The 105,657-nt window shown below is 30.4% G+C and overlaps 6 protein-coding genes and 2 long non-coding RNA genes across 13 annotated transcripts; 4 read left to right on the plus strand and 4 right to left on the minus strand.

Annotated features, from left to right (window-relative positions):
• Positions 1–269: 269 nt before the first annotated feature.
• LOC128201846 (uncharacterized) lies at positions 270–4,554 on the plus strand. 2 transcript variants are annotated; one of them, XR_008253463.1, is made up of 3 exons: positions 270–508; positions 3,173–3,291; positions 4,272–4,554. It is a non-coding gene; the product is annotated as an uncharacterized LOC128201846 (long non-coding RNA). The 2 variants fall into 2 exon arrangements; XR_008253462.1 differs by having other exon boundaries at positions 3,176–3,291.
• A 1,364-nt stretch (positions 4,555–5,918) lies between these two features.
• On the minus strand, positions 5,919–9,702 carry LOC116412646 (uncharacterized). Its single transcript, XM_031907002.2, has 4 exons — positions 9,674–9,702; positions 8,409–8,552; positions 7,220–7,351; positions 5,919–6,316 (listed from the first exon to the last, which is right to left on the minus strand). Exons 2-4 carry the CDS (start codon positions 8,517–8,519, stop codon positions 6,155–6,157), a joined length of 405 nt encoding a protein of 134 aa, XP_031762862.1. The 5' UTR covers positions 8,520–8,552; positions 9,674–9,702; the 3' UTR covers positions 5,919–6,154.
• Positions 9,703–9,824: 122 nt separating this feature from the next.
• LOC116412639 (uncharacterized) lies at positions 9,825–18,713 on the plus strand. Of its 3 annotated transcripts, none has more exons than XM_031906953.2 (2): positions 9,825–10,204; positions 18,354–18,703. In XM_031906953.2, the coding sequence occupies exons 1-2, from the start codon at positions 9,935–9,937 to the stop codon at positions 18,420–18,422; spliced, it is 339 nt and encodes a 112-aa protein (XP_031762813.2). In that variant the 5' UTR covers positions 9,825–9,934; the 3' UTR covers positions 18,423–18,703. The 3 variants fall into 3 exon arrangements, 2 of the variants coding, with proteins under 2 accessions (XP_031762813.2, XP_031762812.2); XM_031906952.2 differs by lacking the exon at positions 18,354–18,703 and adding an exon at positions 11,033–11,238; XR_004223841.2 differs by lacking the exon at positions 9,825–10,204 and adding an exon at positions 17,230–17,378 and having other exon boundaries at positions 18,354–18,713.
• A 4,040-nt stretch (positions 18,714–22,753) lies between these two features.
• On the plus strand, positions 22,754–25,927 carry LOC116412640 (uncharacterized). Its single transcript, XR_004223842.2, has 3 exons — positions 22,754–23,520; positions 24,480–24,660; positions 25,308–25,927. It is a non-coding gene; the product is annotated as an uncharacterized LOC116412640 (long non-coding RNA).
• A 1,813-nt stretch (positions 25,928–27,740) lies between these two features.
• Positions 27,741–61,809, minus strand: LOC113512294 (pancreatic lipase-related protein 2). 3 transcript variants are annotated; one of them, XM_026896082.3, is made up of 8 exons: positions 61,704–61,809; positions 43,982–44,039; positions 39,733–39,871; positions 38,569–38,682; positions 31,981–32,132; positions 30,308–30,528; positions 29,318–29,474; positions 27,741–28,774 (listed from the first exon to the last, which is right to left on the minus strand). In XM_026896082.3, exons 1-8 carry the CDS (start codon positions 61,807–61,809, stop codon positions 28,666–28,668), a joined length of 1,056 nt encoding a protein of 351 aa, XP_026751883.1. In that variant the 3' UTR covers positions 27,741–28,665. The 3 variants fall into 3 exon arrangements, with proteins under 3 accessions (XP_026751883.1, XP_031770728.1, XP_031770727.2); XM_031914868.2 differs by lacking the exon at positions 61,704–61,809 and adding an exon at positions 51,985–52,024; XM_031914867.2 differs by lacking the exon at positions 61,704–61,809 and adding an exon at positions 45,785–45,917.
• An 11,355-nt stretch (positions 61,810–73,164) lies between these two features.
• LOC113512296 (androgen-dependent TFPI-regulating protein-like) lies at positions 73,165–83,612 on the plus strand. The gene is made up of 4 exons (XM_026896084.3): positions 73,165–73,440; positions 74,032–74,172; positions 78,510–78,730; positions 81,755–83,612. The coding sequence occupies exons 1-4, from the start codon at positions 73,210–73,212 to the stop codon at positions 82,020–82,022; spliced, it is 861 nt and encodes a 286-aa protein (XP_026751885.3). The 5' UTR covers positions 73,165–73,209; the 3' UTR covers positions 82,023–83,612.
• A 5,174-nt stretch (positions 83,613–88,786) lies between these two features.
• Positions 88,787–95,316, minus strand: LOC113512295 (inactive pancreatic lipase-related protein 1-like). Its single transcript, XM_026896083.3, has 6 exons — positions 95,160–95,316; positions 93,245–93,317; positions 92,585–92,721; positions 90,949–91,188; positions 90,268–90,598; positions 88,787–88,945 (listed from the first exon to the last, which is right to left on the minus strand). The coding sequence occupies exons 1-6, from the start codon at positions 95,200–95,202 to the stop codon at positions 88,894–88,896; spliced, it is 876 nt and encodes a 291-aa protein (XP_026751884.1). The 5' UTR covers positions 95,203–95,316; the 3' UTR covers positions 88,787–88,893.
• A 2,255-nt stretch (positions 95,317–97,571) lies between these two features.
• On the minus strand, positions 97,572–105,420 carry LOC113512396 (pancreatic lipase-related protein 2-like). The gene is made up of 6 exons (XM_026896276.3): positions 105,284–105,420; positions 101,210–101,282; positions 100,262–100,395; positions 99,128–99,388; positions 98,149–98,479; positions 97,572–97,701 (listed from the first exon to the last, which is right to left on the minus strand). Exons 1-6 carry the CDS (start codon positions 105,324–105,326, stop codon positions 97,647–97,649), a joined length of 897 nt encoding a protein of 298 aa, XP_026752077.2. The 5' UTR covers positions 105,327–105,420; the 3' UTR covers positions 97,572–97,646.
• Positions 105,421–105,657: the final 237 nt, after the last annotated feature.

Here is a 105,657-nt window from a genome sequence, read left to right on the forward strand (position 1 = left end):
TTAGCATCAAGCAAAAATGCAATCAAATTGGATGTAATTTTTACAGAATTAATATCGAAGATCAAACTTAAATTGTGGCGTACGTTACATCTTGATATGCCATCTAAAAATTGTCCGTTTCATCGGTTTTTTCTACTTTCAAAATCTAGTAATCTAAGTAGAAATTGTGGGCAAAATCTAGTATTAAAGGTGCCTCAAATATAGTTGATCTTTGGCTGTAAGGGCGTGGGTTTACGTTTTTTCAGAGCTACCCGCTAATAATTATCATGATGACAAAGAGTAGTGCAGAGTGAGTAGTTTTTGTTAAAATTATTAGTAATTAATGTTAAAAATGTATGGTAGTTGATTAATGAACTAATAAATATTCTTGCTAGTATTATAAACATGGCAATAAGTTTGTTTGTAACATTTTGGCATCTTACCAATTTAACCAATCATTATAACATTTGGTTTACAAGTATATGTCGTGATGGAGTAGGCCACAATGAATACTTCATTGTTAGAAAAGGTAAGGCTTTTTTTCTTATTTTTTAGTCAACAAGTTTTAAAAGCCTAGTTATAATTTTAATAACAATAAATAAATAAAATAATATTATTTATAATTCTATTTTATTGTATATTGAGTTATATATTATTTTAATATTTCTTTTTACTTTTAAATTTACTTATTTTATTTTAAGTAAGTATACATATATATATATATATATATATATATATATATATATATATATATATATATATATATATATATATATATATATATATATATATATATATATATATATATAACTTTTAAAACAGTAATAAATTGTATTTACTTAATATATTTTATATTTAATGCAAATAGGTTAATTTCATACACACATATTGTAGTTAGGGGATAAAATTTTATTATAATATATATATTAATGAATAATATTTTGTTAATAATTATACTTAAATTTAAGTAAATTGTGGAAGATACATATATACATACATACATATATAAATTATTATTAAGAAATTTATTTGCGGCATGTAATTGATAAATATGAACTTTGACTACCACGGTGTTTGACCACAAAATACAAAATAATAATAAAAAAAAATATGTAATTAAAAGTACTTACTTTTACAGACGGAATACTTTCATTTATATGCACTTCAAAGACTACGGAATTATTATTTTCTAAGTGATATTTCCAGGTGCAACACTCTTTGGTTTTAGGTCCTTTACATATCTCAAATTTATTTATGGTTACACCAAATTTTCCCTAGAAATTTTGCCAAACCTTGAGATATTTCGCAGACATACATAGTACGACTATGTTACGTGTATATATTCTTAATTTAGAACCGATTTTAAAATTTATTTTACTGTCAGAACGCTATATATATATATATATATATATATATATATATATATATATATATATATATATATATATATATATATATATATATATATATATATATATATTTGTTTTTTCTTTTTTTATACAACTTAGAATGGCAAACAAGCTGATGGCCTACCTGATGGAAAGTGGTAACCGTCGCCTATAGACATGAGCAGTACCATGAACATAACAGAGTATACTGTTACGCCCATGATAACCCCCATGCGTTGCCATTCTTGAGGACTCAGGTGTTATTCCTCTGTACCCAGTAAATTCACGCCATATCCCACCCCTCAAACCGAAACACAGCCACGCAAACACAACTGCTTCACGGTTGAAATACGAATTAAATAAAAATGTGACCCACACTGGAATAAAATATTCTGACAGTAAAATAAGCTTCGTAAATCGATTCTGAATTGAGAACCTCCTCGCGTAACATAGTCGTAATTAATCTATAAATAAAAAAAAAAAAAAACACGCAGATCACGGCAAAACCATCTATTTTAATTTAAAACCCAAACTACTGAACTGATTTTGATGAAATGTGTATGGGACGAATTTGAAAGTATAACAATGAATTTTCCAAATCGGTTATAAATACAAAAAGACGGAGATATAAGATAACAAATATAAAAAAGCAACTGTATTGGGAACCATTGTTTTTGAAATCAGTTGAAAAAAATAAATAAGACGAACTGAGAACTTTCTTTTGGATATTACTTAAAAAACCACTTACGTAATTGTTTTTCGGCGCCGTAATTGAAGTTATCACAAATATTAATCCATAAAATAAAGCGAGTTTGCCAAACATGACTGCCAGTTAAGTCTCTTGTAAAGGGTTCATAAAATATACAAAGTTATACAAATCAACTAATAATTTTGTCTATTTTGTTGGTCAAGGGTCGTTACTCTAAAATGTTTAGAATTACACTCGTATGTACATATGTACCATATACATATTTGTAATAATTTGAATATAATTGATATTGTATCATGTATTGTTATAATTATATATAAATATATCGTTAAGTACGTACGTATGTAAAAACTATAACTTTATTACACATCATCATCATCATCATCATCATCTCCCTGCTCTTATCCCAATTATTTGAGGTCGGCGTTGTATGTTTTTATCAATGTTATCCAAGATTTTGGCTTTTAGTTTTACGACCGGCTGCCAGTTTGATGACAAACTTCCTTAGGAAAGCATTTGTTGGTGGTATCCGCTGCTTACGATATAGAGGAAAGCATGGAGGAAAAAAAGAGAGGTCCAGAAGTCCACTCTTTTTGTTAGTAGTGTGTAAAGAAAGTTGGTAAAAAAGGAAACGAAGCATTTATGGGGAGAATGGAAAGGGGAATACAGGTCAGAAACTGCAGTGGCTCCAGAGATCTGGGTCGCATATCCAGGTGACGTTACTCTAGAACTGTACAGGTCACTAGAAGAGAATATCCTTAGCATATAACTTTACTAGACTTGGATGATATATGCGCGCCTTTTTACAAATCTCCGTATGAATGTGGAGTCATTTCACATTCATTACTTACACGCCATTCTCCCACATTTATTATTGATGAGTAGAAGAGAGGGATTGTTATTAATAGGGGATCTACTTTGTCAGGTCGACTGCTCCGCGGTTCCACCCTGTAAACCTACATTAGTTCCTATCGTAATTGCCACGATGGGCTTGATTTCATTTGTACTGTTAGCATAGGTGGGTGCAACACTGGTATATTGCACTCACCTATGCTAACGATGAAGATATTTCTTCATTTTTTTTTTAAATAAAAAGCAGAGAACGAGTACGGCTTGTGGCTCGAAGTAGGCTCGCAACGAGCTACGCGGTTACGCACCGTTTGCGTGGGAATCACCTAATCAGAGATTTGTCGTCAAACCTGTGACTACCGCAATGTACGTTAATTCATATCGTAGTACTATTATAAATGCGAAGGTTTGTTAGATGATATGGATGGATACAGATGGATGTTTATTATTCTTTGATATAAAAATGACTGAACTATTTGAATTAAGTTTAGTTCACGGATAAATAATACACACGCAAGCACACGTAGACGGAACTTATTTGATGTTCCGTTAAGAAAAATAGAGTTGGCTAAGCAAGCTGCCCTATCTCTTGCATTGAAATTACTCAATGATATTTTGAGCCGGTATCCACAAATAGACGTGTTTGCCTCCAGCTTGCTGGAGTTTCGTCGGATGACCACGGAGTGTTTGTGTTCAGGAATAAAAAACCTAATGTTATTTTAATTATTGTTAAATCATATTAATTTTATTACATTTAATTATAAAGTATGTAATATTGTACTGCTGAATGTAAAGTTGATGAGATAAATAAATAAATAATGCACATATTGAAAAATTTACATACATTAAAAATACATAGGCAGCGGTTCTTATAATTTATTGTATGTACATTAATATATTATAGTTTTAAGGATAGATTTAGGTTTAGTTTAAACTTCTGTATTGTGCGATGATTTCTCGGAGTGATGACTACACTCCATGTTCTTAGAGGACAGATTGTTCGAGCATGTTTTTTGCACTCCTTGTTGTGAAGGGAGGCGTTGCCATCTCAGTAAATGTAGAACCACCCAATTGTGTCTAAATAAAAATCAGTCTGTTTAAAAACATTTTAAAAAATAAGCTTTTATAATATTATCCTTCATTAGGGCAAAAACCATATTGCATTTAATATACTATCAATAAAAATATCATTTACTTTAAGTCTTTTTATTGGTTTAATTAGATGAATTGAGAAAATGGATATAATCTGCCATCTTGAAACGGCAGCCATTTTAAAATTATTACTATGTTCAGTATTGCTTTGCACTGTCATCAGAATTAAAGGTGTGTGTATACAAAAATTTCAGCTCAATCGGACGTCAAGAAGTGATTCTAATTCAGCTTGCGAGATTTGGCCTAAACAAACTATCATACATTCTAAGTTGTAAAAATACCTTTTCACAAGATTCTATAAATAAAGAAGAGTATACCATAAGAAATACCAGACTCACATTTGGACTGCTGATTTGATCTGGGTGTCATAGCACACTGAGAAAGCTAGAGTAAAAAGAGATTCTCCCGAAGCTTCTATCTGCGTTCTCCTCATGAGCAGGAGAAGAGCCGTCTTCGTCTCGTTCAGTGTTTTTAATATGCGATATTCTGTTGAATTTTATGTTGTAATTGTTAAATATATATTTTAAATATTCTTGTTGTTTTTCTTACAATAATACCAGTGCAAGAAAAGTCGAAATAAAGTTTCATACTAAACCATCTTGCTAGAGTAGTATAATAGAGTATATTTTCTTTGAGAGAAATCGGTACCAAGAAATAAGATATTAAATGGGTGTTAAAGTAAGGTAAGGTTAAATGTCTAACTGATTCTAACCGTCCAGCTTCCTTAGACTATTGGCAAATTAGCATATCCATAAACAAGAATAAGATGTTGGATGTTGTTGTTTCGTTTTACATCATACAGTAGTAGCGATAACGTATCTACTATTTCATTGGTATATTTTTTTAAACAACTTAGAAGGGTAAACAAGTTGATGGCCCACCTGATAAAAAGTGGTAACCGTCGCAATCATGAGCAGTACCATGGACATAACAGAGTATACTATTTCATTCATGATCCCCCCCATGCGTTGCCATTCCTGAGGACTCAGGTGTTATTCCTCTGTACCCAATCAATTCACGCCAGATCCCCCCCTTCAAACCGAAACACAGCCATGCGAACATAACTGCTTCACGGTTGAAACACGAATAGGACAGAGGTACCCAAGTAATCGACTTTTGTACAAAGTCTCCCTCTGGTCGTATCTACTATTTCATTGGTATATAAACAAGTTCTGTTAATTTATAGATATATATTGAGTTTTCAATTAACTTCAAAAAGAAGAAGATTCTCAATTCGATTGTATTTTTTTAGTGTGTTACCTCATAACTTCGTCCGTTGTAAATTGGTTTGGAGTTAATTATTTATCTATGTAAAAATATTTCATTAACTACTAGCATATAATATAGGTATATATAGAATAGCGGAAAATAGCATTCTTTCAAGTTTATTTATATTCTATTTTTATTTCAATAATTACGTATTTGTGTACATAAAATGTGTTTGTAAATCATAAATTTCTAATGTATAGTGTAAGATCACACCTAAATAAATAGAATATTGTAATATCTCCATAATTTATATGACTTAAATTACTACAAGCAGGTATATTATGAATACATATTCATGGCCTATTTACACTGATAATTACGACTTACTTTATAAAGATTTGACAAGATATGGAATAGAATAAATAGGTCGTATTATAAGAGAGCAAAATTGTATTTTATAGAATTTTAATAGAATAAAGCTTTTCGGGTTAACTAGAGACAAATATGTATGTGAAATCGTTTACTAACCAGTTACATATTAAATTATATTTATACATAATGTAAATTATAGTGGATTAGTATTATCACAGAATTATTTATTAAGAAACAATAAACTTTAGCAATATATTAATCGATTTTTTTTATTAATTTCAGTTAAAATAAATTTACTATGTTTACACACATATACACATAAATTTTCTACACCTTATTAGTATTAAAACAAATATTATAAAGAAAATAAAGGTTTGATTCTTTGTAAATATAAAAAAAAAAACTTAATCGATTTTAAAAATAAAAAGAAGGATCCGGGACAAGTCGCTAGTAAATTAAAACGTAACTGTAATAAGTATTTTATATTTTGCTTTATTTATAATTTTTTTGGATATAAATTTACATGAATGATGGCACAGGATAAATTGCACACATTGTTATTAAAAACTGATTTGAATGTTAAATTTCCGTATATAAACGACCCTCCGTAGTAATTCTGCGCAATTTTTTCAATATCCGCTGCAAAGAAGTAACGACCCTATAATAAAAATAAAATAAAGTAAGTAATTTAAATCATAAGTTTTTAAATATTATTTCTTTTAGCCTTCAGCAGTAAACAGATAAATGGCTGAAATAATAATGATTAATTTTTAAAATTTAAATATTTCATAGTATTTTAATTTAAGCCTTTTATCATCACCAACTTAGACCCGGAGGTGTTTGTATGAGAGACTTAAATTTTTTATCCTTTTTTTTTCTTGGAAATAGTACATTACTGCAGCGGCCAGCAACTGATGCATTGATGGACGAACGTGCAAATGTGGGCCGAGGTGTAGCTGAGGCACACATACGTGAGTCCATCAATGCCTAGTTGTCGCCAAGGCTTGTATAGTACTTTTCTGAAACAATGCACGGAAATCAAAAACACAATTTTACTTTTTAAGTTCAATGACGAATAACGAACAATAATAATTTTTCATGCGCCATAATGTTCCTTTGTTTTTTTTTTTAATTAAACAGCTTTCTTGCAAGCATTCTATTTGCAGTTCGAAATTTAAATAAAACCTTTTATTAGTTACTAGTGATGATGGTGTTGTAATTATTTGCTACACTTTTAAGTTTACTAATATTTACTACTATTTTTACTAATCATCATCGTCATCATATCAGCTTTTAACTGTCCACTGCTAAACGTAAGCCTCCCCTAGGGGAGTTTTGCCAGTAGCTGCCACGCTTGGCAGGTGAATTGGCAACCCCAGTTAGGCTTTAGAGATGTTTTAAAAAGGTTGCTGCTGCCTATCCCTCGCCTTCCCTTAGTCGCCTCTTACGACTCCCACATGAAAGGAAAGAGTAGCCTATTCCAATTTTTACTTATTGGTACTTATCACATGGTGAAAGATGACTGCAGGTACAAGTGTTATCTATAACCTATTTTACATACCTTCTGAATGATACATTCACGTGTAACATTGAAAAATGATTCCAAGAGAGGCCTCAGATAGAGATGTTCGCACATTTTATTTGTTTGCAGTCTGAACATCACCTTATCATTCGATGACATTATGATTTTAACCTGAAATTGTATTTGTTAAAATTAAAAAAATTGTTTAAATTTATTTGTTAGAAATATATTGTTCTTAGGGGATAGACACACTGTTAAATAAAGGTAGCCAACTATTAGAGTAAATGTTATTCCTTAATCATACAAGATATAATATTAGAATAGTAAGTCGTTATTCTTTTTTACAGTAATATAATTTAGCGAAAGAGTTTATTTCTTTGAATAATAATTATTTTTGAGGGTATTTTGATAAAATATTTTTTTTTATACCACGAAAGTAGCAAACAAGTATACAGCCTGTCTGATGGTAAACGGTTACTGTAGCCTATGGACGACTGCAACACTAGGGATGTCACGTGCGTGCGTTAGTTCGGAGAGATTTCGAGAAATTTTTACGTTGTGACGGCTGCTATGAAGATACAATCAAGGTAGAAAATTTTCTATGTATAAATAGATGTACATATAGCGCAAGAGGTATGATTTATCAACATTATATGACAAAATTTTACTGAACTAGGTATTATTTTGTGAAAGTCTATAATTGGGTATTTGATTAGAATTATTTTAATTCTGCTACCATTAGTACGCTCGCGCCAACGCTCGAAGATTGACTACTATTCTTATTACCAAGAGTTCTACAACCTGCCATATGAGCCTTTGATTTTCGACTGCCATTTTGTCCATGCACGTTTTGCAATAATTGTTTTACCTCTAAACGAGGTATTTTCAGGGAAATAAATTATATGAAAATTTCAACCAACCATTAAGTCTGATTGTGTAACAAATATGTAAATCTTCAGACAACTTTACAAATTTACGAAGAAACTAATTCGACTTCTGCAGCTTTGTGTTTATGTCAAGGTTCCAGGTTCGACTTCTAAACAGGTTACTTGACTAGTTTCTCATAAATATAGAGTTGTAGCTTCAGGATCAGGTAATTGGTATGATAGTGTTACATTTACAAACCTTTGTAAATGTAACACTATCATTACCTACATTTGTAAATAGTAAATTATTAGACTATAGATTTAGAACTAAAAAATAAATAAATATTACGATGTCTACTTACTTTCAGAGATGGTACACTTTCCGTTATATTTGATTCGAAAGTCAAATATGTTTCGTTTACTAAACGATAACTCCATACGCTACAATTTTTACTTTTAGGACCTTTACACATGTTAAATTTGGTTATAGCTATGCCAAATTTTCCCTAAAAATAAAGAATTAGGTTAAACCTTTGCAATACAATAAACTGTTAACTGTATTCTTTGAGAATCTTAAATTTCTTATAATATAATATTATTATATTGTTAAACAAATTTTCTTTGTTTCAGAAAAATAATCCCGTTTTGTTTTTGTTTGCTTTTTTGCGTGTTTCAAAAATTTATAACCAGAAAAATGCCTATATTTTCATAATATTCCATAAACTTACATAATTATTTTCAGAAGTCGAAATATTATTAATTATAAAAATGAAGACACAAAAAATAGCAATTCTATAGAACATGTTTAAGAATATGTGTTTTGAGTATAACACAAAACTATTTTGAATATTATTTTCCAAACGTTTTGAAGTAAGTACCTATATCCGCCAATTAAAAGGTTATGGGTTATTACCCGAATATAAATACGATCATTTATTATAAATAATTGAGTATGTTTATTTTGATAGATGGAATTAAATATATTACCTAAATACAGACAATAAAGTTTGTGCTGAATTTTTTTAAATACTATATAGCTATCACTATATGTTTCCTATAGTACACTACTGTAGCGGCCAGCAACTGAGGCATTGATGGACGAACGTGCAAATGTGGGCCGAGGCGTAGCCGAGGCACACATACGTGAGTCCATCAATGCCTAGTTGTGGCCAAGGCTTGTATAGTACTTTTCTCAAACAATGCGCGGAAATCAAAAACACAATTTTACTTTTTAAGTTTAATAACGAACAAAAATAATTTTTCACGCGCCATAATGTTCCTTTGTTTTTTTTTTCAATAGATAGCTTTCTGTTTGCAAGCCAGTTCGAAATTGAAATAAAACCTTTTATTAGTTATCTTCTTGGTAGTCATGTTTCGAAGTAAAAGGTCATTCCATTTTTAAATTACAGGACAGATTTGAGTTTACATAGTAATTTATCTGGCTGCAAAACATGACAGATATGGATTTTCATACAACATTTGCCGGCCTCTGCCCGTATGTATCTGGCCATTACGGCAATTTTGATTTATCTTGAAGAAGATTGTCAAAATAATGCTCACATTTCCAAGCATGTTTGAGAAAAAAACATTAAATTGTAAGTTAATAACAAATAAAAAATAAGCTTACAGGCGTATATTGTGACGGTCTTTAACTACAACCTTAAACTCGATTAGTTCTGTTTATTCTTAATCTATGTGCAATATTATAGTAGTTCTGTAGATAAGGAATAAGTATAATTGATCTTTGTTGATCTTTATACCCACTATATTTTGTTATCTGTTACATCTAACCTACAATATTGTTTATAAATATTTTATTATGAAATTTTTACATTCAAATTGTCCAAACGAGACTTAAATACATTAAATACTTGGATTATAAATACAAATGATCAAAAGATACGTTAGTATAGTATTAAAGTTATTTGGTTTAGGAATGGTGATAGGGACTGGTGGTCTTTGGGCAGGGGCGGCAGTGAAAACCAGATCTAAATACAGAGACGAGCAAACTTTAGTTGGAGGTGCTATATGGAGTCAAACAATTATACCTATTGGATTTATGATATCTAAGATAGCTAAAGAGGAATTGGATAAGTTCGTCCAAGCTTACTTTTTGGTGTCGGGCGTAATTATTTTAGTATCTACAGGAGCATTTTTGGTAAGTATATTCATTTGTAGGTATTTGTGGACTATAAGTGTGTTTTGTTTCATTAGTCTCCTCTTACGACATCTTGAGCATGATGAAGTAGTGACATATTGTATTCGTCACTCTACGGAATTAAGCCTGCCTGCCAAGAGGGTTTTGCTAGTAGTTGCCACAACTACTAGCAAAACCCCCCTAAGGGGGAGGCTTATGTTCAGCAGTGGACAGTTAAAGGCTGATATGGTGATGATGATGATGATGATGAGGTTGGTATAATTGTTTTTAGTTGATAATGTATTTTGCAGGATCGATTCATTGAAGATACTTGTAAGAATAAAAATAACATAGATATAATTTTATCAGTTGTTAAGTGTCTACATAGGAGCGAGGAGGGGGGTTTCCCGTAATTGCCACGCTTGACAGGCGGGTTGGCAACCGCAGTTAGGTTTTGGTAACATTTTAAGATGGACTGTGCTGCCCATTTCTCCGCCATTAGATTTTCACTTCTCATGGCACATTTTCTATGAATAGACAACTGACATGAGAAAGAATAACAACTGGGGGCAATCGAAATTACTAGCATATACTTCTTTAAAGAACATATATTTTTTAATGAGTACCGAATTATTTAAATTTTAAGAAAAACTAACTCAGAACACCAATATCCCGTCTAAACTTGATAATATGTCTTATTAGTCAATTTTAGAGGCCCAAAATGTTTTGTAGACTTGTTTTGTAGACTTTTAAACTACGTCCCTTTTGAAAAAAAATCGGATTCACTATCATACTCTTTTAATAGGATGGTTATGTATATATAATAATGTCATAACCATACCTTTTCAGATTTACGGCGAATGTAAAACAATGAAAACATGCGTACGGAGAGAAATAGAATTATCTATAACACAGTTACGAGTTATTGAAACATACGACAGAATATATCTTAGCATAGGAATTTTATGCTTGCTAGCTGGATTGTTGGCTCTGGCAGATTTAGTTATTCTACTTTGTTGACAACATATACACACAGTTATCTAAAATTGATGATATTTTTTCGAATAGGTAATAATCCTTGCTTTAGTTTCAGATGTTTTTAATCGGTAATCAATGTAATAACAATATATATATATATATAATATATATATATATATATATATATATATATATATATATATATATATATATATATATATATATATATATATATATATATATATATATATATATATATATATATATATATTACAAGCATTAATATATAAGTAGGTACTTTTATATGCAATCGACAACAGATTTTTTTTTATACCACGATGGTGGCTAAGAAGCATACAACCCTTCTGATGGTAAATGGTTACTGTAACCTATGGACGCCTGCATAGGTTAGACTAGGGGTGTCACGTGGGCCCCCGGGATCCCAACACTAAGGCACGGTAAGTGTGGTGGTTTTTAGCCGGTAGGAGGGCTCCCCCGGATGTGTGGGTCTGCATGGCATCCCAAAAAAAAGGGGTGTCACGTGCGCATTAATTACCCTGAAGAAACCTTAATATACCTTTTTTGAAAACCCCCATACCTTAATTTAAAATTCTTCAACCCACTATTGACGGTTAGTTAGGAATCTTCTAACTAACATGGATATAATTTTACAGAAGTCACAGAAAACTTCCTATTACTGAATTGATTTTTAATACAATGATACCAAAATATAAAGTAGTAATGGTTTAATGTAAATTTTTACATCAACACACTTAATATAATGATGTAAATATTAGTTATCCATTTAGGAGATAGGCAAGTTAGCAAAAATTGCATTTTTTTTTAATGTTTTTAATTCTATTCATATAACCACAATGTCTTAGTTTGTTAACTAAGACATATTGTGGTTATATGAAAATGCATTTCTATATGCTGCCTAAACGCATTTTTTTTTTATTGGAAAACATACATCCTTATTAATATTATAAATGTGAAAGTGAGTTTTTGTTTACTTGTTATTTCTTGGCTCCTTAACGGTTTAACCGATTACTATGTTTGGTATATGGTTGCCACGAGATGGAGAACGATATAGGTTAGTTTTTATCCCGATTAGTTAACATATTTCGGTCACAGGTAAATGTTAGCTGATATATTCATTTGAACCATTTATAAAAGGTTTAATATTTGATTTTTTAATCAATCTATTTTTAAATTGTAGCTACTATGTGAAGTTTGATGATAGGAATTAATATTTTGATACTTTTAGTATGCATCCACATGATAATATGAAGTCAAAGTTACTACTTTCCATCACGCTGGCCGTCAGCTTGTTTACTAAGTATAATAAAAAAGTCTATATAACAAAACTTTTGCTTGACATTATTTTGAATAGCAGAGTGAGATATTATTTTATAACAATCCATTTTGGGGGGAAAGGGATTGTTAGTAATGGAGACTGAGAATCCCATTGCTAGCAATATACCCAACCAGGTCGACCTCCTCGCGGTTCTCCCTAGAAACTATCATGGTTAATTTCTGATGAATTCATCATGATGGGCTAACTGGCCTGTTTTCATTCTCATCGATCACCGTTCACTGTTGCTCCGCCAGCGTATCCCGTTAGCGCAGACGGGGTTACCATACTATTTTCATCGATAAAAAAAAAACAATCCATTTTGTCTTATAGATATATATTATAATTATTATCAACTCAGAGATATTATGATTTATTGCTGTATATTTATATTTTCAGACATTTGATGCTACGAATAATATTTGTTCAACACCGAGTACTGTTGGGTCGGCCATAAATAAAGAGTGGTACTCATGAATGCATTTATCAATATATTGTTTCACTCAATTATCACTAATCGAAAATCAATTTTCAATAGATTTTAAAAAAATAAGGTTCTCAAGTTCGTTGTATTTTTTTACGTTTGTTGTCTCATAACTCTGTCGGTTGTAAACCGATTTGGATTTTTTTTTGTCTGAAAAGATATACTTACAGATTGGTCTCATAATTTTTTTATCAAAATTGGTTCTTCAGTAATTTAATTATATAACTGGTTTTATCATGATTGAAGACGATTTTTTTTTGGGAACATAACCTTAAATTATAATAATTCTTTTTACAATATAGGGTTTTATATTTGTGTCATCGTCGTCATCATTATCATGATCTTGACACAAATGGTTTTACATCTGTGTACCCAATATTAATTTTGTCCTTAATAATATAATTATGAAATTGATTCTTTTTTTTATGAATTGTTTTACTAATAATTATAATCTTACTACTAATATATTGTAAATTGTAACTAGAAGATGTCTGTACATAGGAAATATTTAAGAATAATTAGTATAAATGGTCTCAATAAGACTAATGGATATCAAAACAATAATTTATAAAAAAAATTGTTTGTCTAACTGTGTGTAACGTTTGTTGAAGCATCATACAAAAACTGCTGCACCAAATTGGACGCGGTTTTCACAGTTGTATTTCTAAAGGTCAAACCTAAAAATGTGTTTTATCTAAATACACTATTTAGAAGTGGTCTATTTAATTGATTTTCATACTTCTAAAAATTACGCATATGATGTAGTGGACAGAAAATTAGTCTAAACTGATATAATAAAGCAAAATTGTTTGTTTGATGGAGTCAATCTATGAAACTGTCAATTGGCTTTCAAAAAATATTTCTGCATTGAATAGATCATTTCTTCTTATATAACTTATATAGATGATTCAATATTATGATACAATTATGGACGAAATCGCGAGGTATAGCTAGTTTTAGTCTATTAATTAATATCTTTATTTATTTTATATTTCTATCCATTTATTTATATAGAGGATATAATGAATTAATAACGTTCCATTACTAGATATAGATCTTCCCCATGTATAAGCAGGATTTTACCTTTATATTTAACTATAGTTAAATAATAAACATGTACCTGATACTTTGTAGGGTAGGGTGGAGTCTATATTTAGAAATCCGGGACAAAACTGACTACACTAGGCTTACATGACCAATAACTTACATTATATTGATATATGCTGATAAAAATTTGAAAACGTATTTCAAATAATATTTTTACATATGAACGTATTTAAAATATGAATAACATTGTTTGCTATTACAGGTTTATGATTGGTTTATAATGGGTTCATGGACCATTTATATCAGAAATATAGTTATGCGTTTATGAATATAGATTTTTATAAACACGTCATTTCCTTGTCGTAGAAGGCTTGTATTGGGTTGATAATTTTTATGAGTAAAACAATTTTTTTTATACCAATGAGGTGACAAACAAGCATACGGCCCACCTGATAATAAGCGGTTACCGAAGCGTATAAAAGTCTGCAATACTTCCTGCCCCTGCCCCTGCCCCTCGGGCATTATTCGCGTGTTGCCGACCCTAAATAAACTATTTCTATTTTTAAAAAACTCCATACTGTAGTTTCTTGAAAAAGCCTCGTCAGGAAAAAAGACTCGACCTCATTTCATAACTTGAGCGTTCGTGAGAAAGACTAATCTAAAAGTTATTTATATAAATAAACCCATTTTTAAAAAGTAAAAGTAAAATATTTGTTCTAAATTTAAAATGTAGGTAGAAGAATTTTGTTCCATTGCCTTTTTACAACATTATAGTAGATATACACTCCTCGCAAAAATTAAGGGAATATAAAAATTTTTGAAATTTTTGGGTGATTTTCAACAGGCTGTATTTCAGTGAAAAATAATCGTACAGGAAATTTAAAAAAAGGGTTTTGAAGCTTGAAAACTCTAGTTTTCAGATTTTTTGGTGAAAAAATTTTTTGAGCTCCGGTTTCCATGCAATTCTTAAACAAAGCTGAAAATATTTTTTTTAAAAATTTTCTAGGTTTCGTTTTTCACTCTATGGGCATGGAAAAATTTTTTCGAACTCCATTGTATAGGTCTCTTAGCGTGTTTATTCAGCTTCAAAAATCGCTTTGGATGGCTCAATTACGACCATTTGTCTCCGAGATATCGAACTTTGAATGCAAAAGCATCCTTTTCCATTCAACTGCTAATATCTCTGGAACTACTGGTCGCACAGCAAGCGGGCGCCGAGTTTCTTTATTTGCATAAAATTTCCAATTAAGCACAGTCAAGAGTTAGTGAAGAAAAAAATTTTTTCCACCTCTAACATTGAATTGAAAAAAGTGGAAAAAAGTGACTTTTTCTCCTTTTTTGGTTACTTGGCTGTATCTTCGCTAATATGGGCGGGAAAGCTAAGGTTTGAGGAAAATTTTACAGTCTATTGTTCCTTAAAGAACCCCTAAATGGAGCGATCGGTTCAACGGTTTTCCCGGACCAATTGATTGAAATTTTGGAAAAAATAAGGGAACAAGGTTTTTGTCCCTTAAACTCACCCTAATCCATTAAAAAATCAATAATTTCATTTGTTTTTCACTTTTTACTCATTTTTTTGTTTTTTAAAAATTCATTATCAAAAAAAAAATCGAAAAAAATCAAGAAAATTTTTAAGAAAAATTTTTTTTTGAAAAGTCGAAAAAAGTTTACAAAAAAATTTTTTTTTCGTTTTTAAGGAAATCAAAGTTTTTGACAAAAACTTTGATTGATGATCGATTTACCGCCGGCATTAGTGTTACCCAAAGCATACCACGTGGAGAAACACACACACACACACACTTTAGAAAATGAGTTTGGAGTCATTAAATACTGCGGAGCTGACGAACCACGGGGTCTCATTTCTTCTAAAAATTACTTACACAACACTAACACACACACTCTTCAGAAAATGAGTTTGGAGTCACGAAATACTGCGGAGCTGACGAACCACAGGGTCTCATTTTTTCTGAAGAATCCCATATCATAAACACGTGCGTAAGCACAAAAGAAGCGTAAATCCGACCGTGCAACCTCCACGTGGTATGCTTTGGGTAACGCTAATGCCGGCGGTAAATCGATCATCAATCAAAGTTTTTGTCAAAAACTTTGATTTCCTTAAAAACGAAAAAAAAATTTTTTGTAAACTTTTTTCGACTTTTGAAAAAAAAAATTTTCTTAAAAATTTTCTTGATTTTTTTCGATTTTTTTTTTGATAATGAATTTTTAAAAAACAAAAAATTGAGTAAAAAGTGAAAAACAAATGAAATTATTTATTTTTGAATGGATTAGGTTGAGTTTAAGGGACAAAAACCTTGTTCCCTTATTTTTTCCAAAATTTCAATCAATTGGTCCGGGAAAAACCGTTGAACCAATCGCTCCAGGGATTTAGGGGGTTCTTTAAGGAACAATAGACTGTAAAATTTTCCTCAAACCTTAGCTTTCCCGCCCATATTAGCGAAGATACAGCCAATAACCAAAAAAGGAGAAAAAGTCACTTTTTTCCACTTTTTTCAATTCAATGTTAGAGGTGGAAAAAAATTTTTTCTTCACTAACTCTTGACTGTGCTTAATTGGAAATTTTATGCAGATAAAGAAACTCGGCGCCCGCTTGCTGTGCGACCAGTAGTTCCAGAGATATTAGCAGTTGAATGGAAAAGGATGCTTTTGCATTCAAAGTTCGATATCTCGGAGACAAATGGTCGTAATTGAGCCATCCAAAGCGATTTTTGAAGCTGAATAAACACGCTAAGAGACCTATACAATGGAGTAGCTCGAAAAAATTTTTCCATGCCCATAGAGTGAAAAACGAAACCTAGAAAATTTAGAAAAAAATTATTTTCAGCTTTGTTTAAGAATTGCATGGAAACCGGAGCTCAAAAAATTTTTTCACCAAAAAATCTGAAAACTAGAGTTTTCAAGCTTCAAAACTCTTTTTTTAAATTTCCTGTACGATTATTTTTCACTGAAATGCAGCCTGTTGAAAATCACCCAAAAATTTCAAAAATTTTTATGTTCCCTTAATTTTTGCGAGGAGTGTAGAAAATTTAAAATATAACTTTTACAAAGTTATTATACAAATATTAAACGTATTATTTATAATTTAAAATGTAAGGTCTTTTAATTGTAAAGTCATTTACATTTGTTTATTTATAAAACAAATTTCAAATTACGTGTTTCGTCTTCAGTGAGTACTAGGCTTAATTTTGGTATTCTTTAAATAAAATTTCATTGTAATGCCATACTATTTCAATAGTACGATTGTTGATGACCAAGTGACTTCTTTTTCGGTTATAGTTCTAACAAATAAAAAGTAAAAAAATGGCTCTTGGATTGTAAGTACTCTTTCAACATATTAATACAAGAAAAATTAAACAATTAAATAGATAAATTTCTTTTATATTCACATGGCAATGACAAACAAGTTTTATAGAAAATGAGGGTAGGTGCCCTCAAAAATTACATCGTAAATAAAGTACTGCCTATAGCATTATTTACAATGTAATTTTTGAGAAAAACATAAGAGAAAATATTGCAATTTCGCGGTGTCGTACGCGCAATAATTTTTTATATTCACTCTGTGGAATAAAATATTTTACCAGAATAAAAATATTCAAATTTGCAGCAAATTTTGTCAAAATCTTTCCAGTAGTTTTCATGTTATTCATTATGATCTCTTAAGTTATATTAGACTATATGTGCAGTCAAATATAACTTTAAAAAATCTGACTTTATTTTCTTGATTAATTCAGGATTGAACCAATAAGAGAAGTAAACCATTTCGATTAAAAATAGAATTCTCAAATCGGTTCATAAGTGATAAAAATATAGTGAACCTCTTTCTTTTTTATTCTTGCTACCCTTATCCGAATTATTATTTGTGGTTGGCGTAATATGTTTTTATCCATATTACAAAAAGATTTGGCTTAGTTTGACGACCGGCCGCTTGCCTGACGTCAACCTTCTTTGGGAGTGCATTTGTTGGTGGTTTCCGCCACCTACGGTATGGCGGAAAGGATTGAGGAAAAAAGGAAGGGAACGTTGGAAATGCGTAAAGGAAATTGGTAAATAAGAGGAATAAGAGATTTATGTGGGAAAGGAAATGGAGGGGCACTGCAGTCGTGGAAAGGACTGAGACACTCTAGTGGCTTGGGAGGCTGGGGTTGCATACCCGTATCTGATTGATTCTAGAATAAGGGCTTAATCTAAAATCAGTCAGATTTCTAGAGAAGGATACCCCTGATACTAGTGAACCTGTTGCTTTATTAGTTGCAAATTAGAGCATATTAATAAAATTTATTTTCTTTCAGCATACTTATTACTGGATTGTTAGCTTTTGGTGCTTATTGGACGACAAAGTACCTAATGAATATGCCTGAAGCAACTATACTTGTTACAAATTCAACCAGTACGATGATGCCGGCAAAATTGTAGCGATATTGACTTCATAAATGACGTTATAACGTGCATAGCTACTATAAAGTTTGTATGAGACAAAGGACAATGTAGGTAACTTAAGTATTGTAAAAATGTTGGAACCATTTATTATATGACTTCAACCACTTCAAATGTAATTATTTTGTATTTTAGCCCTATAAAATGGTTGTGAAAAAGTTGTAAAATAATAAATTTGTATAAAGAAATTATAATATTATTAACATAAATTATTAATATGCATTTTTTTAAGATAAAATAATTATAATTTTGATAAATACTGGTATTTTTCTTTACTCGGAAATTGCAATACTATACTCTCTTCATTTGGAGACACTTGTATTATGACAAGTTAAAATACAACTTAACCGTGTATCAAATTTCTTGCAAATTCGTTCAGTAGTTTTTGCTTTCATCCATTCATTATTACTTAACTAACTTGAACTTTGATGGGGGAAAGGAATTACTAGTAAAGTCGAGGTTAGTCTCCATTGCTATTAATGTACCCTATCAGATCCATTTCCACTAGGTTCTCCCTGGAAACTATTGAGTTTAATTTATCATTGAACTTGTCACGATGGGCTAACCGACCTGCCTTTTCATCCTCACTGGTGTCTCATTCTTCACTGGTGCCCCGTTAGTGTATATCCATAGTGCAGGGGAGTTACCATGTCATTATCATCCAATAAAAAAACAAACTTTAACTTTCGTATTTATTTTATTAATAGGATTATACCTGTAGATAGATAGGTAGTTACCTAAGGTACACAAACACACAATGTTGCTATAACGTCACCCGACGATAACATTTACTTTCTGAGGTCATTCGCAATGCAAATTTATTTTGTTACCAATTGGCAAATTACGGAATTTTTTATTTCGAATAGTTACTTTAGTTTTACCGCCGCCTTTAGACATTAATAGCACTACAAACAGCACGTTTTGATGCCCATGGTGTCACTCACGCGTTGCTATTTCTGAGAAATATGGTATTATGGCTATATATTTTGTAATTTTATTGGCATCAAACTGAAATACAGTCATACAAACGCATATGGTCGCGTGGTGCCCGGCATATAATAGGCCGTCCCTTCCTCTCCCGTGGGCGTCGTAGGAGGAGAATAAGGGAGGAAGAGGGATGAGCAACAGCGTCCCTCTTAAAACATCTCCTAAACCTAACTGTGAATGCCAATCCGCCTGCCAAACGTGGCAACTAAACAGTTAAAGGCTGATATGATGATGAGACACATAACTGATTGGCGATAGGTTTAACCTATAATAATATTTTTATTATTGTTTTTTTATTAACTGTTTCGGTTTGAAGGGTGGAATATGGTAGTGAATTTACAGAGTATAGAGGACCACCTGAGTCCTCAGGAATGGCAACGCATGGGGGTATCATAGGCGAAACAGTATACTCTGTTATGTCCATGGTATTGCTCATGTCTATAGGCGACGGTTGCCACTTTCTATCAGGTGAGTCGTCAGCTTGTTTGCAATTCTTAGTAGCATAAAAATGTGTTTAATTGGGACACACAAAGGTTTTATTACTAACTAAATACAAATTCAAAAACTTGTGGCTGTCAACGTTCTAAATTTATTAATGTGTGGACAAGTTTTTAGAATACTTATTGTACTACTTGTATCTCAATTAAATCCATCCATTAAGATGTTTGCATTGAAACAGATTATGTTGTTTTATAACTTTATATTCGTTATAGCTTCATGTTAATTGAAAAAGTATAGTAAATATTTTTATAATACGTGTCCTTTTAAAAATGGCATTTGGAATGTAAGTAAATGTTTTAAAACTTTACTTTTAAATATCCATAATATCCGTAATTTTCACCATCGTACAACTAATCACAAACTAAGGTTCCATCCCAACCATTTGAATGAACAGCAGTCTTCCACCGTGTGTTTTTCAAGACAGTTTCTTCCATGTATTCAACCACGCTTTGAAATCAACTTCCAACAGCAGTATTTCCGAACTGATTCGACATCGTAATCTTTAAAGAAAAGAACTTATTCTTTTTGAGGTGCTTGAGAATGGCGGTAGTCTTTTACCATCAGGTTAGTCGCATGTTCGTTTGAATATCTGATTAGACATCGTAAACATTATTTATTTAATTATTTGATCAACTATCGCTTAGTTACAATCTCACAATACGGACACCCAGGAAAGAATCAGTACAATAACAAATACTGTATAACTATAAATAACAATAAGAAAAAATACTATGTAACAAACAAACATAGAATAAGTAAGCAATTAAGTTTATAAAAGTGACAAACGACTATATATTTGGCATAGAGAAGAATAAAAATAGAAGAAATGAGAATTTTAAGATTTTATGTTATTATTATTTGTGTATTTGGGCATTTTATTTTATTCAGACTGGTATGGCAAACACGTTAACTAAGAAAGCTTATTTAGTGGAAAGTAGTAACCATAGCCTATAGACATAAAAAGTATACCCTAAATATCGGAATATAATGTGACACTCATGATACTCCTCAGAGGTTGCTATCCCTAGGGACTAAGTACCCTGTGATTTCACTGTATAGATTCGTCTTAATTGTAAGATTTTTATAGGTATAAAAATTAATATATCACTATCAACTGTCAAACTAATAAAATATTTTAGATGTGGTAAAGGCATATAAATTGCGAACCAATTTTATCTGACCAAGTACGAAAAGCCTTATTTCTGTCTAGCTGAATATAAACTCGAAATTCTAAAATATTTATGTGGTAAAAAGTTTATAAAGGACAGTGTTAACAATTCTATTTTTGAATGGGTCTAGCGCGGTAGGAGTTTGTTATCAAAAATAGCAGTAAGTATTTTAGTAGAAACATAAATTATTGTGTGATGTTTGCGTCTTTCTATTTGTTAGTATGGTATCTAGTGTGTACTATATATGTTTATGTGTCTAGGTATAGTTGTGATTAAAAATGTACGGAATACAACAGGTACATTTTTTGTGAGTTTGTTACAGTCATTTATAGGTAGGTATACACACATTTTGATAAGCCATTCTTAATAAATGTAAATTATCTATCATATGGAAGCATCTCCCAGATGGTAATGCTCTCGAATGTTTGTTGATTGATACATAGAAAATCTAATTCTAGTTTGACCAGCCAATTAGTGTGACTGTATGGCACTTATTATTATTTGTATTATGTTTCTTTTTGTGTAATAATTGAATACCACGTCTATTTTCTATCATGAAGCAGCTGTGCTTGTATGGCTATATTTCGGTTTGGAGGGTAGGTTATGATAGTGGGGAGGCCTAACACTTTAGTCTTGATGATTAGTAGCACATGATGGGTATCATGGACAATACAGTATACTTGCTCTTTGTGACGTCCATGTTGCTATATAGTATGTTTATAGACGACGGTCACCGCTTTCTACCAGGTAGGCTATCAGCTTGAAATTTAGAATGGCAAACCATTCTAAATTTCATAAAGAAAAATGCCATATTACACAGTATGGGTTGCACCCCGTAAGTGAAGGGAAACAATATACTCTGTTATATCGATGGTATTGTTCATGTCTATTGGCGACGGTTATTACTTTCCATCAGGTGGACCGTTTACTTGTTTGCCATTTAATGGATGATATATAATGTAATGCTTGCCCCGTCTGCGCCAATGACATACACTGCTGGGGCATTAGTGAAGAATGATAGTTGCGGATGAAATCAGATTAGTTGACTCAGCGTGATGAATTAATTATGATGGATTCCAAGGGGGACCGCGTGAAGGTCCACCTGACAGATTGATTATTAGCAATAGAGACTAATTTTCTCATTGATAATAATTCCTTCCCCCGTTTGCGATATTGTCATTGACCCGGACAAAAAGTAGCCCATGTTTTTCTTCATCTCAAATAATATATTATACAGGTTTTATACAAAATTTCATAACGATTTGTTAAGTTATTAAAATACCAAGAGATAATAATTCATTTTAAACCGACTTCAAAAAAAGGAGATTCTCAATTCGATTGTATTTTGTGTTCATAACCTTCAGTTTTAAATCGATTTGGGAAAATATTTTTTTTTTATCTGAAAGAATAAACTTGCAGATTGATTCCACAGAAATTTTATCAAAATCAGTTCAGTACTTTAGTTTTTAGATCAAAATTACTAGTTTTGTCACAAATCGATTTCATTGTCACAGTATAATATTAGTAATGATATTTTTTTCTTACATCAATCAATTTTTAAATACTTTTATTTCAGATTATTAGTATTCGTCATGTTAGTGTTTGGCGTATATTGGACTACGAAATATATGTTATCATCAAAAGAAGAAACAGAGGTACCGACTACAGTAAAGGGCGAAGAAATACCCACTCCTAAGGGCGATGAGAAACTGCCACCAAAATCTGAATCATCTAGTGACGAAGATGAAAAATCGACAAATATGGAAAGTGGTAACCGTCGCCTATAGACATGAGCAGTACCATGGACATAACAGAGTATACTGTTTCGCCCATGATACTCCCCATGCGTTGCCATTCCTGAGGACTTAGGTGTTATTTCTCTGTAACCAGTAAATTCACGCCATATTCCACCCTTCAAACCGAAACACAGCCATGCAAACACAACTGCTTCACGGTTGAAATACGAATGGGACAGAGGTACCCAAGCATTCGACTTTTCTCCCTCTGGTACTGAACTGCATTTTCATTCTCAGCTATCATCCCTCACAGGTGCCCCGCCATATATATACCGATAGCGTAGGCAGGGTTACTATTACGTTATCACCCATTCAAAAAAACACCTAATTGATTCCCCGCCAATGTAAACTAATAGGGCTCAGTGATGTACCATTTCAATATTAACCATTCAAAATAGATATACAACTGAGATGAGACAATAGTATAAACAACAACAATAAATACCATTTAGTTGATTGATAAACTTGCATAATCACACAATGCATGTTTATTAACTGTCAGTCACCATTAAGGAGAGTTCTAGATCATTCGTGAGAGTGATTTAAACAATGCCTGGTGGACTTGGCCTGTGAGTATTATTAATTTAATGTTTATTTATTTATCTTTACACCAAACCCCTTGTGAGATAGCCAAAGAGAACTGCGTGCTAAAGGCATTTACATATATCCCTTGCATCATGCACATTCATAATTTTCCTTATTAATTAAGCATTTAATATTATATAAATTAAAAATAAATTATACCTTAACACTCTAGTTTTTATTATAGCAACACAAGATATAAAGGTAGTTATCTTATCTTATATTCGCATATGGGGTCAGCTAAGCTGTTGCACGTCGACCCATTGAGATCTTTTGTGCTTCCCCCTGCCTTATACCATCATTTCATAGATCCTTTGTGTTACCTTGAGGATATCCCGCGGTTTAAGATATCTGTAGTCCCCTGGTTCTGGATAAGCCGTTCCCAGTAGACTCATACGCATACTTGCCAACGAATTGCAGTTGCACATCGAGTGTTCCATGGATTCCGATTTCTCCCCGCACAATCTGCACAGTGTGTCCGAAGATAGACCCATCTTGTGTAGTATATGCCTTATTGGCATATGATATAAAGGTAGTTACAAATGTATGAAGTTTATATGATAAGAATACTACTATACACTACAAATAAGTCTCTTTCCATCAATAATAAGCTACTACTATCTCAGTACTGTATAAGGTTTTTTTTTCCAAAATACTTATTTATTGGTAATGGTAATTCCTATACGACACAAGTAATTAAATGAATAAAAGATATACATATCAAACAATATTACACTAGACTAGCAATTCAATATTACTAGGTGTATTCATTCAAAATGCACATATTAGTAAGCACTTATTAACTAGGCAATATAAAAGTATGTACTTAAATAAATATGTTACAATATACTACCGTTCTTTACAAAAAAAAAAAAATCAAGAAAAAATACTGTAAGGATTTATTGGAAGCTTTTTGTTAACGTCGCTTTATGTTCACGCATTACAGAGCATTAGTATTGGGTGCATTCGCATTTTCTGTATTTTGGACGACCAAGTTTATACAGAAAGTTTACTACACTACCGATAATAAAACTTCGAAATTCAATGAAGGCAAAATATTATTTACATTACCTGTAGAATATGTTGAGTATAAAGACTGATGCTTTGTCTACACGATTCTATATAATGTACGTATGCGCTTATCTACAATGTAATTAGTAAAATTTGTATATAATTTCTTTACAGTAACGTGACATTTTTATTTCCTGTTATGTATTAACCATTTCTTTCTTTACATTCCTTTCATTTACACCTTCATCATCAACATCATATCAGTCATTATCTGCCCACTGCTGAAGGACCTTCCCCATAGCTAGTATAGTATTATATTATCTGTGCCCATAGACTGCCATAAGGAACATTCCTGAGCCGCTTGCACTGACTTCCTACAATGCATTTGAAGTCGTAATTCCATTTAGTGAGGTGTCGTCCTACACCGCGTTTGCTTTTGCCTTTCTCGATCTAATTACACGTAAATTAAACCGGTAGTTATTACATTAAAATATAATGTGTGCTTACGAAATTTTTAACCTCTAGTAGAACAAACTCTCATATTTCATTAATTTTAACTAAATTATTCTGGCGTTTCTATATATTATATGTATTTATATAAAAAAATATTTATATATCTCACTTATTTAATACCTACAGTAAAAACTTTACTTAATTTAGATACTGATCCGCAACAATAATAAATTCACGGCTATTTTTTTTATTATTATTAACTTATATTTATTTTATACGTGAAATTATTAATTTATATTTATATTTTCAGGGTACTCTTGACTGGAACAATATTATTTACCCAATATATGGTAACACAAGATAAAAAATTATTAAGTAATGTAAGGTTCCTATTAACTGATGATTATTATGCAGAACCGTTCCAAATTAGTGATGGAAGGTTTACAAACAACAATAAAAGTATAATGCTTTGAATGTTGCTCGAGATTTTTTTATCTTTAAAGATTATTTTATAACTAAATTAGTAAAGTTACAAAACTTTTAAGATAATTAAGGATGTTCAAATAAAATAAAACAAAGTTATAAATATTGACATATCATTTAATTTTATTAAAATGTTCTTACAAATTTCGTCATTACTTTAAATACATATATTTACAGACGCAAGTGTAATATTATGTATATATTACTAGGCATTATTATAAGATATGTATAAAATAAATAAAAACAATCTTTATAATAATATAAAACATATTAAATATCTTTTTTAATTTATACTGTACATTATTATTTACTAATTGTTCAACAAAAAATTACATCATAATATAAAATAAAATTCAATAAAAACAATAAATATATTAGTTTCAGATACATTAGAAATTGCGTCTGTGTAGTTGCATTAAATATGATTGTTAACAATATATTTTGACTAAAATATCACTAAATTATTTATTTTCCATTTAATGGGGATATAATTAGTTTTTGCTCCCTTAAGTACCGTTGAACACTGTAAACTCGATTGATTCATTCAGACCAACCACACTATAACTAACACTATTGATCTATTTACCTGACGTAAACACTAGCAGGTACGTGTTGACAAGGAGGAATTTTTTGATGTAACACATTAGTGGCAAGGCGTAAAGGCATTAACAATAGGTATAGTATAATTTTTACTGTACAAAATAAGTAATATTAAAAAAAAATGCATGTCTTTAAAAAAAACAAACACTTTCACAGCAAGATAAATCGTTGAGAATTTTAAATTAATTAATTAAAAAAAAAGTCAATTGATATTAAAAATATTGTTAGAGCTCTTAAATTAAATGTTTTGATATTATTTTTACACATTAATACTCATAATAAATTTATAAATTTAAAAATATTTAAACAGTAAATATACAGCTATATTATTAGCTAAATATTGCGAAATCTTGGTAAATATTGACAAACATCTAAACCAATTTAGAATAATTGAGAAATGTTTAACACAAAAAGAATTCTAGAAATTAGGAATTCTATATTAGGGTGACAAGGCTGTGGTCCTGTGGTTTGCCTAAAATTAAACAGTATAATTATGTACGTTTATTCTAATCTAATTAGTATATATATATATATATATATATATATATATATATATATATATATATATATATATATATATATATATATATATATATATATATATTAAGCCAAAAGTGTTTTTAAAGTTCATTTTATGAATAATTTCTTTTTATTATCGTTAGTACCCATTTTTTTCAAAGGGTTACATTTAGGTTGTTAATGAAAGATACAGTCACTAAACAGAATCAAGCAAAGGATGTTCCTTCATTTATTTATAATAACTTGAGCAACAAATTGTTGTTGTAATTACCTGTTATATTATTGATGCATTTCTCAATTATGTATAATGCATTAATACGTACATTTATGAAAGCTTGTGATACTTATGTAGTTACCTACTATTACCATACCTAAAATTGTATTATATACATTAATATAAAATTGTGCGTTTTACAATCTAATTGTGCTATTTTTATTTATAATCATACTTCAAGTTAATAATGATTTATAGACATCTAAATTTCAAGTAAATAAATAAATATTACAAACTAGGGACAGGCTTATGTGATTTGTTTAAGTAAATACCACCATCTATTTCTGTTATCAAGTAACAATGAGGGAATTACAATATATTGGTAAAATGGTGACTATAATCTTTAATACAAAAACCATAAACTTTAGTCTTAATAATATAAACAAAAATGTGTATTTTGTGATGTCTTAGTGTAGTACGAGTATGATTATAGGTAGCGGTTACCAAATTTGGCTTGATGTGAATATAAATATCACAAAGTAAGTCTGAGGTAGCAAATATATATAGCATTTGTTGCCTATTTGTGGTCATTTAATAATACTAAAGAAACATTTATCAATAAAATCTAAGGAAACATGACGTGTATCTGTAAATAAGTACCTATTTTAGAAATAACGTGATTAAAAGATTACATTATTAGAATAATTATATTAGTTCTAAAAACATGGTAAACAAATATTGGGCATAGAATGTTTTGTTAATTATAGTCTAGGGAAATTAAATATGATTTTGATTTACATATAGATATAGTCATGTACTATATATTATATTTATTATAATTATTTGTATTTTGATTCGTAAATTGAGAGATATCAACAAAATTTTTGCTTTTTTTTTAAATGAAAAAGCAAAATATATATAAAAATGAGAAATTAACTGAGGCTATCAAATATATATTTTATTTTAAGATTAATGGAGACTTATTGGAGTTTGGAGACGTATGCGGACGATTGACTTTAAAACACAATAATAAATTAGAAAATAGAATGGAGGTTAATATGCTAATTATTAGTTAGATAATTGTTTTATATTTAATGCCAACACGAAATTATCATATAATCAGAAATATAAATCTATTTATCATTCTATCATCTTCTGTTGAAATTTTTATTTCTACTTACGTCCACAATAATTTTCAGTATTTATATTCACATAAGAAAATAATATCGTATTCTGTTAACACTTTATAAATTTGACACTATATTTTAATATTATGACCATACCTACTCTCTATTAGTTAATGGAGAGTATGGATGGCCACAATTTTTAACATAATAGTTGCACGGATAATTAACAACTATACGAATGGTTAAATTACATGTGAGGAAGCCATGATAATTTCTTTCACTAGTAGGTAATTAATATCTTAGAATATTGATATAACTGTTTACACAATATCACTTGTCGATTACATTGAAAACAAAATCTGTTATTTTTATTGTCTTTAACAATAGAAATCAAACATCTGCAGGCATTACATGATGCTTACAAAATCAGAGTGTATAATAATAATATTAGTATCTGCTACTAAACGTCCTAATTAATTAGTACTATAACCATAAAATATTAGCACGCTAAGTTTATTTCTGCAATAGTATCAGAAATATACAATAGTGCGCTTAGATTAATCGTCAAGAAACAAAACAATGTTAAAAGTAATTATTTAGTTGTCATGTTCGTCAGATCGTATTCCAAAATCATATAAATCATTTTACTATGCCACTAACGGTAATTACTACCTACTAGAGATGTGATAATTGGACTTTTCTTAATAACTAAATGTGCAGGCACATTACTTGGAATTCTTCACAACATTCTTCTTGCCTTTCGGGTATAGACCATCGACGCCTTTACCGAACGGCGGTTTTGAATTCGTTGTCAGGTAGTATGAACCTCGGGCACTGGAACATAAGAAAGAATTATGTGAAGGTAACATAAGTTTATAAATTAATTATTAATTAATGCAGGATATAAAACAGTAATAGAAGAAAACCAGCCCGAAAATAATGTATAGGTAAATCATTTACGGATACTTAAAAAATATGTCCTGTATGCAAAGTAAGAGGTCGAAAGGATATGAATAGTTAATTATGGATATTTACTTTCATTTAATATTCCTAGAAATGACAAACAAACTCTCCTAATGGAAAATGGAATCGTTTATACAAACGATAAATATCATATAGCTTAGAGATTTTAGTATAATATGAGATGTTATGCATTAAATTTATGTCAACAAGTCTTGAGTAGTAATGGATAAGATCTGGGCAGATAATAGATAATCCTCTGCATAAGTACTTTTTCATCTGTCATAACAAAATAAATTTACTTGTATTTTAAAATGACTGTCATATGCGCAGACCTTTATATCTGTTACATCATGATTGCAATAGCAATCAAATATTTACGCATAGTTCTTAATAATATTTTTAGATAACACTTACCTAGTATCACAGTTAATTCCCATGTAAATCATTCCAACCTCCGGCGTAGGATTTTCCCTAAATTTCTGGTACGAACTCGCAGGAGACGCTGGAAACGCCTCAGGGTTTCGTACTGATTCCGCGTAGAATCGCCACGATCTCCAATGACTACATAAATCTGGAATTATAAAAATGCATTATATTTCATATCCGTAAGTAGTTTACATTTATCAATATGTCAATATTCAGAGAGCTTTCTAGTTTATATTTGTCGAGAGACTACAGCATGGGGTTCTTCAAAAGGGGGATAAAGAGGTTTCTTCAGGGTCTTTATTGCAGGCGTTTCTACTGCTTACCATCAGGTGGGCCGTATGCTTGTTTGCCACCTCAGTGGTATAAAAAAAATGTATTCTTTATTGCATTTGTGAATTACAAAGGTAGGACAGTTATAAATATTGTGGGCAAGGCGGACTTTTCTCTGAAAGAGATCTCTGTACGAATAACATAGATACTAATACATACGGTACAAATAAATAGATAAATAGAATATTATCTACCTACATACACAATCCCTTTAAGGGATAAGTCCGCCTGTGTACATTTCTGTTATAATCTAATATCTATAAGTTTTTAAAATGAATGTACAAAAGCACATATTATATATATATATATATATATATATATATATATATATATATATATATATATATATATATATATATATTAATGAACCAAATTTGACTTTCATTTTGTAATATTAGTAAGGATTATACTAGTTTCACCCACGATTTCTCCCACATACATTTATTAGGATACTTGTCAACCTTACAAGTAAAGACCTCTAACTTCCAAGTAATTTAAATAAATATAATTTTACATATACTTCTTTACTTTTTATATAAATTTTTGCTACTTATTTTTACTCTTAATATAAGATACTAATGTGCAAAATATTATGCTTTTATGTTCAATTTAGTAAAGATTATTTTTATTAAGTTAATAATAACTTACTGTCATCTGTAAGCGGTATAGGCGCAAATCTTGGACATCCTGGTTGTACGCTCTTGCCACCATTAGGCCAGAAGTCCACGGTGCCCGTCCTTACAGGCGCACCGTAGCCACCAGCATCTGTATGGATGACGTCGACAAACTCGGCGTCCTTCTCATTTATGTGTTCCATCACAACTCCATCGGGGTAGAACGCTGGAAAAGCAGGGTCGAGTGCTGTTACTCTGAAACGCATAATTATAGGAAGATTTGTAGAAATAGATGCAAGGAGGACTTTCAGATGTCCTTTAATAATTACATAAAAATGGTTAAGACTACGAAAGTTGTGTCAAACAGTTTGAATGAGAAAAAAATGGTTTCTGCAAGCAGAATTCATTCTTGAGGATGATTATTTAATAATTAGATACATAGAATTAATTTGCATGATTTACAGCACACAAATAATAATACAAACATACACATAATACAGACATATACAGTAAAAAGAGATAAAAGAATGCATATACAAAAAAAAAATCAAAATATATAAAGCAATCATTTTCTTCTTTCAAGCGTGTGCTATAGTAACACAAAATGGCCACAACACAGTTTATTGTTTTGCTTTCAAAAGACACTGATATTCTGTTGTGGCCAAAAGCTAGTCGCGAAATTCTTTAATAAAAATAGTAATAAAAACAAAAGAAATATGAATAAAATACATTGTGTGCGTACGTTGAAATCAGTGATGATAAGTGAAGATGAATGCAGGTCAGTTGATCCATCGTAGCAAATTCTTTAAGAATTAATTACGATAGTTTCCAGGGGGACCGCGTGGAGGCCGACCATGGTATTGTTAGTAATAGACATTAGATTATTTTACTGGTCTAAGTATTTAACTTGTGAAAGCCCATATCACTGAATATTTGATTAAAATTATTTTGTTTCAATGGTAGCGGAATTAAACAAAATAAATGTAATAAAATAACCAGTGATAAAGATTAGAGTCTCTATTACTAACAAGTTCTTTTACTCTTAATAAATTAATATATCTATTTTATTTATATATGATTAAAAGAAACAAAAGATACAATAGATATATAATTATGTTTAACCTAAGAAACTTACACTATAAGTTAATTTCACTTCAATGAGGCAGTTACTTATAAAAGCAATGATAACAAATAGAGATAGTAGTAAATAGGAGGTTATTGTAATTTATAATAGGATAATAAATAAAGAATGCTATTTTAATCAATTGCACGTTACCATTTTATAAATTCCTCATTAAGAGAATCTACGAGTATATTGTTGAAAATCTATCTACAAGCAAATATTATATAAGCTAATAAAAAAATTATAGTAAACTAACTAACTTTTGTCCGTAGTTTAGTACGCGTGGATTTTGGAAGTAGGAAACCACTTCTAGACAGCGCATAACAAAATAAAATATACGCTAGATTTTAAGTTAGTCCTCGAAAAACATAGTTGTGAAAACATTTGATATGCTGGAACAAACATACAGACAGACATTATTGTTTTGATTGCTCTTACTATGATATAAGGGATAACAATTTCTTATATATCTCTATGTACATATATTGTCTAGATACCAGTTAATTTTATTATATTAGTAATTATTTTTTATGCAAATTAAAGAAAATCAATAGAACAATGACATGTCTATGTGTTATACGAACCTTTTAATAATTTTATTATATTTATTTTTCAGTTCTCTAGCAGTATATCCCGCCACATGGCTGCCAAGAGAGTGTCCTATAAGGTGAAGTTTATCCAAAAGTAGTCCGCTATCTAACAAAGTTTTAAGATGTTCTGCTGTCGTGATTCCTACCTAAAAATAAAAGAGAACATTTTTAACTTCTCATTACTATAATAATAAAAACATTTAAATCTATTATATCAGAAAGAAAAGTATTTTTTTCCATCGTCACATTCATGTAATATCAATTACAATATATAATCGCCTTTATTAATAGGGAACAAAGTCGAATATATGTATGATGTACTAACAAAAATTTTTATTTTGTTAATAGAAGCAGATACATAGTCTATAGCAGAATGATTTTCCTCATAGATATATGTAGACAAGAATGGTTTCGAGCCACTTGCAAGTACTGATTTCCTGCATTACATTTGAAAATATAACTCCATTTATTGGGAGGTTTGAAGTGTAAACACTCCATATGCCTACAAGGAGTCATCATACTAAAAATTATTCCCATGATTTGTTTTAAGTTATTTAAACAATATGATAAGTAAAACATGATATTCAAGTATCAACATATACAAACACACAATCTATCAATATATAATATAAATCCATTATATATCTAAAAAGCGTCTATTTTTAGAAAAAACAAAAAGCTGCCTTAAGCAACAAAAAACAATAATAAATTATTCATTAAATTTATTTATATATTTGATGTTATCGGCTCTAATCGATTATCGAATAAAATAATATTATAATTTGACTGGTTATAAGCAAAACAATGTTTTAAAAATACGGTTCGGTTATCCAACAACATCATAAAATAATTTCTTGTTTTAAGATGAATGGAGGTAATTTGTATGTGTTAAACGAATACAAATCACCTCCATTCTGTGTCTATTAGAAAACAATATTGTGGTTTCAAAATGGAATAAGTGCTTAATTTGAGTGGAAGATTATACTTGTATATATATATACTTACTCGTATATATATATAGTACTTGTTAAAACTTTGGTAAAAGTAGTCACACATAAATTTAAAATATCTGATACTTTAAAAAAAATTATATCACAATAGCACAAGCAAATCATTATTGCACACATATATCATAACACTAATACTGAAAACAATATCATCAATATAATCATTATCATCATCGTATCAACAGATATCTATTTACTGCTGAACGTAAGCCTCCCCGATTGACTGTCATAAGGAATGGATCTGAGCCCCGTGCCTCTACTGACTCCCTGTAATGCATTTGAGATCGTCACTCCATCTGATAGGGGGTCGTCCTATACTACGTTTGCCGTAGGAGATCACCACTCTAAAAGCTTTCTTCCCAATGGGTCGCTGGTTATTCTTCGTGCTATGTCACGTGTATGTGCTCTGTGGTTGTTCTGCGGATATACTTATTTTGTATTCCATCACGCAATGAAACTCCGAGCATAGTGCTCACCATAGCTCACTAAATATTATGAAGTTTTGCATACGAGCAACTTTGTATGACCATGTTTCGGTTTCCTAGGTCATTATTAGCAACATGTACTGGTTAAAGACTTTCGTCTACAAACTTTGAGGTGCTTTAAAATTCAATAGTTAAAAAAAAGTTTAAAAAGTTAATATTACATATTTGATAAGTGATCCCCCTGTGTTGTAAAAAAAGTAAAATAACTCCATAAGTACACGTTTGTTATTTTGTTGAGGTAGTAATTAGTAGAATTGGGGCTCAACTCGTAAAGTTTTATACAAGTATGTTACATAAATAGACAATTATTCGTTGAGAAATGACACGAATGTGATCAATAAAGAACAAATAATTAAATCATGAAAAACAACATTGTTCGTTTGAATAAGATATCGTTCCACTAAAAAAAACACCAATTTCAATTAAAGTAAAACCAGTTACTTTGATTAAAAAACGAAACTACTGATTTTGATAAAATTTCTATGAAACCATTGTGAAAATATTTCCTTTCCTGTTAAAAAAAGAATTTTCAAATAATGGAGTTATGAGGCATTCATTATTATAATAATTAAGGCAAAAATATAAAACAACTAAACGGTTGAAATACTGGCAGTTGATATTCAAAGAGTTTCATAGTTTAATCTTGTTAAGATTATTAATAATATTATATCTTCTAGTCTTCTAATACTAAAAGTATACGGCGTTAACTATCCGTTTCAAATTATTATTATGTATAGTTTTCAGAAATAATTTTCTTTTTATGTAAGTACCGTGGCTCGTAAAAGATTGGTGATCATCATGGGGAAAAATAATTTTACATTACGTATATTAGTTGCACCGACAAGAGGAAAATCTTAAATGAAAAAAAAATATTAAAGGACAGATTTATTATATTATTTATATTTATTATTTATAATTAATAAGACATTATTTAATAAGAAGATAATATGATAATGAATATATATTTTTTATTCACGTAAACTATTGTGAAAATGAGCATTTTTGAATAGTCATTTTTATGATCGTACCACCTATTCGAAATGCAGTTGAAAAGAACGGATACGAAACTCAACTGTTGTATACAACAACAAAATAGTATAATAAACTTTCCGCAGTATCTAAACTATTTTTATTTGACCATAAATAGTTTTTTTTTTTAATATAGAGACCTAGCTAAGAAAAATAAACTGTTAGGTAATACGTACTTATTAGCATTTATAATTATTTTACGATCTTTCTATTTTTCCTTTTCAAAATTTTACTATTCTTAATATGAAAATTGTAATGAACATTACGAGCCAATTCACCGCCTTATATGGTCAAATTGCGACCAGCTAAGCTGTCTAAAAAGACATTTGAGTTCGACAGTTGGTCGACGACGCAATTGACGTCATTATGTGCCTATATTGTTTGTTACGTAACAATTGTCTGATATAAATTTATTTGTATCTGTGTTATTTTTGGACATTAAATCCAATTAATTATACAGGATATAGTATTTTCTTCTTAAATTGATAAACCATACAATAAAACAGTACATATACAGTAAAACTGTACAAGATGTTGATTCGGACTTACGCTGCAGAAATTTAGAATTATTTGAAATTTAAAAAATTCAGAGCTGTTTAAATACGATTGAACAATAGACATAAAATAGCTTCACAAACTTTCAAGTCTATAAAATTAGGTAGGTAGTTTGAATGCATAATAGAGAGAATGCATAAATAGAGAGCACGACTCACTATATGTGATTATCTTTTATTAGCGCTTAAATATAAATGTAGATGTTAGCTATTACACGTGCATCATTGTTACAGTATTGTGCACAATAGACAATTTGTATGATTTCATTTCTCTGTCTGACTCACTATATGCAAAATATATATTCTTGATTATCTTTATATCTAGTTTCGCAACATACTATAATATATTATTATAATACAAGTTTTACTAATATTATGTGCGAAAACATCATCGAAAGTCAAACAAAGTTAACGATTACCATTTCTATTGAATTAGATATAGGTCAGCTTTCTGGTCTTAGTAGTTCCTAGCAGCCAGTGTTACTATCCGACATTATTACGGCGTTAGGTCCCCACGGGCCTAGAGTCTCAATTTCAAACGCGGCTGATATTATGTATATCCATTCCCAAGAGTTAAATACTTGCGGCGCTTGATAGCCTTCTCTGTCGTGCTGAGCAATTCTAATCATAATTATATTATAAAATTGTCTCCAGATTCAGTTGCAATTAAAAAATAGTATTTAACAAAATTAGGTAATATTTAACAAGTTTAATGGGCGAGGGATGGGCAGCAGCCTTCCTTTGAAAACATCATCGAAAGTCAAACAACGATTACCATTTCGCGTGCCAAGCGTGGTGCTGGTAAAATTCCTCCAATTGTAAAATGCTATAAGGAATGGTCCCGTTCCTTATGGCAGTCTATGGAGGACATTTACGTTCAAGAGTGGACATGATAACGATTGAGATAGATGATGATTTAACAAAATATTTGACTTAGTATCTGTTAATTAATAAATCAAGTTGTAGATTTTTCTTGCCATGTGGGAAGACAAATATATTCTGTAATTTTCCGTTATAAAATAAAATACATATAGCTGTATAGAAATATGTATGTGCTTTTAAATATTTCTGTTATATGCATATAAGATATTTAAAAAGCATTTATTTAAATATCAATTCCATTATTCCATGTTAACTTACTCTCTCTTCGTAGCAACATGTCAGTAATTTTATTACGAAGCACGTCGACGGATGGACAGTGGAATTTTTACGAGAAACGCAATTGCTAATACTAGTCACATTATGTGCTTATATGGCTTTGGTAATTTATGTTGTATTTATAGTGATTCTTTCCATTGGCTATAAACACCATGAACATACTTTATTTGTTCCATTATATTAATTCTTAGTTTTACACTGTGACAAGCTTCCTACTGTTTATCTTATTTGTGTAGAGGTAAGAACTATATAGGAATCAGTAGCAAAAGTGCCCAGTTTTAAGCTGAAAATAACAGTTCCAAATCCTTCTAGAAAAGCTTTAGAGTAGCATAAGTTGTTAATGAAGTGAAGTGTGCTGATTTAAAAAAAAATATCTTTATTTGTTATTTAATGCATAATTAAAAATTTATCAATGATATTTAATATAACATTAATACCTACATATATAAACAATAGATTATAAAAATCTGTAGATTCAAAGACTTCTAATGAGGGCTGTACCTAGTTCTTTAGAGGTACATCTGATATGTGTCTGAAGGAAATGCGAATGCTTCGAAACCGTAACGTTACTCGTGTATAATCAGTGGAGTTATGACCGTGACTTGTTACCGTTGTGGATTTCAAGGTCTGTCGACATTAAACAAAACCATTATCTTTTTTTTTTTATACAACTAAGAATGGCAAATAAGCTGACGGCCCATCTGATGGAAAGTGGTAACCGTCACGTATAGACATGGGCAGTACCATGGACATAATAGAGTATACTGTTTCGCCCATGATACCTCCCATGCGTTGCCATTCCTGAGGACTCAGATGTTATTCCTCTGTACCCTTTAAATTCACGCCATATCCCATTCTTCAAACCAAAACACAGCCATGCAAACATGCAAACACAAACACAACTGCTTTACGGTTGAAACACGAATGGGACAGAGGTACCAAGCAAACGACTTTTGTACAAAGTCTCCCTCTGGTCTTCTATATTTCTTCTATCTTTTATAAATTGTAAAATAAGATTCGCGTATGTATTGCGACAATATAAGTACATTAGGAATTTATTATTTTCACAACATATCTTTATGTACTATAGTTCATAGTTACCAACTTTTGACTGTGTACTAACTTATATCTATCCGTATATGTCTTGTATCTCCTTATTATTAATTTCTCTCACCTATTGAGGGAGAAAGAATGACTGTTAGTAAAGAACATGATTGTCCCCATTGATAGCAATGTACCCTGTCAAGTCAACCTCCACGTGGGGAAAAGGGATTGTTAGTAATGCGGATTACCAGCCCCATTACTAGCAATATACACTGTCAGGTCGACCTCCACGTGGTCCCCACTTGAAACTATTGTGCTGAATTCTAGATGTATTCATTATGATGGCTGACCTGCCTTTTCATTCTCATCTATTATCCCACATTGGTCCCCCGCCACCGTCTACGTATATATAATAAATGTTATATATAATATTGTATCAATTTTATTTTTCAAATTAACCAGAAAATATAAATTTCTCCCATATACTTAGTACTAAGAAGAAAGTACACTCTGGTATCCCGATTACGCATGCACACACGGAAAAAAGTTGACCTATATTTGACGAAGCATTTGTATGAAGGCACTCCATTTATAAAATCTAAGACTACCATGAAGTTGTTTACGAACAGAATGAATATCAAAACGTAAGATCCGTCTAAACCTTGTATGGAGGTATTTTAAAATATGCAATTGCTCAATAATATTATATGACTTCTTGGTAAGACAGACAATTAGTCACCTTTAGGATAAGTGCAACATAACTAAATGGTTAAATAGCGTCTAGTTGAGAAATTAATCATGAATTGTTGTTTAGAAAGTAGATTTAACTAGAGACACACTTGGTGAAAACATATCTCCATACATCATCTTTTTTTTTATATTTGAAAAAATTTAAATAATCTGATTGTATAAACTTATTTGTTAATTTACGTGTGTCATAAATAACTCAAATAAAGTGTTTATCTATCTATATATCTATCTAGATTATGTTCTCAGCGAAATCCGAGGCAGTCATATTATATAATATATATGTACTTATAATCACTGTGTTGTTCCGGCTCGCAAATGGGTCACCTTTTTCCTTTCCTGTAAGTGTCGTAAGAGACGACAAAGAGAATTTAATGGTCGAGAGATAGCCAGCAGCGTCCGTATTAAAAACATCACCAAAGCCTCGTTGCGATTGCCAACCTGCCTGCCAGGCGTGGCAACTATTGGTGAAACTCTCCCAATGGGAAGACCTATGTTCAGCAGCGAACAATCAACAGCTGATATGATGATGATACTTATAATAAATTATTGTGTTACCTTTTTCGTATTTCCAACAGCGTTGACCAAGTAAGATCCATGCGACATGTTTGACCAGTCAAGTAGGACGACGTTTGTGTCTGGTTTCGCTTCTAGATATGCATTTGCTACGACCTATAACAAAATATAATAGTAGGATAACGTAATAAAATAAGAGGGCTGACAAACCTCACTTAACCACCCCAGATAGGTGGGAAAGGATTGTTAGTAATGCGAACTACCAGTCCCAGTCAGCAATATACCCTGTCAGATCGATCTCAACAATTGTCCCCCTTGAAACCATCGTGCTGAATTTCAGAAGTATTCATCATGATGGGCTAACTGATCTGCCTTTTCATTCTCACCTATCATCCTTCACTGATGTCCTGCTAGTGTATATTGTTAGTGCAAGTGGGGTTACCATTCCATTATCATTCATTAAAAAAAAACATCCCAGATAAATGGCAAACAAATCTGTCGATAGATAAGTTTTTGTTACCGAATGTTTTAGATAGAATGAGTCAATAAGTTCCGATGTTATGTTTTTTATGCGTGTAGATAACCGACAGGTTTGTTTGCAATTTAGGACAAACGTTAGACATACAAAACTCTACCGAAATGTATAGTAAGTGTTAAAAGTCGTTGAACATATCCATATCTTTAAAATTACTACGTAGTTATATACATAAATAACTCCTTAATTAATATTAGTACCAGAATCTGAGCATTATAAAATGTACAAGTTAGTTAAATATATGTTATATATGTATACAATTGCGTTTTGAAAGTCTGGATATGTTTATCGAGTTTTGGTTGTAACTATATCACTTGTACCAATACATACATTCTTTTTTTAAATTTGTATGGGAGCTTCAAAATTGTTTAATTTTTCACTAACCGGAAATATTATAAATAAATTTAAATCATTCATTGATATAAAAAGTAATCAATAATTGTTCGTTCACAAATTATAAGAGATTAGGTTTAAATAGATACATTTAAGCTCTAATCTCTAAGTCATTTTCTGTTAATATTATAAAAAATATATATTAAATTATATATTATTTAGTAATTAATATAACATAGAATGTACGAAGATATTTATTGTAAATTTAAAAATAATTATTGATATAAAAGTTTATTATATTTAATCTCTATTTTATTAAATTAATCTATTATATATACCTGGACACTTTCCTGCTGTGCCGTTTCGATAAATCCATGAAAGTACAGAACGGTGGGGTTGTTTTTGTTGAAACCTTTTGTGTCCAGAATTTGGGATGCTTGAGATAGCGGGATGTCCACATATTCGGTGGCAGAATTTCTGTAATAATATAATATAGAAATATTACCATTCTGATGTTATACCTAACACCCATAGGAAAGGAAGAGGTGGACCATTCTATGCTGGGACCACACGACTATGACATATAAATTTAAATTGGACTCTATCTCTCATTTGGGCCGTTGTGCGTATGAATCATGACTAGCACAGCCAGCCTATCTCCGCACAGAAGCACGGAAGCTTCTTGGGATCTTCACAGGCCTCACGGAGCAATCTGTCTGTTCCGAGGATTTCTAAACATTCCCCTCAGGACATAGCTTCACAGAGTGCAGTCTGTGGCTCCTATTGTGTATAAATGTTTGTTTAATGGGCAATAGTCCGTTATTGTCACTATCATTATGTTAAGGTTTTAAAATAATAGACGTTTTGATAGGATAATATCAAAACTCTATGACATATATATACATATATCTATTGTAAAAAATACATTTCACGGAATTCAGCAATGTTCTATATTTAGAATCCACCCGATGTGATTTTGCTCAGTGTTGTGATCTTTCTAGACGAATGAAGCCCACAAGATACGTATCTAGATATATATAATGAGACATTAATAACATTTTTTCTTAACGGTCTTATTAATAAAAAAGTTAATGAGTCTTAAATAAAACTACATAAACATCCGTATAATTCCTACAATTAAGACTACTACTTACAATAAATTATATTTTATTGATATTTATATAAAATCTATACGTCAGTCGTTCTAGTTTATTAAAAATGTAATATTATGGATTAACGGGTCACAATGGGTACTTAATAGTTGGTACTTAATATTTTTTTAAAGCATCTTTTTTTAAAAGCTATTCAATCGTTCATATACTTATGTTTAGTATGTTACAGTATATCTTTTATATATATGTTAAATAGAATTAAATTGATATTTGTCAAAATTAATACGAGACTTACACGAGACGGGGATGTTCTGTATATATTATTTGTATATTGTCTATAGTTCCATGTTAATTCGGTCACGATTGACTGGATAATAAATGTATATATAATAAACGAAATAATATATAAACGATGTTTAGTCAGCATAGTAATGCAGACACTTTTTGTCCAGGTAAAAAATAAAGGAAATAAAACCAAGGCATATGGGTAGTGTGGGAATAGTGAGCAGAAAGACAGGTAGTTTTTTTTTAATGGGAGAAAATGGACTGGTAACCCCGCCTGCGCTAATGGAATACGCTGGCGGAGCACCAGTGAAGGGTGATCGATGAGAATGAAAACAGGCCAGTTAGTCCATCATGATGAATTCATCAGGAATTAACCATGATAGTTTCCAGGGAGAACCGCGAGGAGGTCGACCTGGTTGAGTATATTGCTAGCAATGGGATTCTAAGTCTCCATTACTAACAATCCCTTTCCCCCCAAGAGAGACAGGTAGTAATAGTAGTGAGATTTATGCCAAGCAGTAGGACATTACTCTGTCGTCAAGGTAAGGTGGCGAAGGAATAAAAATATATAACCTGATTTATGTATACTAGCTCCGATTCATTCACAACATGAGACGTTCGTATCATTTCATATTGGCATAAAAAAAAAAAAATATATATATATATATATATATATATATATATATATATATATATATATATATATATATATATATATATAAAATAAATTTGTCTGTCTCTGTCTATCTCGACATTTGTTCCGGCATCATGACTACTAAACCTAATTAGATTCGGTTTTCACAATTGTGTTTCTAAATCTGATATATGTTTCATCTTGATCTACTCTATTGGTTTTTCTACCTCTAAAATCCACACATACGAAGTAGCGGGCAAAAAGCTACTGAAAAGTTAAAAAAATCTTATTTTGTTTTTGACTCATTGGCAAAGTTTATCATTGTTAGCTCGTAACCGCGGATGTTAAGATAACCTTAGGTAAATGATTATATTTTACCTAAATGATGGAGTTAATGAAATTCTCATCTCTTTTAAACCGTTTATGCAACTAGAGTCTTAAAGGGAACTACTAACTAAATGAACACTTGATATAATACCTTATTTATATTAACATATTATTATATATATATTATTATATAACTTAGAGTCAGTTTCTATTGAATTAAATATAAAGGTAGATAACCAAAATTTGTTGAAATTATTAATTTTAAAAGTAGTAATAAAATAATAATTAATATAGTTACTAGATTACAGATCGGATTCGTTAAAATTTTATTATTGTATCTTTCATCATAATGAGTTTAGTAGTTATCCGTATAGACGGATATAATTTTACAGTTTTATTGTGGAAAACTTTATATACAAACAAATTATCCTAATGATATTATAAATGAGTAAACTTTTAAAAGGTTTTAAAAGACAAACATGTTTGTTACTCAGTTATGCTCAAAAGATTGGAAATTTAAATGATATTTGGTTTACGGTTAGGGTATATTCTTATAACTTAATAAGATACTTTTTATGCTGATGCACGCGGACAAGACCGTGGGAAATAGCTAGTTGAAAATAATGGGCGTAAGTAGTGTAACAACGTGTCTTAAATTCGTCAACGTTAAGAAATACTGACCTGGTTTATTTGGTCAGATCTATGGTCGTGTTACGAACAAGGTCAAATTAAATTATGCTATACTTTTACTTTCATTCCAACAAACAAAACAATAGTGAGCTGATATACAAAAAGCAAATTAATATGTATACATATTGCAATAAGTGTTTATACAATTTTGAACTAGATGATATCATAGACTATACTGTGGCACCCGTGGTACTCTTTACGCATTGTTATTCTTGAGGATTTGATTGTATGCTATTATACCATCTCAATTTATTGCTTAATCTTACCCTTGAATATTCAAGTACAGCTACTTTGAGGAAGAAGCACCCATGAGGAAAATTTTTGATTAAATTCTTTATCTAGTGTTTACGTTATGTTAAAAAATACATATAACCGGAATCAATATATACACATAATTACACCTTTGTTCGATAGTATAGAAAGCCTATGGGATTGGAAACATTTTTTTTTATGCTGTAGGTATCGAACATTCGTGAAAGATTTTCCAAACAAAGATTTTTCGGATCAAAAGTTTGTGCAAAAATCTGCAAATAATAACTGGGAATTACAAAACATTAATATATTAAAAATTATATTAAGTTATCTTAAAAATATGTTTATGACTGTACTAACTGTCAAGTTTTACCACAATGATAATGAATATATTGCCAAGCATATGAGTATCCAATGTTCGCATCCGGATTAATTAGATTTTTTTAGTAATTGATTGTATTGCCGAGCTGATATTTCAGAATTTCTTAGTAAGAATACAGTATGAATACAGAAAAAAAGAGATTGCTTTTATATACTCTTACTATCAAAGTTAGTCACGCATGTTCATTTAACAAAAACATTTAAATAAATAAATAAATAATAAATAATAAATAATAAATTTATTTCTTTATACAAAGGTAATTAGTTACATTACAGGGTTTGGTATCTCCTGTTAAGCAAAGATTGCTTGTGTTAGAAGAAACCGCTTTTTCATAACAATAATTACATTTCATAATCATTACAATTTACTTTTTTTTTTAATCAGCAATAAAAATTTTACTTTGTTTTACTTTTATACAATAATACTAAAAAAAATTACATATCATAAAAAAGAAAAATTTATGATAATAAATATGCTCGTGTATATGTGCTTGTTCTTTTGTGTATGTGTGTGTCTTTAATGTGTGTATTTAAAAAAAAAACCTTTGAACGTGTTCACTATTCACTGTCCAGCCAATTTGTTTCCTTGATCAATAGGGAAAAACTCTTTTGTTTGGAAGTCTTAGGAAGCTTAATGCTTTGTGACTTTAAATTATCTCTACAGTTGACCATCGAGTATCGAAACTGTTGCTTCTAAGTTCGTGTGCACGAGCATAGGTTTCGACACTTCAACATTTTCATACCAAATAAGAAGGAGATTTCTTAACTTATCTCAAACGGTATTTAGAATCAAAATGTAAGAGGTGTTTTGATGTGGTACAAGGCGAACCATACTGCTGTCAACGGTACATCGCTATTATATACCGTTTGTAGTTGAAATAATAATGGAAAATTAACTTTACTTACCCATTATAAAATCGTAGGTAAATATCCTCGACCCTGTTGCTTCTATCTGGCAGTATACCTGTAACAAAATATTATATCAATATTATTCATTATGTCTTTATGATTATGTTAAAAATTTGTTATCCAGTAATATTCCTTTGTAGACCAATTGCGAAAAAACTAGGTCGGAATATAATTGCGTTTTTTTCAGTGGATAATAAAGGTAAAATAAATAAATCGTAAAATCGCTTGCGCTATTAGTTTACGCTCAGTCGTATCATGAACACCGCATTGTCTTTCAATTTTAAAAGAGAAAAAGTTTTGAAGTTCTATCTTATCCTTCTAATTATATAAGTTTTATATTTAAATATCTAATATAATTATAAAGTTTTAAAAAAATATTATGCTCAGGTATATAGCAGAGCTTAATAACTTACGAATTACCCTGGTAGCGCCCAACTCATACATTCGTGTGGTAGTCGTAGATGAGGACGAAGACAGGTGATCAACTCACATGTGACAAATTTATGTTTTTGGGAGAACCATGTAGGGGTCAACATGGCAGGGTATATGACTAGCAATGGAATCATTAATTGCCATTACTTACAATCCCTTAGCCCCAAAAGATGCAGGTTCGAATCCTTCCGGATCAAGTGGTCAAGAAGTTAATTGTTCAACCTATAACATCTAACACGAGTATTACTATATCTTAAAGGTGCTGATAGTCTTAAGTATGTAAATAAATAGTGTAATAACCTATATTATCTGTAACTAACTGGATAATTGAACTAACATCGATTTATTAACAAACAACCTTTGGCCTTTGTATTGAATTTATATCTGAGTTATTTATTTAATTAATTATATTGTTGCATACGGATACATATATTTGATTTTTAAACATTGTTTTATGCTAATCAAAATTTGTTTATATTACCATATATAAAAAAAATTATGTTTGGATATTTATTAATCGACCGCGCTTGAATGAAGTTTGGTATATAGATAGCCTATATAATCCTAGACGAGCGACCAGCCTCGGCTTCGCACGGTTTTTTTTTTAAATAAAATACAACCAATGTTATTTATTTGTTGATAATTTATTTTTCAATACGTGTAACATGTATTTAAAATCGGTTAAATTGTTTTTGAATTTATCTATTACAAAAAAATCTTTCTTCTTTATAATTAGTATCATCATTATGATTTATATCTACCATTAACTGTCCACTGCTAAACAAAGACCTCCCTTTAGGGAGGTTTTGTTTTTAGTTGCCAAGCTTGGCAGGCGGATTGGAAACAGTGATAAAGCTTTGGTGATGTTTGAAGAGAAACGCTTTATAATATTACGTTAAATTAATACATTATGACTTTCAAATAATTCAAGTGATTTAAGCTGTCTCCAATGTCTCCATCTGTTAAATATTATGAATCTAGGTGATATATTTTGAGGTATAAATAATAATTGTTTTCAAATTATAAGATTATGTAGATGATGTAGACTAAAATGTTTACTACATAAGTTTATAGTTCTCTAAAATTCTATTAATATAATTAATGCGAAAGTTTGTAATGATAGATGAATGTACAGATTGATGGATATTTGTTTCTTTCACGCAAAAAAACTATTAATCGAATAAAATTAGTATATGGATAGTTTATATCCTAACTTAGTACATAGGATACTTTATTTATCGATTTACGCAGACAGATACAGCTAGTGAAAAAATAAAAAAAGATGAAAAATGTACGAAATGTTTACGAATACAAATTTTTAAATCAAACATATAACACAAATTTATATAAAGCAAATCATTCAATTACCGAAGTCAGATCCTGTCTCAGGATACGCAGAGGTATATTCGGCTACGTACGAGTTGTAAAGAGTTATCAGATGTAGGAAAAATAAGTAAACTAACCACGACATTGTGAACTGTACAAAGCACTGCTCATTACTAATGTAATGAGCCCATCAGTTCTACTGGAAAACTGTTACCACTATGCGTCATAATATGGTCATTTATCTTATATTATTTTGATTCAATCTTGAGAATTACATTTGAATTATACAATTTTCTTCGGGTACTTTACATACACAATAAGAAAAAAAGTAATGTGTGTCCCCACTCAGGTATCGCTGCAATCTTCTCGATATCAAATACTCATGATGATGCAATTTAGCCATTAAGATACTAAGAGTTGAGAACGTCACGTGAAAGATGTCGTGAGTAAAAGTTAGTAATCAATAAAACAGAATACAGTAATTATGTGTTCAAACAAATTTTCAGAATTATTTTAGGCATAGAAATTGTTTACTGCCGTATTAGTCCTATTTTAATTTAGTAACGAATGCAGTTGGCATTTCTTTGTACAAAAAAACTATTTGTCACGAAGCAAAATATATTTTTGTAGACATGCGACTCTACATTATTCGAGTATTTTATTTCAATCAAACATGTCTACCAAACATCTCGTTTATCTGTGTGTTATACATTTTTTTATGTTACTTAAGGGCAAATTGAAGGCGTTATTGTTTGGAAGACTTGTTTGTTTATGCTCCGATTCTGGTGTACCATTATTTTGATACCTATTGTGATTATCAAGCAATTCTAACACGTAAATATCAACCTGTTACCCTTGTGACAGCTTCATAAATAATTCACAGACAGTCTCTTGGTTAGCTGTCAAAGTTTTGTTTAGAGGCACAAGCGGAAGACGTCTGGGATGAATTTTTAATCACTCAATCCGGGTCAACCTCTTGTCTCGTCGAGGTCAACCACGTTATGTTCACCATCACATGGTATTTAGTAGGCGTATTAACTTATTCAAATTATATTTAATGACTTTAAATCGAACAATCAAAGTAACATTAAATACTACATTAATAACATGTTGTTACGAAAATTTTATAACAAGTATTTGCCATGGACAAGTGTATGGTGAGTCAATTAAAAAACTCCCCTTGTTATTTGTATGCATACAAAATTACCCTCTTTGATAAGATATGTAGGTACTTATTTATTTACATACTTATATTAGTATAGGTTATACTAGTATAGGTAGAGGTAGAAATCCAAAAAAAATTATTTGCACTGCACGTGTGCGTTGCATTCGCGTCATGCAATCATAGGGGTTTTATTAATTAATGGACTAATATTTACAACGAAGATTATATTTTATCGGACTTAAAGGCATAGAAATTCGAGGCAAACATAAAGGAAACTGTAAGTGACTAAATTTCCTTCGTCTGTGCAGTTTATAATATTTGAATCACAGTTCGTGTTTGGATTATTTACATATATTATTACGAGTAACACTTAGTTACAGTATCACTCTAGAGAAGACATAAAGTCCTTATCCATTAATATACATTAGAGGATTTTGTGTACGATAAAGTAGCGAAAGTCTGGAATCTTTGTTATTCGGGGACTTTACCGTCATTACTAAAGATACAGACTAAAGTACTATAAATAAAAAACCTAAGATAGACTGGCTTTTATTTTAATTTTATACTTGAGAACGTGAAGCAGATTAAAATTAAAGTTGGTTTATAATAAATAGGAACAAAAAAAGGCCTATTTAAGTAGATTTTTTAATTGAATGTCAATTCTTGAGTTGATTCCATATTAATATTTTTAATATATGTATGTATATTATTTTTTAAGTAATATCTTAATTTCAAATATATAAGTTATTCTGTTTAATTGATTAATATCATAGGCAAGTCACATTCGTATTAACATTGAACTGTCAGTACTTATCTAATGACAAGTTCGTGACTAGATTCATAATAGAGATAAAATATAACTCACATTAATTGTTTGTTGTTATTTTGGTTATTTTACTTACTTCAAATACTTTGTTTATGGAAATAAACAAAATAATAAAATAACTTTGAAGAATATTGCGAACATAAAAATATGATAAACATTTGAAGTTTATTATTTATATATATAGAAATAGTCATAATGTGTATATTGAACAGAAACCCAACGGTAGTGAGGTATAATAGGACCAAGGATCATAGATTAGATAGATGGCGGTAGACTCGCCTCTTAACACGTTGGATTCTAACATGCATCTACAATAACTACAGCCTTCAAATGCATTTAATTACATTAGAGATTATATTCGTGGGCATATTTATTTAATGTTTCATCTGAAATGGAACATGTAAATAAATTATATACTTATATGGGGTTTTTTTTTATGCAACTTAGAATGGCAAACGTCGCCTATAGACATGAGCAATACCATGGACATATAACAGAGTATACTGTTTCGCCCATGATACCCTCCATGCGTTGCCATTCCTGAGGACTCAGGTGTTATTCCTCTGTACCCTGTAAATTCACGCCATATCCCACCCTTCAAACCGAAACACAGCCATGCAAATACAACTGCTTCACGGTTGAAACACGAATGGGACAGAGGTACCCAAGCAATCGACTTTTGTACAAAGTCTCCCTCTGGAAATGAATTGTCAATAATAGGGTATCAAGTCGACCCCCTCGCGGTTCGGTCTGCAAACCATCGTAATTGAAATATTATTTGTTTTATCTTCATCTATTATCTCTCACTGGTGCTCCGCCAGTGTATACGCAGGTGGAGTTACTGTTTCATTATCACGCATTAAAAATATAAATACTCATATATATATATATATATATATATATATATATATATATATATATATATATATATATATATATATATATATATATATATATATATAAAGTAGAGATGTATATGAGTTAATATTAATTGTGAAGGTCAAAGCACGATACAAGGTGTGGCGATAACAATTGTATATGATAGCGAAGATAACAAAACAAATAATGTTGAACGATATTTACGCGCACACATATTTGCACAAGACTGACAGGGTTAGGATATAACAGTCTAAAACACAGCAATATTATTTACTAGCTGTATCCCATAGCTTCGCTCGTGATTAATAAATAAAATATCCTATGTGCTAAGTTAAAATTAACCTGCCCCATTTGCCAAATTTAAATTCATTAAGCAGTTTTTGCATGAGAGAGTAACAAACATACTAGATGTATGTTTGTTATTCATCATGACAAATTTTTGCATTTATTATATTAATAACAATAGGATGATTAATTATTTTCTCTCTTTCAGAGAGATAAGCCCTTCCTTGCTAACAAGTTGTTAAACTAATCACTATATGTATTGTTCAAGTGCAATAAAGAATATATATACGATATATTTTTATCAAAGAAATAAAAAGTTGAAATTTTACTAATATTGTAATTATATATCTTACTATATATTTTCCATCTTTTTAGATTATTTAGATGGAAATAAAAATCGTTAACCATATGTAAAATTAAGAATTTACCCGTGATATGGAACATATTAAGACAGAAATTCCTGAATCAATAAATTAAAAAACGATGAGTTCCTCTCAAGAACAGTGTCCTAACCCAATTGTTGTAAGCGCCGTGTTAGTATGGACGGTTCAAAATTTTTTGTTACTTTTCCACCCATATTTCTTGGGAGGGAAGGGCTTATTGGTAATGCGACTACCAGTCCCATTGCTAGTAATATACCATTTTGCTTTTTTTAATGGATTTTCATTCTTAATGGCATGGTACGATGGAAATCCCTAGACATTAACAGTACCTTAGACATTAGAATATACAGTGATATTTACAGCATTGTTATTTCTGAGGATTCAGTTTTTATTTAAAACGAAGTACAGCTATGCAAGCAAGTTGCTTACACAGTTGCTGAAATACGAACAGTAAAAAGCTAAAGAAGCCAAGAGTATATATAAAATAAATCTATAATATCCACCATGGATTTCAGGAAACCTTATAATGCGAATTAAAATTTAACGTAAACTGATAAGAGGAATGTATTTGTAAATATTGGTGAATAGACGAAGAAGTCGATAATTTTTTTTTATAATATACAAGATCATAAAGTACGAAGTTTAATTTGCTACTGGCGGATACGTAAGATAAGGCCATTGAAGTAACACGTTTTAAAACCAAATGATCGTCTATCGATTTTGAAGGAAACCTATTGTTAGAATTTGTAATGACGCACTTACAGAACATGAGTTCGTGCCGATTTTCATTTCATATCATGTTTATTCATTCCGTAGAGCTAGGTTTATGGTAAATGATAAATAATAAGATTCATGCGTATAAATTATTGCACAAATATTAAGTGTAGATTGTTTTAAGACTCGAAGATATTCAAGTTATTGTTAAAGAGAACAACCCTTACTAATATTGTAAATGTGAAAGTAAGTTTGTTTTTTACCTCATAGTGCCTTACACAGGGCTTTTCAAACTAGTAAGTACAAGATAATGGATAGAAATATTTAGTTTATTTTTAAAATGCATACATACTATATATGGATGCAGATGTAATATTTGAATGCACAATATGACTGAAGAAATTTATAAAATATACAAAACTTATCTTTAATAATTTTCTTAAAATAAATTATAATAATTAATTAAATGAATAATAAAATAAATAATTAAATTCTATTTAAATGTGTGTAATGAGATTGCACCGAATTAGGTTAATGTGTTAAATTAATTAATTTGTAAACTCAATTTGCTGTTAACTGTACGTACTATATACAGTAAGGAGATTGTTTTCACTTGAGAAAATATGCATGTACCTTAAATTTGAGATAGGTAGTCAATAATTAATATTCATAATAGAAGCTAATTAATTAGTGGGTTTTGTGGTACATAATTACCCCCGCCCCCCCTTCTCCTGAAGTACACAGTACATGCGGTGTGGCATAGGAAAAAGGTGGCACTACACGAGCTCAGAACATTTAGATCTCATTCGTGGCGTGTGAACGTGCCCTTTGAGTTGTGTGCTTTAGAGTTCAGCTATTAATACTCTCTAATTGATTACAGCCATTAATAAAATATATAAACATAACAGGTTTGTATCATGCTCATTATACATTTGGGCAATACAAGTGTATTAAGTTACAAGTTTTTTTTTTAATTCAATAAATTCATATTAAATTTATAAATGCCATACCATACTACAAACTTCTTGTAGAGATTCGAGAACTTTTATACAGAACGAATTCGCAACCTATACCTACAAACGTACCTCAAATAGTGTTGTAGATAACTATTATGTTATCGTCTGTGACAGAAGTATCAAAAAAAAAACAAATTTAATTAATAATACGCATAATAATTTATGTGTTCTTATCACGATCATTTATTTATTTGAACACGCCGATATTTCATGGTCACGACGCATGCGGTCAGTTGCGCTGATTATATATATTAAGAGGCCCATCTTCCTCTTCACAATCGCAACGTTGCGAGTTCTTATTAAAAATAATTTTCATTTGTATATAAATAGCAAAATAGTATTCACTTACTCGTTCATTGGTTGGTTCAAAGGTCGTCCCTTCAGTGGTGGGCACGTGTTTAGTATAAATGAGGTTTCAAGTTCGATTACCGGTCCGGTCAATTTATTTAGAAAAACTAATTTTTCTGAATTGACTCCAATTTGAATGTTCTGAGTCGTGTTCTCGGATGTTCATTGTTTGATTCCTTATAACACTACGTGCTCTAGTTTGAGGTTTAAGTCTTTGGTGTGATTGTGTGGCACTTATATCACGATATCACTATACATATTATTATTTTTTTTTTATTTTAGCCGTTAACTGTCCATTGCTAAACATAAACATAAATAAGGGGAGTTTTGCCAGTAGTTGCCACGCTTAGAAAGTGGGTTGACAACTGCAGTTACGCTTTTTAAAGATGTTATAAGAGAAAAGCTACTGCCCATCCCTCGACTATAAGTTCCCCTAGTCGCCTCTTACGACACCTATGGGAAAGAAAGGAGTGACGAAATCTATGCCCGGACACATACGATTGTATATAGTCCTTGTAAAAAAAAAAAATTACTTCTAATTGCGCAAGATTAAAAAATTTACTCCCTTACTATAATACTGTCATTTACACAATATATATTACACACAATACACTACTGTCACTTACACAAGTTCACAACATCTGTGCTCATCATAATATGCTTATAAATTTTCAAAGAACAAGTGTTTTGTGTTTACTGCATTATCAAAGTGAAGTTAAATATTAAAATACAAATTGGTAGTGTTTTGGAAACTCGTAATACTATAAAGCAGCAATAATTTAGCAAAATTAAATTGGAACTGACGAACTCAAGTTTTTACAAATTTTTAAATCTACCCACAATATTTTTCTTTTTTGCGTGCCAAAGTAATACTTTTGTTAGTTGTCAAAACCAGTGTTGCCTGTATAATATTATAATTTTTTACCATAATGGCAAAGTTTGGTGGATGTGGAAATTTTTTATCGTCTTCAACATCCGACTCAATAGTATGCTGCCGTTGTAAATCATGTTATCATCGGGACTGCGTTCGACTGAACCGCAATTCTAAGATTATTCAGGACTGGACATGCCCCTCATGTACTTCCAAATTGCCACGCCAGGATAATACTGATATGCCTGTGAGGGGTCTGGAAGTTGCTGTGTTTGAACCTTCTGCCTCTGCGGAAACTACACCCAAAAAAAAATATTGTGGATGCTGCACTGTTGGAAATGATTCGTCTTGAGGTCTTGCAATCAGTAATTTCTTCACAAATAACGGTATCAGTTAGCTTATCTTTACTTATACTTTAAATGTATAGAATGGATTTTGATGCAGTTTTTTTTTAATAGATAGAGTGATTCAAGAGGAAGGTTTATATGTATAATACGTACATAATGTAGTAGAGAAACATTGATAATTTTAGAGGTTTCTAATGTGATTTGATAATGTGTTGCTAGTTATTTATAAAGAGTTTGATTTGAACTACCGAGCAATGAAATGCATTAAATTGATTCAAATAGGCATATAGTGGTAGGTACCAATCAAATCAATCAGAGAATGTATGATGTTCGATATGTCGTATCGATGGAAACATGGAAACTTATTGATCAGTTGGCATAACACGAAAATGAAACACGAAAGGAGTTGCTTGCGCTATGTATATATATATATATATATATGTATATATTATTTATTTTTAACAATAAATAACTTCTATAAAATCAGTTATATCAGTCTCTATATAAATACCAGATTACTTTTCTCTCTCTGCTCTACTTTTTCATGTCACTCTTCATTAACAATCAATCCGTCAAAAATTTTCCATGTTACAAAATGTAGTCGAATCTGTTACACTCGTTACGTTTCATTAATCATACACTGAACATTCTCAAAGAAACCTCTATAATGCCAGACGTGGTCGTTCAACAAGATTTCACATTTATTTACGGTGAGAGCTTGGTGAGATTGACTGATTTCACTGATAACAATGTAATGTAGTAATAATATTTATGTGTTTATACAATATATGCAGATCGTATGACTGCCTATTTTTATTTTTAAAATAACACAATGTACATGAAAATGTTTTGCTGGAAGAAATCTCTTATTAGAGATAAGCTCGCCTTTGTACATTATGTTTATAATGAATTGTGATTAACATTATGTTTTGTGTACAATAAAAAAAAAGAAAGAATAAAGAATCCTTTTGTTACTGTATTTTTTCTCTCTTTAATATATATATATATATATATATATATATATATATATATATATATATATATATATATATATATATATATATATATATATATATATATATATATATATATATATATATATATATCTGCTTTCCAAAGTGGAAAGCAAATGACAATTATTCGAAGAAAGAGATTGTTAAGAAAGAGGTTAGAAGATTCATTATTAGCGATATATTCTGGCTGGTTCATCTCTTCGGTTGATCTCCAGAGTGTAAAGCATTATTTGACTGACCAGCCACCACTCAAATTGTTATATATTGTAATTTATACAGATACTTTTGAATGTCGATAAAAATTATAGATTAAATTCAATATAATATAAACAGCTGATAAGATACAATACTGCAAATTTTTATATTTTAAAAAAAGAAGAGGTAAGTATTTTCTAGATTACGCACAATATAGTGACGCACGTATGACTCAGCACATTTTTCATTAAAAATATTAATATAATTTAACACGTAATCATATAATAATCTCATAACACAATAACTATAAAATATTATAACTAATGGTAATTGAAAAACGCTAATTCAAGGATAAAATGATGGGATACTAAGTGCTGCTGAAACCGGTTAGTGGAAAAGTACGCGAACCGGGTAAGTTATGTAGACAAGGCAAAGGCTATATTTTTTTCTTGTAATTTCGTATGAAAATTTTAACTTAGTTAATAATTTATATCAGAAATGCACTACTGTGATTACGTAGTCTCCATTATATCAATATTTAAAGAGAATTTGCGAAAATATTACACAACACAAACTAAAAAAAATTACAAGCGAAATAAAAACCCGTTTCTTACAAAAATATTAAATACTGGCGACCTGTTCACCTTTGAACGGTTTTTTTTTTAAATAAAATACTGCTATTATTAGAAATATGTAAAAGAATAGAAGCGGTTGAGATTTCCATAAAGAGCAGATTTACTTTAAACTTTATTAATAGACTAGCGATCTGGCCTAGTAGACTCATGGGTAGATAGAATATATAGTAGCTGATAACGTACTCGTAGCTTCCTATAGGTTACAGAATTTTTTAATTCGGTTGTTTTTTATACAGCTTAGAATGGCAAACAAGCTGACAGCCCACCTGATAGAAAGTGGTAACTGTCGCCTATAGACGTGAGGAGTACCATGGACATAACAGAGTATACTATTTCGCCCAAGATACCACCGAAGCGTTGCCATTCCTGAGGACTCAGCTGTTATTCCTCTGTACCATGTAAATTCACTGCCATATCCCACCCTTCAAACCGAAACATAGCCATGCAAACACAATTGATTCACGGTAGAAACATGAAGGGACAAACGTGTTCAAGCAAACGACTTTTATACAAAGTCTCTCTCTGGTGATTATTAAGTATTTATTAAATTCATTATAAAAAATATGCAATCTTTCCACTATGTATTATTAATTTAAACAATAGAAAAGTTAAGTAAGAAGACCTTCTGGAAATTAATATAATAAAAGGTAGTTGATTATTAGTAATAGATAGGTTTCAAAGGATATGACTAAAGACGTTGCGTAAATGCTTTACAACCGATACTTGAGCAATTAATGTTCATATGGGTGGAAATAATTACACGCATTGCTCACCACTCGCATAATTTCGAATAAAGAAAAAAAATGTGATGAAAATCGAAAAATCACTATGTAGTACGTTTACAAACACCGACGCTAGAAATAGAGCGATCAATAGGAATATTGGATTGAATAACTGGTATCAATCCTACACAGTGACATGTGTCAAATAAATCTACTAGTACGAGGCAAACCTATTACTTATACGATCAGATTAATACCAACGAGTATATTTGGAGTGAAATTGAAATATTTTGCATATAAAGATATTAGGTGCATGTATCGATAAAGGAGTTCATTACAATACCAAATAATCATTTGTATATAAAATTTTTTAAGTATTCTAATTTCAATTGACTTCGAAAAGAAGGAGTCAATTTGGTTGTATTTTTTAATGTTTGTTATCTCATAACTCTGTTAGTTGTAAAACTATTTTTTTATCTGAAAGGATATACAGTTAAGTTTCACAGAAATAATATCAAAATTGGTTCAATATTACAGTTTTTAAATGAAAACACTTGGCATTGGCACAATTGAAGTTAGTTTTATGTGAAATAGAATCTTAATCATTTGTATTAATTTTGCAATCTCTTAAATGTCCAACAATTATGTGTTATCCTACATCTCTTTACTACTCGAGAAATGATACTGAATATTTTTCTTAAAGGTATATGAATCGTAAATGATAATTTAAACTCACCGACAGGTGGATGTGTCGTGTAAGAACGTGGAATAATCCAAACTTTACGTTGTTTTTTAACATTTTTCCAAAAGAACAGGTCTAAAAACAACTTTTTTTCCATTTAAGTTTTGTTTTTTAGTAAACTGTTTAGTTTTTAACAATTTCGATTTCACTTTGTATTATGTTAAACATCTTTTAGATTCATTATATAGATTGCACGACACTCCCACTGAATTCCATAGAGATGAAATATTCTCGATTCCATCATGGCGAAGAGGTGGGCCGTAAAGTTTTTACCATTCCGTGTTGCATAAAAAATATTCGATGGCATTTTTATGGGTACAAGTATTTAACGCGCCATCTTCATTAACTCTAAATTGGTTTTGATCGAAAATGTTAATTCAATTTGTACCAAATTTTATTACAAGTAAGAAATATCTTAATGTGTATACAAAATTTTTGGAATTACGAAGTAGAATTAACATTTCATTTCATCATCAATTCACTCTCAAATATTTAGATTTATTTAATTTTATATTAATTAAATTGAAATGCGTGTCTCAGGTATTACTTACGTTGCTAGCATTATGGGTGTGATGCCACCTACCAATGTGTGACCATCAATCCATTATGAGGTTAAATCAATCACTAGAAGAGTTTATGGTGTATATGTATGTATAGTAATAATGCATTTACCATTATGAAAGTTAGATAATTTAAAAGAGAGAAAGAGTGAGGTACACTTTCAAGTTATAAAAAAGAATGAAACATAAGATGTTTTATGAGCGTTGATATTCGGTAACCTCTACTACCTTGTTCAACATATTTTTCTATAGCCTACCCATATATCATTTTAACTTACCCATATATATCAAGGTTTTTGTTAATAATACTAATTCAGTAGTAATTTGAAGCAAGTGGCATTCTTACCTCACTTTCGAAAGGTCTGAGTTTAAGCATATTTATTGAATTCCTTTTCAATTTCTTTAAATTTCCATTATTTCTTTGAACGAAGGCAACTCAATTAATACATTTAATATTAGTTAAAACGTCCAAGTATCAATTTTCCCTAATTCATCGCATCAATATTATTAGATCAAAATGGCCGGCTCCTTCGAGGGCGCATTACGACTGAGTTCATTAATATAGGAGCGTTGACAAAACGCGACTTTCTCTTGGGGAAAAAAGAAGAAACTTCTAAACTTTGGCTTTATTACTCATGAAAAATGTAGTAGTTCGATGCTGTTACGGTAATTGGATAGATTATCGCTATAAACTATAAGAAAGTTTTTATACGAGATAATTGAATATTTCAACGTATTGAATTCTACATGTGCATAAACAATTTTATTAAAGTGTATAGGATATGTTATTTATAATCAGATTTGTTCTACATTATTAATAAATTTCTGAGTCCACAGGTTATTCTTATATAATATCTAGTTCAACTAAATTATGTAGGTATTAACATTTTAAAATAATTATTTATAGCGTGAGTTTTTTTTGGTCAAGTAGCCGGATTCGGAATCTTATTCTCTGTCGAAAACTACCAGTAACATGTTATTATCTATATTTTTGGTCAGGTTATTACGTATTTGAAAAATTAAGTCTGGTAACTAATTAATACTCGCATTGAGTATTTTTAAGTAGTTTAAAAATTTTAGTATATAAATTAATCATTATTATTTTTTTAAATTTAATTGTTAATACACTTTTATCGTTTATTAATCTGTATTACGGAATAGATATTGACAGTTTCAAGTATTCATCAGGTTTATTTGTATACCATAAAAATTTATTCGGTGTTCCAACCCCGAAAGAAACCACACAATTGATATTATATTGAGAAAATTCTATAAAAAATATGTATAATGTTATGCATACTGACTTTATCAAGAGTTTATGATTATGTGGAATAAAATTCATTACGCAAATGAAATTTTACAATTACTTACGTTTCATGTATTTTTTTCTTTAATAGGTCCTCTTGTTATACTATTACCTTTTTTATCTTCCATAAGATAATCGTGTTTCGCTCCTTATAAATGAAATAAAATTACCTGTCGGCTCCCTTTCAATAGGTACAACATACATGTAAAAGGCTCTAATACAATGTAAGAAGGAATGACGAGGGTTTTGTATCTTGTAAATATATATTTTTTTATACTGAAGCGTAAAAACCTATAAACTTAGATAAGGGACATAAAATATTTAATATTACTATTTTAGTAAAGGATTTTTGCTATTTTTTTATGCAAATTAGAATGGCAAACAAGCTGATAGCCCACCTGATGAAAAGTGGACATAACAGAGTATACTGTTTCGCCCATGATACCCTCCATGCGTTGCCATTCTTGAGGACTCAGGTGTTATTCCTCTGTACCCTGTAAATTCACAGCCATATCTCCTCCCCCCACACTGCCATATATTGTTATAAAGGTATAATGATAAAGAACCATGTGGACATAAATTTTGAAACTGATTTTAACAAAAAAATTAGTTTACGTATACTTTAATAAGAATACAGAAAAATAGCGTGGAATATATTAAAATTTTATAGGTACTCAATTAAAATAAATTTATGATAGACTAAAAACCTGTCGTACGACATTGAAGTAAATTAATATGCGCAATATTTTATAAGGAATTTTATAGGTATAATATTTATGTTAAGTATTTAAAACTGATTCATGAATGGTATAATCGTGGTTATGGATTGTACAAATACAATAGTCTTCGAAATATTAATTACTAGTATTTGTATTAGATACTTAACCGTCGAATTGTTTATCGTGACCGGGATATATCGTTTGATTCAAATAAAAAAATAACCTACGCCATTCTCAATTCGAAATAGGTGTGTTTAAATTTCATGCTAATTGGTTGGACTGTTAAAGTAGTAAGAGAAAATAAACATATTAATCTTGTCCCAGAAAAAAAAAAATATTGACTTCAATCGTAAAAAAATCAGTTATTTTGATTTAGAAACGAAACTACAAAAACGATTTTATTGAAATTTCTACAGAACTTATCTAAAAATATATACTTTCAAACAAAAAAAGAAACAATTTTAAAGCCAGTTTTTAAATAACAATAAAAAATACAATCGACTTGAGAACTTCCTCTCTTTTTTGAAGTTGACTAATAAACAAAGAAATTATTTTACTTTCATGTTTATAATTAGAAAGTATTGCTAGGTTTTTCTTTTTTATAAATAGGCACCACAATTTGTACAAAAGTCGTCCTCATGGCAATTCTGTGCCATTCCTCTTTCTATTGCGAAACAGCTATGTCAGCACAGCGAATTCGACAGAATTACCATCGCGTTGATGTCATATTATTTTTTTTTTTACGTATGAAGTTGCTGATTTTTAACGAAACAAAGAACTTCTTGTTGCGAGTTAAAAATTCATGTATATATATATATATATATATATATATATATATATATATATATATATATATATATATATATATATATAAATATATATAAACACAAATATATATATAAACATATATATATATATATATATATTTTATGATAATATTTATATTGTGTAGCAGTTCTCCATTGTATAGATATATTTTATATAATTAGTGAGTCAATATAGAGTATCTGTAACTATTTACGCATAACAATTTTCAATATTTTTCACGATATAATTACATTTCTGTTTTTCCAAAAGTTAACTGGGAGAGAATGCTGTATACGCAATTCCGCCTTGTAAATGCGTGATATTGCCTTATAGATACCAGATTCCCCCTGGTAGATACTCGATTCCGCCTTGTTGATACGCAACTTCGCCATATAGATACGTGATTCCGCCTTGTATATACGCGATACCGCCTTGTAAATTTAAATATACGAATATTTAATGTAATATTATTATGTAACTTATTATTTGCAATTAGCTTTTTCCTTTCTATTACCTATTTATTATTTGTTTAATTATTTTTCATTTATCGCATATGATTAAGCGCTATTTTATCTTATTTATTAAGTATTACTTATTATAAATATGAGTACATCCACTTTTATAATTTTATTAGTAATAAACATTTTTTCATTGCATTAGTACATAATTACAATTTACAATAATCTGTTTAGTGTGAAGAATGCGAAATGGACAATTAATGAGTATATAATAATATTATCTCGTTTTTGCACGTATAAAACACTCAAAACATTGTATCTCACATAGTAGGTATAAATACCTGTACGGGTCCTCCCATGACTACTTTAAGGCAAAACCGGTTACACACCTGTATCTTATATGTAAGAATATAAAAAAAGACTTGTGGAATAGTATAAAGTGATCTTTAAATTATAATATATAAAAAATCTACCTATCAACTATGTATTAATATCTACGTAGATAGGTAACATACTTTATTGTGCTCGTAGACTTACAAAGTATATTTATAGATATGTATACAGGTATGAACTAAATTTATAGGGGGCAAATGGATTGTTAGTAATGTTAGTTACTAACTGATCTATTGCTAGCAATACACCCTATCAGGTCAACCTCCACGTGGTTCCCCCTGGAAACCATCGTGAACAATTCTCGTTGAATTCGTCATGACGGGCTAACTGACTTGTTTCACCCTCGTCTATTATCCTTCATTGGTGCTCTATCAGCGTATATCGATAGCGCTATTTCATTATCACCTATAAAAAAAAACTACACTGTTTTCATACCGATAGAGCAGACGGAGTTACCATTCCATTATCAGTTATTTAAAAAAATCTATATTTATATACCTAGGTATCTAATAAGTTATTGTAAGTATAAAGTGTAATTAAGTGCCAGTATATTAGCAGATATTTACAAGCTTAGGTATTTTACCTACATAATTGTTTCAATTTAGGTATATAATTATATAATAGTTATGTAGACATAGAATTCAAGTACATAATTAACTATAACGACTGTTTTGATTTTATAATAAAAAAATGTATAATTAACCATGATTATTGTGTTGTATTAAAACTAATATTGATTATTTTTTTTAAAAGATTCTATAATTTGTAAAAAAAAGTCAAACTGTACCCTTAACTTATCCCGAAAGGTAAATTCTATTCATAACAATGGATATATTCCATTTACATGAAATTATATCTAAAAATAAATATGTTTATTCCAGCAGTGACATATTTGATAATAATTCAAGAGAAAATAAAAATAAACCAAAAAATGCCTCATTCCAGATCGTCGTAAACACAATTCAGCCGCTATAGCGCTGTATTTTGTAAGATGCGATCGAATCATCAAGGTCATTAGCATATGTAAACCTTTAATTAGGTACTTCACACTGAACTTGGTAACGGTGTTAATAGATAAGTAATTTATTACTAATACATTATTATCTACTGATGTCTAATAAATTAATGATAACGAAAATGTAAGTGCAAATTCCTTATCAATACCTTTAGCAATCTAATTGCCGGTTACCAATTTCAACCACGTGCGCCGGAATTACACGAAAGCGCGCCGAAGTATACCGAGCAGCAGACGTAAATAGTTACAACTCTAGTTGTAAGTAGTATTTTGTTAGCTATTTTACTTTCTTAGTACACTTTCTCACCGCGTTAAATTTTTCATTCAATAGTACGAAATTTAAAATAATAAACTGGTCCGGTGCATTGACCTACTTACAACTAGAGATGTCTATTATCTTAAGGCGCTAATGAGAAATACGCGTACATGAAACGGTACCGCGGAAAAAATATTATGTCACGCGGGAAATGCAGAAAAATCGTATCCCTACGACCATGTTTTCTCACATTGGTACAGATAATTTGGTACTTTATTGAGGAAGTCGTGATTGCTTGTTCCGTACCTGTTCCCCACCAATACCGCTTCCAACTGTCTGACACTGCGCGAAACATGGCGCTATGGGCCAAACGTGCGACGCGGAGAGCGCGCGGCCGCTTACTGACTGACATACCTTCAAACAACTACAGACATTCCAATTCCAAAACATTGAATTCCAAATTTTCAATTGAATGCAACAGATTATTCTAAAGAATAAGAAATCGTAGTGGCACACTACCTAACTACTCACGGCGCAGATAATCGAGCACTTATTTTTGGGGTTTGGTTTGATGAAGAGGGTCTTTTATGTAGTAACCGACAAAGGGCTCTCTGACGCACCCTGATTCAATTAATCTCTAATTAGAGACGAGAGTGCTCTTAATGTAGAGTAGATACGGATTTGACATCATGGGCTGTCACTGAAGTAATGGAAATCTGACAGCGATGGGTGTCGTAACGTCAGCTATATTAAAATTTATTGTCAACTATCAACAATCAAAAGTAATTAGTAAGTTACATAACACAAACAAAACCGGTATAAGATATATACATTCTTTAAACAAAACAATGAATAATGTTACAATAACACAGTGGCGGTCGACAAATGACTTTGAATACCCTGTCAGAGGTTATATACGTGAGCATATACAGGTGAAATATTTTTTTATATATTCATATTACTAGAATAAAATAAAAAGCATCACACTACCTTAAAAAGAGGCTATCCTTAAAAAAGTGCATTCCTTTTAAGCCAAGTAGGTAGAGCTCTGTCAATGAAATTCTATATTTATGGCAAAGAAATATGAGTCGAAAAACGTCAAAAAAGAAAGTTTTCCCATACCGATCTACTAGCTTGAATTAAAGCTAATACAAGAGATTGCATTTTTTAATATTTTTACAATTTGTTCGTTTTTATACCTATCTGTTTCTTTGGCAATATTTTCTAGTTTCGTTGTTGAAATACTCTCTTAAAAGAATACTAATGATTTCCATTTCAACCTGTATATATAGCAAATTTTAGATGTAAATGAAATACTTACTGACAGTTTTTACACTTATTAGAGATGTACTTAATTTTCTTAGAAAGATTACCTATAATTATTGTAAAAAAAGAATAAATTTCATTAAACGTAGTTATGATAAGACAATTACAGTATCTTCTTGTCCGGATCACTGATTCATTACACACACAATTATGTTTATTAACCTGATAAATTTTAAACGAAAATTTAATTACTTTTATAAGTCCATGGGGTGTCATGAAGAAAATGATAAATTATCTGATAGCTATTGTCTCATCCTCTTGATATAGTTAATAACTACAGAATTATTTATTATACTTTTTGTCTACTATAACTATGATTCCAATGATATACTTACGTCGGTAAACTTGTTTTTTTTAAGATAACTTTTTAAATAATTTATTAAAATAAATAAACAACCAACAAATGTCTTACGCGTTTATCCGTCTCGGAAATATTACAAATTTTTTTTACATAAATCCTCATAAAAGATCCATATTAAACATGAAATTATATTCATTATTTTTGCTTAGCTGACTTTTTTCATTGTTTTTGTCTGACTTCTTTTGGCAAAAGGTGTGCCAGAGACATCAAAATTGGCTCTGGTTATACACATATATCATTGAAATCAGTTGTGATTTTCCTATTTTGATACCAATTAATTTATTATATGTATTATTTAATAAATTAATCGATAGATGTACCATTTAATGAATTAATCGAAGCAAGTTGGCCAACAAAATAGTCAACCACAGAAATTTCTTTCGTTTACAATCCGCAACTATTAATTTTTTTTATTTATTAAAAATATAAAGACGTAATATTACTTGTTTTACTTAGCCAGACAGCAGTGCCGATTCTGAAGCGCCATTCCTCGAAACCAATTTCTCAATCTAATATTTTAATTTGATAATTTCGCGAAACTACTATTTTATGGACCATTATAAATACAATGTAAAAAAAAAAAAATGAAAAATTATAATAACTTTTATTTAAACCTGTTAGAATTTTTTTTATTTTCGACTCGCCATCGACAAGGAGTTCACCCTCATACCTTACAGCCTAAATGGTCGTGTACAACGCGGTTTCAGAGATGTTTTCTCCCACGAATACTTAGGTTATGGAATGAGCTCCCTGCCAAGGTTTTCCCAAAAGACTACAGCATGGGGTACTTCAAGAGGGGGGGAAAAGAGATTTTTTCAGGGTCGGCAACGCGAGCGTAATACCTCTGGTATTGCAGGCGTTCATAGGCTACGGTAAACGCTTATCATCAGGTGGGCCGTATGCTTGTTTGCCACCTCAGTAGTATAAAAAAAATATTTCATATTGGTCCTTACAATAAAGATTCTACTAGTGATATTAAATTAAAATTTTAGTTTAAAAATAGGTTTAGAGAAGTGGTGCTTCAGAATTAATACCCATTTACTACCGATTATCATTCATTTTTCCTTTTCAGTTCGTTTTATTATTTGATCACCTATAAAATCCCCTAAATGTACATTTTGCCAAGTGCTTAAAGAGTATTCAATTTTGTTTAAATTTGTTGTAGTTGCTTGTCTATCTGTCTGACTGTATAGACATTACGGTTTAAATTGGTTAAATTTTCTTGAAAATTTGGACCTAATAAAAGAGTGCGTCAATCTTGCGTCATAGCAAAGGAAACCACAGCGATAAATGCGTGTATTTCCAACGCTTGCATCGGTTTTACATTAAACATAGTTTTCTTAGAATTCTGTCATAGTCATTGCATAATAATGAATTTTCAATGATTAGGTCGGATTGAACCATGAGGGGAACGCTGTAACTTACGCTGTAAATGCTATACGCTGTAAATGTAATAAAGTTATACTTGCATAAGCTTGTGTTCCAATTAAAATGTATTTACGAGTAATTACATACGGCAATAAAACACTTTCCGCACGTACGAGTAATATCCTTAATCAAAGTTTGGTTTTGTGTGTATATATATATATATATATATATATATATATATATATATATATATATATATATATATATATATATATATATATATATATATATATATATATATATATATATATATATATATATATATATATATATATATCGAATTGATTTTATTAAAAAAAACCGATGAAGTGTGAGTTGGACTCACAACTTTGTGAAATAACTACAAATTTACGGTTTACGAATTTATTCCTTTATTTGAGCTACATGACATTACTTCTTGCCAAATTTCATGATTCTAGGTCAACGGAAATTACCCTGTAGGTTTTGATTCCCTTTGCGAATGTCAAAATATGCGATATAAATGGAACATAAACAACCGTATCCTTTGATTGCGTCGATTTAGAAGCTTGATTTTTGGCCTGCTTTAAGAGATTGCAGAGCTGAGTATATTAATTCCAACTTGATACTTTCACGCGTTCCTAAGAAAAAAAACAGACGGACTAACGGACAATGAAATGATCCTATAAGGGTTCCGTTTTTTCCTTTGGAGGTACGGAACCCTAAAAATAACCAAATTGAGAAGTTTTTTCACTGAATACAGTTGAAAAATTCTATGTTTTAGTTTTATTTTTATATTATTATGTCACAAAGTACAGACACACTTACCAATACCATTTCAATTAGTAGAATAATATAATATACTTAATTAATAAATAAAATACTTAATATATGGTAACACCTCATAAACTAAAGAAATCAAGTATGGTATAAATTATCTATGGAATAATAGATACAAAAGTGGTTATTAGAAAGAAAGAAGGAAGTTTTTAATTACATATGTCTTACAGTCATTCGGAGTGTTTTGAATTTCTATTCTTGGTTCATAGATGAACCATGACGCAAAAAGATGACTGCAAGTACTTAACCTATGGCTTATTAATGAACTTCATTTTGTAATTAGGAACATATTTTGGTCTAGATATAATGTATTCTTTCTCTTGTATTTAGTACGCTTTGAAATAAGATAGCAAAATAATAACGAATTTGGGGTATAATTCATTAAGTATTTATTTTATTAACGACGTACGTCTACCATAAATTCCCAGAAGATCAACTTTATTTTGTTATAAGAAAACACTTTGGTTAATAGTTTATTCCATCTCTAAGAAATTGTTATTTATTTATTACTTATTTATAAGTAATAAGTTTACAGATTCTATTAAAATAGTAAAAGTTTAACAATTTTTATTACTTGATTTTATTTATTGTGTAATCAAAATAAGAGAGGCGATTTTAAAATATTTTGTGTCGTTTAATAGTACTTAATTTTCCTTAATTAAATCGTTTTTGTACCATTGAACAAAAATTTTAAAGATAAGACTCATTGTAAGTGTAACTTGGATTTTACGTAGGTTTTTATACTTACATATTATAATTTATTTAAATTTATGCGCATGAATCTAAATATACTATATTACATCCAACATTAATTTTACAGATTAAAAAAATACCCATAATTCCACTATACTTTTTACATATGTTTACTTTGTTATGTATTTTTTATATATACCTTTGCGTATTTCAGATACCTACCTTTTGTAATTTGTCAGATAGGTACATAAATATTAAGGTATATCCTACCGGCCTTTAACCGTCCACTGTTGAACATAAGTCTCTCCCTAGGGGAATTTTGTCAGTAGTTGCCACACGTGGCAGGCGGATTGGCAACCGCAGTCAGGACTTTAGAGATGTTTTAAGAGCTGAAACGCTGCTGCCCATCCCTCGAACTTTCTTAGTCAGCTCTTATGACACCCACGGGAAAAGAAGGGGTGGCCTTTTCTATTCTGGGACCATACAGCCATTAACAAATATTAAGGTATGGGGGAAAGGGATTGTTAGATGGAGACTAAGAATCCATTGCTAGCAATATACCCAGCCAGGTTGACCTCCTCGCGGTTCTCCCTGGAAACTATCATGGTTAATTCCTTGTGAATTCTTCATGATGGGCTAACTGGCTTGTTTTCATTCTCATCGATCACCTTTAACTGGTGTCACCGTTAGCGCAGATGGGGTTACCATTCTATTTTCACCCATCAAAAAAATATTAAGGTATATATCTATAGTTATTTACATAAGATAAATTAATTCTTTACTTATTTAATAATATACCTACATTGATTACACAAATCATATTTGTGTGTTGTTCATTTACAGTTCAGTTAGTAATTTTTCTTAGTAGGTTTATGTTTTAAAATGTTGGACTTTGAATAAATTTTATCTTTGAAATTTGTTACTTAGGTATTTATTAAATATCTGAATGAACAAGATTTCATGCGTTTTTCCCAAGTAGGTATATGGAACACATGTCTATTCAGAAATTAAGTATAAAGATCCTTTTTACTTATTAGTGGAAGATAAATTTGTAGATATATAAATCTGACAATATTGTGTTAAGTAGATGCTATAAGATATTCAGTGACATAACTTTTACATCACTGGTTAACCACAACATATTTGAATTACGAATGTTACGTATTTTGCCAGGATATCGCTCGCGACACTAGAGACGAATCCGATACGCCATTTCTCTAAAATTAAAATATATATCCCATTTCTAAAACTAATACACAACATAATTTTTTCTATTCTAAGGACTAAATGGAACAAAATTTCTAAAAGATTAAATTTAAAATTACTATAAATTTAGTTTATGACGGTCCATAAAATAGTAAGTTCGTAAAACTATCAAATTAAAGTGTTAATCGGCTTAGAAAAATGGCGCCACAGAATCGGCTTACTATCTATGTTATTAATTTAACCAATCTAAAAGGTACGGATTTTCTCTTTAAGGCCATAAAAATACTATATACATATTAACACCATCTAGCGACTATGTAGAGAACTTATCATCGCCAAGGTTTTCTTCAGTGTAATATCACGTATTTCATCCAAATATCTATAGATGGCTATTAATAACTATTTAAAATCTATTTATTTAAATTACGAACTAATGACCTCATTTTATTTTATTATTCATCTGTCACAGTTGGTACCTGAATTTAGTTTCATTCAATGAAATTTTATAGACTGTATTTTATATAGCTACTTTATATTATATAGTTAGATAGTTTTCAAACTTACATTTAAATTAAGTTTATATGATTATTTGTATAATTGAATTTATTTACATATCTTGATTATTAATATAATTATGCATCGATCTCATTAAACATGGCCAATACTTATTTTTATATCTAACGCCTTATTATTTATTCATAGCAAATTCAATACTTCGGTTACATCGGATTGTTGCTATTTAATGAATGATAATGGAATGGCAACTCTGTTTGTACTAATGGTAGGTATACGTTGGTAGGGTACCAATGAAGGATGATAGATGAGAAGGAAAAGCAGGTCAGCCCATCGTGATGAATACACCTGGAATTTAGCACAATGGTTTCCAGGGGAGAACCGCGAGGTGGTCGACCTGACATAATGACGCTACTGCTTTCCATTATTAACAATTCATTCTCCCCTCTCTAGTGGGTATTTGTCCCCACCTAGACCGAGGAGTATAGAGGTAGACAAAGTACAAATTAGTCGTTGCGGTCAGCGCCCTGCCTGGGTATATTGCTAACAATACGATTACAATAGCAATTCTGCATTACTAATTCCCTCCTTCCCCCATCGGATTGTTGTGTGTTGTGTTAAGTAGGCATTATATATATATATATATATTCTTTTTTATTCTTTATTGCACTGAAACATACAGTAACAACAATAAGTTAATATCAATGTTAGTAAAGGCGAACTTCTTATTTACATTTTCCGAGGTACATAAAGGTATGAGTTTAAAAAAATCGCTTTCAATTATAATAAAATTCGTTAGTATGGAAATTTTTGGTTGTGAAAACAACGATCAAAATTGGTTGGCTATTGGCGAAGATACCGCGTAACATATACAACGACTATCAAAATAATAATAAAAAAGATAATAATATTGAAAAAAAAAAAAACAAAAAGCCGAAAGTTCTCGACTAAGTAGTCGGTTTATAGTGTATTTTCGCTATATCAGTTTTTATGACAATTTGTATATTAAAACATATAAATACTTAACGGTATGCAATAATGCAAATATAAATGCAATAATAATATATATTATGCATTGCTTTAGTTAGCTATCTTTTATACAAACGAAGAGATATAGTGTTTCTAATATTACTTTTTTGTCTCTTTGGAGAGACTGTAGACTAAAATAGTGCCTGGGGCTTAAAAATAAAGTAAAAACGTCGCTAGGTGCCTGGAATAGTACACAGCTTTCCAACTTTCTTTTCTGCACAGTCCGTGCTTAAACAAAGAAACCTTTGGTTATATCGTGCTTTTTAAAGCGACAACAAAAAGAAGTTTGCAATTTGACTATGCAGAAAAAAAGAATTAAAACACAAATACTTGTGTTTTTTTACGATACGTATGTACGTAAATACACAGAAAAACGAGGCAAGATTTGTTATTTTGTGTATAATGGATAAATAAAAAAAAATCTTAACCTATTCTAAAAAAATTTACCTGCAGAAATCTACATTATCAGTGAGTAAAATACATACGCTTAATTTATTAAAAAAAAAGTTCTGCAGTAATTATTTAATGTATCAATTAATTATTTACTATTATATTTAATGAAATAAATATTATCTCGTGGAAGTCCATATCACTGGTTATTTGATTAAAAGTATTTTGTTTAATACCGTTATCATTACTATGTGACTAGTAGAAGTTCCATAAACGTTCATCATCATCATATCAGCCATAAAATGTCCACTGCTATAGATAGGCCGCTCTTTATTGGGTGTTTTTACTAGTAGTTGCCGCGCTTGACATGCGGATTGGCAACCGCAACTAGGTTTTAGTGATGTTAAAGGTAAAGGGATTTTAAAGTGAAGTGGACGCTGTTACCCATTTCTCGATCATCAAACTCGCTTAGTTGCCTCTTACGACATATATGGAAAGGAAGGGGTGGCCCATTCTATGTCGGGACCATACGGCAACCTTTCGTATTAGTCATTAATTTCCAACTGCCATGGTTCGGTACCCAAACTGCCTATTTTGGGTGCGAAACAGGTAACACTAGGCTCTGAACAGAAATCCGATAATTTGCCTGATGATGCCTCGTGTAGGGGCGAAACACATGTCGCAAATGGCGCGTGTACAAAATAGCAGTTGGAGATTGATGCCTAATATGAAAGGTTGTAGAACTTCTGGTAGTAATAGTGGTAGTTAATCATCGAGTGTTGGCAGTCACATATATACTAATGGTAGCGGAATTAAACAAAATAATTCAAATCAAATAACCACTGAAGTATTTAATATATTGAATACCTATTTAATATGTGTAGTATGTGCCTCTAATTTCGGCGTATTCTCACATATTTTGCTGCTAAAATGAGAATGTAACGACGGGCTAGATCCAGTATTTAGTTTTCCATTTACGCTGGGGATATACCTATATTATAATATCTATTGGAAAAGCAACACCTTCGCATTCCACATATTTGTACACAGTATTTATCTACTTTTATCAACGTACCTCATAATCTTTTTCATGAATTAATTGGGGATATTTGTAAAAATCTTATGAAAATTTGTACGGTGTTTTTTTTAAGTTGCGTTGAGACAATCAAACAGACGTGACAGGGGACTTTATAATATTTACGCGAGCAAAGACATGTAATAAATACATTTATTTATTCTTTATATGTATTTAATTTATAATTTTTTAATATTTACTCTACCAAGAAGTATACATGTATATGTATATGAGGATAACAGATTACCTTGACTGCAGTAGTTAGTATACAAAGCTTTTCTTATGTGTACTGACTCAATATTTAGCATTCATATTTCCGTTGCATTGCTGTGTATATTTTATTTTACTAATATAAAAAAAATATAACTAGAGGATTGCTGTATATAGAAGATATTTAAGATCCTAATAATAACAGTAGAAACCCAAACAAAAATGTTCTTTCTTTCTTTCTTTATTCTTTATTGTACACAAAAGGTTATTGAAATGTAAAAACAAACATAATAGTGCACTAATAATGTTTAATATTTTTTTTCTGTTTTTCTATATGCTTGTTCTGACATCACGTAAAAACTACTACACTAAACTGCATGTGATTTTCAATTTAAAAACCTGTCTATGTTATTATCTTGCACTATCTGGAAGTGGTCTGTTTATTATTTTTCCCTACTAATATAATAAAATATTAACAAGACGATATCTGTATATGGAAGACATTAAAGAATTAAAGAATAAAAAATAAGTTCAAAAATTAAAACCTGACTATTGAAAAATCACCGCTTAAAAAGTATGAAACAAGAAAATGTTTTTAGCGGAAATTATTATACTATATACAACACTGAAAACCGCATCCAATTTAGTGCAGTAGTTTTTTTGGTACAAACAGACATAGCTACAAACAAACCAACACATCAATACTAATACAGATTTTTATTTTCATTTTTTAAAACCAAAATTACTAAGAATATTAAGAAGAACGTAATATAATTTTTTTGTGACAATTAGCAATCATTTGTGAAATATTCACGCAGTACTTGTTATTAAAGGAAATCACCCTCTCTACCCTCCTTCCAATGTCCTCGGTGTAGACTTTGTATTTTAATCAGTGAATATACTTATAAATATGTAATTTACCAGAGGGAGACTTTGTACAAAAGTCGATTGCTTGGGTACCTCTGTCCCATTCGTGTTTCAACCGTGAAGCAGTTGTATTTGCATGGTTGTGTTTCGGTTTGAAGGGTGGGATATAGCGTGAATTTACTGGGTACAGAGGAATAACACCTGAGTCCTTAGGAATGGCAACGCATATCCCCCGCATGCTTGGGCGAAACAATATACTCTGTTATGTCCATGGTACTGCTCATGTCTATAGGCGACTGTTATCACTTTCCATCAGGTGGACCGTCAGCTTGTTTGCTATTCTAGGTTGTATAAAAAAAATATATATATATATACCTAAATATTATAGTTGAAAATGAAAATCTTGGTATAATTTATATGTCAAAAGAAAAAAATTACACTAACCTACTCCAAAATCCACACACACGAAGTCGCGTACTAAAGTTGCCTACCTAAATTATATAAAGAAGAAGTACTAACGCAAGAGTTACTATACAATAAAATTTCAATTTTTCAATTTCAATTTCAACATCAATATAATATTTCTTCATGTATTTAATGAAATTCAATGCTCACATGAAATACATATCATCATCGTCATATCAGCTGTTAACTATCCACTGTTGAACATAGACCTCCCCTAAAAGACGTTTTTTGCTAGTAATTGGCAGGCAGGTTGGCAACCGCAGTTAGGCTCTGGTGATGTTTACAGAAGGACGTTGTTACCCATTCCCCCACCATTACGTTTCCTTAGAATCCTCTTACGATACACTTACACTCACGGGAAAGTAAACGGTGGCTCATTCTATGCCGGAAATTATATATAAATTTATTTAATCAAATAATAATTGATAAATTAAATGGTAATTCATTTATAGGTCCTTTCCTTTTTTAAGTAACTTTAAGTGGTAAACAACCTCACGGTGTACCTGATGGGCTGGTAATCGTCATCTATAGACATGAGCAGGCTTATGAACGACACAGAATATACTGTGACACATTTCTGAAAATAAGTTCAACGCCTGTAATTTTACTGCTACTGCAATATCATTAAATTGTAATAATTATTTATTGGCCTAATAAATAATATATTATATATCAAATTTCCAATATACGAGTATAATATCGAAATGAAGCATTCGCTTGAAATGAATATATTATATATTCGAGCGGTATGGGAGATATCGAAATGGATGATGACGTTTTTTTTCTCACGTCAATGTCCAGAGGAACCTAAATATAAATATTGGTGTGGTCCCGATATTACCCATACCTAACAAGTGGGATAGAAGAATGCTGAACATCTTGATATGTAAGTCCAATAATGAAATACATTTCATGTCCATTCCTTGTCACAGCAAGTTTTATTTATATCAAACTGTGTTTAGTGTTTACAATGCAACAATACAATACATTACAATACATATATACCAGTATAATATATACATACATATATATATATATATATATATATATATATAAATACATGAAATATTACTAATATATTATGAAACAACTGTAATAGAAGAGCAAATAACAATTTATGATTTAAACAGAGTAACCAGCAAGATTAAGTTTATAGGGAAAGTGAGTATTCTTGTTTTTTCTACTAGTAAGAGCATAAAAACATAGTATTTTTTCTACTAGTAGGAGTATGGAGACATACCTTTTTCATTCTCCTATCCTTCTGTCAGAACAGAAGAAGCAATCATTTTATGTCTTACTCTCTCCCTTAATAAGTTTGGTTAGTGTTTACGCCAGTGAATATTGTCAACTTTGTGTTACGTCATTTACGGTCGGCGAGTTTAATTTGTTTAATAATAACATACACAGCATCAAGCAAGTGTTAAGATCATTATCCGTGTACCTTACAATCAATGCGGTTATCTTACACTATGACATTGTTAAATCTTAGTGCATTACCGAATATTGTTTATACGAAAAATAATAAACTACTCAAATTTAGATTGTGGTTGAATGGTTTTGCTTTAATTCATCAACTTGTTATGGCAATCAAGTTATTAAGTATAAATTTTAGAGACGCAGATGATCCTAAACTGTGGCCATACCAACAATATAAATGGAAATTCATCACAGCCTGGTTCAATGTAAGTAAAGGAATGTGTTTGTTTTTATTCATTTTACATCTATTTTTATTTAAGGTAATTACATAAATTCGTCAATGAACTAAATTACAAGATATATAATACTTCGTATCTCAAGATGGGTACCTATAAAATATAAAAAGCATTTAGCAGAATCAATGCTAATTGTAAAATATTTATATTTTAAATAATTTACCATAATAGTGAACCAAGGTGACGTAAAATATTATATATTTTAACAAAATATTATATATTTAATTGTAAGAAAATTATATATTTTTACTTGTGCACGATACGATAATAGTATGCACTATTATTTCATTAATTAATTATTATATTACAATAAAAATTAAAGAATGTTAGAGATATTATTAGATAAATTTTATAATTTATTGAATTTTTAAACTTCATTATTAGTTGGGTAAATGACAATTTTTTATTTTTATATTATTTACTATTTTAAATATAGCCAATATCACGAGTGTTGATTAGTCACACTTGCTAAAAGCTTTAATAGTCGTTTTATTATTTAAGATGGGGAAGAATTAATGGCGAATCTATTATAATATAAATTGATATCTAAATCTGTTACAGATTTTAATTTTAGGCTATTTGCCGATATCTATTTATTGTGACTGGCGAGAATTGAATGGCAAAACTGACCAGCGTCATGTCAAAGTTCTCAATCAAGTTCGATTTATTTGTTTCACCAGCATGATTCTTCCTACGACTGCCGTAAGTTTATATTTAATATTTTTTCTTATAGTGATATTATCTGAATATTTGTACTGTATTAATATAGGAGGCTCAATGTTTATGGTGAAAAAGTTCACTCTCATACGCGGAACTCTTTCTTAAAATTATGCTAATGATTTCGAGTCCATCCTGTATATTTTGTGATGTAATCCTTATTCTTATGAGAATGATTAAGAAATTCCATGATTCATTTATTACGGACCGATGGAATGTGATGAGATGATAAATAACGAAGACATGGACTTTAGCAGCAATACAAAAAAATATAGTAACCAAGCAAAAAGACAAATTAAAAAATACAAATCAAAAATATATATTAAGCAATTCCAAACTAAATCTGTATAAAAAAGTATATGAAGACGTAAAATAGAGTTTGAATTATTCGATCATTAACACTATTTATATATTATAATAAAAACTGTCATTTGTATCAATATCAAATAAATTACCGATCTGTAATTTTATTTATTATTCTGTTGGCATATATTTTATAGAGTACTCTAATGCATATAGCACTATAGCACCAATTATGCGATGGTATTTTAAGGGTGCCTTAAGGCTATAAGGCTTCTTTAATTAATAGTTTTTTTTTTATAATATTCTAGTCATAAACTCCTATAACTATAACATATAATATATAAAAGTGTAACAACGAGCTATAAGAATTGTCGACAATTCCAGGCTTACAAGCGGTATCGAACCCTTAAGTCTTAGGAGAGATTTTGCCTCACTCTGCGTGTTATACTGCTTGTATAATGGATTGTGCTCAGAGGAATAGTTCAATATGATGCCCACGGCCACTTTCTACCATAGTACCGCTCGCTATCGACAGGGAGTTCACCTTTATATCCTACAGCTTTAGTGGTCACGTACAACGCGGTTTCAGAAATGATTTCTCCCACGAACAAGCAGGTTTTCCCTAGTAATTACAGCATTCGGCTCTCCATGGGGGGGGGGGGGGGGTAAAGAGGTTGCTTCAGGGTCAGCAACATAATAGCCCTAGTATTGCAGGTGTTCATAGGCTACGGTAATCGCTTGTCATCAGGTGAGCTGTATGCTTGTTTGCCACCTCAGTGGAAAAAACATAATAAAAAAAAAGAAAATATTTCGCATTGTGTAATGTATACATTTAACTGTCTGTCTGTAAGCTTATCTCATAACGTTTACTGAGACAACGGTGTGACATAGGCTTCTATCCTTATATACATTTCTTGCTTCATTTCACCCTAATATGATTTCCGTTCGATCCCAAATCGATAGCGTTAAAAATCAGTCTGCTGTTCATATTTAATAAAAACGGGATTATTATGTTACTGAATCGTATCGTCATATCACATCAGCCGTTAATTGTCCACGGTTGAACATAAAACTCCCTTTCGGGGGGTTATTATGTTATTAAATGTGACGATGACAAAAACATAATTGTTGCCATCAACACATTTAAAAGCATAATTATCACATTCGCTTTGTACCATCACAAAAATTATACGTTATCATTTCTGAAGATTATGATGTTTTGTTTCTGTACTCTGTAATTTCTTCGCCATATTTCTGCCTTTAACCGAAACACATTCATGCAAGCATAGCTGATGTGCAGTTATGGCAGAAACACGAATGGACAGAGCCACCCAAGTGGACTATTGTACAAAGTCTCACTTTAGTTGGACAAATTAGGAATCAAAATTGTTATAAGGAAACATACATTTGACGAAGTTATAAGTAGAGACATAAAAATTTTTAGTAAATATGAAAAAGTTCTTCTATTTCAATCCATTTTAATTTCAGAAGGTATCACCATTATTTCTTTTTTTCTAAATATTGTTTTGTGGTATTTTTGTTAGCTACTATATTTTTCCTATGTTTAAATTATCAGTGATGTGTTTATCTAGTATTAGCATATATATTAGTACATATTATTTATATATTTTTCAATATGCGATTTGTTTAAGTTTGATCTTACACCACCTGATTTATCAAGATTAACCACATATTTTTTAAATAAATGATAATGAAATGGCCACCTGATTTGCGCTATCAGTGTAGGTTGGCGAGGTAAGGGCAATGATGACAAGGATGAAAGCCGATCAATTAATCAATCGTGACAAATTGATTCTTACTAATATTATAATGTATGTGTGAATGTGAGTTTGTTTGTTTGTTACCCTAACAACGTTTATCGACTTATTTAAACACTACAAAATTTGGATACACGTACTATATGAATTAGAAAATTACTTTATCCCATTCAATAAACTTATCCCGGTCAGGCAGACGAAGTCGCGAGTAATAGCTAGTTAAGAATAAATCATAATATTTTTCCGCCGCGAGAATGTCGTCCTGATCTTGTCTTTATCAATCCTTTTTCCCCCGATGAACTGCGTTAACTATTTACTGTCGACTTAAAGAGAAAAACATAACTGAAGTTATATTTTTCCAGGAATATGCAATTAGTTTGAGTGTAAACAAATACCAAGAGAAAATGCAGGCATTATATAGCTTAATACCTTAATAGCAATAATAAATAATAATTAGGTAATAAAAAAATATTTTCAAAAGTAAACTAAAAAAACGAGTCTTTTTGGAGAAAGAAATTCTAAACAAATGACTAGCGCTTTACTTTTTTTTTTAAGTTTTTATAATGTATAATAATACTGTCACTGTCGATTTTGATAATTTTTATATTCAGAGTTTGTTCTATTTTTAAATTTTTGTTATAGTTTTTTTTAATTATTTACTTTTTGATCAGTCTCCCATTTGAAAAATGAGTATTGGCGATCCGCGCTAAAGTTAACTGAATAAAGGGGTCACCAGAAAATCGCTCTATAAGTACATCTCGCTGGAAGTGTGCATATATAGCAATAGCTGAGGTGGCTCCTATTACCAGCAAAATGAATTAATTTTTTTTTCTCTTTTTATTGTTGTTTAATTTTACCTGTAATTATTGTTATTAGTGTGTAATAAAGAATCTATCTATCTATCATATCTATCTAAAAACAAATTGAAGCCACTATAAATTACTTAATTATATTGCCATAAAATTCTATACAATAATAATTCAATGTGTTTATTATTATTAAAATAACCATTCTTTTGTTTACAACACGTACAGTATTTTATTATTTGTTCATGTACATTACCTATCCATGATAATAGTTGCGTGTTTTCCTTAAAAGGATTTAGAACCAAGACTAGCAACGCGAATATCACAATAAAAAAATCTGTCAGAATTTAAACATATTGAAATAAATTTACATATATTTCAATTATATTATATTTCACAAAGTGTTTCAGATGAATTTTCTTAACTTAAAAATAATAAGTGTATAAGAGAATACCTAATTCCCTGGAAAAGTGAAAATATTAGAGGGGTGAAAATAACTACACATATTTATCAGATAGAATTTTTTAAGAACGACACATTTCTAACGACACATTATTTAGTAACCATTCTATCAACCTTTTATTTTACTGTGTGTTTAAATTATCAAACGTACTGTTTGCCAAATATAACTTACAGGCCGTATGCAACAATACGACATGAGAAGAGAGGCCGAGTTTGAATTACAGTGTTACTTAATATTTGTGATTCTAGTGGGAAACGTATAACACAAAATCGCTACTTTTACTATCAGTCGAACTATAATTAATAAAATAATGGAATTAAATGAAATAAATCTAATGCAATCTAAAAATAAACCACTCATACTATAACATTCTTATGCCATTACTATAACCATTCAATAACTTCCCATTACTTGGCACAAGGGTCCCATTGGGGGCGGATATTAGGCTACTACTTGTATACTATTACTACATATTACTATTATATTATATATATAATTACTATTATCCGTATACTTTTCAAGCAGCGTGTTACCTACGAGCATAGAGTTTTATTTCCAGTTTTCCTTCTTTTGTACTGGTGTATGTTCCTTACTAATATGATAAATGTGATAGCGGCTTTGTTTGTTACCTCTTAGCACTATAACGGCTTTACTAGTCACTATGAAATTTTGTATACACATATTATCAGCAGTATGCATGCGGGCTGTTACATAGACAGGATTGCTGTAAATAAGTTGAGTTTTTTTTAGTTAGTAGAGTTACGCTCACAACATGATGTCAGCGTAGCTCACTGGTACCCCATCAGTGTACACCGATAGCGCAGGCGGGGTGACCCCACCATTCCATTTTCACTTATTAGATAAAATCGTCCTAGGGTTAAAATAATAAAGTCTGTAACAGATTATATTAATATTATTTTTCTGTCATCATTGATAGATAGTAAACATTATTTGATTTATTCTTTGTTACAGTTTTCAGATATACTATTCTGGCGTCTCTGGAACAAAAATCGGGAATTGGTTGTACCGGCATTTGTCGATACACTAGTACCATTATGGGCACAGCATTGTATGCACACGGCCTCTCTAATCTTTGTTATACTAGACCTAGTGCTTGTCCCAAGAAGGCGGCCAGATAACCTGATACTGGGTTTAGTGCCAATGTTCATATTTATTGGATCTTATGCAATTATGTAAGTTATTAAATATGATTTAAAACCAAATGAAGCGAATCACTATCTTAGATGCTTTAGTGATGTGTGTGTGTGTGTGTGTGTGTGTGTGTGTGTGTGTGTGTGTGTGTGTGTGTGTGTGTGTGTGTGTGTGTGTGTGTGTGTGTGTGTGTGTGTGTGTGTGTGTGTGTGTGTGTGTGTGTGTGTGTGTGTGTGTGTGTGTGTGTGTGTGTGTGTGTGTGTGTGTGTGTGTGTGTGTGTGTGTGTGTGTGTGTGTGTGTGTGTGTGTGTGTGTGTGTGTGTGTGTGTGTGTGTGTGTGTGTGTGTGTGTGTGTGTGTGTGTGTGTGTGTGTGTGTGTGTGTGTGTGTGTGTGTGTGTGTGTGTGTGTGTGTGTGTGTGTGTGTGTGTGTGTGTGTGTGTGTGTGTGTGTGTGTGTGTGTGTGTGTGTGTGTGTGTGTGTGTGTGTGTGTGTGTGTGTGTGTGTGTGTGTGTGTGTGTGTGTGTGTGTGTGTGTGTGTGTGTGTGTGTGTGTGTGTGTGTGTGTGTGTGTGTGTGTGTGTGTGTGTGTGTGTGTGTGTGTGTGTGTGTGTGTGTGTGTGTGTGTGTGTGTGTGTGTGTGTGTGTGTGTGTGTGTGTGTGTGTGTGTGTGTGTGTGTGTGTGTGTGTGTGTGTGTGTGTGTGTGTGTGTGTGTGTGTGTGTGTGTGTGTGTGTGTGTGTGTGTGTGTGTGTGTGTGTGTGTGTGTGTGTGTGTGTGTGTGTGTGTGTGTGTGTGTGTGTGTGTGTGTGTGTGTGTGTGTGTGTGTGTGTGTGTGTGTGTGTGTGTGTGTGTGTGTGTGTGTGTGTGTGTGTGTGTGTGTGTGTGTGTGTGTGTGTGTGTGTGTGTGTGTGTGTGTGTGTGTGTGTGTGTGTGTGTGTGTGTGTGTGTGTGTGTGTGTGTGTGTGTGTGTGTGTGTGTGTGTGTGTGTGTGTGTGTGTGTGTGTGTGTGTGTGTGTGTGTGTGTGTGTGTGTGTGTGTGTGTGTGTGTGTGTGTGTGTGTGTGTGTGTGTGTGTGTGTGTGTGTGTGTGTGTGTGTGTGTGTGTGTGTGTGTGTGTGTGTGTGTGTGTGTGTGTGTGTGTGTGTGTGTGTGTGTGTGTGTGTGTGTGTGTGTGTGTGTGTGTGTGTGTGTGTGTGTGTGTGTGTGTGTGTGTGTGTGTGAATGTGTGTGTGTGTGTGCTGACCTGATGAAAAGTAGACTGTTGTGTGTGTGTAAGGACTTGAATAATACTAGAGACTTCGCAAACTTATTCTGTGATGCTCATATTGTCAATATGTTAAATATATAATTAGTATAATTTCATCATACTTATAATTTCAGATGCTTTGGATTGACTGAATTTTATTACCATTTTTAAATACCACAACACTCATCGCGTTTTCTTAAATTGTTCAATATATTTAAAATCAAAATTGATTAAGTTTGGTTGCATAAGAATGTAAAAAAAGAAAAAAAGAAATATTCAGAATCTTAACATTATCAACGATAATTTAAGATTGTATTTTATAAATAAACCGGCATCAGTTGTTGCAAAACTAATTGCTTTGATTTAAAATTTAAACTACTGAACAGATTTTGAAAAAATCTTTTTTTTTTTTACGTTTCTAATAAACAAAATTGCCGATTTTATTTATAACTACTATGAGCTATTTATAACTGTTATGATGTAACAAACATAAAAAATTACAATCGAATTAAGAACCTTCTTCTTTTTGATATCGGTTAAAAACAGTGACTCAACACTAAACTTTAATTCTCTTGAGTTAATGGTTATAGACATCAATCATCAATCTATTAATAAAAGAATTAAACAAAATCATATTGATCTATATGTAATCAAATTTATCTATAAGAACCAATGAAATATACTTTCGAAAAAAACAATTCAATAAAAGAATATTAAAATAAATGAAGTTGTACATTTTTAATGTAAATCGACTTTTTAAAATTGGGGCGCTAATATACCGGGATATTATGTTAGCTTCTATAAAAAGAAATACAGACGAATTGAGATCTTTCTTTGATGTCGTTTATTAAATTTATTTTAGGAAATGAATTCTCGGATAATATGTTTTACTTATATAGAGAAGATATTTGTTATGTTAAAAAAATACGTATGTGATCTTTACATCAAGAATATTATAAAAATATTACCGCACTTATACATACATACATTTCTGTTATGTCTGTTATGTTATGTCTCCTATTGGGGTAGGCAGAAACGCTAAACGCTAACTCAGACAGAAACTATCCTCTTTGTGGAAATGGTGTAAATAAAATTAAAGTAAAATACACAGAGATATATGGTTCGTGTCATTACGAATACACTATATATATATATATATATATATATATATATATATATATATATATATATATATATATATATATATATATATATATATATATATATTGGGTACATATTACACATTTCTTATGATGTTTTTTGTAAGTATTTTAATATAACTATTTTCAATAAAATTCAGTATTTGAAATATCATTAAAAATAATAAGTACTGTACAATACATATATAATATACATAACACACTTAATACTTTGGACACCGTGGTATGGTCTCGACATAGAATAGGCTACCACTTCCATTCTCGTGGGTGTCTTATGAAGCTACTAAGAGAGGGACGGGCAGCAGCGTCACTCTTAAAACGTCACTGATGCTTAACTGCGGTTGTTAATCCGCTTGGCGAGCTATTGCCAAATGTCCTCTTATGGGAAAAGCCTATGTTTAACAGTGGACATTTAATGGCTGATATGATAATAAAAAACAACACTTTAATTATTTGGTTAGTGTTTAAATTATTGAAATGATCTAGTGTTAATTAATAACATGACATTTTAAGCAATTTTCTTGTTTCTTAATAATTTTATTCCATTTAGTTGGTATGTTGCAGTTATGCGACTCGGCTGCCTACAGAATTATTATAAAGTGCAGACACTTGAGTTGATTATGTCGCTTGTTTTTAATAATTACCATTCTATTGTTATCAGGTTATTGAACTGCGTCTATAACGAAGAATACATCTATCCAGTTCTGAAGTTGCTAAGCCCCTTCAAACTGTTTTTATTGGCGATGTTTACATTTCTGGAGAACTGTTTTTATTATACTTGTCAATGGTTCATTATTGATATGATTTGGGATAAGCATAATAATGTTAAGCCTATTAAATCCCATGGAACGCTTTCCGGATCAATAAATCCTGTAGCGAAGAAACATTATACACGGCGACAAATATCACGCCTTTCTTACGGTGCTTAAACAACAAACTAAATTTTATTAATTTTTTTTTATTATAACAAGTTTTTATATAAATTGTATGGTGTAGGAGATTAGATTTAATGATAAAGTCAGAAGGCGGTTGCAAGAATTCCTAAATTGAACTAATATACTATTCTCGATGAGTAGTTGATTAAAGAAAGGTGATTAGAGACTGATGATGCTTAAAAATCAACACAAGATCTACAATTGCATTTTTTTTTACAAATTTTGCTATTATATATTTTTTACTTTTAATAAATGTAGTTTTATGCATGTATGATTTAATATAAAATTATGTATTATGAATAAAATGTACATAGAACGTAAGGAAGTGACACCGTGTGATGACAAATTAAGAATGCAGTATATCATCACTTTATTTTATCCAGAGTATATTCTAAGACATGACTATAATAGGCTAGAATATAATAGAAAAAAAAAACTCAAAACTTTAAGGCAAATGGTTCGTCTAGTACAATAATACAAGTTACCATTTACCATCAGATGGGCCGTTGTTTGCCACTGTAAGCTGCATAAAAAAATATACCTATATTGATTTATACTAATATATTAAAGTGAAGTGTTTGTTTGAACACATTAATCTCTGGAACTACAACCAGTCAGATTTGAAAAACTATTTTTGTATTTAATAACTCTTTTTCTTGAGGAAATTTAGGGGTGAAGTCACCATATACAGGTAGTACCTTAAAAGAAGAAACCTGTGCCCACCAGTGAGATATTAATAGATTGTTAAGTTGTTGAAATGCAAGTAAATGTCAGAGAAAATTTTTATTATTTTCCTATTGTGTATCGATTTCCAACATATAGTTGGAAATCGGTTAAGTAGAAGAACATATACGGAAGTGACAAATGTAATAAACCTAGTAACAAAGTTATAATGTGTGAGTTTGGCATCCAATAAAAACTTTTTGGAAATTCCCAAGGGAATAGAGAACATAAAGGAGTGTGAGTAGAGTCGAGTGGTTCGAGCTAAGTATTATTTATCTATAATATTTTCAACAATATGTGAACGTAAGAAGATATTGTTTTAATATTTTATGAAATCCATAATTATCTAAATATATGTTTAGAGTCTTCCACAAACAAAGTAACTTTATAGCCAGACGAGCCTTATTAGTTACTATGGAAGGCTCGAAAAGTTGGTTGATTATTTAATTTTATTTAATTATGTTTGTTCAAGAAAAATGTTCCGTTATAATAAAATAACTCTCTACTAAAATAATAATACTCATATAAAAATACTGCAAATGATTTTGGATTTAATAACAATCCAGTTAAATATTATTTTATCAATTAACATTGGTATTTGTAGTGACTGATACAGGCGAAGTTGCATGCAAACCGTTACAATTTAATTAATTCAGCAAGCAATAATGACTTCGAAATATTCATATTGCTTTGTGGTTATGCTTTGAAGGCTTATACTGAAATTTCTCTCAAGTTTTGTTACTGTATTTGATATTATATGTATTTTAGAAATACTTTTAAGTATTTTTTTTTTATTTAAATCATCGTTATGTCTGTCCTTATTAATGAAATGGTGCAGTATAATAAAAGTATAAGCAGCGGTGTCTTCTTTTATTTTGTCCTAGTAGATTTCTTTTCTCTATTAATTTTTTTTTCATCAATTAATTAGTAACCATTGATAATCAATACATCTGTCTTTTCTGTAAATAAAGCTTATATTTTCATTTGTATTTAGAATATCAAATAAGTTGACGACTCACATGATGGAATGTGGTAACCGTCGCCTAAAGATATAATCAATGCCATGGATATCCTACAGTAAAGAGTATCTTTATGCGGTACCATTCGTGAGGACTAAGATGTTATGCTTCTGTACCCTGTAATTTTACTTCTATATCTTACTTTTGAAACTGAATTATAGCTACAGCAGAAACTTGAATGTGTTGTGGGTACTCCAGCAGAAGACTTATACGAAGTATCCGTTTAGTAAAATAAATACAATAAATACAATGTCTCCCTATTGACTAATAATAATCTTAATTGGCAAACATATAAATATTAGCCGTTAACTGTCCACTGTTGAATATAAATCTTTCTCATAAGAAGAGTTTTGCCAGTAGTTACTATGCTTGGCAGGTTGTAACGGTTCGTCATATGTGTAAAAATACATTTAACGCCATCTTGTGGAAAGGTGTTGAACTTGCAAGAAGTTTAAATAATAAATTAATATTTTAACGTTTACAGAAAAATGTAAAAAACTAGAAAACGATCTAACAAGATTAATACTATATGAACGTCCATTTAATATTAATTTAAGATATTTGATATTGATGCATTGTTAAATAATGTTCAAAATGGGTACGGTGACCATTTACCATCAAGTATGCCGTATGCTTGTATGCCACCTCAGTGGTCCATTTTGGTAAAATTTTTTTAACGTAATGTTAGGATAGGTCTCGAATGTATCACATTGAATTATCATTTATAATAATTTAGATAATTAAGTAAATTAGTTTCAATGTTTTATTATATTATTTTAAAAATGTTAAGTCGATTTTAGTGATATTTTTTTAAACGTCTTTTTATGTAAACAATAATAAAATACTCTTCCAATAAGCCTATTTCACTAAACTAAAATTTAGATATTGATAGCCTTGTTGAAATAGTTATTACGGTTTTATTTCATCTATTAGATCGATTATTATTATGCTTTATTTAAATGCCATTTTGTTATCCGAAGTCTCGGGTTGTCTCCACAGTTTGATTTCTATTGTCACATTTGAGCCGAAGGGAAACCCCCATTAGTAAGCTCGTGACTGAGTGATGCTGGGACTTCAGTTTCGACTACGTGCTGTATCTACGGGTTGATCGCTTAATGTCACCTTATAGGACCGAAAGGGGTTGCATCCAAAGTAAACTCTCTTGTCTGAGTGATCCCGGGACTTCAGTTTCGATCCTTTGCTATTGGCAAAACAACTACTTTTCTACTGGAAGCATTGTGGGGTTGGTGGAGCCATTATAATGTTGATGTACTTTTGATTTGATTTGGAACTGAGAATACTCTATACTTCCCTACCTACCCAGTGCATTATGCATTTTCAATATCCCTGTCTTTTCAGGAGGAAGAGCTATAGATAGTTGGAAAGTCTTCCACTGATCAGGGCATGTGGGGGACTCGACCACTCCCCTATATTTTTTTATTACAATTATTTTGTAATTTAATATTAAATTAACATAACTTTCTAGTTTCATGAAATATGAGTATAATTCATTAGGTATTCTTAATCCTTAAAGATTGATCAATCATCTTTATTATTTAACTTCTGTCATATACCAATTAAAGAACTTCTTGGAACACACACAACGGGTCCTACATTATTAGACACATTAGACGATCACACACTTATTAATTTGACCAAATGATCGAGTGTTCACTATAATGATCTAATTATATTTATGTGTTTAGGGTTTAAAAGCTACATGACCTTTTCTTTATTTTTTAAAAAAAATTTATGTGGGGGGGGGGACCATTACAAGGTGGATTGACAAACGCAGTTAGGCTTTGGTAATGTTTTAAGAGGGGCTAACAGAACATAAATTCTGTTAGTTGCCTCTAATAATACCTCAATAACTACCTTTTTGAAGTTGTTTAAATATAAAAATAGTAAATTAATTTAATTGAACAATAATATCAAAATTATTACATTTCATTCAATATATTTTGTAATTCCAAAAGTCAAGTTATTGCGGTAAACGTCATAAATATGGATATCTATGTGCCGGTTTCGGGGCATATTAGCGAAAAATTGCAAATGGCAATTCATCGAAATCGTATTTTTATTTAAATAACTGTTGGGAATTCAGTATCAATCGATTCTGATACCAATTTATATACACATAAATATTAAAATAATCATTGATCTGTAAATATAAATATATACTATATCTATATTATTGGTTGAGTTCGATTAGTCGCCTTTTACGACATCTACAGAAAAGAAAGTGGCCCTTTCTATGCGGGGAACACATGGTATGGAACGAACTTAATGGTCAAGAAATGGGCAGCAGTGACTCTCTTAAAATGTCATTAAAGCCTAACTGTGGTTGTAAATCCGACGGCCAAGCGTGGAAACTACTGACAAAACCGGGGGGTTTTGTCAGGGGGTATTGGGGAGGCCTATATTCAGCAGTGAACAGTCAATGTTCATCTTAGTACCAATTTTTTTATCCATACATATTCTGCTATTTAAGTGTCCAACTGTACACGTGATAATAATAAGAGTATTATTGCTAACCAGAATAGTGCAGGCGCAAAAATGTATTTGAGATTTACCGGATAGTTAATAAAAGTGAAGTTTTCATGATTTTTTTTACGACAATTGAAATAACAAATAAGTATTTTGAATATACAACCGGGAATTAACAAGATGAAAAGCTTTTACAGGTAAATAGAAACTAAACTGACCACGACGTGTCCACCACGAAATCCACATCGAAATATCGGCAATAAAAAAGCAGGTATGTAGGTACTATTTACCTGTAAAGGCTTTTTCATCGCGTTAAGTTTCGATTGTGTATTAAAAATATGTGTAAACAACGCGAAAGTTTAAAATTAACTATAACAAATAAGTCGACAACCAATCTGATGAAAAGTGGTAACAGTCGCTTATAGACATGAACAGCACCATGTTATGTAATGGGTTTTATACCATTAATGAATATTTCGCTAAAAAAAACAAAGGCACTTCACAACCTACACTAGAGATACCATTGATGCTTCTGTTCTTATACACTAATTAATATCACAATTTATTAAAATATTTTATTAATTTCGACAACTATTGTACAGGCTTTTATTTTCCGTTTACTGTAATGAATAATAATAATATATAGTATGACAAAGGAAAGGAAATATAATGTAGAATATATATAAAATTTGCACGCCGACATAGAGGCAGAATGTACACGGGAAATATAAACCTCTATCATCTAAAATTACCTACATTCTAGCAAAATAAATTCATTTCATTTCATTTCATTTCATGGATATTACAGAATGCACTATTATGCTTATGATATCCCTTTTGCGTTGACGTTCCTAAGAACTACGATGTTTTTTTTTATGGATGATAATGGAATTGTAACCCCGCATGCGCTATCGGTATACACTGGCGGGGCACCAAAGAGGAACAATAGATGAAGATGAAGCAGGTCAGTTACCCTATGGTGACAAATTCACCAAAGAATCAATCACGATGAGTTCCATTATTATATCTCATCCTTTAAACTGAAACAGTTATGCAAACACAGCTGCTAGGGGGAAGGAATTGTCAAAAAAGCGGACTATCAGTCCCATTGCTAGCAATATACCCTGTCAGATTGACCTCCAAGCGGCTACCCCTGGATACCATCGTACTGAATTCCAGATGTATTCATCACGATGAGCTAACTGACCTTCTTTTTCATTATCACCTATCATCCCTCACTGGTGCTCCGCTAGCGTATACCGTTAACTCAAATGGAGTTACCATTCTATTATCAGCCATTAAAAAAACACAGCTGCTACGCTGCAGAAATACCAGTGGGACAAAAGTGCCCATGCAGACGACTTGTACAAAGTCTCTTTCTTTGGTAGTATAAATGAATCAATCTATTTAGAATAAAAATTAAAGTATTAAGTAAGTCATTGACCTGCATCGTTTGTTGATAGTTACTTAACGGGAAAACTAATCGTATCGGATAAGTTTACACATTTAGAAAGGCTTCTTATCCTTAATACCATTTGACTGTTCATTGAACCGTATGATAAATGAAAAAGTATTACGAGTTGTTATTAGTTTCTTTTTATTACTAAGATGTTATACCTATGTACAATTAATATCAATTTTTAATCTATGAGCACGGTTTGATAAATATGTAGTTACTAATAGTATTTACTATTCACATATTTTTTTTTTGATAGGTAGTAGGATAATGTAATGGTAACCCCGCCTGCGCTAATGGGATACGCTGGCGGGCACCAGTGAAGGGTGATCGATGACAATGAAAATAGGCCAGTTAGCCCATCATGATGAATCCATCAAGAATTAACCATGATAGTTTCCAGGGAGAACCGCGAGGAGGTCGACCTGGTTGGGTATATTGCTAGCAATGGGATTTTTAATCTCCATTACTAACAATCCATTTCCCCCCTATTCACATAATTAGAAAAGACTATTTACACACTGCTTCATACGCATGGATTTCAAATGTAGAAAAACCAATGAAATAGGTGACTTTTTGATGGTCTATTAAGATAAAATAGACACTAGTTTTTAATTTAGATCTTCAAGAATACAACTGTGGAAACCATATTGAATTTGGTGCAGTAGTTTTTGTATTATGCCGGAACAAATACACGTACAAACAAATATCTAAAAAATATTGTATCTGCTTTTATTGCCTTTATTAAGCCTCTCACATAAATTTTTCTTAAATATCTCCTATCTGCAGATATATAATTTAATTATATCCGTAAGATATTGCGTATATATATATATATATATATATATATATATATATATATATATATATATATATATATATATATATATATATATATATATATATATATATATATATCCGAATTCAGAACTATCTTTGTTTTGATTTTTTGGTTTCCGGTTTGGCTATTCATTATATATCCATTTAATATTAGTCGATTTTCAATAAAAAAAAACTGCAATGGTAATTTATATTTAGTACTACATGGATTTAAAATAATAAAAAAATATATATATATTTTTGAATCACATTTATTCAAATTATTAATAAGGATCATCTTTGTAAATGAGAATAATTCTACTCTTCATTCTAAGTACTGACAATCACCAGCATTAAGATATTAATAAGGGTAAGTGCGGCCAGTGTTGACACGGAGAATTCCACTATCGCAACTGAAACAATATATTATAAGTGTTACAGGTAAAATTGTTAAACTTAAGAACGTTCAACTTTAATGTACTGTAGTGTGGCAACGTCGCAATTGTCCATTTTAACAAAAACATTTTTAATATTTTCAGGTGATTATTTAAGATGTGCTTTGTTAGAGAACTAAAACGTTTATCATACTGTAATATTTTTATTAAGCTGTCACTAATAATTTGAATTTTAAAAAAAATCTGAAGCAAAATATGAAATGGGTGCAAATTCTTTAGTGGTAGATTAATATACAGCGTATTCTATGATTAACGTTTTTGTTAGCAAGTTTTTTTTTAATAATCACTCACAATTTTTTTTAAATTGATGAACAATTGTGACGTATCTACTCTGTGGTAAGCTAAAGTTATGAATGCTTTTAACCTTATAACGTAACTAATTATTGATATTAACAAATGACTTGAACAACACCATAAGAATGAGACAGATTATTTTTTATTATGGTAACACTTTCACCATGTGACTTACATAGTAATTAATACTTTTATAACAGATTTTAATAGTGTTAAGACATATTGATGAATAACGAGATTTTTCATATTTGAATATGTTATACTAAGTTTGTTTTATATGCATCATTATTATAGGATTACTAGCTTTTGCTGTTGCAATATGTTCATACAATATGTTCATACTAAATTTCATAACGAATGGTTGAGCCGTTAAGCCGCTAAGAGGCAACAACTAACAATTATTTGTTTATGTATAAACGAAGATAGTTAGGATATTATCTATGGTACGCATATTAGATTGAAAATATTTGAATTTAGAATGCAAAGTCACATGAACCTGTGTAGATTTTGTTTCGAAACGAGTAGATTTTTATGCCGAAAAACCGTTATTATACTTGTCTTAAAATTAACATAGGATTAGCATAGGAGAGATCAGTCCCTAGTCAGTATTCAAAATTATTGGTAAAGTAATTGCGACCTTCTTGCGACTTTTGATAGTTGCTTGATAACGTCTCATCATCATCATCATCATCTCGGCCATTATCCGTCTACTGTTGAACACACCCCTTCCCCATAGACTGTCATAATGAACGGTCCTGAGCCACCTGCATTCACTAACTCCTTGCAATGCTTTTGAAATCGTCACTCCATTTATCATTCTGTACTGTGCTTGGTCGTACGGGGTCGCCACTCAGGAACCTTTCTTACCTATCGGTTGTTGGTTTTCTGCCCATAGTCACGTATTAAAAATATCAACTGTGCAAGTTTTACTATCATAATGTTCAAGTCATTTGCCGCGAATTGTTAAAAACTGCCACTATAATTACCCAGTTTTTGGAAGAAGTGTGTTTCCTCCCATTTGAATAAAGCCGCCTCCTCTACAGCTGTTATATTTCATTTGGGTCATTGAGTTACAGCAATGAGCGAGAAATGTGTTTAGACGTTGTGATGCTGCAAAGAACTGCCATGCGCGATTGTGGTCGCATGAGTTCGAAAGGCATCCAGGTTGACTGTTACCACCATTAGGAAAGAAGTCTAAATCTCCTAGCTGTGTACCAAGACCGTTAGAAAAAAGGCCATTTCCATCAGTATGGATTACTTCAACGTAGATAGCGTCTGTTTTTTGCAACCTGTATGAGCTCTTCGAAGGATCCAAAGCTGTAATTATAAAAAAGGAAACTTAACTCTATCCATATAATGGGCTCAGTCTTCCGTTGAAAAATTTCATTGTAAGTTTATAGTTGAATCTAATTACAAGTGATTAGGTTTCTAATAACTAAAGTTGGATTATTGAACTACTGGTTTTTACTTTCGCTATTTCAAATAATTAGAAAATATCTTTTTCTGTCTGTACATCTTTTGTTGTAATTTTTTCTGTATCTTGATGATAGTCACATGAATATTTTTTTACAATTATTACTGATTGTAAGTTTTCAATTTATCTAGCATCGAAATTAGATATAAAATCTAATACTATTTGGTATATTAAGTTTAATGCAAATAAATACCTGTAATTCTTGCAATATTGGGAAACCGTCTTCCAGTTAAACCAACAATGTGTGCACCAAGATCAAAACCAACCAAGTGAATTGTTTCGGGTCTAGAGTTAAAACCTTGTATGACAAGGAAGTCAACAAAATATGTAGCAACATTTAAAAGATGGCGATCGGCATTTGAATACGACAAACTTGCGTACTCTGACCAGTCTACTACGATCACGTTCACGTCTTCAGTTATTTCCAATAATTCTGAAAGTAACAAATTTCATTAATAATGTTTTTTAATGATGATATACGCTTAGGTAATAATAATATTTCGAAAAGAATAACAAACACAATTTATCAGATCATCAAATAATTTAAAGATATTTTTTATCTGAATTTAAATTTAAAAGAGATTATGTTTAACATTTAAAATAAATTATTAGTAAATAAAAATGTCATAGTGATGTTACTTGTATTATAGTGTTGTCTCTAGATTCTATTTTTGACGGCTCTTATATCATATCTATTTTTCTTCTTTTGTTATCGTTTGTTAAGATCATTTTGAAGAATCCTTTTACCTTATGCACGAAGGTCTCTAGCATGACTTAAGTGTACTTTGAAATATTAAGTAAGTATTTTACTAAACTAGGTGTCATTATGTGGATACTACTTAGTTGGCACTGATTAATTGATTAGAATTCTCTATTATGCTAATACTATGAGGTATAACAGCGGTCTATTAAATTGCCTGAAGATGTTTCATTTAGAAATGAAATACGAGTACCATACATATGTATGCGAAGACTAAATAGTGATCAGAAATTGATGACTAATAGAGAATGTCGTAAAGCTTCTACTAATAATAATAGCAGTTATTTCTCATACTATTGGCAGCGAAATTAAACAAAATAATTTTAATCAATTAATTATAAATTATCCATATATTCAATTTGATAAATTAAGAGTATTAGACTGAGATTCCGTTTTAAGATCTTTGAACTGCAATACAGTTTTGTTCGATTAAGTTGTTATTTCTATACGTCTATTTATACATAGGATCAAATTATGTCAATATAATTATTCTAATAAATTTTGAGATAAATAGAACAAATAATATTTATAGATTCATACATGGAGTTTTTTCTTATCGATATGATTTACTTCCGTGATTCATATAATGTAACCATCAAAACAGTTTTTATATGACGCTTGAACGAAGTACAGACATTGATAATTGTAATTACAGATAGATTGAGATATAGATAGGTGTTAAAAATAAGTTCTAAACAAACAATGCAAAACTAGCTGCATATGTAAATTATAAAAAGGTCCTAACTGGTCAAGACTACACTAGTGTTGTACAACGCAAAGTAATTTTGACTAATTGATCAATTATAAGTTTTTGCTTCACGAGAAAAAAAAAAACTAGTTACTTCAGTCATAATACTGATAGGAGTTATTAAAATTAATTGTAGAAATCTATTTAATAATGGTGAAAATAATGTATAACCCAGGCGAGTTGACAATCTTATCGTTCTTTTTTTTAAATATTATTTTTTATAAGCGACTTGAAAAATTTTTGACTGTTACTCTATATATACTTAAAAATAGTATGATATAAAATATTAGTACAGAAATTAAATATGAGCTACTTTCTTACCATTTTTGACAAGGGAATTTAATGTCGTAGTGGCGGTGCCTCCATGGCCATGCACTAGGAAGACGGTGGTCCGATTCAATACAATGTTGTTATCTGGTACTAACCTCTCTAATTCTATTGGGACTACTTTATTGTTACTAAAACAAAAATTGTATATTTAATATAATATTTCCTTAGATTATATAGAAAGTGTTTCCATAGAAATGCTTCGAGAAAAACAGGTTAACTGTTTCATACAATATTGCGTGATAAATAGTGACTCCTTTATTATTTCTATATTTATTTTGTCTTATAAATTATGCATCTTTTTAATACGTAAATAGTCATTTTATTTCTTAAATAAATCTCCAAGATACATTTTATGCGTAAATATTATATATAGAATACTGATAAAAAAAGATTCAGCTAATATGATAATTAGCTGACAAAAAGTTGACCTGTTTTGTATATAATCTAAGAATATTTCATAACGTGACTATTTTTTTAACGGTTTTATTTATTTTGCTTTATTTGTGTCTTTATCATCATCTCAGCCATTATCCATCTGCGTCTGAATATAGGCCTCCCCCATAGATTGTTATTAAGAACGATACATAGCACCTGCGTTCACTATTTAAAAAAATTAAAACATCACGATTAAAAATGATAAAAAATACAAACCGTGTATATAAGAAATATCTATTAATATTCGCTACTCTTGACACTTTATTGATAGAGTCGCCTTTGCAATAAGCTGAAAAAAATGATATTAATTGTAATTAAAATTGTAAGTATACATTATAAGTACTTAGATAAATCCTAATTGTAATTTAATCAATTTAGTAATTGTTTAAATTACAGTAAAAAACAACAAAAATAATTTAAACAATATGAAATAACTGGAATATGTTCATCGAAAAGACATTTCAGTACCTAAGTAAAATACCTATTAATAGACGATTTTATTCTAAAAAATCTTTATTGTTTATAATATACATTTGATGCAGTATAATACAGTAATATGGAAGTATATTATGAGTATTTTTAATACAATTAAGTACCTACTCGAAAAAAAAACTTTGAAATTTAAATATAATTTGTGAAAAATTAATAATTACTCTAATAATAAATTTCAATATTTTAAATGATTCTGGTTTTAATATCATATATATCGGATTATATGTTATCGAGTCATAGATTGTCGTGATTTATTTTAATCATGATAAAATAATTATTCTTATTTCTTTCCCTGTCTGATTTTTACGACAATAAAATTGAAATATTTTTTTATTATTTTATTTTAAAATACAACTAATGTTCTTCTTTATCCTTAATACCTATTATATCTATCAATTTTCATAACAATTGGTTAAACCGTTAATGTGTTAAGAGGTAATATACAAATAAACTTATTTTGCATACATATAATATTATATCATCATATCAGCTTTTAATTGTCCATAAGCCATTCAATTGAACATAAGCCTTCTCCTTGGGGGTTTTGCTAGTAATTGCCACACTTGGCAGGCGGATCGGCAACCGCAATTAGGCTTTGGATATGTTTTAAAAGCGACGCTGCCGCCCATCTCTCGCCCTCTCTTATTCGCATTACGACATCTACAGCACATAACAATATTACCTATTATTATTTTATTATGTATTACATAGTAATTCTTAATTATTTAGATTAACTTCCAAAATCAAAAGTAACTATTTTTTTTAAAAAAGCTATCGGCTCTCTAAATGAACTAAATATAATAGAAATAGTGGTAACGACTTTAGATTACGCACATTGAGTTGTGCATAGAAATATATTTAATATTGCTGTTTATTACTTTTTTCTGGAAAGTTCAAAATGATTTTTATTATTAGTATAATAAACTAGTATTTACAAATATATTCACTTTATTATTATGTATTTTTAATGAAATGATTTTGGCAAGATTTAGTAAAAAGGTAAGATCTATTTATTTAAATACTTCGGTGAAAAAATAACACTATCTTAATTTAAATAATAATTACCAAGTTTTTATATTGATACCATGCAAAATTTATATTACTTTATTAATGCACAATGTTTCTAAATTTTTCACCGTTATTAGAATAAAATAGTACAGAATAATGAAAAAAAAAATTACTAATACTATATTTAAGATAAAAAACCTGTCTATATAATTAAAGTATCAAAATGTTAAACCAAACTATTAATTATTAACTAAGGACCAGAACCGGAAAAACTCCATTATTTCATTATTTTATACAGACAAATGTCAAAGGCCTCTTAAAGCAAATTCTTTAATTTTATGCATTTTCTATATATTATATTTATTTTAATAGATCATATTACAATTGTGTGTGTACCTAATATGTAAATTTACAAAAATTAGTTTTGTACTGATGAACTGCACACAAAATATAATGTGTCGTCTTTTCGGATCTTATAGTAATTTCATCTTTTAACCCTTCACAGCCATACGAATACAGCTGTTTGGCTGCAGAAAGGAACATACGGTAGAAAATTTTAAGCAGTTTCGCTCCGGTTTATTATTTTATTTTTGCAGTTATTAAGAAAATACATAATTTAAAAATAACTTACCTAAAACTGCTACGAGCAGAACAAAACTAAATATCTTTGCCATGTTAAAATTAATACTGAATAATAATTTGCACCGTAATATATCTTCACGGCTATAGCATCACTAAATAAGAATAATGTCTAGAAAAATCAAATATATATGTATATATACACATAAAATCTTGATTCATTCGGTCATTGATAAGCCGATATAAACTTATCTTTAATTAAATTAATACGTAAAATTCCGATAACTGAGTTTACTAAGGTGACTAAATGACTAATGAGGACTTTAAAATGGAAACTTTTTCCTTAAACTTAATTCTTTTAATAATAATAATAAACTCTTTATTTGCGCACAGTAGAGATGTATACAAGGAGTATTTATACAGAATGTGCATATACATTGGCTAAAAACAATCTCTTACAGACCTGGATCTTTTGTGTATTCATTAAGATATTAAGTAGTTGTAAGTCCTGTCTATAGAATCATTACCTATGGGAGGGAGTTTGGATACCAGTTTGTCCTTATGATTCAGTGTGTCTAAAATAATTGTCGATGATTCTAGATTCAAAAGCGCCGTCTCTAAGGCAAGACTTTACAGCTCCCTTTGTTTTCTTCCGCGTACATAATGGATTATGTTCTAAGGAATTGTTCAAGAAAACGCCCGCGGTTACCTTTTATTATCACTCCTCTACCTGGCCACTACTGAACACAGGTCTCCCCCATAGACCACAATATGCCATAAGAAACAGTCCAGAGCCATCTGCATATACTGATTCTTTGCATTTGAGGTCATCATCCCATTTAAAGGGGGGGGGTCGTTTCACACTGCGTTTGCCTGTACGGAGTCGCCACTCAAGAACCATTATTTCCTATCTGTTGTCGGTTTTCGAGATATTCGTGATGTGTTAGTTTAGGATTATATGGTAATAATGTAATTATAGTAACATGGCTCTATGTGTTATGTGTTATTCATACCTCTTAACACAAGGTATCCTAACTTAAGAACCAGGGAATTGGAGTAATTGTATAGCACATAATGTTATATATTGTTACCACACTGTATTTGTGTTACTGTGTCTGATCCTAAACTAACAAGACTATGAAAACCTATTTAGACAAGTGAGATATACATGAATATTTTTTTTTAATATATACTTACAACATGTAGCAAAACGGCACATTGTATGTTTGAAATGGATTAAATATTGATCAAACAACATAATAATGATACACGATCGATGCCTGAATGAATCATAATGATAAATCATAATGCTCTATCGAGTCGACCCCCTAGACAAGTACAAACGAATCTATCGTTAGAACTTTTTTATACCACTGAGGTGGTGAGGCGAACAAGTATAGGGCCCACCTGATGGTAAACGCTTACGGTATATGCCTATAAACGTCTGTAATACCAAGGGGCGCATTGCTGACCCTGAAGAAACCTCTTTTCGCCTTTTTTGAAGACATTACAGCCTCTTGACTTCATGTCTCTTGGAAAAACCACAACAGGGAGCTCATTCCATAACCTGAGCTTTCGTGGTAGGAAACATCTCTGAAACTGCGTTGTACGCGACCACACAGGTTCTAAGGTATTTAAACTCCCCATCGATAGCGAGCTTTACGATGATAGAAAATGGCCGTGGGCATCGTATTGAACAATAGAATCGTTTCGTTCAACGCTTTTATGAAAAAGAAAAAGCGTACGTCGTCATCTCATTTTGAAAGAGGGACTGACTAAAAACCAGTACTGTTCTGCTGTGCACATTACACCGGGACACCTACAGCATTAGCTGAGCTAGTTCCTCTTACCTAATATAGGACACATCTTATATATTACTGTATTTTCTGTTATAAATATGTGTTTTTCTGGCAATAAATATTTTCTATTCTATTCTACCTCATAGACTCACTGTCTATAATGATTCTATAAGAGTCTCATTTGTACTTTACTAAAAAAACATAAAGCAACTTTGTATAGTTTTCTTTTCAACAGATTTTAAAAAGAAGAAGGTTGTATTTTTTATATTTGTTATCTCATAACTCCATCAATAATTATAAACTGATTTGGAAATTCCTTTTTTTTTATCTGAAAGAATTTATTTACTGTTCTCATAGATATTTTATCAAAATCGGATAAGTAGTTTAGTTTTAAATCAAAATAAGTAGTTTTGCCACAATTGAAGTTGTTTTTTTTTTTGTTGTCTGCAATCTTATATTATTCTACTTAATCTTACAATATGTATTTGTTTTACTTATTTTTTATTTATTTACTCATTATATTATAATTACTATACATTCACGATTGAATATATTATTATATATATATATATATATATATATATATATATATATATATATATATATATATATATATTATCATTTATTCATTTAACATTTTAGTAGTAGTTAAACAAAAATAAATAAAGTTATTACAAATTTAATTTCCAAGATATAAATATACATATAGTTAAGCTACACTATTGTAAATACTGATAATCTTAAAAGAATGGATATGTGCGTCCAGTGTTGACTCGGAGGATTCCACTTTCGCAACTGAAACAAAATACGTGGTATTTAATTTTTCTTCTACCACATTCAAACACGGTTTTAAGTAAAATTATCTTAATGAAACTAACTCTAGAGGGAAACTTTGTGTACAAAAGGCATCTGCTTTAATATCTCTGTCTTAATCGTATTTCTGTTGTAAAACAGATGTGCTTGCAAGAATATGTTTTGATTTGAAGGGTCTAGTGTGATAGTGAGATTACAGGTTATGGAGGTATAATATTATATTCCTCAGGAATGACAACCAATCAACCAAATAATCCATGGATGTCATAGAATATTTTGTTGTGTCCAATGTGCTGTTTATATCTATAGGTAGGTAACCTTTACCATTTCCCATCAAGTGGACTGACAGTAGTTTATCAGTATAGTTTGTCAGTATATATCAGTTAGTTTACCATTATAAATTGCACAAAAAACTGTTACAATAATTACCCTGTTTTTGGAAGAAGATCATTTCCTCCCATTCTAATCTCTGTTCCTCTGCAAGTATTTAATTTCATTTGGGTCTTTGAAGTACAACAACGCGCAGAAAAAGAATTGAGGCCCTGTGACGCTGCAAAGAACTCCCACGCGCGGTTGTGGTCACACGTGTTGAAGCCAAAGCAACCAGGTTGCTTGTTGCCGCCATTAGGATAGAAATCCAAATCTCCTAATTGAGTACCAAGTCCATTAGCCAAAGGGCAATTGGTGTCAGTGTGAATTACTTCAACGTATTCAGCATCTGATTGTTGCAATCTGTAACTGCTTTTTGAAGGATCTAAAGCTGTAATTTAAAAAAAAAGGTAAAATTTATTTAACAATATGTTATAGACAAATTATTAAAACACGAAAGTAATTTAATTTGACTCTGATTTTAGTTTATAACAACATTTTTAAAACATTGCTTTTAAATAAAACCTTTTTTTTTTTAATATTATTTTATGGGCTTTTACCTTCTTCAGGTATATCAGTCCTATTGTAAAATAAAACCTTGCAGTTAGAAAATTATTATTGCAAGCTGAAAAGGGCCAGAGATTTACTTATATTGTACTTGTCATCCTCATCATTATCACCATAACCTATTTCTGTCGACTACAAAACATGCATAATTTGCGTCAAACAAGACTTTTGAGATAGTTATTCTAACTCGTGAAGGGTCGTCACTCGAGAAGTTTTCTTCCCCATCGGTTAATGGTTGCCGGTTGCTAGAGTTACTGTAATCACTTTAATATACAGGTTGGTTTTTTTTATAATTAGGCTACAAAGGAGGGCCTTTTTATGAATCAATGGATAGATCGAATAGTCGTAAATGGGTGTAAACAAATCGTTTATCTTTGATTTAAGAGCGCTATTAATCCTATTTAGATATAAGATTTATTACAAAAAAATTATCAAGACTTTTAAAACCAATGGACATAGGAAATTGAAATACCTGTAATTCTTGCAACGCTGTTACCAAAGCTACGCAAATATCTGCCTGTTTGACCAACAATATGTGCACCAAGATTAAAGCCAACTAAGTGAAGTTTTTCAGGTGCTACACCACCACCAAAGGTTTCATATTGAGATATAAGTAAATTTGATAAATCTTGAGCAATCTCCCGAACATAGTTATCAGCCCGCGAGTACGACAGTCTTGCATATACTGACCAATCTACTACGATCACATTCACGTTTTCATATATCAATAGTTCTGAAAGAAACATTGCGAAAATTTTTATTAACACATAAAATTAACATGTTTTCAACTTAAAACAACAGAAAGTTGAAACACAACTTAAAATAATACAACGCGTGTAAAGCTGCAGCAGCTGGTTTGTTATAAACCGTTTAAATATGATTGAGTAACAAATATAAAAATATCCGAACATCTTTACACACTTTCACACTTATACCTAACATTAGTGGAAAGAAGTACTCAGATTCGGAATAAATAAGATTTTTTCGTAATAATTTAAAATGTGACCATACGGTCCTGAGCGAGCACAGGGACTGTACGCCCTGTGAACTGAAATGAAGAAATTTTTTTTCGAGGGTTGGCTGCATCTTCTTGAAGGAAAGTGGACCAAGAAACATATCATAGAAAAACTAAGAGTCAATATATTATATCAATATCGGTACCGTCAATTGTCCATTTCGGGGTTTAAAAATTTTTATCTTTAGGTATTTATATATATATATATATATATATATATATATATATATATATATATATATATATATATATATATATATATATATATATATATATATATATATATATATATATATATATATATATATATATATATATATATATATATATATATATACACATAATGTATGGAATGAATAAGGCATAGGCTACTCTTTATCCCGATCAATCAACATATATCTAGTCACGCGGACAAAGTCACAGGTAAAAGCAAGTATTTGTAAGTATGTTTCGGATAATTTTTATTCACATGCATAAAAATGCCACACCTGTTAAATTTAATGATTATAACACTTGTTAGTCAACACAAGATTTTATAAAAATACAAGTAAGAAAAGAACAAAAAATATGATAAGTCAATTATTTTCTTACCATCTTTAACAAGAGGATTTAAAGATGTCCTCGAGGAGCCTCCGTGGCCATGCACAATAACAACTGTAGTTAACCCCGACATAATGGCATTAGAAATTTCGTTAGTATTTATTTCTATGGGTATATTATTAACACTAAAAAAAAAACTTCTAATTAGTTTCAACATAAATAAGAATTGATCATTTAGAATAGTGAATAGCTCATGATAGAAAGTGGATGCCGTTTTTATAGACACAAATAATATTATAGATATTTATTTACGATTTATTGCAGTTTTATTAGAACTAAAAAATACAAATAAATACATATTTAATAGTAAAATAATGTCAAATGAAAGGTTGATAACTGGTATGCAATACGAAAATGGTTGCGTGTTAATAACGAGGGAGATCTACGACAATCATACGATCAAACAGACTAAGTAATATTTGAAAGAAGAGTCAAGAGTCTCTAGAACCAGGGTACGTGCGGTACGAATTATAAAAGTGCATAAAGCAAGAGGTGTATGCTATGCACTATTGCACCTATTGTGCAAATGACTTGCCGTGAAAATATATATAAATGATGTTAATATCAAATCCTCACTGTTTATGTACAAATTAAATCAATGTCTACAATTATACAAATGTAATCGCGGACTCATTTTATTCAACGTTAGAACTCTTTATAAAGAGCAATCTATTGGATACTTACTCTATTCATAAAAGTGTCGATTATTTTTACCGCCATCTGTTAAAAATTTACTGAATTCACAGATAAAATTAATAAAAATACCTATTGCTATTTTAAATTGAGATAAAAACTATGCTATCTCTCAGGTTGAACTAAACTGCATACAGTATGCTTAATTTCGTAAAAAATCGATTGAGTAGTTAAGAAATTCATCGTAGACAAACAACGTCACACGAAATTTTTATTCATAAACAATGTATATATTTGTTATCATACCGAGTGTATAAGAAATATCGTATATCATTTGATACTCTTGCTGTTTCGGTGATGTTCTCGCCCATACAAACACCTGAAAAAATATAAACGATTTTTAAAAATATGTATATACATTCTACTAATAATAGTTTTGGTTTCACAAAGAAAAAATACTGACTCACTGATTAATCGCCCCCAAAATTTATCATATTAATTTAAAACCTACTACCTCAACAGATTTCTAAAAATTTTTATGGGACCAATCTGAAAATATAACCTTTCAGTTAAAAAAATATTTTTTAAACTCAATTGATAAATGACTTCATCATTGAAGTTGAGGTAACAAATATAAAAAAAATGCAACCTCACTGAAAATCTTTTTTTGATGCCAGTTGAAAACACGGGATAAATTCGAAATCTTTGGCACCTTTCTGAAGTATTTTTCTATCCTTAGATTACGTGAATACGTTATACAAGTATGCCATCTTTGTGTCTGATTAATATACTCATATTGTTTTTTTTTATGTGTGTGTGTATATGTATAAGTATTCATATAGGCATGTACATATGTTTATATGTATGAATATCAATAAGTTAAAAAATACATTTATACATCTATATACGAGAAGTAAAAACTTTGTACTCCTTTTTACGAAAATTGCGCGCACGGAGTATAAAATTTGGCACACTTATAGTTTATATAGAAAAGGAGTGCAAAATGCTAATATTTTTTTAAAGTTATGCATTAAATAAAAAAAAAACTATACACACACTACCATATATTTCACACACACATGCATATATATTCTTTTGTTTATTGTTAGTCTGTGGTCAAATTGAGAATAGATTAATACTGTTTGTCTTTTAATATTAATTGTCTATAATCTTATTGAATGTCAAACATAACCATAATAAATTCATTTATTACAATATATGTTATGGTCGAATTTCGACCACTAAGCGAAACTAGTTCACATTGTTGTATGTATTATATCTCGATAACTATGTGTTTAAAACGAACAAAATTTGTTTCATTTGGTGCTTCCGGTAAAACAATTTATAATTACTCCTCTCTATCTAAAGGTTGCTTGAAAGAGATGCCTTTAGCGATAAGGGAGCCTATTGATTTGTCAGTGTAATCTTGTCTTGTATTTGTTTATATTTATAATAAGTTTACTACTATAATCTTTTGGAGGAAACTAGAAAGATTTTTTATCTACAATGGATGCCTAAATAATATTTCTTTAGAATTTTTGCTTATCTATTCCAGCGTTAAGCAAAAATTACTTATTGGACGAACTTTTCACGATTGTGTTTTCACTTAAAATATAGTAAAGTACTATTTTAATACGTCATCTCGAGGTGACCACTTCATATTTCCAAATTTCCAGAAAATGCGTGCAAATTTACAAGTAAATGATAGTTTAAATATAAAGCACGACTAAAAATATTACATTATATAAATAGACCATATAGTCAATAATAGTAAAAAAGTAATATAATAGTAATAAAAAGTCATAATTGTCAAATCAGCTGACTCGTTTCTTTATCAATGTTCTGTATGCACACAAAATGTATCCTAAATATAAAATGTAATATATAAAGTAGTATAAATGAGTGTTTACATTAAAAATTATAAATAAAACTAAATATAAAAGATATAAAAGAAACATAGTTATTTATCACGCAAAATTGTATGAAAAGTTGACCCACTTTTCTCGAAGCATTTGTATGGAGACACTCTATCTTGCTAATCTAATCTAAAATCTAATCTAAGCTTAAAACATATTCACGGACCCCTAATAATAAGTTTATGGCATGTTTTTAGAACATTTTTTATACAACTTAGAATGGCAAATAAGGTGACGGCCCACCTGATGGAAAGTGGTAACCGTCGCCTATAGACATGAGCAGTACCATGGACATAATAGAGTTTCGCCCATGATACCCCCATGCGTTGCTATGCCTGAGGACACAGGTGTTATTCCTCTGTACCCTGTAAAAAAATTCACGCTAAGGTTTATGAGAGTCTTTAAAGTTTTATAAATTCGATAATCAATTTAATATAAAATACCAAAATACGTTAACATATATTAATTGAATTTAAAGAAAAGTTCAGTTCGAATAAAGGCTAAATCTGATTATTGAAATATCTACCCTTCGGTGACATAATCTATGACGTTATTAAGAAAGAATAGAAAAAAAAAAAATTGTAGTGAGACGGCAGATCGGCGGGCGCGCGGGAGTCGCTTTTTTTGTATATTACGGAAAATGTGACTTAGTGTATCACTATCGATTAAGTGTGTGAAATTAATCAATAGAAGACTGGAGAATCCGGTGAGCTTTTATTTATTACTACGTAGTTAGATTTTTGACTGTGATCGCAGGCATAAGTCTATACTTAATATTTTTCCAAAACAAATATGTGTTGTAATCGAGTCCATATTACTTTAGGAAGGTATATCGTTAAATGCAATCATTTGATTTATATTCTAATATCAATATGAAATTTACGTATAGTTATTCTACATATAAAAAATAATATTAGTATTTTATAAATTTCATTATCGAGTTAGTTGTATAATTGTCCAGTTTCCAAGGAGAATGAACTTATTAATATCAGGACTATTAAATATTAATAATAGCAAACACTAGACATATGTATTACTTCTTTATAAATTTATTAAACTATGGGAAAATCTTCACCACACATTGATTTGAGACAGAATGATTGAGTGGCGACTTCTGTGTGTGCAAGTGCGGAATATGTGGGCTACCTCCACTGTTTATATGTGTAAGTGGGGGATTTTATATTTAATTATATTAAACAAATACAAATAAACAATTGCAGTTGTATGATTCCTCTGTACCCTGAAAAATTCACGCTATATCGAAACGATACACAGCATGCAACACAGCCATGCAAATACAACCGCTTCAAGTTGAAACATAAATGGGACAGAGGTACCCAAGCAAACGACTTTTGTACAAAGTCTTCCTCTGATGGGTCTCCTATTATCAATACTTTTATTATTATAAACAATAATATATTATAAAAAGGACCCAAGATACATAGTCAAAGACTTAAAACGGTATTGAAATTAAAGCCTATTATAGTACATTACTGCAGCAGCCAGCAACTGAGTCAAAGATGGATAAACGTGCAAGTGTGGGCCGAGGCGTAGCCGAGGTACCCATACGTGAGCCCATCAATTCCTAGTTGTGGCCAAGACTTGTATAGTACTTTTCTCAAACAATGCGCAGAAATCAAAAACACAATTTTACTTTTTAAGTTCAATGACGAATAACGAACAATAATAGTTTTTCACGCGCCATAATGTTCCTTTGTTTCAGTTGATCCTTTGCCTCTGGCAAACACCATACACAACTTATAGGAATACTCATTCCCTTATTACATTGCATTAATAAATAGTAATACCCTTTTTTTTTTAATAAACAGCTTTCTATTTGCAAGCCAGTTCGAAATTTAAATAAAACCTTTTATTAATTACCTCCTTGGTACCTATATTTCGAAGTAAAAGGTCATTCCATTTTTAATTTACAGGACAGATATGAGTTTACATAGTAATTTATCTGGCCGCAAAACACGACAGATATGGATTTTCATACAACTTTTGCCGACCGCTATCTGCATGTATCTGGCCAGTACGGCAATTTTGATTTATCTCTAAGAAGATTGTCAAAATAATGCTCACATTTCCAAGCATGTTTGAGAAAAATATTTTTTTATATTTATTTCTTCACAATTACTATTATCATCCAGTGGGGTTTATAGTTGAAAGTACCAGTGTTTTTAAAAATCTTACATCTAGACATGCAGGTATTTTCTTATTTATCGAGTGTGTATTAACTCCACTTACATTTTGTACTATGAAAACTGAATATTAATTTCTTTTTTTATTAAAAATCGGAACAGTTTTAAAAGTACAACTTTTGTATGGAATGTGATATTTAAGTTTTATTATAAACTAATAATAATAGGAAATTGTTATTGTTATATGTTGTGTATATGTTATATTTTAGTGAAATTAGGTACTAGAGCGAAAATAATTGTATATTTTCAAAATAACTTACCTAGAATAGCTACGAGCAGGATACAACTTAACGTCTTTGCCATATTTGAGTTTTTTTCGTTTTGTTTATAAAATTATATATTTTACCACCACTTTACTACTAACTGTGAGTGTATTGAGAAATTTTACTTATATATACTACCAAAAAATCTGGATCACTTATTGATAAAAATGTTAATTTCACTGATATAAAACTTATCTTATCTTTAATCAAAGTAATAATATCAAAAATGCCGACAAGTAAAATTTATGTACTTAATGGATTACATAGAACAATTTGACCCATTTTCATTGAAATCTAAATAAAATAGATTTAATAAATACCTACTATATTTAGTTACTTTACTTGAGTTAAGTACTCTACTTTAGTTGAAT

Source organism: Galleria mellonella, unplaced genomic scaffold, assembly GCF_026898425.1.
Source record: "Galleria mellonella isolate WM207_F2 unplaced genomic scaffold, CSIRO_AGI_GalMel_v1 utg64, whole genome shotgun sequence".
Classification (NCBI taxonomy): Eukaryota; Metazoa; Arthropoda; class Insecta; order Lepidoptera; family Pyralidae; genus Galleria; species Galleria mellonella.

Excerpts from the sequence above, each read along its gene's own strand:
- LOC116412646 (XM_031907002.2), bottom strand. The coding sequence starts at position 8,519 with ATGTGTAAAGGTCCTAAAAGTAAAAATTGTAGCGTATGGAGTTATCGT. Across the intron at positions 7,352-8,408 it reads AAAGTGTACCATCTCTGAAA|GTTAAAATCATAATGTCATC; the intron begins GTAAGTAGACAT and ends ATACAATTTCAG. Across the intron at positions 6,317-7,219 it reads GTGAATGTATCATTCAGAAG|GGTCGTTACTTCTTTGCAGC; the intron begins GTATGTAAAATA and ends TTTTTATTATAG.
- LOC116412639 (XM_031906952.2), top strand. The coding sequence starts at position 9,935 with ATGATCAAAAGATACGTTAGTATAGTATTAAAGTTATTTGGTTTAGGA. Across the intron at positions 10,205-11,032 it reads TATCTACAGGAGCATTTTTG|ATTTACGGCGAATGTAAAAC; the intron begins GTAAGTATATTC and ends ATACCTTTTCAG.
- LOC113512294 (XM_026896082.3), bottom strand. The coding sequence starts at position 61,809 with ATGTCAGTCAGTAAGCGGCCGCGCGCTCTCCGCGTCGCACGTTTGGCC. Across the intron at positions 44,040-61,703 it reads GCGGTATTGGTGGGGAACAG|GTATACTGCCAGATAGAAGC; the intron begins GTACGGAACAAG and ends ATTTTGTTACAG. Across the intron at positions 29,475-30,307 it reads TATACCGCTTACAGATGACA|ATTTATGTAGTCATTGGAGA; the intron begins GTAAGTTATTAT and ends TTATAATTCCAG.
- LOC113512296 (XM_026896084.3), top strand. The coding sequence starts at position 73,210 with ATGCGGTTATCTTACACTATGACATTGTTAAATCTTAGTGCATTACCG. Across the intron at positions 73,441-74,031 it reads TCATCACAGCCTGGTTCAAT|ATTTTAATTTTAGGCTATTT; the intron begins GTAAGTAAAGGA and ends AATCTGTTACAG. Across the intron at positions 78,731-81,754 it reads ATTGGATCTTATGCAATTAT|GTTATTGAACTGCGTCTATA; the intron begins GTAAGTTATTAA and ends TATTGTTATCAG.
- LOC113512295 (XM_026896083.3), bottom strand. The coding sequence starts at position 95,202 with ATGGCAAAGATATTTAGTTTTGTTCTGCTCGTAGCAGTTTTAG. Across the intron at positions 91,189-92,584 it reads AAATTCCCTTGTCAAAAATG|AATTATTGGAAATAACTGAA; the intron begins GTAAGAAAGTAG and ends TGTTACTTTCAG. Across the intron at positions 88,946-90,267 it reads ACACTTCTTCCAAAAACTGG|TTGCGATAGTGGAATTCTCC; the intron begins GTAATTATAGTG and ends ATATTGTTTCAG.
- LOC113512396 (XM_026896276.3), bottom strand. The coding sequence starts at position 105,326 with ATGGCAAAGACGTTAAGTTGTATCCTGCTCGTAGCTATTCTAG. Across the intron at positions 98,480-99,127 it reads CAGCGTTGCAAGAATTACAG|CTTTAGATCCTTCAAAAAGC; the intron begins GTATTTCAATTT and ends TTTAAATTACAG. Across the intron at positions 97,702-98,148 it reads GATCTTCTTCCAAAAACAGG|TTGCGAAAGTGGAATCCTCC; the intron begins GTAATTATTGTA and ends ATTTTGTTTCAG.